This window comes from Esox lucius, chromosome 19 (genome assembly GCF_011004845.1).
Source record: "Esox lucius isolate fEsoLuc1 chromosome 19, fEsoLuc1.pri, whole genome shotgun sequence".
Lineage (NCBI taxonomy): Eukaryota > Metazoa > Chordata > Actinopteri > Esociformes > Esocidae > Esox > Esox lucius.
Genome location: NC_047587.1, coordinates 11,798,676 through 11,939,139, shown reverse-complemented (window position 1 = coordinate 11,939,139; position 140,464 = coordinate 11,798,676). Strand labels below are relative to the sequence as shown.

General features: G+C 43.2%; 4 protein-coding genes and 1 long non-coding RNA gene across 12 annotated transcripts; 1 reads left to right on the top strand and 4 right to left on the bottom strand.

Moving 5' to 3' along the window:
* Window positions 1-25,379: 25,379 nt before the first annotated feature.
* Window positions 25,380-44,479, bottom strand: LOC109616949. Its single transcript, XR_002198240.2, has 3 exons — window positions 44,412-44,479; window positions 43,926-44,156; window positions 25,380-25,571 (listed from the first exon to the last, which is right to left on the bottom strand). It is a non-coding gene; the product is annotated as an uncharacterized LOC109616949 (long non-coding RNA).
* A 6,126-nt stretch (window positions 44,480-50,605) lies between these two features.
* LOC105018285 (glucoside xylosyltransferase 1) lies at window positions 50,606-68,437 on the bottom strand. 2 transcript variants are annotated; one of them, XM_010883586.3, is made up of 8 exons: window positions 68,058-68,437; window positions 67,341-67,436; window positions 64,923-65,109; window positions 63,000-63,128; window positions 55,430-55,681; window positions 54,660-54,783; window positions 54,268-54,440; window positions 50,606-51,561 (listed from the first exon to the last, which is right to left on the bottom strand). In XM_010883586.3, exons 1-8 carry the CDS (start codon window positions 68,273-68,275, stop codon window positions 51,400-51,402), a joined length of 1,341 nt encoding a protein of 446 aa, XP_010881888.1. In that variant the 5' UTR covers window positions 68,276-68,437; the 3' UTR covers window positions 50,606-51,399. The 2 variants fall into 2 exon arrangements, with proteins under 2 accessions (XP_010881888.1, XP_010881889.1); XM_010883587.3 differs by lacking the exon at window positions 67,341-67,436 and having other exon boundaries at window positions 68,058-68,435.
* Window positions 68,438-72,846: 4,409 nt separating this feature from the next.
* On the bottom strand, window positions 72,847-78,636 carry LOC105018284 (YY1-associated factor 2). The gene is made up of 4 exons (XM_010883585.3): window positions 78,309-78,636; window positions 77,874-77,999; window positions 76,893-77,045; window positions 72,847-74,269 (listed from the first exon to the last, which is right to left on the bottom strand). Exons 1-4 carry the CDS (start codon window positions 78,332-78,334, stop codon window positions 74,026-74,028), a joined length of 549 nt encoding a protein of 182 aa, XP_010881887.1. The 5' UTR covers window positions 78,335-78,636; the 3' UTR covers window positions 72,847-74,025.
* A 2,278-nt stretch (window positions 78,637-80,914) lies between these two features.
* Window positions 80,915-104,792, top strand: LOC105018282 (SH3 domain-containing protein C23A1.17). 4 transcript variants are annotated; one of them, XR_003777466.2, is made up of 12 exons: window positions 80,915-81,073; window positions 81,514-81,556; window positions 83,139-83,200; window positions 83,407-83,649; window positions 84,347-84,417; window positions 89,345-89,479; window positions 89,769-90,763; window positions 91,084-91,122; window positions 93,159-93,226; window positions 94,145-94,285; window positions 102,629-102,880; window positions 104,618-104,792. XR_003777466.2 is itself a non-coding variant. In XM_034288277.1 (12 exons), coding segments are annotated over exons 2-12 (1,908 nt in total). In that variant the 5' UTR covers window positions 80,915-81,073; window positions 81,514-81,555; the 3' UTR covers window positions 102,812-103,937. The 4 variants fall into 4 exon arrangements, 3 of the variants coding, with proteins under 3 accessions (XP_034144168.1, XP_028970899.2, XP_028970901.2); XM_034288277.1 differs by lacking the exon at window positions 104,618-104,792 and having other exon boundaries at window positions 89,769-90,634; window positions 90,665-90,763; window positions 102,629-103,937; XM_029115066.2 differs by lacking the exon at window positions 104,618-104,792 and having other exon boundaries at window positions 102,629-103,937.
* LOC105018283 (prickle-like protein 1) lies at window positions 103,824-140,174 on the bottom strand. Of its 4 annotated transcripts, none has more exons than XM_010883581.3 (8): window positions 139,895-140,174; window positions 117,781-117,978; window positions 113,054-113,167; window positions 111,324-111,461; window positions 110,422-110,625; window positions 107,003-107,189; window positions 105,685-106,605; window positions 103,824-105,493 (listed from the first exon to the last, which is right to left on the bottom strand). In XM_010883581.3, the coding sequence occupies exons 2-8, from the start codon at window positions 117,958-117,960 to the stop codon at window positions 104,565-104,567; spliced, it is 2,673 nt and encodes an 890-aa protein (XP_010881883.1). In that variant the 5' UTR covers window positions 117,961-117,978; window positions 139,895-140,174; the 3' UTR covers window positions 103,824-104,564. The 4 variants fall into 4 exon arrangements, with proteins under 4 accessions (XP_010881883.1, XP_010881885.1, XP_010881886.1 ...); XM_010883583.3 differs by having other exon boundaries at window positions 117,781-117,975; XM_010883584.3 differs by lacking the exon at window positions 139,895-140,174 and adding an exon at window positions 124,065-124,410.
* Between the last annotated feature and the right edge of the window lie 290 nt (window positions 140,175-140,464).

The following is a 140,464-nucleotide window of genomic DNA, read 5'->3' as shown; positions in this document are numbered from 1 at the left end:
CACTGGCTACAAATGCAGAGGCCTAGACACACACACACACACACACACACATATTTTGGAGCACCAGCTAATTAACTATATGGCAGAGATTAAGCCCCCTGAAAGACGGGCTTAGTTCCAACAGGCACGCTACTCCTCAACATACCACACTACTGACTGTGAAGGGAATAGGGTGGTGTTGAAGACGTACAACCATTCAGGTGTAATTAAAACTGGAGTCTAGTGACAGCCCTGGCATTTGTCAAAGCCCATCCAGCAGTTCAAATACCAAGCCTGACAGAAATGTCAAACTGATAACAACGCTCCCACTGCCATCTCCACAGATATAGCGCACCACACGCACGCACGCAGACACACACATATACACACAAAGCCACTCACTAAGATTGTTTGGCGATAACCTTTAGTCTTACTTTAACAGCAAACCTACATACCACTCTCATTAACCTAGGGAGAAAGATGCAGATAAAGGGATGTTGATCCAGATTCTATCCACCAATTACCTCTCCATATTGGACTCCAGACAGGCTAGAGGAATCGCTGAAAGTATTCACGCTAGTCCTGGTCCGTAATTCATACCAAAAAGTGACATCTTCATATATTCTAGATACATTACACATAAAGTGAAACATTTCAAGCCTTTTTTGTTTCAAACTTGATGATTACGGCTTACAGCTCATGGAAATCTAAAAATCGAAATATTAAAATAAACATTTTACAATACGGAAATGTCGACCTGAGAAGAGCTCTAATCAGCTATTTAACTCCCTGAGCCTTCAATACACACAACCACAATCACGGGGAAGACTGCTGACACTCACTGATATCCTCCACGAGGAGGGTAAGCCACAGAAGGTCATTCCTGAAAGGAATAGCTGTTTTCAGAGTGCTTTATCAAAGAATATTCATGGAAAGGTGACTAGAAGGGAAATGTGTGGTGGGAAAAGGTGCACATGCAACAGGGATGACTGCAGCGTTGAGAGGATTGTCAAGCAAAGCTGATTTAAGAACTTGGGGAGCTTCACAAGGAGTGGACTGAGGCTGGAGTCAGTGCATCAACATATTCAGGATATGGGCTACAAGTGTCACACTCCTAGTGTCAAGCCACTCCTGAACCAGAAACATCCGAAGCGTCTTACCTGGGTGAAGGAAAAAAAGAACAGGACCGTTGCTCAGTGGTCCGAGGTCCTCTTTTCAAATGAAAGTACATTTTGAATTTAATTTGGAAATCAATGTCCAAAGGAAGAATGGAGAGGCACAGAATCCAAGTTGCTTGAAATCCAGTGTGAAGTTTCCACAGTCAGTGATGATTTGGGTTGCCATGTCATCTTCTGGTGTTGGTCCACTGTGTTTTATCAGGATAGGGGCAATGCAGCTGTCTACCAGGAGATTTTAGTACACTTCATGCTTCCATCAGCTGACATCAGCTGACAAGCTTTTCCAGCAGGACTTGGCACCTGCCCACAGTGCCACAACTGCTCGTAACTGGTTTGCTGCCCATGGAATTACTGTGCTTCATTGGCCAGCCAACCCTCCTGACATGAACTCCATTGAGAATCCATGGGGTATTGTCAAGAGGAAAATGAGACACATCAGCAATGCAGACGAGCTGAAGGCTGCTTTGAAAGCTACCTGGGCTTCCATAACAACTCAGCAGTGCCACAGGCTGGTTGCCTCCATGCCACGCCGTATTGATGCAGTAGTTTGTGCAAAAGGAGCCCCGACCAAGTACTGAGTGCATAAATTAACAAACTTTGCAGGTGTTTTGAGTTAATTAGATCACTTCTCAGGTTAGTTTTTTTATTCTAATATTTTGAGATACAGGATTTTTGATTTCCATGAGCTATAATCTGTAATCACCAAGGTTGAAACAAAAAAGGCTTGACATGTTTCACTTTATGTGTGATGAATCTAGAATATATGAAGGTTTGAATTAGGGAAATAAATAGACTTTTCCACAATATTCACATTTTTTGAGATGCACCTGTATATGAACCAAAGTTCGATTTGTCTGGCTTCACACTAGGCATGGCTGAACAGAGATGCACAAACGGTAGCTGACGCTGATGATGCACCTCTTAATGTCACTTTGGGATATGGATGGTCTGGGATATCACAGCTGTAGTATAATGGTAATGTGATTCTAGTGCCCATGTACCATACAGTGACATTAAGAGGTGCCATACAGTGGACTCCACAGAGCCTGCATGTGGACATGGGGACTACAGAGTCGTTTTGCTGAGCCAGCTGCTCTAAAAAGCACTCTTAATCAAGAAACTGGCTCTCCACTGTGTCAACTGGTCGATAGGGGATTGGGAATGACACATGAAGCATTTCGTAATAAAGACATTTAATTGTACTGTGTTAAATTGGTGCATCCAATGGTCCAAAATTACACCACTCTGGTCAATATTGGGCAACACACAGCAAAGCCCATGTTAGCTACTGTATTGAAATGAATCCCATGCCCTATATTTCCTTATGTACACACATTATCCATCTGTACACGCTGTCAAAGCTCTGGTAGTCAGCAACCTCTCACTCAACCACTCGCCTGTCATTTTCAGGGTCATTCAAGAAGTGGAGTTATTTCTCTCAGCGGCGGTTCAGTCTGTTATTGAGATCTGACAGAGTTTTTAAATGCATACTTGGTTTCAGAAACACCATTGTTCTAAGAGGATGTTGTTTAGTATTCATTAGTGGCTGAATGGTTTCCTTTATCCTATCGGTAATACATTCAGGGTCTGGTTTTATTTTCACTCCCGCTGCTTTTTGCCTCATTTGTTGTTTCGTTTTCACCCTGACTGAACAACTAAACGCATTAAGGTACCAATTAGGCAGCAACCTGTGAATATTTCAGAATGTAATTAAGGCCCTAATTACAGTTATTTATTTATAAAATGTGTTAAACCTCAATTCCAAAGTGCAGAAGTAAAATCTCCCCAATGTACTTTTTTATTTGGATTTTAATTAGAATAGGGTTACCTTGAATATGTGAATCTTGTAAAACGTTTAAGATGGCTCCAAATGCTTTATTTTCGATGTGTCTTGGGTGAATGTGTGTAAAAAGCGTATATAAAGATGGCAAAAGCACCATTAATTGTCATTTAATGTAGAAAGCTTTTATTTACCGAAACACAACCTATGCTGGTGCAGAAAATGAGTCAAAATAGCTATCACAGAAATCTAATGCCAAGCCTCATGAAGAGTGCCAGGATTTCTGCCAATCCTGGGCTGAAATTGAATGCTGGGAACCAGTGCAACTCATACTACTGTTAATCTCACAATATAAAGAAGAGCATGCTAGGATACTGTGTCTGTAGGTTTTCTATTACACAGCCTAGGCGTACATCTCCTCCTCAGTCTCCTGTCGCCAATTCATTCCCCCGACACTGTTGTAAAGTTAGCTTTCACCTTCACCTCTTCAGGGGATCTGGTTCAGATCCATGGGTCTCCGACATTAGCAACCTCATTTTGATTGGAGCACGGGTCCTATTCAGAAGAAGACTACCATAAACGGAAGCTCCGTTTGGGAGACATAAAGAAATACCTCTACTTCTGTGTCTGTGGCACGGAACAGTGGCGTTACTATTAATATGTCTGTCACGGACACCCTGAATGTGCATGAGGTTGGTGTTACATTTATAAGCCAAAGTGAACACCCCCACCGTTCAATCCTTGCCCAGTTACATCGTCGCTGACGTCATGGTCACAGTCAACAAGCGTCCTAATTGGCGTCCTAATTGGCGTCCTAATTGGCGTCCTAATTGGCGTCCTAATTGGCGTCCTAAGTCGCGTCCTGTTCCTCACGTGGTGCACTCCTTCTGAAGTCCAATGGAGAGAATAGGGCGGCATTCAAGATGCATCACTCAGAATTGCCATTGGTCCCCTGTCCTGAAGTCACGCCACATACAGTAGGAGCCAATACTGCTCCAACGGTCCTCTTGGTATGCCTCCCTCCAAAAAAAACTACTCAGCTGTCCCGAAAGCTCTGCAGGTCTTTGGTGCTTTGGTAGGACACAGGCCTAATATATAAAAACTCCCAGATGATGACTGTTCTCAAGGCCCCGTCATTCTAGGGTAGTAGAGGTCACAAAAAGTGGTCTTTGTCGTCTTGGTACACCTGCTGTGCTGCAACCGCGGAGGTGATGTTTATGCTTTTCATTTAGTTTCCTTCAAATCTCTCACACTACTGAGCACACAGGACCGAAACAATAGTGTATTTGTCAATGCGAAAGGCGTGATTTATCTGCCTAAGAAATAAAACATTCACATTTGCCATTTCTGTGGAAACGAAAGCTGTGGAAACGATGGTGTGGTTCAAGTAATTGCTATGTCAACCTGCAGCCCGGGGATGGTTACTGTCACTTCTCTAGCATCTCAAGCGGAAAAATAATGAATTTCCATGTGATAGTGGAGAAACCCGCCAAATTACATCACCTCAAGGATTGTCACAACTCTCAGGGAGCCTTGTATCTTCATTACATTGTTTTTATTGCGCAGGTACTAGATATTTCCACTACTATCTGTACACAGCCATTGGATTTTAGTTGATTAGCATTAAACTGTGTTTGTTTCTGCCACTAACTAGGTTTTATCACATCGGGCGCATAACAAAATGCCTTCCAAGTCCTGAGATGATTATAATTAGAACCAAAAGAAATGTGACTCGTTACTGGTTCCCATCTCTTCTTGTTCTCTCAGGGCTCTTCATCCTCGTGGTTGTCTCTGAAACGAGGTCAAGGTGAGCTGCTCCACACAGCCTGCATGTGCAGGCCGCATGGTGGAACAGGGGAAGGACAAACCGACAGCAGATGCGGGATGCAGGACGACCCTGCCAGCTGAACCCGCTGACCACAACGTACGGACTTCATTTTAAATGGCACCCTACTTAGTGCACCACTTTCGTCCAGGGTCCCAGACCCCTGGTCAAAATGAGTGCACTACCTGGGGAACAGGGTGCCATTTTGGAGGCAAACCTGGACCGTCTCTGTAATGACCGTGGAGGTTTTCTCAGTTATTCTTCATTAGATTACAGTCTAAACTGGATGCGCGGGTTTCACAGGGCTCTAAAAAGGATTAGAGCCGTCAGAGCCGGAGGTGAAATGGCCTGGTTAAACCGGACTGAATGCTGTGCTAAGCCAGACACGAAACGGCCTTGTAAAACGGCCTGTGAAACAATGGTGGGAACAGCCGTCAGTCTGGATGTTCCAGGCTTTGGATGAATGGCCCATAACCGAGGAGTGGCTATACCATACCGGTCAGAGTTTTACAGTGCCGCCCATCTGCCCCCTGGAATTCAAAAAATGTATTCCCATCTCTCCGCAGCATTGCTGTGTATGTGCCAATACGGTTCCTTTTTCTGGCGTGTCTTGACCAATCTGTTAGCTTCTGCTAGGGGACTGACACACTATACACATGCAATTGAAGATGAAAAACTGAAATGTGTTGCTTGCATAAATGTTAAACCACTTTGGTGTAGTAGCTAAAGATGTGCTGACTCGATCCACAAAGTCGTCAAATGACAGGCCCACTAAAAGCACACTGTGAGATTTTATTTCTGTCATTGAAAGCTCCCCATTGATGTAGAAAATATGTAGAACCTGTATAATAAAGATTAAACACGGGACACATTGATTTGGGGTTCTTCTCTTTATGTTGCTTTGAAAGTGTTTGCAACTAGCCTACACCAATCAGCTTCAAATGTTCATACAAAAAGAATACACAAAAATACGATAATATATGGTAAAGAAATATGGCAGTACAGTAATATACGGTAAAATAATGCATCCGAAGGAATTGAGTGCATGCAACTTATGATGTAAATCTATTTAATTAACACATCAACCTACTGGTTCAGCAACCCCTATTATTTCTATTAAGCTGGCTTTACTTAATATCAGATCTCTCGCCAACAAATCAGTCTGGGTAAATTAAATTCTAATAACCTACAACAATCCTACAATTGTGGTGCTACTGTTCTCAACAAGACAGCAACTGAAAAATGTGGTTATATAAATACGTGTCGAAATGGTAGGAAAGGAGGATGAGTGGCTGCCCTATTCAAAGATACATTCCAGTGCAAGGAAAACCATCAACAATACTCGCATTCCATTTGCAATGATCAACAAGCTTACAAATGTCCTAAAGCAGATAGAATCAGAACCCGTGTCCACTGTGAAATGTAATCAATTTGCATGTTTTTTTAGTGAAAAAATATAACGTATTAGATGGACCATCAGAACTACACAGTCTAACAATGACACTGTACCGTCATTATGACCACCAAGACATAACTTGGTTATTATGTTGCTATTTAATACAATTGAACAAAAATCTCTAGAAGAAACAATTCAGCATCATAAAGCTTCCACATGTTGTCTCGACACATTGCCATCTGACTTTCTTAAAACTATTTTTAACTCTATAACAATTAATCTAGAGCAAATAGTTAATGGCTCTGCAATCAGGCATTTTCCCATTGTCTCTAAAAACAGCTACCATTAAGCCTCTTTTGAAAAAGAGAACATTGTATTGAACAACTATAGACCTGTATCAAATCGGCTTTTTATGGCCAAGATCATTGAGGTCTTCAGTTAACTCAGCAATTTTGTGAACTCAAGCGGTCTCTTAGACAAATTTAAGTCAGGCTTCTGACCATTCCACAGTACTGAAATGGCTCTGGTAAAAGTTTTAAATGATATACGGCTGAATACTGATTTGCATAAAATAACAGTTCTGGTTCTATTAGATCTCAGTGCTGCATTTGACACTGTAGATAGAACACTTCTAGACAGGCTGGAAAATTGAGTAGGAATCTCCAGGACAGTGCTTAATTGGTTCAGTTCTTATCTAGATGGCCGGAGTTACTTTGTCACCATTGGTAATCATGAATCTGATATGTTGGCTATGACATGTGGAGTTCCACAGGGATCAGTTCTCGGACAGCTTCTGTTCAATCTCTGTATGCTACCGCTGGGCCAAATTCTACAGAACCACAACATCAACTACCATAGCAATGCAGATGATACTCCAATATGTCTCTCGAACTGTATGACAACAGCTCAACCGACTCACTGTGTCACTGTATAGAGCACATAAATACCTGGATGAACCAAAATTGTCTACAAACTAAGATAGAACAGAGATTATTGTGTTTGGCAACAAAAATAAGATTACTAGTATTAGTAAAGAGCTGGATTCTCAGGGCCTAAAAACCAGAGACCAAGTGCATAATCTTGGTGTTCTGAAAGACTCAGATCATGTTCAACAGTCACATCAAAGCGGTCACCAAAACAGCATTCTGTCACCTTAAAAATATAGCCAGGATCAAGGGCTTCATGTCCCAAAAAGACCAATAAAAGCTCATCCATGCTTTTATCTCTAGTAGGTTTGACTACTGTAATGGCCTCTTAACTGGACTTCCCAAAAAGATTATAAAACAGCTGCAGCTCATTCAGAATGCTGCTACCAGATTGTTAACCAGGACCAAGAGAACGTGTCTTCTTTCTTGCACATTGCATTTCTCTAACAATAGAATCACTAAAATATCAGTTAATTAATAAAACAAATAAAATGACATTGGTAAATTACATAAACTCTTTAGAACACAAGTATGAGTTCTAAAACTCATTATGCAGCTAACTACAGTGGGGAGAACAAGTATTTGATACACTGCAGATTTTGCAGGTTTTCCTACTTACAAAGCATGTAGAGGTCTGTAATTTTTATCATAGGTACACATCAACTGAGAGAGACGGATTCTAAAACTAAAATCCAGAAAATCACATTGTTTGATTTTTAAATAATTAATTTGCATTTTATTGCATGTCATACCAACCAGTAAGAATTCTGTCTCTCACAGAGCTGTTAGTTTTTCTTTAAGAAGCCCTCCTGTTCTCCACTCATTATCTGTATTAACTGCACCTGTTTGAACTCGTTACCTGTATAAAAGACACCTGTCCACACACTCAATCAAACAGACTCCAACCTCTCCACAATGGCCAAGAACAGAGAGCTGTGTAAGGACATCAGGGATAAAATTGTAGACCTGCACAAGGCTGGGATGGGCTACAGGACAATAGGCAAGCAGCTTGGCGAGAAGGCAACAACTGTTGGCGCAATTATTAGAAAATGGAAGAAGTTCAAGATGACGGTCAATCTCCCTCGGTCTGGAGCTCCATGCAAGATCTCACCTCGTGGGGCATCAATGAAGGTGAGGGATCAGCCCAGAATTACATGGTAGGACCTGGTCAATGACCTGAAGAGAGCTGGGACCACAGTCTCAAAGAAAAACATTAGTAACACACTACGCTGTTATGGATTAAAATCCTGCAGCGCACGCAAGGTCCCCCTGCTCAAGCCAGCGCATGTCCTGGCCCGTCTGAAGTTTGCCAATGACCATCTGGATGATCCAGAGGACGAATGGAAGAAGGTCATGTGGTCTGAGGAGACAAAAATAGAGCTTTTTGGTCTAAACTCCACTCACCGTGTTTGGAAGAAGAAAGATGAGTACAACCCCAAGAACACCATCCCAACCGTGAAGCATAGAGGTGGAAACATCATTCTTTGGGGATGCTATTCTGCAAAGGGGACAGTGCGACTGCACCGTATTGAGGAGAGGATGGATGGGGCCATGTATCGCGAGATCTTGGCCAACAAACTCCTTCCCTCAGTAAGAGCATTGAAGATGGGTCGTGGCTGGGTCTTCCAGCATGACAATGACCCGAAACACACAGCCAGGGCAACAAAGGAGTGGCTCAGTTAGAAGCATCTCAAGGTCCTGGAGTGGCCTAGCCAGTCTCCAGACCTGAACCCAATAGAAAATCTTTGGATGGAGCTGAAAGTCCATATTGCCCAGCGACAGCCCCGAAACCTGAAAGATATGGAGAAGGTCTGTATGGAGGAGTGGGCCAAAATCCCAGCTGCAGTGTGCGCAAACCTGGTCAAGAACTACAGGAAACATATGATCTCTGTAATTGCAAAAGAAGGTTACTGTACCAAATATTAAGTTCTGCTTTTCTGATGTATCAAATACTTATGTCATGCAATAAAATGCTAATTAATTACTTAAAAATCATACAATGTGATTTTCTGGATTTTTGTTTTAGATTCTGTCACTCACAGTTGAAGAGTACCTATGATAAAAATTACAAACTTCTTTGTAAGTGGGAAAATTGGCAAAATCGGCAGTGTATATCAAATACTTGTTCTCCCAACTGTATAAAGTAAAAAAGTAGAGCATTTGAGAGTGCCCCACAACTAGTAAGCTAACCATGCTTAGGCCTAGATCTGCTTCACCGGTTCACTGCTGGTAAAATGTCTGTGTCCTGCGAATTGCAGTAACTGTCAGCAGACGTTTGTCAAAAGAAGCCGATGTATTCGACAGTGAACTAGGTGAAGGAGACATGAGATATCCCTGGATCGCTCCTATACTCAGGGTTGAAAACGTTTCCAAAACCAGGAATTTGTATCATCCAACCAGGAATTTGGAAAAACCTGAAAAAGTGTCTGTATGTTTCCAAACCTCTCCTACTGAGGTTCCATTTAGCAGCCATGTTTCTACAGACATTAAATTCAACTATATTTTCTATTTCCTGGGGATGCAAAATGTAAATGTGTGGCGGTGTACTGTAGCTTTCAGCTTTATGCAGAAGTAAGGTAATTAATTTAGCCATGATACCCCTTAAGCAGCATATTCCTGAGGTATGAACTCTTCTCCCAAACTGCCTGAGGACAGAAACACAGAGAACACAAGAAATGTATGAAGAATGTAAAGATACGATGAACAATCTAGAATGTAGGGCAAGAATGGAAAACTAATTAGCAAGCAACATTACATTCACAAGGAACAGCACGCAGGGGGGATGTCCTACGATGACAGGAAAGAGTAAAATTATTGTAATTCATCAAAGTGAAAAATACTTAACTTCGTGGGAATTATCAGGACAGCAGTTTAAAATGGAGAGATATACAGGGATGGCAGGACAGAGATGGAGGGACAAACAGGGAAGAGAGGGGGAGAGGTGGAGGGATGGGAATGAGGATGGGAGGAAACATAAAGGGTGGATGTTTATGGCCATGTGAGGATTAGGAAGTTAGTTCAGCCTCACAATGTCATGGAACGGTGAGCCAAAGCTGGAACACAGTTGGAGATGTGCTGCTTGTCTAGAGGAGCAGCCACTCGATACAATGTAGCAGACAAACAATGGCACCAATGTAGCAGTGGCACCAATTTGCTAAATATACAGCTCTGGAAAAAACTGAGACCACTGCACCTTTTTCTTTCCTTTCCAAAAATGTTGGAAAGGAAGGTTTTGAGTGAGGAACAGCAGGGTTAAAATAAAGAGACCACTGCAAATTGAACATTTCTGTTCCTCACTCAAAACTTTCCTTTTCAACTTTTTTGGAAAGGAAAAGGTGCAGTGGTCTCTTAGTTTTGTGTATATAAATAAGAACAAGCCAGCACCTGTGCTTTGAGGAGGTGTTCACCAGTCAAAAAACCACACTGGAGCTTGTATCTCTGGAATTTCTACGGCCTAATGCAAGGCATCTGAGCATTGTCCATATGAACTGCTGACTGCTATAGAGCAGCTGTAACGCGAGGTAGCTGCTGTAACACGAGGTAGTTGCTGTAACGCGAGGCAGCTGAGGTAACGCAAGGTAGCTGCTGTAACACGAGGTAGTTGCTGTAACGCGAGGCAGCTGAGGTAACGCAAGGTAGCTGCTGTAACACAAGGTAGTTGCTGTAACGCGAGGCAGCTGAGGTAATGCGAGGCAGCTGCTGTAACACAAGGCAGCCGCCACAAACACTCAGGAGCCACACATATCTTCAAACATAGCCATTACATTTGCCAAGAGCTTCAAATGTCAAAGATCAAACCAGCTACATCCTTTCTACTTCTATTGTTCCCATTTGCTGATAAGACGCTACCTAGACTGAATGTCAAGAAGAAAGACTCGCCGTGGCTTCAAGCTGAGCTTTTTACACAGCTTTCAATGGCTGTCACATAAGTGAGATGAGAAAAACAGCATCCAGAAAATCATCTGTAGTTACTAGGCAGCATTTAAAATGTGACATTGGATTTTTCTCAAAGACACAATTTTGAAGAACTTAAAGAAGCTCCTTGTATTACTGTCAAGATGTGAAAGAATATTAAAGTTGTCATCTAAAATTCTGAGAACAAATGCTATTATACACCTGTAACTTAGTGAACCTTCTCTGACCTTGTTTTCTCCTTGCATACTTAAATATTTGGCTTGTTTTCCTCCACCTGCCATTCCTACTACATCTCATATGTTGATGTGTTAGCTAAACTATTGACGTTTCACCGCCCTTCTCAGACAGATAAGATTTTAGTTAAAGGCAACAAACAAAGATATCAATTTTGATTATATCACAATTAACTTTTCGGGGGCTCAACTTCTCAACCTTTCTCTTCCTTCAGACTCCTCAATAAAGTCAATTTCAGGGAATGTCATAATTGATGGTTCCCTCAAAAAGGCTTCCCTTGGAAGACCCGTGCATGTCAGTCAGTTAATCCCTGTTTAAATCCTCCCAACTGGTGATAATCAGTCCCTGGCATACCAATAATTACAGGCCGAGAGATTTGGTCGGCACGTCCCAAATGAGATTCTATTCCCTATCCAGTGCACTACATTCATTTTGACCAGGGCTCATGGTATACCTTATAGAGAATAGTGTGTAATTTGGGACAGAGAAATTGTGTGGCAGAAATCAGGTTATTCGGTTCATTAGAGGCTTTGGCAGAGCACAATAGGCCAGTCAAAACAGCCGCATTGTCCCGTCCTTATTTTGTCAATGGCTGTCTTGCTCTATCATGTCGTACCTTTGCTATTGTGAAAAGCAACAAACAAATCCGTCCAGCCAAAATCCCAAACAATGTGAGTGGATAATCTTCAATGAAGTTACAGTATACTTATGATCTAATTCATTATTTTCATCATTTTGTTTGTGCCAGATTTTACTGAGATTCTTTCCCACAGAAAACCTGGTAAAACCTTGCGAGATGGTGGACTTGAATGTTGTCTGATATAGCCTAGGGACCAAACCCTAACAGGGTTGTGCCATCACACAGATCGTTTTTTTCCACCAGCCTAATTTCCAAGTGCAGCCCTTTATTGTAAGAAGGAAATAAGAACTCAGTACCATGCATGAATGATAATTTCTCTTCAATATCCCCTCTGTATCTTTTGCATGCAAACACACGCTTGCTCAGCCACATACTAAAGGGGTCCAGCAAGCATATTGTCAATTAGATTCCCTTGAAGAATGAAAGGAAGCACAATGGCTTGGTTAATATTTCTTCTGTTGATAAGAAATGGACAGGGACCTTATACAGCCGAGAAACACATTCGTTCTGTTTCTTTTTCTGTCTCCCTCATTCTCTCTGTGTCTATCTCGCTCTGTGTTTCTCTCTCTCTCTGACTCCCTCTGTCTCTATCTCTCTGTTTCTATCTATCTCTCTCTCTATAACTGTCTCTGTAAGTGTTTCTTTTCTTCCCTCTGTCTCTTTCTGTCTCTGTATGAAATAATTTTCATTAGCACATTTTTTTAACCAAAGTGACTAACCCCCACATGAAAATACTACAGAAAAATCAGATACGCTTTTTATATGTTCTACATGGAACTTATAAGTAATACATTTAGCATTCTAGATTCATCGTGGATTCTTGTAATATAAAGGAAAGTGCTTCATTTGTAGAGATTTGACTTTTTCAGATCATACACTATTGTTATGATATTCATAGATAACTCAAACACTGTAAGTCACACAACATTAATCCATGAAAGTGGTCACATTTGTATACTGTTACATTTCGTAAAAGGCCAACTACTAAGAATTTTATGGGTCTTTCATATGGACCCTCATGTACACATTTATATTTACAATGTCCAAGGATGAAACCACAACTTGGCCTTTGCTTCACCAGCTAAGCTACAGCTTAAATTCAGATTTTAGAGAGCTCCTTAGTAAACCATATTATGCTTTTAAATTAGGCCAATGGCATCTAGATCAATTTAATCAAGAAAGCAAAACAGTCTTTCGCTTTTCTGCCAGAATAGTTCATGTGAATTAGCATTGGTGCTAACCCTGCCGGTGTATAATTAAGTATAAGGCACAATAGGGTGTAGTATATGACCAATACACCACTGCTAAGAGCTGTTCTTACTCACAAATCATTGAGGAACACCTGGACAACAAACCTAGCCGTTGTATTTTGGCAATATGCAACAAACCCCTAACATGCCTTATCGTAATCAAAAACGGTTACCAGTGCAGAAAAAAGAGCAGTAAGAAGTGATGTGAAGTCATGGTATACGATCTCTTTTGAACTGGGAACTTTGGTACATGGATATGATATCACATTACTTTTTACTCCTCTAACTGCGCTGGTAACTCAGGGGTTTGTAATATGTTGCCGGTATACCATGGCTAAGCGCTGTGTCCAGGCTTCTCGCCATGCGGTGCCTAAGAACAGCTCTTAGCCAGCGTATATTGGTTATATACTTGTGCCTTATTTCAATTACAGACAGAGAGATTTGGTCAGCACGTCCCAAAATAGATTTTATTCCTTATCCAGTGCACTACATTTGTTTTGACCAGGGCTCATGGTATACCATAAATCCTGAATCATATTAGGCCACCAGACATAGGACCTGGCTAAAAGCCTCATCCGTGAGACCCCTGGGTGAACCTCGGGGGCAGAACGACCGCTTTTGAGCCCCACAGTATACAGCCATCCTACACACTCAACTCTGTTTTGCGCTTTGCATGCTGTCCCAGCCCCTCATCCTCCAAAACCGGGGGCCAACCCTGCATAAGGAACGTCTCCAGTTGGGACAGGACAAGGTCCCGAGTCGTGCACTGTTTGATTTGTTTGGCACTTACAGGTGATCTTGACAATCTTTCCATTAAGACTATTGTCTCAGGAGGCACCCCAGTTACAGTGGGCCTGTCTGGTAGCCGAAGACGGCTAAGGGTGTCAGTGTTTGCGTTGTCTTTCCCCACTCTATACACAATGGTGTATTGATAAGCTGACAGGGCCCAGGACTGAATCCCTGCTGAAGCCATGGGAAGAAGGCATCTTGATTCACTGAAAAGCCTCATCATTGGTTTGTGGTCAGTACATATGGTGAACCGACGACCGTAAAGGTACTGATGAAAATACTTCACCACGAAGACTATAGCTAAACCTTCCTTGTCTAACTGGGAATATCCCTTCTCTGCGCTGGACAGCGTGCATGACGCGAATCCAATGGGTTTCTCCGACCAGTCTTCCATCTGGTGAGAGAGTACTGCCCCGACGCCACAGGGCGAGGCGTCACATGACAGAATGATCTCCTTTTCCTGATCAAAGTGCACTAGCAGCTAGGCCGATTATAGTAGACCTTTCACCGTCTGGAAAGCTTTCTCTTATGTCGGCCCCCCACTTCCATGTACAGTTTTTGTGGAGCAGCTGGTAGAGTGGAGCCAACACTGTTGATAACTCTGGGAGAAACGTACCATAATAGTTCGCCATGCCCAGAAATGACCTGAGCTCAGACACGTTAGTGGGGCGCGGATCATCTTTAAGTGCTCTGACTTGATTGTCCACCGGACACAGACCCTGTGCTGTGACATCGTGACCCAGGGAGGAACAGGTGCACTCGCTGCGCTTCAGGCACAACCCTGCCTTGGAAAGTCTCTCTAACACTTGTTCCAGATTGCAGAGGTGCTCCTCCTCCGTTTCCCCTATAATCAGATTGTCGTCCAAGTACACTGCTACATGTGGGATCCCCTGCAACAGATTGTCCATCGTACTCAGGAAAATGGATGGACTGGAAAGAATGGCCACTCGTCCTCCACCACAAACTCGCCGATAGTCCCAAACAACGCAATTAGGACGCCAAGAACTCCCCGATTCTCTGTGCCGATTTCCACCTGTTTTTGCTGACTCCCACCTTCCGCAAGGTGAACAAGTACACAGCAAACAAACAATTAAAAGGTGAACAGCCAACAATCTCAATGAGAATGAGCACGACTGTAGATGAGCCCTAAGACGAGTCTGAACTATAATACCATTAATCAACATTCCAACTAAAAGGTTTATAATAAGGCATTCACCTGTGTAGTGTCTATCTGGATTTACTGAGTATTACTAGAGTATAACCCACTGCCCAGCATACAGCTTACTGGAAGCAGATGCATTTGTTGACAGAGTTTCAGATAAACCAACACAACCTCTGTAATACCTTTCATGTCTCGAATGCTACTTGTGTTGCGACTGGTGGAGAGATGAACAGCTTGTGTTGTGATTGGTGGAGAGATGAGCAGCTTGTGTTGTGATTGGTGGAGAGATGAGCTGCTTGTGTTGTCATTGGTCGTGTCTAAGCTGATGTGTAGTTGACTATGATGAGAGGTGTCTGTTTTCCCTCTCTCACGCTCTTTTCCTCTACCACTGTCGCTGTCTTCACAAATGTTTCTCCTCTGTCCTCTCTTTCACTCTTATCCTCTGTCTCTTTCCTTCTCTCCATCTCCTTTTCTCACAGAGCCATTTCCCCCTCCCTCTCTATCTCTGCCCTCTTTCCCAGACCTGTGTGAAGCCAGTCATTTTTTTCTTACTTTGTTAAACTCTTTTCTCTAGGCTCACTGATCACTGGTTTTGTTCCGGAGACCTTGAGATCAAACCTCCAGCCACTTAGTTTCCTCATTAAATATCACAGCTCCTATTTACCCATGTCTGACTGAAGAGATTAAAGGTTTGTGTTTGGGGTTGGTTTCTGGCGAGCTGCCCCTGCACAGAGCAAAGGATGTTGAAAATACATCTTTCTGGGCGCACAGATGTTCAAAAGACTTCTTTCAAGTTGTTTTGCTCATTGGGAGACTTCCTAGATTCTTTTCTCTTTCAAGAAAAGTAGATTCTTCCTCTTCCAATGTAGAGCAAAGGTAAGGGTGAAGTTGCAGGAAAAAAACACACCTTTTTGTTATTGAATGAAGGGCTCCTGGTAATATGCAAACAAACCTCTCATTGTGTTTGATCTCATTATAGATTTAATTTCTGTGCCCTTTTTGTTAAAGTTAAGTACACATGAGCAAGTGTCCATATCCATTCCCGAGACTTCCATACAGATCATTGCACAAAGGTATCAGCATCTTACAATGAAATCATCCAAATATGTGAGCTGTCAGCAAATAAAAAAAGATTTTGACCAAGGCGTGACCGATAGGATAGGATATTGATTGGAATCAACCGAAGAAGGTTAGAAGAAAAACACTGAATATGAAAGTAAATGTACATAAAATAACACCTCAAAAACTATCAGAGTGGAACGGAAATAATAAAGGATATAATAACAAACGGGTGTGATAAGATCTATGGAGGGAAAGAAGGAACAGGCACAATGTTATTGAGGCTCTCTGGGGAAGCCATGCGTATGAGAGCAGTTCACCCCCCCCGTCTTTTCAAAGATGGATGTCGGCCAATGGGGCTCCATCCGTGCCACTAATGTCCACCTCTCCACCATTCAACATAACAGACGACGTGAGTCTGCTTCGAGGCATTCACCTCAGATGAAGAGAGAATTATACATGTGTGTCTTATAAAACGGACTCACCCACCACACCACTCTGACACTGGACTGCTGCCCTGGGACTTAGTCACTCATAAAGCAAAAAAAAAAAAAAGCTAAATAAAAAGAAACACATTTTATTTCCCAGTGTGACAATCAAAAGATTAGATGTGGACAGCCATGGAACATCCATCCACATCACATCTGCCTCCCAAAGGGAGCCCTATTTCATTGATCCCTGGTGGTTGAATGTAGTGGACCCTATTTCATACGATCTCTGGTGGTTGAATGTAGTGGACCCTATTTCATGCGATCCCTGATGGTTGAATGTAGTGGACCCTATTTCATACGATCTCTGGTGGTTGAATGTAGTGGACCCTATTTCATACGATCTCTGGTGGTTGAATGTAGTGGACCCTATTTCATACGATCCCTGGTGGTTGAATGTAGTGGACCCTATTTTGTACGATCCCTGGTGGTTGAATGTAGTGGACCCTATTTCATACGATCCCTGGTGGTTGAATGTAGTGGACCCTATTTCATACGATCCCTGGTGGTTGAATGTAGTGAACCCTATTTCATACGATCCCTGGTGGTTGAATGTAGTGGACCCTATTTCATATGATCCCTGGTGGTTGAATGTAGTGGACCCTATTTCATACGATCCCTGGTGGTTGAATGTAGTGGACCCTATTCCACAAGGTCCCTCGTGGTTGAATGTAGTGGACCCTATTTCCCATGGTGCTTGGTGATCAAATGTAGTAGACCCTATTTCCTATGGTCCACAGCGTCTACCATAGCAGCCTGTGCGACCAGAACTGTATAGCGGTTTTGTGCTACACTGAGGCTGTTTCTGATACGGCTTTACATCACATGGCCCACAGGACGGTGCACTTTATGGTTGACAGGATTCCATTTTCACGGCAGGTGAAGAGGCATATTTCAGCTGACTGTCACATATTATCACCACTCACCACGAGAAAAAATGCATTTATTATTATTATTGTCTCAGTCTATTGTTTCAGTGGATGGGGGTGACACACACAGCTCACTCCCCAGGGGGCGGGGGGGAGACAGGCATGTTGACTCAGCTCCCGTTCAGGTGGAAACTTCCGGGGGTTCTCTTAAACACACGCCATGCAGAGTTTGTGTGCATCTACCAGAGACACAGGTAAAGATTAAACCGGGTCAGGTACCAGAGGCGGTACTCACAGCTTCACTTCAGCTCTGTTTTGGTGAAGCCAAGGAGACGGTTTGCTCTGTCACGTCTTCAGTCAAATGAGGGAAGCTCTACTTGCAAATGATATTCACCTGTCAATCGAAGTGTCTTAGATCCCATGTCAATGTCAGCCACAGAACGGATGTTTTTATAATCAGGCGTGCTGTTGTTTCTATTTTATGCCCAAAGATCGTGGTGCTTGGTTTTGATTAAGTTGCTGGGAGTTCCTTTAATCACTGCCTTTATTTAACCAAGTAATTGTAGGATTCCTATTCAACCTGACCTGAGTTACAATAGGGATTTGTGATTTTGTTTCAAAGTCTTCCAAAGTCATCTCCTGTTGGCGTCACGGCTTCTCAAACGAGAGGCTGTCATCGCGCCATTGTCTGGCAAATGAAGAGAGCTAATTCAGATTTTCGGTAGCAAACCCGCTGGAGGGTTTGGTATCAAGAACAATACGATCAGAGGGAAAATGTAGAAGGCAGCAATAATATAGGTCATTGTATCTCTCCCTGCATCAACAGTTCCGTTCCCTCGTCTCTGTACGAATGGCTGTCACGGTCTCTCTCATTATCCGGTGAAATGCATCCTGGCCCATTCCTTCCAAACACAACACAGTTTTGTCTATATAAAATCAAGCGTGTCATGAAAGCGAAAGATTCCTTCCTGGTGCTTCTTTGATGGAAGGTCATAAAATATACATTTATACAGACGTCTGTACCAGGGCCTTTCCCTTATTTCACGTGGCCCTCTCTGTCGGTCTTCAAATAAACTTCCTGGTTCGGTCTCATTTGTGTGATGTATACACACACACACACACCCACGCGCGTCCCCTTCGAGGTGTCTGTGTAATCTTCTTCATTATTAATCTCGCCGAGTGGAAATGTCATGTCGTCGTCTCGGCACCACCAGAAGCCACAGCAACGGCAACCTCCTCAGCTGCATCATTTAGTTCTTGTTTACCGCTCAACCTCGTTGGGCCCAGTTAAGCAGTCGCTTGGCTTTCTTTCCCCTAAAGAATAGTCGTTTCATTTTGGCAAGAGGCAGGGGGAGTATTTACATTGAGATCTACAGGCTTCCCTCTGCCAGACGTTCCTCTCATCGTTCCCCTAATGGATCAACAACAGCCTTTGTGTGTGAAAGTGTGTACGTGTGTGTGTGTGTGTGTGTGTGTGTGTAGTAACTCATTGTGAAGAGATACCTATAGAAGAAAATTTTTAGAAAAACTGTGTTTTCTCTCATGTCCTGGGTTCTACTTCCCTGACACCTCTCTGTACCTCTTTGATGAATCTGTTCCTGTCCATCAGACCCTTAATCTCCGGAAGCTGTACCTGTTCTACTGTTCCTGTTCCTGCTCTAAAATTGTGTCTGTGGATGAGGCAGCTCTGTGCCATGTCTAAAACTGTGTCTGTGGATGAGGCAGCTCTATTCCAATGTCTAAGGCTGTGTCTGTGGATGAGGCAGCTCTATTCCAATGTCTAAAGCTGTGTCTGTGGATGAGGCAGCTCTATTCCAATGTCTAAAGCTGTGTCTGTGGATGAGGCAGCTCTGTGCCATGTCTAAAGCTGTGTCTGTGGATGAGGCAGCTCTGTGCCATGTCTAAAGCTGTGTCTGTGGATGAGGCAGCTCTATGTCATGTCTAAAGCTGTGTCTGTGGATGAGGCAGCTCTGTGGCAAGTCTGAAGCGGTATCTGTGGATGAGGTAGCTTCATGGGATTTCTAAAGCTGTGTTCATGGACGAGGCAGCCTGGTTGACATCTGAGGTTTTGCCCGTGGATGAGGCGGAGGAAGTGGCAGCGTCTGTGACTCTCACTGTCTCTGTTTCTACCTGAATCAATTCGTACTGTGGACCCATAGAGACGTTAACAAGGGGCTGTTCTGTGGGACCCGTAGTTTGGCACCAGCCAGCTGTCTGGCACGCCGCTCCCGTGCTCACGCCGGTGTTCGCTGACAGGCTCCTCTGCAGCTGTGTGACAGGGACACCAGTCAGAATTATACATGTCCACACAGCTCTGCAAACAGCCTGATCCAGGGACAGATGGTGAGCTGGAATACATGGGCGGGGTTCTTTCACAGAGAAACTGCCAGCTCTTAGTCATGGCTTTTCTTTTCTCTGTGGGTAAATAAAATTTGGGAAAACTGTCTATGAAGCCTGTGTCTGTCCAGTGCATAAAAAATTATAAAGCCATTAAAATGCAGTGTATTTGCTGTTATCACTTTTACCACCTGATGAAGCCATGCGTTTGTAAGTTAGCGTCAGGTCACGCATCAGGTGAACTGTGTAGGGATTGAATCGGTACTAGTGAAAGTTAATCATTTTCAAAAGATACATCTGGGGTGGAAAACGTCTTTTGGCCTCGGGGCACATCGGTCTTCAACGCGGTCCAAATATTTAAAATGAATATAAAACGTGCCGCAAAAAAAGTCCTCTATCCATCATTCCTTTTTTTTTTTTTTTTTTTGGCCTCAGCATCAACTCGAGGTCCAAAAAAAGAAATGCTCATTGAGACCAACGTGCGCTTTAACCTTCAAATTTAAAAGCGGCGTATACTCAATAGTGTATACTACTATAGAGTTGTGCAGTTCTCCCACTTAGCTGTCTTCAAACTAATGCACTAAAGATCCTTCTGGATAAGAGAATCTGCTTAGCGTAGAAATGTACATAATGTACCACAACACAACTTCTATGTGACCTGCAGCCAGTGTCAGAGCAGTCTGTAAGCCCATTACAAGCCTATTATCACATTAAAAACCTCTCTGAACTGAATTTGCCAAATGGAAAATGAAAAGGAAAGATTAAAACCCTCATGAATAGGCCTGCATTTGCCAATACTTTAAGTGACTGTCAAAAAGCCAAGAGATACATTTTGAATGAGGAATATGCAGGAGGGAATGAAAAAAGGTGAAGCTTCCAGCAAATAATGAGCCCATTGAAATTCCGACGAGACAGGAGCTATCATTTTTTGAGGCCCAGTGAAGGAGAATGAGGCAGGATTCAGAGATATCATAATTTAATTCAACCTGTCTATTCTTATCCAGAAAAACCTCAGGAGGTGAATAAAGGATGCGTACATATGTTGGAGGAGGGAAATTACTAAAGCCCCACTGTCCGTGGAAAGACACTATAATAAATCCTTCACTGTATTTTCCGTCAAATTGCATTAATGCCAGCATATATCAGACAGACAGATATGCAATGCAAATATAGCTTTGAAATACCCAACAAATCACTTGGAGCGTCTAGCTGTAATGTTTGTTGATGTTTACATTTTACCAGCAATATGGATACATATCGGCCAACCAGACCCATCCAAAGTGCCAGGAATTAGACGACTGAGTGGAGATTCAGTTGGGGGTTTTGTACCCCAGCCCGTAGCAGCGCAGTGGAGGGCTGCTGACGGATCTAATGCCGAGCCGCACAGATGGTCTGGTGCTCCTCTGGATCCCCAGGAACATGACACGTGACTGGCTCATGACAACGAATGGCCGAATCCGCCCACCCTGATTGGCCAACAGTTTTCTCATCGATAGTTCTAACCAAGGAGCCAAAAACTCAGGGAGAGTCATTTTCCTATGTCGTGTACGATTGAACAAGCAACGCGATTGGAAGGTATAACCCATCTGGATGGATTGCAAATTCCCAGATTTCACTTTGAAATGAGAATATAACAACACAGGCATGTCAAAAGGATTTCACTTTGGGAAATCTACTCCCCACTGTTCTCCCAGATTCTCAAAATTCCATTTTATACCACTTATTCCTTAGTCTGCTTCCAGTTCAGGTCTGGGAGGTGAATCGGAAAGATACTACAGGTAGTCTGTCAAAGACCCACTGGTACAAACTCATCAAAATAAACTCATCAATATCATGACTCATCAGAAGCAAACCATTGATTTTTACAGATTTTACATTTTTATTCTCACCAACATTCCCTTTGATTGTGTTGTAGGACAATAATGCATACAACTTTAATACACATCTAAAGAAAAACCACTATTGCAGTGATATGCTGAACAGCAAGCTGCGTACACAGTAGCTCAGTAAGAAAAAGACACTCACGTCTTCTAACCAAAAGTGTGCAATTAAGTCCAGAACACCCACACATAGGTTGTTTCCCTGGAGAAAGCTGCACACTGTACCTGGCAGTCTGCCAGGATTCTCCACCTATGTTTTCCTTTTAGTTGAGAGATTGACTAAAAGACAGAAAAAAGGTTCTGTATTACCGCAAATAAACCCGTCCACTTTGACAAGAACCCCACAGAAGCATGCTGCCTATGTCCATTCATGTGTCAGTGTAAAGAGACAATCTATATGCAAATAATGAATTATCCTCCATCCTCCTCTTAGCCCGCGACCCAAATGACACTCGTGTTGCCTATATAGTGGCCCACTTTGAATTTAGAGTCCTATAAGTCCTGGTTATAGGTAGTGCACTATATAAGAGATAGGGTGCCTTTTGGCACAAGCAGTAGCCTAGCGCTGTCCTTGGGCACTATAAGATTTACATTAGCGGTTGCATGTTGTTATTAGGCAATGGGAACGAGATAATGATGAGCCACGATCACATAGTATAAATTGAATGACATCCACGGGCCTGGTCTGATTGTCGTTTACCGCCTCTGGGGACGGTGTCACTGGGAGTTTGTATCATCCTGGCGTGTATGTCTGGATTGACGGTGAAGTCTTGGTAAGGAAGAAACCAGCGTCAACAGCACAACTGTGTTTCTTTTGGATTTGACTGATCAGTTTTCGGATTTTAATTCCTTGGGATATCCTTTCAAAAAAGTACTTGTATGTATGCCCATGTATGTTGCTAGCCGGCAGAGCAGACCCCAGGTGAAAGACACGTCATGTACAAGTCTCTTCCATTATCCCATTGGGTACGTTCATTCAGTTCGGGAACAGCGGCTGCATGGCCCAATTATTAAACTTGTTTGAAAACTTCTCTGAAACATTCAGATTTTTTTTCTGACAGGAACAGTAAATTACTTTCAATGGCCAAGGGAGTACAAAATGAATATGAGCACAAAAAACACTTCACATTGTCATTTACATACTATCAGAAATCACCAGCCAGAGAAGACCGTCCAGGTTAACTTTGGATCTATTTTTAATCAAAAACTCAATCTCTGCTCAGAGCCGGTGGGGTTTTAACGACAATACGCTGTGCTGAAAGGACAGACTTTCACCCGAGTCAGTGTCTGTCATGATAATCCAGTCGCTCTCAACACCAGTCTGGTACGGTAGTAGTGGCCCCAGTTTGAACTTTCACCTGTATGTAGGTGACACTATTGAATATTCTACTGACCGTGGTCTTCCAATTATTCAACCTGTTTCTACTGCTTTTAAGAAAGACACTGTGGAACCCAAATTGGAGCAGGACGTCGGTAGGCTAAATCAAACGTGTGGCAGTGAAAATGTACGTTGAATTGTACCCTGATTAATCGTGTCACATTCTGGCTGTACTTATGAAAAAGTCTTTAAAAAAGCAAAATTACTAGGTGGTTAAGACATTATTTTCATTAAATTGCAGGAAACAAATCTGTTGACTGACACGGATCCCTTTTACAGCCTATGGCGATGGCTGCCGGAAGTCTGTGACTGTCAGGTCCAGGCTGGGGACCTCTAGGCACCCCTATGCGCCTGGGGGCCACAGCCTGGACCTGACCGCAGAGGTGCCTCTAGGCATCTCTGCCTTATTGTTTTGGTTGTCATCTTCAGTAGCCATCTTCAGTTGCTGCTCTTTTCTAGGGCTTTTTGTCTTCAGCATGTGAAAGGCCCAACCAATTGGACATCCCCCAAATTGAAAAGCACAAGTGTATAATTGTAAAGGTAATTGGTGTATAACAACATGCTGGATCCTGTCTGCAGAGATCTATGTATTCAGGGTTGCAGGACCCAATGTGCATATTACACTGTATCTGAGGGCCCAGCTTGGGTCCTGTCTACACTACTGAAGGATTTTGCCCCAAGGAACCCTCGCATTGCTTGAACTGTCTGACCCTGTGTCTCGACTCCTAACAAATTAGTATGTAGCTCTTGCTGCTAGCCTGTTCCTTATACTTAGCCTGTTCCCCAAACTGTTGGAATAATCTGCCAAACTAAAAAAAAAAAAATTGAAACTTAAGCCTCAAGGGTGTTTTAAGAGGCTAGTTGAAGTTCTAATAGAGAATATGTTTGTTTTCATGTCTTTGTAAGAACAGCAGTTACCAAACAGACCAAACAAGACTGTATAGTAGTGGAAAAAGCTCAGACCTATTCAGAACTCAGTAAAAATGCTTTTCTATATTTTGCCCCATACTCATGGAGTGCCATGTACAGTGATCTTCAGTTGAAAATTTGATTGCCTTTAAGATATTTTTATATTTTATTGTCAATCGTTATTGTTTTTCTTAATGTATGTGTTAGTTCCATTTTGTACAAGTTTATGGTTGAAATCCCGGTATCAGCTGTAAAAGAGACCTCGGTCTCTGTTGATTTCTCTTTTTAAATGAAGGTAGAAAATAAATACATAAGAATACCAACAGAAAATCACCTTCCCAGAATGACCTTATTAAGAAAAAAAAGCTGGCATGTGACAGAATCTGGATTTATGCAGAACCCTTATCTCAGACCTGTACCTCACATCCTTCAGTAGATCAATGCAGCTCCTGTTTTCATGAAGCAGATTTTGAGTGTTGATGTAGGTCCTGGTCTCAGGAATGCCCTTGATCAGGATTTCCCTCAGCAGCTGGTAGTCAACTTCAAAACATCAGCAATGTATGCCTAATAATTATTGTAAGTGCCAACCTACAAACTCTGAACTAGCTAAGCTGGATAAACTTCTAACCAGCGTTTAGTAAGCTGCAGGTCTGTGGGCATAAAGATAACATTAGAAATACACACTCATTCTGTTCAACTCAACAAAAAATGGCAGGAATAAAAGGTGTGTGTGTGTGTGTCATGATAGATGAATCTGGGAAGTTGGCTTCACATCAGAATAATAATTTTTAAAACATTTGTGGGTGACCACAAGAGAACTACATGGAAAAGCAAAGGACGCTTAAGGAAGATACTGACAAAAAGAGATGGGTCAAAAATTGTGTTTGTGAAAGTACAACCCCTCCAGAATTTGGCACACTTGATAAAGATGAAATAAGTTGGGGCATATAATGTTATGTCAATGCAACTGTGCCATAAAATAGATTTTGTAAGTCACTACAGGTACTGATCACCTAGTAAAGGAGATGTGATGGGAACTGACGCATTTGCGGTCTCCTACCAATACTCCAGATATCTCAAGTAGAACATCTGAAGAATTTCAAAGGAGTTTTTCCTTGTGAGCTCTTTCAAGGTTCTCCCCAAACCAATGAAATACCATTTTGGTGGTATTTGATTGGTTTTTCAAAAATGGGAGCGTGTTGGTAATACATTTCAATTGTTTAATCAAGGTTTTACTTTAATATATGCAAAAGCACTTCATGGTTTTAATTACACAATGCTGAATACTTCCTATAAGACCTTAACTACATAATATACCATATGTCTTATATCATTAACAACTGTGTACAGTATTTTATTAAGACTTAAACACCTGCCTGCTTGTAAACATTCTTTATTTATGTTAAGTTTAATAGCTAGAACTACATTAGGCTATCTGCTTGGGTTGGAAGGGAACAGCTCTGCACAACCAAACTGCTGCCATTAGGATGTCCCTGGAAATGTAGGAGATTGCGTCATGGTCCCCTGAATGTTTCCCTGAATGGTCCCCTGAATGGCCTAAGGATGTCCCCGTTTTACTGGGAGGAAACAGAAGAAAAATTAGATGGGGGGGTGATTCTTCGGTTGAAATGCTGTTTTGAATTTGAACTAAATTAAATCCTACAATAAAAATGAATAAATACAGTTTCATGAGCAAGTAAGTACACCCCTAAAAAAAGATTAGTTTGAGGGTAGAATTTAACTTGAATGTGTCATGAGTACACGAGGAGACTGGAAGCGATTGCGAGGATCAAAGGAACTTTGCTTCGAGTATACTTAAGAAGATTGACAAACGTAGAGCCATGAGAAGAAAATATACCCAACATGTGATACGAACAAAAAAACAAGACCCAAGTGCCTAACACTAAACATGAGGGCTCTGACCTAAAAACAATTTGCCACAAAGACAGGGGGAACAGAGGGATATGCATGATAATTAGGGGGATGGAAACCAGGTGTGTGTAATGATGAAGGCAAGACAGTCCAGGAGTGGATGCTGAGTACGGCGTTGATGACCAGGGGAGTGCAGGAAAGGGGTGTTAGGTTGATGACCAGGGGAGTGCCAGAAAGGGGTGTTGTGTTATTCCAGCTGGGTGGGTGGCAGCTAGTAGACAGGTAACACTGAGGGCCAGAGCGCGAGGGGAGAAGAGGTCAGCATGACAGCAGGAATGTTATGGGCTTCTTTGCTGCCTCAGAGCTTGGCACTTTGCAATCACTGAGTCAACAATTAATTGTACATTGTGCCAGAGAATACAGGGAGTGTAAGATTGTGAGGCCATTCGTCAAAAAGCTAATGTTGAATTAAAAATTGGATCTTGTAGCAGGACAATGACTGAAAACTATTGGAAATCAGAATGAGTCAAATATAAATGGAGAAGAATGTCAAAAGAGTCCAATCTCAGATTTTAAAGATTCAGTCAGGGAGCTGAAGGCCACCAATTTTGCCTAATATGAAATGGATATGTGACATATACTGTAATATGTGTAGTAGGAAACAAAAAATTGGCTAACAATCTAGGTTAAGTAATTTCTAGGTTAAGTCAGAGTTTAAGTAATTTCCGCCAAAATTATTAATTAAAGTGTTTCACTTACGGTTAGCGAAATAAGTGATTGTGAAGTGTAGTTTTTCTTTTATCTGTCAATAATGTTTAAACAACAATTAGTTATTCAACAGTCCAAATATGGCAAACAATTCCAAGCTTTTCAAAGGACAGCATTGTTCATTTTACATAAAGAAAATATGGAATCCACACTCCAATGTAACAACTGTTTTTTTCCCCTGGATTCCTGGTTATTGGAGTGTTCCTAAAGATGTATACAAGTTAATTACTTTCAAATCAATAAGCAGCTTTAACCTTTGATGACCTCCTAGTTGTTGATTCCATTTGAGACCATTTCCAGGGAATAAAAACTCCTAGGAGAAATAGGGTAATTATTTTCTTAATAAAGAGGAAATTGATTTCTTAAGCCGCCATTAAATGGTAGTGTGTAAATAGATTACTCATAGCAGGACCCTTCATTACCTGACTGCATATTGTATATTGCAGTGGCTCGATCCTTGCATCTCTCATTCTAGTCATACAGAATAAAGATGAAAGTACATTTGTAGTTTGGGTGAGAACTCTGCTTTATTGTCCCCTGTACAGGCATTCATATAGATATTGCCTCATTTTTAGGGCATTGTCATTGGCACTCATTAAAATATAAATAATAGCATATTATTTTGTGATGCACGTTATAGATCAGTACTATGAACAGTAAGAAAATCTGTTGTCATGGGGTCTGTTATTGTAATACAAAACTCTGAACTAGAAAAAATAAAATCCACTTCATACATATACTGTACACATATCCAGATCTTTGCTTGGGGTATAGCTAGTTTGTCACCCGAAAAATGAAGGCATCATACGGTTTCCACACAAAGTCGTGTGAAAGGAGGATCACAGAAGAAAGATAAGAAGGAGCCTCGATAATTAATCATTCTAATTGTTTAATGTCCTGTGATATTAGATTGTGAATTATTCTTCACGAATTGGAAACGCTCAAGGGGCAGCTACTAATTAAGAGATTACAGCAGACCAAAAAAATTACGAGATTTTGGAGAAAAGGTAGCCTCCTACGTCAAAACTGAAATACACAGCGGAAGTGATGATCTGGGATCAGGACATCCTGTCTATGTAATCTTAATTAATTACAATTTAAATGGCAAAACTGATCCTGGATCAGCAGTGCTTATGAATATCCATCCCTGATATTTGGTCAACATGACCCAGATATGGAAGTTTGGCTGAGAATCTCCACCTACCCACTCCCTTCAGGAATAGTCACATTTTGGATGGAGCTGCAAATGAGGGTTTGGACATAAATTATTAAGCTCTTCACAGTTGGCAAAACAAATCCATAAGCATCAGAATGTCAAACGCTGGAGAGGTTTTCCCTTGTTAGGTCAAGATCTGCAATAAATTAATACATTTTAATCAACACTGTAGGACTACATTATTTTCCATTCCATTCCGTAAATTCCAAATACATGGCAAATAAGGGAACGCTGTTTGGGGAACTATATTCTTCAAGATAAGCCATGTAGGCCAGTTTTTGGTAACGTTAAATAGGTTTTTTGATGTGACTTCAATGCTTATTTTTTTGGGGGTCAATCATATCACTAACAACATAAAGGCCAAGCAAATTATTTAGGAACAGACTTGCAGTATGTGCTAGCAAGGTCATGAGTGGAGGTCATGAGCTGAGGTCATGAGTGGAGGTCATGAGCTGAGGTCATGAGTGGAGGTCATGAGCTGAGGTCATGAGTGGAGGTTGATAACATGACATCACTGCATTAACATTATTTGCCGTCAACAAAAACCAAACCCCCTAATCTCCAGACTCCAAGATATTTCAATTGGAAGATTTGTTCTGAGGTAGATAGTGTTCTAGGGTACTATAGATTGTTATTCTACCTGGAGATTTCCCAATACATGTAACAGGGTTTAAGAACTTGGCAAAGCCCTGCTGTAAAGTCCTTGTGAAGTCACCGTGGGTGGTAGTGGCTAGCTTTGTCTCTATAAGAAGCTGTCAACATACAGCTCGGTGTTCGTTTACATGCTAACAACCATTCAAATCCCTTCATTGGCAACTAGTCATCTTCTGGCCTGACAGCAAGTTAGAGGCCTGACAGCAAGTTGAATCACAGTTTGTTTGCATCTAGCTGTGTATAGACTGAAGCTGATCTGAACTTTATTGAATTGTTGAAACGACTTGATTATTAAGTACTTAATAATCAATCTCTCGTTGAAATGTGGCTGTCTAGTTTATGGAGCTCTTTACAATTAATTAGCGCCTATGAAATGTGACATGGGAGTAGTTAATTTTTCATCGAGTCAAAACATTAGTGTCATATCATTAAAATATATTCTTAAGAGGATGTTCAGTAATTAACCGACAGCTGCAAGTGCATTTTCAGAAAAATCCTCATTTCGGCACCACAGACAGGAATAAATCAACTTCTCTGGTATACATTTGTGTACTGTTGATGCTGAGGTTTTCAACTAAAATAGCCTATGGGCTGACGAGCTGAATCGATGAAAAAGCATTGACCATGAGTAATGCAGCTATTCTCGCAACCTAGTACAGAATGGGGTTTTCTCTTTGTGACTTTCATGTTTTAAAGACATTCCCCCCAGATAACCTACATTCTGGATGCCTGTCTTTATAGCTATTATCAGTCTTTGTCTTCTGTTGGGGATTTTTCAAAATGTAGCCCTTCCTCCACACTTATATCCCCCAAGTCCTAGGAAGGAACTAAAGATCTCATGGCTTGAGGCATCTTTACAGGAATAACTGTTACTCTCTTAAATATTTCAATTGTTTCTAACACATTATATTATCGGAAATAAAAACGCCTTTTAGGTGTCAGACGCATATGTGTTGCATTTTCAGTTGCAAGATGTTGGATATTATCACCAAGCTAAGTGGCCAGGAAGAGAAAATGGTCAAAAACAACAAATGCCTAAGAAAGGGAGAGGAGCATTGCCTCCTCACAGACCTGGTTTAAGCAGAAAGAAGATCAACACCCATTGGCAATGCTCTACAGTAAAACAAATGCATCATTTATTGAGCTCACCACATACTGAATAATGCCTTTTCCTTTAACGGCTTACTTTATAGACCACCTCTAGCAGGTATGAGTCATAAACATGATTAAGACTCAAAATTAACAAAAACAGTGGGCCATAAAAAATTACTATGTCTGCCTAGACAGCTAATCTGATGTGCTGTATACTGATCAAGTAGCTTCAAGTAGGTGAGTAAGTTCAGCTACTCACTTCTTCCCAGAGGAGAACTGTAATACTGTACACCCACTGTTCCTCTCTCTCTGTGAGGTCCCCGGTGACAATCAGCATGTGTAGTTAAGAGAGACCTTTGATTTTTACCCAACAACTACACTGTCTCCCCAGGGACACCCACACATGCCATCACACAGAACAGAAGCATTGCATCGCACGGCACTTGGTATTCCATATTATAATGGGCAGGGAATAAGAGATGAAGAAAAAAAAAAGAGAAGAAGTGAAACTGAGTAGAAATGATTGAAACTGCCAGGATGAACTACAAGGTAACATTCAGGAGGGACCGATTCCAACACCCGGTATTAATAAAAGAAACTGTCACTGGAGAGGTTGTACGCTGTTGTAAACCAACAGTATGTTACGACTAGAGAGAGAAACAAGTGTCAGAGAGACAGAAGACTGGAACTATCTTCAGGGAGCAGCGTCAGGGATACAACCCATGTCCCCGTTGTTTGTTGTTATAGGTCACAACCCTGATTCCCGTTGTTGGTTGTTATAGGTCACAACCCATGTCCCCGTTGTTTGTTGTTATAGGTCACAACCCTGATTCCCGTTGTTGGTTGTTATAGGTCACAACCCCAGTTCCCGCTGTTCGTTGTTACAGGTTACAACCCAGGCTCCTGTTGTTGGTTGTTACAGTTAACTTGACAGTTTCCTATTGTTGGTTGTTATTAACTGCAATCAAAGGCTAAAATAGTTATGCAAGTAAATTCAATTATTTGTTCTAAATGATTGCATTTTCATGCAGGTTTATATAAAAACTACAAACAATTAACATCAGGTCGTCCATTCCACATAAAAAGTGAGTAAACACTGTATCACAATTTAAAGGTTTGTAAACATCTGAAACTACACAACTTGATTTAACCAAGGTTCACATTGTTGTACTACAAGTAAACTAAAGTGCATAATGTAATTAATTAACAGCTAATCCATTTGTCTTCATGCATAAAAATCATAGCCTATTAGTTTTTTTCCTGTATTGGAGCAGCCACATCAGAGAGAGCCAGGATCTCGCTTGGAATAGACCTCTGCTAAGCGATGGTCATTATCTAATACCCTTCTCCTATCAGCTCATTTCCACTCAACCTTTAATCCTGCTGATAGAGGGAACAATCTCACTCATCAGCCACGTCCTCTTTAAACTGTTCAGCACTTTCACAGGCCTGTATGGCTCATCATTAAACTGTTCAGCACTTTCACGGGCCTGTATGGCTCATGATTATACTGGGCATTGCAATTTCTAGCCAAGCCGCGGTACCTCCGTAATTACCAAGGTCTGCGATCATGATTAGAGAGGAAGCTCCTTTCCCTTAAATGTTAATTGAATTAGAAAATGTAGCTGGAGTCATGAAGAACTGTTGTCTAAATGTATATGATGGTTTGCTGTAGCGCCGTGCTGAGGGAAGTGGACATGGCGGATTTAATTTGATTTGAATGTGGAGAACATTAACTAGATGGCCCTGTTGAGCTACTATATCTCCTATTTTCCTTTCACCATCACCATTTCCAAATGAAATTAAGAGGGTGGTACTAACGATGAGTGCTATTCAAACTGGAAACATAAAGTCCAAATTATGCTTTTACGACTTTCCACTGCGATGCTTGAAGTGCTCTCCTGTTCATTATGGGTCCGTGGACAGTGAGAGAGTGAGTGGGAGTGGAAAAAGGGATGAATATGAAATGGTGCTGCACTGTGACGCGTCATTTGTGCGCGGCATTGATGTAACTCAAGCACGCATCCCTGCCAGTTAGCAGAACCAGTCCAGTCTGAAACAAGGATACAAAAATAAATCGTCAAAAATTCTAAATTCTATTGCTGCGCAACTCTTTCAACAATTCTGAGTTCTCCCCTCCGTGAGAGTTAGGAGATGAGGTCACAGCAAGGCCGGGTTACTGGAACTGGTTTTCCCTCTGCAGAAGCCATCAGAGTTCCGATGATCAAGTAAAAGTCAACAGGTCTCAGGTGTCTCACAACGTCTTCCCCCTTCAAAACATCCAGTCTCATCCCAAACGGCTCCCTCTTCCATATTAAGCCAAAATCTTCCAGTCCAAAGGAGTGCACTCAGTGTAGATAAGTCCGGGGTCACTCTGGTTTATATAAAGGCTCTACGTGACTCTGGAGTCTTTATATAGATCAACATGATTCTACCTGACTCTGGAGTCTTTATATAGATCAACATGATTCTACCTGACTCTGTAGTCTTTATATAGATCAACATGATTCTACCTGACTCTGTAGTCTTTATATAGATCAACATGATTCTACCTGACTCTGGAGTCTTTATATAGATCAACATGATTCTACCTGACTCTGGAGTCTTTATATAGATCAACATGATTCTACCTGACTCTAGAGTCTTTATATAGATCAACATGATTCTACCTGACTCTGGAGTCTTTATATAGATCAACATGATTCTACCTGACTCTAGAGTCTTTATATAGATCAACATGATTCTACCTGACTCTAGAGTCTTTATATAGATCAACATGATTCTACCTGACTCCAGAGAGATAATGATCACAGTATTCCACATAAAAAAATAATAAAAATACAATAGCGTTTTTCTGTCATTTGGCCAAAATTCTGCAGCTTAAGAGCATTTGCTCTAAACACTGTTCACCTAATTTAAAACAACACTGTGAGCTACTTCCAAACATAAATGTAAGTCAAGAATTGACTTTGAAATGATACTATTGCTTGACAAAGCTCTAACTGACATAAGACCTGTCAGATCCACTCTCCCTCTAGGAGCTAAAGGGTTCCGGGCTGGTTCCATCCATGGACCACAATTTTGGAATGCCCTTCCAGATCGCCTCGAGGCTGTTCAAACTGCCGGGCCTATAAAAACAGGCCTCAGGACATATTCATCAGCTGGCCTACACTTCTTTCTAGACTTTAACTGTTGCTTTTACGATGTGATTATATGTTCATTACGCTTTGTATTGCCCTATGCAGTTTCTAGGCAGTTTTTTTTAATGAGATTAATCACAGTAAAATAAAAAATGAAATACAAATGTAAAACTTTATTATTACAATATAACATAATATCAAAATGCATTTGCCCAAGATACCTATTGAAATCAAATAGTTACTATGCCGAATTATGCATGGGTGTTTTACTAGTAACACAGGAGGTCCAGGAGTCAGAAAACCGAGCCAATCCCTTAAAACCCATTGAGAACACAGAGCAGAGCATAAACATGTTTACTTTCACTGTTCGTTGGTTAGACAAAGAACAAAGCCTTGCTGCATGAACATTTGAAATTAACTGGAAGCCACTAACTAATCAACTTGAAAGACACCTAACTAATCTTCATCTCCTGCCATGGTCGATCACTGTGAGCCACAACCACATTTCAATTACGAGGGAAGATCTCTATCGCCATGGGACTAAAATCAGGCTGAAAGTAAAACGCTCCTGGGCTCTGACACAGGCTTACATTGACTCTTAGTGACATGCGTTCACTTCTCTCCAACGGTTCCCAACAGCCTGAATGCATTTTGTTAAATTATCCTCTGATACAAGTGTTCTGGGGAAATCAATGGAATGGAACGGCTGTGTGTGCTTTCAAATGTGCCCAGTTATAAAGCCTAGTTTTAAAATCTAGTAGATTCTTTGTTTCCTGGACACTAATGCCTACTGAGTATTTATATCCTGTAAAACATAGCTTCACCTCAAGGGTTGTTAGTATCTGTGATATATTTCCACAATTATTTTCAGTGTTAGGATTTAGAAAAGTATAATAACATAATTATGTTACATTTTATTTTCAGAGCCTCAATTTACATTTGTAGACATTCTTTAGAAAATAATACAACCAACAAATGTTCAATAAACAGCTTATCTGTTGATAAGCCACTTGTTAATAACAAGAAGAAAGAAGACAGTTCTTGTTAGATTAGGATTTGGTTTGGCAAATAATTGGACAAAGGAGCCTAGCAATGCAGCTGGTTTTCACATCTACAACATGACTTTAAGTAAAACAAACTTTTTGAAAAATAAAAAACATAATAATACATTAACAAGATATAAAGGTTCTTGGGAAGATTTGGGAAGCAGATGTACTGTCACAAACTAAACATTTTATAAAATTTTAGTGAGGGGTGTACTAGACAAAACTCTGGAGGGGTTTTGTAGCTCTTCTTGGATAAATGGTTTTAGAGATGGGTTACTGTCTGAACTATGACATATTTCCATCCCAGAACAGCTATCCTCTCCCTTGAAGTACTCAGCCCAGCCTTTATAACATTTTTAAATGCAATATTATCAACTTTTTTGAGCTTCCCTACTGGTCCTAGAGCCACATAGTACCAGACTGGAATTGCATATTCAAACAAGGGTATGATATACGTTTTAAAGACCCTAATGGCTGTTCTTGGGACTGGGTCTCCATCTGCACATTATTTGTGAATTATACAACAGTTTCTTTTCATGTACTTGTACAATGCAACTCCTAAAAAACTGTCTGTGGGGGTTGATTGTAGTTTCAGCTAGGATAATGTTAATTAAACATTGTTAATTTGTGAATCAGGACAACTTTTTAATGGGTTTGGTTTAACTCTGGCATTTTTGCCCAATAATATTTCGATTATGCTCCTTGGTAGTTTTTTGGGGCGCATGTGTGAAGTTAAAAGATGATGCCCAGTAACACATCATCAGCAAATTTAGAGACCTGACCTTCTCTTGGGGGGGATAATAAATATCTGAAATGTACATTGTTCGTAAGTTTGTAAGTTCGTAAGTTTGGGGTCACTAACAAATTTCCTTGCTTTTTGAAAGAAAAGCACATATTTCGTCCATCAAAATAACACAGAATTGATCAGAATTATAGTGTAGACATTGTAAATGTTGTAAATGAATATTGTAGCTGGAAATGGCAGATTTTTTATGGAAAATCTACAGTGGGGAGAACAAGTATTTGATAACCTGCAAAATCGGCAGTGTATCAAATACTTGTTTTAAATCTATTATATATATAAAAAATCTATTAAACTTATAGAGAATGTACTATTGTGTAGGCCTACACACTTGCAGTGCTCCCAAATACTCAAACAGTGTTCCTTAATGGGTTTTTGTTTTCTCCCCCTAGGTCAGAATAGTCAAACCGGTTCCACGGAGGGCCAAGTGTATGCTGGTTTTCCCTTCAATTGTTGCCCAATTGAGACCAAATAGAACCAGGGGAAGGAAGATCTTAACTAATTAGTGACCTAATGAAGCACAAGCTGAGAGCGAAAACCCGCAGATACTCCGCCCTCTGTGGAGCCGGTTTGACACCTATGCCCTAGCTTGTTGCTGTAAATGAGAACTTGTTAAAATACTCAATAACTAAAACAAAATGTTATGAAATCACTACAGTAGTTCCAGGCCACACACAGCTATCATAAAATATGATCCGAATATGAACAGAACACAGCCATGAAATAGCACATGCCATACTATAATATTTTAAACCTACGAAAATTAAATGTTGCCTATTGGCAGGCAAAAGTACTTTACTAGTCATTTTTAAAATGATGCGTTTCTAATTATTGACATGCGATTGGCTTTTTTATGCTACTTTTTGCATGCTTTATTTACTAGGTAAATAATGTATATTGCATTTACGTTTATTGTACTACATTGTTACGCATCAGTAAGAAGTCTGTCCTGTAAACTATCCCCACTGACAAAAAAGTGGGAATATGTCCTCACATTTTTGGCTCAAACAATGATTCTTTGCCACAATTACTCATAGTGGGAAGGGCGAATCTTTGTCTTCCATTTGTCCTGGAATGTCAGGTAAAAAAAGGTTGATCTAATAATCCGGACAGCTAAGATGCACGCACCCCTTGGCCTCAAGCTACCATAGGCCCATCATGCGCTACTCGTATTACCACAAAGCAGGCATGGATCATGGTACAAGTGTCTCAAGTCTAATTGGACCTTGCTTATCCTCCAACCTCAAGACATAAGACTGTTGAAGGTTGCCCAATAAAAAAGTATCATGTCTCTGCGTATGCCCTTTCCTTGGTATGAATGGCCAGTGGCTTTCTCTGCCATACACAAAACGTGTAGTCAACCCAAACAACCCGTAGCCTACACGCCATCCTAGAATAGGTACTCTGTAAAAGCTTACATTTTTTTTATTGCCAACGCTGTGTACATTTGCTGTGTTTCTACCGTTAATAGTACATTTTCTCCATTTGTATTTTGGAAAAGTAAGCATTTTACCAATGTTTCTCTGTTAGTCAACACGTGTTGTGCCTGTTACAAATTTGATTGATTTGATGATGTTCAGTAGAGGATGTCTAAAGATTTCTATGAGGCAAGTTTGTTTCTATTCTGGGATGAAATGGCTTCCCAGGAATACAGTGTATTTGTCGAAATAGGCCATCAAACCTGGATGACTTTGGAATGACTAATTTCAGGCCGACTATAATATGTCCCTGTGTGACTGTGAGTTTCTCGGTCACCGTGCCGAGCTGGCATGGAATCATTGGGAATTATAGGAGAATTATGATTGGATGAAGACAGATTCTTCAAATAATGAGATTGGCTTGCAGGGAACCGTAGCGGCTATTTCTTGATTGGTTGGTTTGGACGAACAACACAGGACCCTAGGGAAACTGAATAGAGGTCATTGAGCGCCCACCCTGTTTCCTGGACAGACCTCAGGAAGAGCTGTGTCTGTCTGTCTGTCTGCCAGGATGCCATGCCACCCGGTAGACTTCTACAATGATAGTATGTTGATGCTGCTGCCAGCTCATGAGGTCATCTACAGAGCACAGTGGGGGTTTCACTGCTCTCTATTTAATCATCTCCGGCTCACTGTTCTTCCAGCCATATAAATAGAACTGGGTGGGGTGGGGGTGGGGGGGTCGTGTTCATTAAGCAAGGGCACAAATTTCTCCCTCTGCGAGGGAAACAAATATTTCTTATTGGACAGGTTCAGGAAGCTCTTTCCATTTTATTCTATTTGTTGCCTAATAAATCCACCACTAAGCAGAGGAACACCCTCGACATTCTCCTCCACCTGAGCTACAGCTACTTGGATGTTTTTGACAAATATCCTATCAAATGTTTTTTTTTGTAATCCTCAGACATCTCGTATGATATCCCACATCTCAAGAATAAATTACACTTGCAGTCCTAATTAGTGTCCCAAATAGCACCCTATTGCCTATTAGTTAGACTACTGTGACACCATTTAGTGCACTATAGATAAAAATCAATTTAGAATGCGGATATGTTTCTTACTGGGGTGACCTTGGAAATGAAACTACATCAAATAAAAAATATCCCGTTCCTTAAACCAATTTGTATTGAATTTCAGAGGATACAAAAATCCCAGCTTTGTAAGTTAAGCTATGACATACCTCATTGAATGGAATGCTATCCCTACTTAGTATAGAATCCATAGGACCAGAAGAATACAAGGAAGCATGTCTTTGCATTCTCATTCTGAAGTTATTCATTTCCATGTTTCATAATGGGTTGAATAACTGTTTCGTTTAAGAATTACATCCTTCTCTCTCTATGGCATTGTAACTTTTATGTACATAGAAACCGGGCTTGGAAATAGCAAGCAGATAAGACAAAGAATTAACTTCAATTAGTGCTAAACAAGGCTGCTAGAATCTTAACTAGAATGGTTAAGGCTATGGTTTTAATCAGGGCTGGCTCCAGGCATAAGCAACATTAGGGCGACTGCTAGGGGAGTGGGGGACCCAAATACATTTTAGCTTAGGGCCCCCAAAAGTTTAGACCCGGCACTGGTTTTACTGTTCAACTATAAAGCTTTGCATGGCCTTGCTCCAACACTCTGATTTGGTCCAGTCATTCACACCTATATACATACAGTAAGATCACAAGAAGCAGGCCTTTTAATTGTACCTAGAATTTTTTTACAAACAGTTGGAGTTTGTTAAGAAACAAAGAAAAACTACAGTGGAATGATCTGCCAATTAAGGTGAGACGCAGACTCAGTCTCAATCGTTGTGGCTATTAAACACTCATCTCTTCAGCAAGGTCTATGATCAGGTGTAGTCTGGGCCAGGGGTGTGATGGTGAACGGAAAGTCACTGAAATTTACAAGCCACCCTTGTTATCCTAGCCTGGCGGCCCTCATCGCCACTGGGATGTCCTCTCTTCAGTGTTATTTGGGGGCAGAGTCACTGGCTTACTCTTGTTCCCTATTTCCGTTCTTTTTGCAATGGGAATTAACTCTGTGAGCGATACTCTGACCTCTTTCAGGGTGGTTGCGGTTGATTGTTGTCCCTTTTGGCCTGATGCTTGGCAAAGTCTGGGGACTTACTGCCTGCCTGGTTGGCCCTGTGGGGGGTTACCTTCAGATTGGGCCCAAGTATCTCTGGACCCCCGTCTCAGTCCATATTTTTAAGATGCTATATGATTGTGCCGAGGGACTGTGGTCAATGTGTCATTTCTTGAGTCCCATTTGTTTGTTTTGCATTAGTTTGTGACATGGGCCAGTCTGAAAAGCATGCTCAGGTATCCTTTTGAATCCAAGGAATGCTCTCCCTAACGTTCCTGGTGTGGCCCTTGGGCTGCACATCAGGACTGACTGGCCCAAATGACTTGTGGCACTCCCTGTCTGAAGTCCCTCTGGTTGGGTTGCAGATCAAGTTTCTGCCTGATGAGCCCAGCTCCCACTGCCCACACCCCACCTCGTTGTCGCTGTCCTTGTCCACCTGGTAATATAGCTGACTTGGATTCTGTTTTAAGACTCTGGACACAGCCCACAGGCATTTATTGGCCTGCTTATAATCTGAACATGCAAAAAAATCTACCTGACCCCAAAAAGTAATGTATTCTTATAATCTTCACCCGGCACAGCAAAAAGACAATAGGCCACCCTTCAGGGCCTCGTTCCTCTCTAGGTTTCTTCCTGAACTTTTACCCTGCTAGGGAGTTTTCCTAGCCCTTGTGCATCAACTCTGTTGTTACTTGCTCTTTGGATTGAAGGCTGAGTATCTGTGAATGTACTTTGTAACAACTACTGATGCTTTATGAAAATGTTATTGATTGAAAGCAGGGTGGTCAAAGGGGCTTACAATCTTTGATGGACTTCAATTCAAGTAAGCAAATGTAATTTATTTATCACAGCTGCAAGGTTCAGTTTTTTGTTTGGTTTGTTGTGTTTTTTGTTTTTGTTCTAGAATGCTATATTTCTAAGCTTAGTTTGATTTTCATTGATCTTGATTGTTTTCACCTGTATGCCCTTTAGTTTACTCTATATAGTTAATTTCAGTTTGTCTTTTCAAGTGTGAGGTATTGTTTTCTCTACATTACTAAGCCATTCGTGTTTGACATATTATTCTTTGTTATATCTTGTGTACCAACCTGTTTAGCCTTTACCTTAGATTTTGTCTATAGCCAGCCTGCCCTATAGCCAGTACTGTAGCATGGATTCTGTTTATGGACTTGTGCCTGTTTTGTGGATTCCCCTTCTGCCTGACCCATTTGAACTGGTGCCAGTTTACAGTTTGGATTTACGTGTTGGGACTTTCTGCTTAAGGAATTTACGTACCTACCTGGCTGCTCCATTCTGGCTGAGTCGCTAAATAAAATACAGCTGTGCTTTGCGCATGAAACTTGTATTTTGCTCTCCTTGTATTCCTTACACCGACAAAATGTCAACTCCATCTCTTAACCAAACACTCAGTATACCTATACAGTATATACATCAATCAGCCATAAGATTATGACCACTGACAGGTGAAGTGAATAACACTGATAACCTCTTTATCATGGCACCTGTCAGTGGGTGGGATATATAAGTCAGCAAGAGAACATACTGTCCTCAAAGTTGATGTGTTAGAAGCAGGAAAAATGGTGTAAGGATCTGAGTGACTTTGACAAGAGCCAAATTGTGATGGCTAGACAACTGGGTCAGAGCATCTCCTAACCCTAACCCATGTAGGGTGTTCTCCGTCTGCAGTGAACAGTACCTATCAAAAGTGGTCCAAGGAAGGAAAAGCAGTGACAGGGTCATGGTGAAGGTTGACCCATGTGGTCCGATCCAACAGACGAGCTACTCTAGGTCAAATTACTGATAGAAAGGTGTCAGAACACAGTGCGTCGCAGTTTTTTGCGTATAGGGCTGTGTAGACACAGACCAGTCAGGGTGACCATGCTGACACATCTGCCGAAAGTGTCTACAATGGGAACATGAGCATCAGACCTGGACCACGGAGCAATCATTTAATTTTAATGGACAAAGAAATTAGCTTTTCTTTCAAAAACAAGGACATTCCTAAGTGACCCCCAACATTTGAATGGTATTGTATTCTCACGGCACATCTAAGCACAATGTTGAACAAACAAAACCACTTCATTACAGTTTCTGACTCTGGCCTACTGACTCACAGCTACCGCTGCTCATACTCCAAAAGTTCTCATCTGACCGTGAATATTCTTCAAGGTATCCTGGAGATTGTCCTTTCGGAGCGTCTGAGATGAGTGCTGAGGCCAATCCATCACGCTCAGACAGCTGTCAGGCTCACAGGAAAAACAATTAAAAGGTTCCACACACCGGTTGACCTCAATGGATAGTCAATGAAGCAACCATTGTGTGTTGATGTGCCCCAAATGCAACGTATATTCCCTATATAGTGCACTACTTTTCACTATAGTGTCTGTTCAAAAGTAGTGCGCCATATAGGTAATAGGGCGCCATTTGGGATGTGGTCTCAAGTGCAGCACTGTGAACAACAGATTAATTAAGAGTTGCAGGGGAGGATGTGGGACGACTGTTACAATGACCTGCATGAAGAGGTTGAGGACTCACAGGAGACTGTTGGCAGAAAGATACTAGACCTGGATCATTACATACTTCATACAAGTGCAAAAACGCCTCAAACTGATCACCACTCAGACAAGTTGAGGAACCTGTCGACTCCGACAGGGAGACATACAAAACACGATCTGTCCAAAATACACACAAAGAATGGTTCAGACATAGGAGGAGTCTCAATACTGTCTACCCACGAGTCAGATATAGTGAGTCTCAATTTGGTTTACCCACTAACCAGACATAGAGAAGTCTACATTTTGTCTACCTATTGGCCAGTCAACAGCGATGTCTAAATTCTGTCTACTCCATAGCCAGACTCCACAGGGAGTCTCAATTCTGTGTTGCCCTGGTAATTCTTTTCATCATTGAGGGTACCAGAAAATCAGAAATCCATGTTCCCTAAACCAAATAACCAAACCTAGGAGACAGGATCATTTTTTACCATCGTTGAGGTGCCTACATGTATTTTAAACCTGTCTGCGTGCTTTAGCCTAAAAACCCAGTCGGAATATGAAAACAATAATATTTCATGTCCTTCTGTCGTGGAAACTTTGCCAGATATCCTAGGGTACAGAACACACGCTATCATATAGTGATGCTATACTCAATTCTAGGACTCGAACATGACTGGATTTCCAATACTTGGCGGGGACTTCGACTCAGCCGTTGTTGGGCTGACTCACATCATCTAAATGTGACATATGACTCACACCACCTATTCAAATATTTGGGTGATATTAGCTACCTTGGTTAATATTAACAAAAAAGGATGTAAAAAAGATTATCAGCTTGATCATAAACTACAGAAATAATATGAATCTAACCTTTTATTGAGTATTTTTGTTCTTCAAAGAAATTGCGTTCCAAAATATGCATGCAACAACCTTGCAGAAAATCCTATTAGCGAAATCCAATTGATGAATATTCCAATTGAGATTTTATATTTTTGAGTTAATCAAATATGAGGTGACAACCAGTCCCCTAGACATCCATCAACATTGAGAAGGCTAGAGAACACTGATGAAATGAGACAAAAGGTTGCTGACCTTAACAAATCAGCCAATGGCAATAAAAAGATGACTACATGCTTGAAAATAGATCTTCACTATTAGTACAATAATAAAGAAGTGTAAAACAACTGGCGCTGTAATTAACCTGCTTGGAAGAGGATGCGTATTTTGCCCCAACACACAGTTAGAAGGATGGTTCAAATGGCATAACAATCCACAAGGATCACAGTTGGAGTATTGCAGAAGTTTTTTAAGATTATATTTGATTCAACTTTGTCATTGAACAGTACAAGTACAGTAAAATGAAATGCAGTTAGCATCTAACCAGAAGTGCAAATAGAAGAGGGCATAAATAATAAATAAATGGCAATTCCAAATGTGCAAGAAGGCAAATTGAAGGTGCATGTGCAACTGAAATGCAGGAAGTTGGTTATTTAATGGGGTAAGCAGGTCCCCAAAAGTACTATTAGATGCAACCTCCATGCCAAAAGGTTATTTGTACGGGTTTCCCAAAGAAAACTTTTGCTGTCACCAAACCACAAATAGAAGCACTTGGGGTTTGCAAAATGTTATTTGAACTTTTCTTGGACACAGGTTCAATGGTCTGATGAAGCTAAAATGTAGCTTTTTCGCCCAGACGTTTTTAAAAACTTCAAGGCCAATAAGCAAAAACTAGGCTGTCATTGGATCTTCCAACAGTACAATGATCCAGAGCATACCTCCAAATCACTGACCATAAGGCCAAGATTTTGCATCAGAACACCTTGACATAATTCCATTGAAAACCTGTGAGGTGAGCTAAAGAGGAGAGTCCATAAGCAAGGACCAGAGACCCTGAAGGATCTGGACAGTTCCTGTATGGATTAATGGTCTCACATCACTTCCTGTATTCTCCTACCTCATCAAAAATTATAGAGGACGCCTCAGAGCTGTTACTTTGGCAAAGGGAGGGTGCACAAATTACTAAATGCAGGGGTGGCAATAATTGTGGCACACGTTTTTGAATAAAACATTTATTTTTTGAGGATTTATATTCCCTCAATTAAGATCAAGCCGGTAAACAACAATGACACTTACAAAGCCTTTTTTGTTTCATATGTACCAATGATGCCAATAATTTTGGAGGGCATATTTGTGTTGTACTGTATACTTCATTACTCACACAATCCATTTATATATTTGCGTTATAAATGAACCACTATACATTCAATTACAGTACCAGTCAAATGTTTGGACACTTGAATGGGTGTGTCCTAACTTTTGACTGGTACGGTATATTTGTGTTATATAAAACAATCTATCCATTTGTGTATTTATTTTATACATGACACACACTATTCATATTTTTGTGTGAACTTCTACAGGGCCTACGATGACAAGGCAATCAAGACAGCGAGCATTGCATTATGGAGCACATTTTTCCATAACAGAATTTGGCAAGCCATTGATTCCAGACGACATTCCTTTCCTGGGAATCAGGACTGGACGTGGCTCATTGACAAGCTACTTCATCAGGAAAAAAAGGTCAATTGAAGTGATTGATAACATCTTTTATGTGTGGTAGTAGACAGAACATTACTTGGGCATTCTGTGTGATGAATCAGGCTGACATTTCATACAATTGGACCATAAAACCCAAAGTGTGAGAGTGTGGACATGGTCCCAAATGATATCCTATACTGCACTGCTTTATACAAGGAGCCACAGGGCTCTGGATGAAAGTAGTGGACTAAATAAGCTATATGCATGTGAGTAACGACTTCCATATTTTCCTGTATGAACTCTGCCTCTCAGTCTTGATAAACTATTAGACTGTAAAGGAAACAACAGCGAACTGGTGGACAGCATCACAGCCCTCAGGCCAACGTTAGATTAAGGAAAGAGGACACCTCCCCCAGCCCCCAGGTAGCCTATTGATGTATTTCTGTTGCGGTATTGACCCATGGAATAGCTATTGTTCTTTAAAGGAATGCATAAGAGAATTTGAAACATTGATAAAAACACAGAATGGCAAAAACCCCAGTCGATAGGTGGAGGCACTTGTGGTAAGTGAAACAGACTGTCCATTAACCCATCCCAAGAGCAATTAAACACCTTAAATTCAATTAGTTATTTTAATCCTTCCTCTGGACAGGAGAAACACAGCTATATTGGCCTAAGCTGCATAGGTAAGAGTGGATACCTGTACCAGGACAAGAGGTGAACCAACAGTAAAATAGATTTTAGGGCCACTTACTGTAAAAGCGGTGCAGTGTTAACTACTTGCATAAGCATACATCACAACTTTCCAAGTGTAGCGTGATGGATTCTGCATCTACTAAAGGAATTGAACTTTGAAGACTCCAAGGGCTGGTCTGATGTGGCGTTACCCGTGCAGCGTTGAGCGAAACTATAAAACAGCGTCAGCTCTGCCTTTCGACTCCTGCATCTACTTCTTTTCAGAAGCGCAACTGAATGAGAGTGACCGCTGGAATAAACAACAGGTTATGTTACTGGATTATCGGATTTTACTCTGAGGTAAATGTGTTTTAAACAGCCTACCACACACTACACTCGGTGATCGTCATCATAAAGAATAGTTCTGTAAGATTGCATTAGTGACTAATTATAAAAAAAATTTGGCTGAATCTAGACAAGACATTGATAGAACCCACCTTGTCTTGTATATATATTAACAGTTATCAAAATGGCGAGGTGGTGTAAACCTACACGAAACACATACCTTATTTGAAGTGGTTCTAAAAATTCCCTATGGAAAAAATGAATTTGGGCAATGGCCGAAGGAGACGCTTTTCCAGATGTGCCGCAAGGTTTTATGGGTATTATGACGATTATGACTATTTCACTCTATAGGTAAAAAAAGGACCCATGCCAAAACTGGTGTTTGAAGGTACCCACGCCTGCCAATTGGCACCCTATTCCAAATACAGTGCCCTGCTTTCAGTCAGTGACTACTCAGCGGTGCATTACATAGGGGACGGGGCAACATTTTGGTCCATGCATTGCTACGCCCCAGCGGTTCATTATATTAATTGTTCTAAGCCCAGACATATCAGCACAATTATACATGTCTCAGCAGTGTGATAGTAATGTATTATTGATCAAACCTGCGCTCTCTTCAAACGATATCCTAGCTCGCCCGGAGCGAGGCGGAAAGAAAGGAGAGAGACGGATGTGCTACGGAGAAAACAAATTTCCTTTTCCCAAGCCTGGCTGTGACAAAGTTCCCCATGTTTCCTCATCTCCGCCTCTACAGTTTGTCACTTTGGCTAGCTCAGTTTAGCTGACTGACAACGCACGAAGACGCATGGCCCACAGGGAGCTTCATCTCTCAGCTAACAAGACTCGTCCTTCAACGCAAGAGAAGTGCTGGTGACTAGATGGGAAAGCGTGTGTGTGTGTGTGTCCATTACAGCGCTATTTACCTCTTATAATTCAGACTAGTGAAGTATATAACCAACCTCTCATTAACACTCATCTATTCCAGTAGAAACTTGACTTGTAAAGACAGAAATAAACAACAATAACCCTTGTTGAATTTAGACTGGACCTGAAAGCATAGCTGCCTTAGAGTCTAAAACATCCTTACCCTCCTCAGAGACAGACCCCATCTTCTCACCCAACCTGTACAAACAATATGAGGAAGCCATTCCATCCTTCACCCCCACGGGCTGTCGTTGAGGCCTCCGTGTATCTATTCCCATACGCAACTGCAAATGATAGCTACAGATTCCTATACCAGATGAGCTGACATTAAGCCACCACTGTACCTATCCCTTACTTAGTCACCTCTTTTCTCCCTCCTGCGTTAGGCCATTTACCTCCCATTGACATAATTTATGTCTGGGCTTTAAAGTGCTATTGAGCATCGGGTTGAGAGGAGGCAATAACATGAATAATCCATTGGCAGCTTCGGTCACACCGAAACGGAATGAGACCTCAATCACCATTTTGCACCGTTTTTCACCGGGCAGAGAAAATTCAAAAACCTCGAAATTGCAGAGGCATTTAGCCTTTATCCAAAATTGAATAAGTTTTGACACATACTTCGAGCATTCATCTTTTTGCGATGTGTTTCGGCTTAAAAGTGTTCAAACGATCTCGGGTTAGCCGTCCCCTGCAAATGTATAATCACTTCACAAGGAGAAATGATTTGACCTCTGGCATTTTCCGCTTTTTTTCAGTGTGTAAAGCAGGCTGCATTATGCACTTATGTTTCCCTCTGAGGCTCGTTGGTTACTGAGAGTGAAGGAGTCATTACACACAGGCTTAGTTTAATGGAGATCCTCCAATGAAAATGGGAGCCGTTGTTAATTCATATGCCTTCTGGTTGTCTATAGGATTTCCTAACCACTATCAGACTGGGAGCGCGGTAGTTCGCCTGCAGGTCTAGTGTCGAACCCTCCTCTCCTTACACAGCTTCTCCTTTACTTCAGGGTTGGCTTCATGGGGGCTGAAATTCTAGGTTCCATCATTGGGTAATTGCTGTAATTGAACTTCTAAGGGGACAGAGGCTCTCAAAATAATTCACCCCCTTGGACTTTTACACATATTTTAGTGTTACGACGTGAAATCCACTGATCATTTTAATGTGCATAAATCAAATCTGCAAGTTGTTCTAAATTGCAAATATAACATTTAGATTAATGGAGTCAACCTGTGTACAGTCAGTGTGTTTCACACGATTTCAGGTTAAATAGGCCTGTCACTGGGTGATCCCACAGTTGGTTAGTACAATTCCTAAAAAAAACAACATAATGAAGAAACATTCAAAGCAAATCCGGAATAAGGTTCTTCAAAAGGGAAGAAAAATTGCATTTTCAAGGTATTGAATAGGTATTGAATATATGGCACAAGCCTAACACTGCACATCACACTGAGAACACCATCCCTACTGTGATGCATGGTGGTGGTAGCATCATGCTATGGGGATGCTTCTCCCTGTCAGGGCCTGGAAAGCTTGTGAAGGGCAAAATAGATACACCAAAGTACAGAGAAATCCTGAAAGAAAACCTGCTTAAGTCTGCAAGAGACCGAGGCATGGGAGAAGACATACAACCAAAGCCACACTGGAATGGCTTAAACAGAAATAGGTCAATGTCCTAGAGTAGCCCAATCGAAGCCCTGACCTCAGTCCAAATAAGAATGTGGAAAGAGTTGAAAATTACTTTTCACCAAAAAAATCCCCCTTTTACTTCACACAGCTTGAAGAATTCATATGGGCAAATCCAAATAGAACCATGGCTGTAATTGCTACCAAAGGTGTCTCTACCAAATACTGACTAAAGAGAATATTAATAATACATAAATCCGTTATATATATATATATTTTAATTATTTGTGATTAATTTACACCAATTTGTAGATTTTATTTTGCCATTTAGATTTTTATTTGATCAGTGGCAAGACTATAATTAAAACCATGCTGATGCTCTGACATTATAAAAGTCTAATGGGGGTAAACACTTGAGAGCCGCTGTTCTGTACATCTGGGAAAACGTGTTGTAATGGGTGGAAGTTGTTTATTATGAAAACTGGAGAACAGGACAACACACTTCACATCAAAATAATTAACTGCTCTCCAAATTAGCCATCAGATGTATAGAGATACTTGTCTAAACACATAACTGGGTCGACAGTATCATGAAATAAATATATTTAGTTCATGTCCCCTTTAAGAGGTTAACTTTGCAATTCCTCTGTCTTCCTGGTGCCTAGGCCCCTTAAAACAAATTGGAACAAAAAGTAACCTGTGACATTATCCTTCAACATGTTTTGAGATGTGGGCAGCGTGAAACCAGATATTTTGAATCAAGGAAAGAACGTTTTGCACATCTCCTCTTTATTACTCAGTGTGCTTGCTGCTTTTTTACACGACTGTTGGTTTTGATTTCACTTGTGAAAATACTGATATTTTTACTGCACACAAGAGCTGGTATATAGCATTCCACTGCACCTTTACTGGTGTAATGAAGAAAGAACCTATAAAAGAGCCAGGCTCTCACCTCGAGGCTCCATGGCCTTCTTCACAGATCCACGTGGCCTTTTACCCACCATCCCATCCCAGGTACGGAGGACTGACGGGTACCCCCCGGCGTACTGCTCATTTTAGGCACGTCGTTCAGGCTGTGTGCAAAGAGAAAACCACCCAGAGGCAACGTGCTCCAGCAAATCATCACATTCTTTCGGGCCATCTTACGACTCTTTCTGATGTTTTCACACACATTGATTTTTCATTTTCTTCTGGTTTAGGCTCTCTCAGTCATGCTTCATGCTTGCCTCCTCAGCCACTTGCCTGGAATGCACCATAAATAGGTCACCATTTATGTATCAGTCGGTCATAGCAGGGGAATACATTTCTCAGGCGATTCTGGCCTGTTTATGCCTGTAATGATTTGCTCAAACCTTATATAAAATATATATAACCTATAAAAAATAAAGGTTTTCTGTAGTATACATAATGGCTTCATATAAACTACAGCAATGCTACCCAACCCATCTATATGTGTCCATAGTCCATTAACGGTGTATAAAGGATGTCATTACCACCCCCACTATGGGGTGAATTTGTATATGCTATGATTTATTATGCATTCATTTACAGACCATGTACATGATATCTGAAGTGTGAGGTAGATTTGACGAATGCACAAAACGCCACATCTTGACCACATCTTACCAAAGACAACCACATCCATGAGTAATTCATCAAAATAAATGTATTAGTCGGTATGCAAAAGCCAATCCCTACTAGTAAAAAAAAATAGAATTGCCTCTACTGTCTTGGATCATTTCACAAACACTTGTTCCATTGATTCTAATCTTTTATACAGGACATATTGGACATTACTGCAGGCCAACCAGCACAAGTTCAAAGACATATTGACATCATATACCATGTATAAACCATCATTACAAACAAACTTGTTATACCCTGTGCTGTACACTGCGTAGTAACTTTACAAATATTTCAGAAGGAAACACACACAAATATAAACATTTGGATATTATGACATAGGCTAATCCTTGATTGTAACAATCAATCGTCCAAATCAAATTCAGGGATAAATTACAAATATAGGAAACTGACAAACATCACTCATAAAAAACTGTTTTGGTTTGTTAGGACAACTTAGGATTCCATTTATTTTAATGTATTAAAGTATTTCCAGATGAATGTGCCTGTTTGTTATTTGGGGATATACTGTAAATGAACTAGGCCATAAGATTACACAAAAACATGAACCGTGTTAAAATTAGTACCATATGTAAGACTTGGGGAACAAGTTCAGTGAATAAACCACAAACCTATCCTATGTAAACTTTAACTAATTTTATATTTAAAATCTCTTACATTCATTTGGTTAAAATTCCATAGACCTACAAGCCACAGAAATATTGATTCATGACCATTTCAGTGGCCACATTCTAGGATAAATAGGATGACAACAAGTTGAAATGAATGAAGTTATATGGCAGATAGTCAAAGTGCATTCACAATCCCTGTACAGTGAGGGGAAAAATTATTTGATCCCCTGCTGATTTCGTATGTTTGCCCACTGACAAAGAAATGATCAGTCTATAATTTTAATGGTAGGTTTATTTGAACAGTGAGAGACAGAATAACAACAACAAAATCCCAGAAAAACACAAAAAAATGTATACATTTATTTGCATTTTAATGAGTGTAATAAGTATTTGATCGCCTCTCAATAAGAAGGATTTCTGGCTCCCAGGTGTCTTTTATACAGGTAACGAGCTGAGATTAGGAGAACACTCTTAAAGGGAGTGCCCATAATATCAGTTTGTGTAAAAGACACTTGTGTAAAAGACACCTGTACACAGAAGCAATCAATCAGATTCCAAACTCTCCACCATGGCCAAGACCAAAGAGCTGTCCAAGAATGTCAGGGACAAGATCGCTGGAATGGGCTACAAGACCATCGCCAAGCTGCTTGGCGAGAAGGTGACAACAGCGATTATTCGCAAATGGAAGAAACACAAAAGAACTGTCAATCTCCCTCGGTCTGGGGCTCAATGCAAGATCTCACCTTGTGGAGTTGCAATGATCATGAGAACGGTGAGGAATCAGCCCAGAACTACACAGGAGGATCTTGTCAATGATCTCAAGGCAGCTGGGACCATAGTCACCAAGAAAACAATTGCTAACACACTACGCCGTGAAGGACTGAAATCCTGCAGCGCCCGCAAGGTCCCCCTGCTCAAGAAAGCACATGTACAGGCCCGTCTAAAGTTTGCCAATGAACAACACTTTCACAACTGGGTGAAAGTGTTGTGGTCAGATGAGACCAAAATCTAGCTCTTTGGCATCAACTCAACTCACCGTGTTTGGAGGAGGAGGAATGCTGCCTATGACCCCAGGAACACCACCCCCACCGTCAAACATGGAGGTGGAAACATTATGCTTTGGGGTTTTTTTCTGCTAAGGGGACAGGACAACCTCACTGCATCAAAGGAACGATGGATGGGGCCATGTACCGTCAAATCTGGGATGAGAACCTCCTTCTCTCAGCCAGGGCATTGAAAATGGGTTGTGGATGGGTATTCCAGCATGACAATCACCCAAAACACACAGCCAAGGCAACAAAGAAGTGGCTCAAGAAGAAGCACATTAAGGTCCTGGAGTGGCCTAGCCAGTCTCCAGACCTTAATCCCATAGAAAATCTGTGGAAGGAGCTTAAGGTTTGAGTTGCCAAATGTCAGCCTTGAAACCGTAATGTCTTGGAGAAGATCAGCAAAGAGGAGTGGGACAAAATCCCTCCTGAGATGTGTGCAAACCTGGTGGCCAACTACAAGAAAAATCTGACCTCTGTGATTGGCAACAAGGGTTTTTCCACCAAGTACTAAGTCATGTTGTGCAGAGGGGTTGAATACTTATTTCACTCATTAAAATGCAAATCAATGTATAACATTTTTGACATGCATTCTTCTGGATTTTCTGTTGTTATTCTGTCTCTCACTGTTAAAATCAATTTAATCTAATTCTAATTCAAAGATTTGAATATCATTGATGTTCATATTAACATAAGACACACATTAAATATATATATTTTATCAAGAAGGGCATGAAGAACCGTAAGAGAATTCTGATTACTGCAACAAGCTAATGTCAGTCTGACATTCTTGTTACAGTTCAAATCCTAATACAACCTGATTTAAGTGTACCACTTGTCATCTGATAGGAGAATCTGAGAAACAAACAATCCACATGGAAACAGTCAGTGGACTACAGCAGCATGGTCCAGCAGTCAAAGCCACTGACTACTCTGATACACATGTACAGCTGCAGCATGAGTTTGAATCTGGTCTACTGTCGTTTCAGCAAAAAAAAACTCTATCCGCAATCTTTAATGACTTTAAATGTTCAATGAAGCATAAAATGCCTGAAAATGATTAAAATATATATCTTTATATAAAAAAGGTAAAATATTGTCCCCATGAGATTGAGTCTGGAGCCATCTTGACAGTCATGTCGTTGTCTGCTTTTTGTAAACAGACGATGGATTCTTCTGACATTGGTGTGGACGAATGGTCCGCGTTCAGGACGAAGGGTCCGCAGGACTATGTCCATAACAGTCTGGCTCTGGCAACACTAAGGTTGTTGGTTTAAATCCTCTTCTTCCTCAACTATAAAAATGTAAAAAAGACCAGATCTGGTTGGACTGTTGACGTGGTGTGTGTTCCATACATCACCTCCCCCCGGTGGTTTCCCGTTGAAGTGTCCTGACGCTCCGTTCCAGCCTCTTAGTAAACATGTGACTGGCTCTTCCACAGTAGGTGTGTTTGGTCTCCTGTAGACGGGACTCCAAAGGCTGCAGCAGATCCTGGACTAGGTTGCCCCCAAGCGGGTACTGTGGAGGAAGAGCACCGGAGTAATTTCAAGAATGCTTTTTTACATGACTTTATTTCATTTAAGTCAGCCATTCTAAGCAAGTGGAGTGAATACTGGGGTTAATCAATCCCGGCAACATTACTGTAACATATGGACAACGCTCACAATATACGATTTGCCTGTCCAAATGCGGCATGTGGAATTGTAATGTTAATGCAAAAACAAACACCAAAAGGAGAGATTTAAAAATAAAAAAAATGTCAAAGAGTGTACATGTGCCTCTCGCGGCACAGATACCGCCTTTTCTGTCCTATTCATGAATAAAGAATAAGGCTTTTTTACATTCCGTGGACGCGCCCCACTTTTACAGCCTGCACATTAAATACGAGGAAATTACCTTTTTACGAGGGCTCATTGGAACCCAGTTTGGACAGGCATTAGGTCACTCAAAGGAAGCGCACAGGCTTTATTATCTTTCATACACAACACCACGCCATAAAGCACCATTAAAGAGCTTCTATCGATTTTTATGTGGATGCTGTTGGCTGGTGGCGGGGTTGTTCGTTGTCTTGCCTTGTGCGTGCATGTATGTATGCATGCATGCGTGTGTGTGTTGATTGTCTGCATCCCATCAGGACCCAACGTAGCATCATCAGCACTAACAATTTTACAACTCTTCTGTGGGCTTTGCTCATAGCAGTAATGGTGGGGCCACTTTATTGCCCGGCAGCTTCAGTGCAAGCTGGGAGAGGCTGTCCAGGGAGAGGCACCAACTGAGGAGCTCTTTGTGTGCCGAGTGTTTCCCAATGCCTGCTACAGTTTGCGTTTCAGGCCAGATGTCCTCAAAGGACTGGAGGAAGTGGAGAGGAGACTGAAAGAGGATTAGAGAAAGGTTAAGGAGGTTTTCACACCAAAGCGGTCAGGAGCATTATATTTCCTGAGATCTGGTGTGTTTTCCTCCTTAGTTTGGTTTATTTGGCTCTGTCCACCCTCAATATGGGGGGTAAAGTTTATTTGATTGTTTGACAGCAGGCACATATAAAAACTAGGTATCATTGAAACATTCTTTGAGTAGCAACACATAAATGAATGAATCAGATGAATCATCTACTGAGGTCGTAAGGCTTCCTTAGCAAAGTTGTTGGAAGAAATACAAATGTTTGGGAAATTACCTAGCGCTTCTTGAAGAAAACAATTCTCTAATGAATTCACTCCGCCATGAACACATTCTTTTGATGCATTTCGATGCAACCAGACCAAATGAAAACCATTTCAAACTGACTGGAACTACAGCTCAGAAACAGGAATAAACCTTGCGAGTATTACCAAGGTGTAGGTAGGTATGAATAAACCTTGGGAGTATTACCAAGGTGTAGGTCGGTATGAATAAACCTTGGGAGTATTACCAAGGTGTAGGTCGGTATGAATAAACCTTGGGAGTATTACCAAGGTGTAGGTCGGTATGAATAAACCTTGGGAGTATTATCAAGGTGTAGGTCGGTATGAATAAACCTTGGGAGTATTACCAAGGTGTAGGTCGGTATGAATAAACCTTGGGAGTATTATCAAGGTGTAGGTCGGTATGAATAAACCTTGGGAGTATTACCAAAGTGTAGGTAGGTATGAATGTGTATGTGACGGATGATGGTGAGCAGCACAGTACAGGGTCCATAATGAAGCCAGCTCATTTAGTTAATGGTGGAGAACATTGGCCACAGCCACAGTAGTCTGGGTCCACAGAGGTAATGGATGGACCTCGGCTAATGAAGCTCCCCTTAATCCCTCTCCCTCCCCCCACTCAGTCAGCCCACCTCCCCATCACTCCCCCTCGTCTCTCCCTTTCTCTCTCTAGTTCTGTCCCTCCACACCCACTCACCCCGCCTCATTGTCCTCCCCCGCCCGCTGAAATCAAACACAAGAGATCGAAGGACACACAGCCGTGAGTGGGTTTGAGGAGGGAGAGAGCAGTGGTTGAGGGACTGGGTGAGGAGGGGGAGAGCAGGGCTTGAGGGAGGGGTTGAGGGACTGGGTGAGGAGGGGGTGAGGGACTGGGTGAGGAGGGGGAGAGCAGGGCTTGAGGGAGGGGTTGAGGGACTGGGTGAGGAGGGGGTGAGGGACTGGGTGAGGAGGGGGAGAGCAGGGCTTGAGGGAGGGGTTGAGGGACTGGGTGAGGAGGGGTTGAGGGACTGGATGAGGAGGGGTTGTCCGACCAGGCGTAAATATGACAGTGTTGGGTGTGATTGGAGGATATGTTGGCCAGTTCGGGCATCAGTGTGGCTTTGGAAGAGCCCAGGCAGAATGACAGACAACTTAAAGGTACTATTGATTTAGCATTTTCAGCTGGATGGGCTGAAGTCTCCCTAATAGAAAAGCAATGGCCTGAAGTGCCCTGATGATGTAATTAGTTTTACAGGAGAGGAAGACAGGAAAGGTATGTCAACACCCACACTTCTTTGAGAAACGATATGATCGGTCCAGATGATTCATAAAACTGTGTGTCAGTTTAGAAAAAAAAACTATAACACCAAGAAAACCTAATCTGTCCAGACACATTGAACAGCCGGTGCTTTTCCTAAGCCATTGCCCGTTTTACGCAGAACAAAGCGTTTAATCTTGTAAAACAAATGTCCTATCCGACAGAAGTCAGGCGGGTCCCTTTGGGTTTTGTTTGTGTTTCCTCCAGGCTGAATCACCAGGTGTGAGCGATGGTTTGGAATGTTGTTACCTTCTGGATTGCTTCGTAGACGGCTCGGAACGCCGGCTGCTTGTCGTCATGGTAAACGCCTCGGTTGCCGTGGAGAATGAAGACACCCTCCCGTTCGGCTGTGAGGCAGTTGCTGCCATAGATACAGTGGTCTGGCCGGTAGTTCCACTGGCAAGGAAACACATAGAGGCTCTCTGTAGGATGACATGGGAATAGTTAGCGGGGGGTGTTAACTGTGGCAAATCCCTATACAATGAAGCAATGTGCCAGGCTCATGTTTACCATGCATGAAATGGAAGTGAAAAGTGGTCTGAAACGAAGTGAAACAGCGAGGCAGTATCTGTACTGCTAACACCCAGACACAAGGCATTTGAAGGGGTTCAGCCCACTTACGACAGCCCCTGTGAACTTACCTGGATTGTGATGGAAGATGATGTTCAGCAGGTCCTGGTCTCCCCAGGTGATGTTTAGTTTATACTTCTGGAGGAGGGGCATCAGTAGCTCCTCCCACTGGAGCAGGACGGACGTCATATCATTCTGTTTAAGCAAGACATGGAGAGGAAAAGAAAATGTTCAGTCAACACATTCATACTTACTGAAAAAAATATTAAGGCAAAACTGAACAGCTAAACTCATGACTGAAATGAAATTGTGTAATCCTTTGTTTTACCAACGAACATAAAATTTGTGCAACCGTTCACAGTAACTGAGCAACAGATGCAGATTGCAAGAGAATGGCAACACTGACCTCTTCTGGTCAGTATTGGTGGTGCAGAGGACTTGCCTTAAAAGGGCATTCTGGGATTTTTGGCCACTGGCTCTGATGAGTCCCCGAAAATTGTGTTTAATGTCACGAAGGTCCATTACGAGCACCATGTCATTTAATCCACTCACATTCATACGTGGAATATCATGGCTAACTGAGTTATGACAGTGATTCTTGCTATACATTTTGCACATATAAAGAAGCCAAATATGGGAGGTCTAAAATTAGATTTTTGAAGCACAGAACTTCCAAGAAGAAAGCATCTATGACAATTAACCCCATTCCTTTAACATTGCGGCTTGTCCAAACCCACAAGACTATAACAGAACATAAAAAGCAATAAGGACACTTCTTCAGCACGGACCCAGATCGCCACACAAATATTTCCCTCCAAAACATTCATACAGACACAATTACCTTGAAGTATTTCTTTCTAATCCGGGTCATGTTCATGAGCATGACCCCGGAGTTGACCCCAGTCTTGCCATAGTAGGGGTGTCGGGCGAAGCGGTTGTACCAGCCGATGCGTGGCTCTTCATGCTCCGGAGCCAAGGCTGCCAACTGGGTAGAGTTGAAGAGGGCCAGCAGGGACCAGATCTCCTCCACAGGCTGAAGGAACAAGATGTCTGTGTCCACATAAAGTAAAGAGTCCACATCCTTTAGGATCAGCTGGAGACAAGAGAGATCAGAGGTCAGAAAGTCTAACAAGAACCAATCAGACCCCGGTGATCCAGTGTGGTTCTGTTGACAGAGAGAGTCTATGTGAATGCTAGGGTTGGTTATCGTTCGCATTCGAACACACAGCAGCCAATTCGCTGCTGTGGGCGAATTGGCTTTCATGCTATCAAATACGTTTCACGCTTCAGCTTGAAGAAATATTTTGTGTTTGACCAGGTGTTTCCTCAGGTTAGACGTGTTGCCATGGCCAGCTTTGCATTTCGCATCACAAATATTGCAGCGAGCGTTGTCTGTGTCAAGTTTTGAAAAGTGTAACCACACTTTAGAATGCTTTCGGCTCGCCATTCCCCTGACACTGGTGTTGAACATTGAACAAGCTGCAGGGGTGAGGTAATCTCGCTCTTGTAGTCGGGCTCTCTTTCTCTACTCTCTCACCCAGATGCGCTCTCAAGTACCGATATTTTCGACGTGAATCCGTACTCGTGGTACCGAGTTCGGTACCCAACCCTAGTGCGTGCAAGCGTGCGTTAGGGCTCCGCAGACCAAAAAACATCTGGCTTGCTCGACTTAATAGTTCTCAACCGATTCACTGACCAACATAAAAATGTGTTTCTACATAACAGACAACCCCCCCTGCATTTTCAGAAAATCACCTACATGGCCTGAGCTTGTCTGACACTTCATAAGCACACAAAGATGAAACATCACAAATGACTCAAGAGGAGCTGTATAATTATGTTATTAAATAAGGACTGAACTTTTATACCCACACCATAGCTGCAAAATGTGGCATATGATTAGGCTGCTTTAAACATTTATGCTTTTCATAATGCATGTTAACATTTTCATATTATAGAAGGTAATTTCTTCTCTGGAGTAGAAACCATCAGAATCATGACCTATGTGTATGATTTAGGACTGAATGGAAAGAATGGTACTTCGGCACACTCTAGAATACCTCTGAAGACAGCAGCTTCCACAACAATGAGCATTTGAAAAGCCCTCAGACCCCTTCACTTTTTCCACAAGGATTTAATGTAAAAAAAAAAAGGGACCATCCGGATGATCCAGAGGAGGAATGGGAGAAGGTCATGTGGTATAATGAGATAAAAATAGAGCTTTTTGGTCTAAACTCCACACGTCGTGTTTGGAGGAAGAAGAAAGATGAGTACAACCCCAAGAACACAATCCCAATCGTGAAGCATGGAGGTGGAAACATCATTCTTTGGGGATGCTTTTCTGCAAAGGGGACAGGACGACTGCACCGTATTGAGGGGAGGATGGATGGGGCCATGTATCGCGAGATCTTGGCCAACAACCTCCTTCCCTCAGTAAGAGCACTGAAGATGGGTCGTGGCTGGGTCTTCAAGCATGACAACGACCCGAAACACACAGCCAGGGCAACTAAGGAGTGGCTCCGTAAGAAGCATCTCAAGGTCCTGGAGTGGCCTAGCCAGTCTCCAGACCTGAACCCAATAGAAAATCTTTGGAGGGAGCTGAAAGTCCATATTGCCCAGCGACAGCCCCAAAACCTGAAGGATCTGGAGAAGGTCTGTATGGAGGATAGGGCCAAAATCCCTGCTGAAGTGTGTGCAAACCTGGTCAAGAACTACAGGAAACATATGATCTCTGTAATTGCAAACAAAGGTTTCTGTACCAAATATTAAGTTCTGCTTTTCTAATATATCAAATGCTTATTTCATGCAATAAAATGCAAATACCCCTCCAAGAACTGCCACCTTAACGTGGTGGAGGGGTTTGAGTACCCGAGTGACCCTAGGAGCTATGTTGTCTGGGGCTATATGCCCCTGGTAGGGTCTCCCAAGACAAACAGGTCTTAGGCGACGGGTCAGACTAAGAGCGGTTCAAAACCCCCTTAATGAAGAAAAACATTTTGAGTACCGTGACGTCGCCCGGTATGGCGCAGCCGGGGCCCCACCCTGGAGCCAGGCCCGGGGTTGGGGCTCGTATGCGAGCGCCTGGTGGCCGGGCCTTCCCCCATGGGGCCCGGCCGGGCTCAGCCAGAACGGGCGACGTGGGGCCGCCCTCCCGTGGGCTCACCACCCACAGGAGGGACCATAAGGGGCCGGTGCGAAGAGGATCGGGCGGCAGTCGAAGGCAGGGGCCTAGACAACCCGATCTCTGGACACGGAAACTGGCTCTAGGGACGTGAAATGTCACCTCGCTGGCGGGGAAGGAGCCTGAGTTGGTGCGTGAGGTTGAGAGGTTCCGATTAGAGGTAATCGGGATCACCTCTACACACGGCTTGGGCTCTGGAACCACACTCCTTGAGAGAGGATGGACTCTTCACCACTCTGGAGTTGCCCATGGTGAGAGGCGGCGGGCTGGTGTGGGTTTGCTCATAGCTCCCAAGCTCTGCCGCCATGTGTTGGAGTTTACCCCGGTGAACGAGAGGGTCGTTTCCCTGCGCCTACGGGTCGGGGATAGGTCTCTCACTGTTGTTTGTGCCTACGGGCCGAACGGCAGTGCAGAGTACCCGACCTTCTTGGAGTCTCTGGGAGGGGTGCTGGAAAGTGCTCCGACTGGGGACTCTATTGTTCTACTGGGGGACTTCAATGCCCACGTGGGCAACGACAGTGACACCTGGAGGGGCGTGATTGGGAGGAACGGCCCCCCGGATCTGAACCCGAGTGGTGTTCAATTATTGGACTTCTGTGCTAGTCACAGTTTGTCCATAACGAACACCATGTTCAAGCATAAGGGTGTCCATCAGTGCACGTGGCACCAGGACACCCTAGGCCGCAGGTCGATGATCGACTTTGTTGTCGTCTCATCTGACCTGCGGCCGTATGTCTTGGACACTCGGGTGAAGACAGGGGCGGAGCTGTCAACTGATCACCACCTGGTGGTGAGTTGGATCCGATGGCGGGGGAGGAAGCTGGACAGACTCGGCAGGCCCAAGCGTACTGTAAGGGTCTGCTGGGAACGTCTGGCCGAGTCTCCTGTCAGAGAGATCTTTAACTCCCACCTCCGGCAGAGTTTCGACTGGATCCCGAGGGAGGTTGGAGATATTGAGTCCGAGTGGACCATGTTCTCCACCGCCATTGTCGAAGCGGCCGCTCGGAGCTGTGGCCGTAAGGTCTCCGGTGCCTGTCGAGGCGGCAATCCCCGAACCCGGTGGTGGACACCGGAAGTAAGGGATGCCGTCAAGCTGAAGAAGGAGTCCTATCAGGCCTGGTTGGCTTGTGGGACTCCTGAGGCAGCTGACGGGTACCGACAGGCCAAGCGGGCTGCAGCCCGGGTGGTTGTGGAGGCAAAAACTCGGGCCTGGGAGGAGTTCGGTGAGGCCATGGAGAAGGACTATCGGCTGGCCTCGAAGAGATTCTGGCAAACCATCCGGCGCCTCAGGAGAGGGAAACAGTGCCCTACCAACGCTGTTTACAGTAGAGGTGGGCAGCTGTTGACCTCAACTGAGGATGTCGTCGGGCGGTGGAAGGAGTACTTCGAGGATCTCCTCAATCCCGCTGACACGTCTTCCATTGAGGAAGCAGAGGATGAGGGCTCAGAGGTGGACTCGTCCATCACCCGGGCTGAAGTCACTGAGGTGGTCAAGAAACTCCTCGGTGGCAAGGCACCGGGGGTGGATGAGATCCGCCCTGAGTACCTCAAGTCTCTGGATGTTGTGGGGCTGTCTTGGTTGACACGCCTGTGCAACATCGCGTGGCGGTCGGGGACAGTGCCTCTGGGATGGCAGACCGGGGTGGTGGTCCCTCTTTTTAAGAAGGGGGACCGGAGGGTGTGTTCCAACTATAGGGGGATCACACTTCTCAGCCTCCCCGGGAAAGTCTATGCCAGGGTTCTGGAGAGGAGAATACGGCCGATAGTAGAACCTCGGATTCAGGAGGAACAGTGTGGTTTTCGTCCGGGCCGTGGAACACTGGACCAGCTCTATACCCTCTACGGGGTGTTGGAGGGTTCATGGGAGTTTGCCCAACCAATCCACATGTGTTTTGTGGATTTGGAGAAAGCATTCGACTGTGTCCCTCGCGGCATCTTGTGGAGGGTGCTTGGGGAATATGGGGTCCTGGGTCCTTTGCTAAGGGCTGTCAGGTCCCTGTACAACCGAAGCAGGAGCTTGGTCCGCATTGCCGGCAGTAAGTCAGACTTGTTCCCAGTGCATGTTGGACTCCGGCAGGGCTGCCCTTTGTCACCGGTTCTGTTCGTAATTTTTATGGACAGAATTTCTAGGCGCAGCCAGGGGCCGGAGGGTGTCAGGTTTGGGGACCACACAATTTCGTCTCTGCTCTTTGCAGATGATGTTGTCGTGTTGGCCCCTTTTAACCAGGACCTTCAGCATGCACTGGGACGGTTTGCAGCCGAGTGTGAAGCGGTGGGGATGAAAATCAGTACCTCCAAATCTGAGGCCATGGTCCTCAGTCGGAAAAGGGTGGCTTGCCCACTTCAGGTTGGTGGAGAGTGCCTGCCTCAAGTGGAGGAGTTTAAGTATCTAGGGGTCTTGTTCACGAGTGAGGGAAGGATGGAACGGGAGATTGACAGACGGATCGGTGCAGCTTCTGCAGTAATGCAGTCGATGTATCGGTCTGTCGTGGTGAAGAAAGAGCTGAGCCGCAAGGCGAAGCTCTCGATTTACCAGTCAATCTACGTTCCTACTCTCACCTATGGTCATGAGCTTTGGGTCATGACCGAAAGGACAAGATCCCGGATACAGGCGGCCGAAATGAGCTTTCTCCGCAGGGTGGCCGGGCGATCCCTTAGAGATAGGGTGAGAAGCTCGGTCACCCGGGAGGAGCTCAGAGTAGAGCCGCTGCTCCTCCACATCGAGAGGGGTCAGCTGAGGTGGCTTGGGCATCTTTTTCGGATGCCTCCGGAACGCCTTCCTGGGAAGGTGTTCCGGTCCCGTCCCACCGGGAAGAGACCCCGGGGAAGACCTAGGACACGCTGGAGGGACTATGTCTCCCGGCTGGCCTGGGAACGCCTCGGTGTCCCCCCGGAAGAGCTAGAGGAAGTGTCTGGGGAGAGGGAAGTCTGGGCATCCCTGCTTAGACTGCTGCCCCCGCGACCCGGCCCCGGATAAAGCGGGAGAAGATGGAAAATGCAAATAAATTACTTAAAAATCATACAATGTAATTTTCTGGATTTCTCCTCTCTCAGTTGAAGTGTACCTATGATAAAAATTACAGACCTCTACATGCTTTGTAAGTAGGAAAACCTGCAAAATTGGCAGTGTATCAAATACTTGTTCTCCCCACTGTATACTCATTTCATCACATTTATAATTCAAAAAAATGCATAAAAAGATACGTCAACAAAACATTAACTCATTCATCCCTAGGGAACAAGGCTGGTCCATCTTAGTTACTAGGTAAGTCATGCAATCACCCAATGGGCATCTGCAATTCAATTCCTGATCAGTACAGTCAAGGGCCCTGAAGACGGACTGTCAGCGACCCGCTTGGCTGTCATGCAGACCAGTTGCTGTTTGTTATTGGCATTACTGGTCAGGGACTGTTTGTGAAAGTAGTCAGTGCCCGGGAACTTACGACAGACGACAGTGCATCGGAGTTCTATTGAAGTCGAAACAGGTAAATTCTTTTTTGCACTGAGCAAAATTTTTATTTTTATTGAAAAACAATACCAACAGCACGCGCCAAGAGCTGAAACGTAGTTGTGTGTGTCAGATTACAAAACAACTGGAGGATGTCGATAGTATAATGCAGAGGTGGGGGACTCGAGTCACATGACTTGACTCGAGTCACAATTTTCAGGACTTGTGACTTGCTTGATTAAAGTATGAAAATGACTTGACTTGACTTTGACTTGAGAAAAAGTTGCTTGAGACTTGACTTGAAGTGGAAGACTCGACAATGACTTGAACTTATAATAAACAAACAGCAATACAATTATTTTACATGGGCAGCACTAATCAGCGTATGTGCCTTTAACGCTGCACAATTCAAACCGCGCCAAACATGGCAGACAGTAACATTAGTCGAGCTCCACAAATAGTATCGTTTGGATACAAGGACTTTGAACTGGACCGTGTGAATAAAAAAAGATTTGCCAGATGCTAAATATGCAACAACGTCAAATTTCATTCGTCATTTTAAGAACCACAAGGAAAGGTAAGAAAGTAATCTCTTTATATTCAGTTTCACTAAGATCTATAACGATTAAGTTACTAATGTAATGAATTAATCTTTGGTTTGTCATAATTTGGCCTTGGTTGCATATTATGTTTGTTTTTTTCTTGTTAGAAATGTGACCATTATCATTACTGAATATGTCTGGTAAATAGATGTAAGGGAATTTGACTATAACAGTGGCATAGCCTGAATTTCAATGTTGATGGGCATCTTAAAATGAGCGGGCATGTATATTATTACACGTAGGCTATAATGTCTGTATTAAATGTGCGCATTTTCAAGTGTTAGTGGACTGCGCGTGGAAACTAAAAAGCATTGTGCTTATACCATAACAGTTAACTTTACTGCATGAAAGGCTAACATGGAGGCGCCAATGTGATTACTAGCACCTAAACATTTCGAAGAGTTTTATTTTTTTTACTCATACAGACAAGAATAATTACAGCGTAATTACATATTAGGCAGTTTTTCAGTCACAATAATTAGTTTATAAGGTTGTTATTATTAGCCCTTATTACATGGATTGTCTGAATTCCAGTGCAGAATGCGTGTTATTTCTTGATAACAGACCGCTGCCATGAAAAACAGCACGTTGCTATGGACGCAGCAGGATTCTAACCAGAGATGGAACGGTATTTGATTTTGAAATCGAGCTTCGCACCGAGCGCACGTCAGAAACAGAGGACAGTGTGTGTGTGTGTGTGTTCATCTCTTTAGTACTGTGACTTGACTTGAAACTTATAAGGACTCGACTTGACTTGCTTAGGGTGAACCCTTGACTTGACTTGCTTGATTTATCTGAACTGTGACTTGAGACTTGACTCGAGACTTGATGGTTAAGACTTGAGACTTGTTTGGACTTGACCATGTGTGACTTGTCCCCATCTCTGGTATAATGTGATTATAATTTTTTTCAACCTCTCTTTGTTTTGTTTGGGACAGTGACTTGCTAGTTTTATTAGTCCGATTTGACTTTTTACTGGCCCAGGGCCATCGTTATTGTCGAGCCCTGCACTGTTAATAGGTCCAGTGATACAAATGCGAATCAGGCAGGTGTCTTGGAAACCAAATATAATTTTTTACTGCACGACTACCAAAAGTCTTGGTCCAACCAACAACCGGTCGATTAAAACGGGGTCATCCTAAGAGTATGTGTATGAGTGACAGACAGTATGTTTACTCACCGGCAGAAAGAGCCTCTGGGACGCGCATGGTTTGAAGAGCTTCTTCCACTCCTTAGCATTGTCACTGGGGAAGGTGATCTGATAGATGGTGAAGATAAACCTGCTGCCCACAGTTGGCCAGGAGTCCAGCTTCAGGACAAACACAGAGCAGACAGTTTAGAGAGACAGGAAGTAAAACGGGACAAACACAGAGCAGACACAGGGAAGTTGAAACAAACAAAGTCAAAGATGACAAAAAAAGGTGAGTTGAGGAGGGACAGACGGGAAATCAAACAGCTCTCTCTGACAGTCAGGTATAAACTAGAGGGCGACACGCAAACAGGACTCTTGCAGAACCAACAGCATTTGTGTGGAACACAGGTCATATTCTAGAGTCATATTCTGGGGAGGACAGGGTTAATAGTCCACAGTAATTGTCAGTAAAGTAATTTGTGTTGTACTTTGGAGAATATATCTTCAGTCAGTATTATTTGTATTACTGTATGTTTTTAACAGCAGGGAATTGAAAAGTGGCTAGCGATCTCGAGCTAAAAACTCAGCCAGTGCTATGAAAATTAGAGCATGCTGGGATGTGCAGGGATTTTTGTGCAAAAAAAAATTCCTGGCATTTTCTAAGTTGCCCACCCATGTCAACCTATAGTGCAGGGTATTAAAATCTTACCCTACAAAGTCCAGAGCCAGATGATTTTCTGTTCTACCTCATCATTAATTCCACCCACCTGGTGTACCAGGTCTAAATAAGTCCCTGATTAGAGGGCAGAACTGTCCTGGAGGCAGAGAGTTGAGTTTAAGAGAGCCAGAACGAAGAACTAGTTTGTCAGCATTTCTGTTGTCTAATCCCATCCGACTGTCCGTAAGGTTTTTGTCCAGTTCAAGATCTTTTCGGTCTTGCCAGTTCCTACAATCATTGCCAAGGTAACTTGAGAATCTCGATTAAGCTGGAATTTATTTGTCCAGGTTAATGTGTCCGCAGAACCGGCCATTACTGCTCATATCCCATCACCTTATATGGATGTACTGTGGATATAAAAAGTCTATACACCCCTGTTAAAATGCCAGGTTCTTGTGATGTAAAAGAATGAGATAAATCAGAACTTTTTCCACTTTTAATGTGACCTATAATGTGAACAATTCAAGTGAAAAACAATTCAAGGGGAAAAATACAGCATTCAAGTCTTTTTGTGCTTTGGGTCGTTGTCATGCTGAAAGGTGAACTTCCTCTTCATCTTCAGGTTTCTAACAGATGCCTGAAGGTTTTGTGCCAAAATTGCCTGGTATTTGGAGCTGTTCATAATTCCCTCCACCCTGACTAAGGCCGCCCCGGTTCCAGCTGAAGAAAAACAGCCCCAAAGCATGATGCTGCCACCACCATGCTTCACTGTAGATATGGTGTTCTTTGGGTGTTGTGCAGTGTTGTTTCTGCGCCAAGCTTATCTTTTGGAACTATGGCCAAAAAGTTCAACCTTGGTTTTATCAGACCATAACACATTTTCCAACATGCTGTTGGGGGACTTGTTTTTGCAAACTTCAGCCGGGCTTGGATATTTTTCTTTGTAAGAAAAGGCTTCCGTCATGCCACCCTACCACATTCATATGAACAATACGGGAGATGGTTGTCGCATGTAGCACACAGCCAGCACTTGCCAGAAATTCCTGCAGTTCTTTTAATGCCGCTGTAGGCCTCTTGGAAGACTCCCTGACCAGTTCTCATCTTTTCATACATTTTGGAGGGACATCCAGTTCTTGGCAATGCCTCTGTTGTGCAATATTTTCTCCATTTGATGATGACTGTCTTCACTAAGTGATTCAGGTTCTATTCAAACTTAAGAGTTGGCTACACAGCACCTACAGATTTGAAAGAAGGTTACCAAGACCCCACCATTAACTGTCATTCTCCCACTGGTTCCAGTTCTCCAAACTTACAGCCTCTCTGAAGCTGCCGTGTAGGTGGTCCTCAGCAAATATGTGGAAGTGAAGTGGTCGGGTGCTAAAGAGCAGGGAAGATTTGAGCATGGTGAGGGTCTCCTCTAGCCTGGGACCACAGGCCACCACAGCCAGATGCATCCGTTCATCATGGGTCTTTGTGACGCTGGCAGAAGCAGTCTTCTCCCTAAGAAAGGAATAGATAATAAATGTGAGAGGCACACTAAGAGGTTAGGCCCAAATCAAAAGGCAATTTGGAAGGCCACTGCCTGCACACTCCGACGTAATAAAGCATTGGATTGGGGTAAGCGGTAAGCTTTGGCTATATACAGTTGTGCTCAAAAGTTTGCATATCCTTGGAGAATTGGGAATATATGTACCATTTGTAAAGAAAAAATGAGTGAGCAGGCAAAACATGTCCTTTTTTTCTCATGGGATTCACATTCAAATGTAGGTCATAACAGAATGGCACAATCATAAAACAAAACATGGCAACAAAGAAAAAAAAAAAACTGACCCCTGTTCAAAAGTCTGCATAACGTTAATTCTTAATAGTGTGTATTGCCCCCTTTAGCATCAATGACAGCGTGCAGTCTTTTGTAATAGTTTTTTAATTCTTGCAGGTGGTATAGCTGCCCATTTGTCTTGGCAAAATGCCCCCAGGTCATGCAAAGTCTTTGGTCTTCTTGCATGAATGGCACGTTTGAGATCTCAATCAATCAATCAATCAATCAAAATTTATTTATAAAGCGCTTTTTACAACAGCAGTTGTCACAAAGTGCTTTACAGAGACACCCGGCCTTAAACCCCAAGGAGCAAACAACAGTAGTGTTGAATTTCAGTGGCTAGGAAAAACTCCCTAAGAAGGTCGAATTTTAGGAAGAAAAAATTACTCTCCCCAGAGTGGCTTGATGATATTAAGGTCAGGAGACTGATGTCCACTCCAGAACCTTCACCTTTTTCTGCTGTAACCACTGAAGGGTCAACTTGGCCTGGTGCTTAGGGTCATTGTCATGCTGGAAAGTCCAAGAGTGTCCCATGCGCAGCTTTCATTCAGAAAAATGCAAATTGTCTGCCAGTATTTTCTGATAACATGATGCATACATCTTGCCATAATTTTTCACAAGATTCCCGTGCCTTTAGAGCTCACACACCCCCAAAACATCAGTGAGCCACCACCATGCTTCACAGTGGGGATGGTATTCTGTTCACTATAGGCCTTGTTGACCCCTTTCCAAACATAGCACTTATGGTTATGACCGTAAAGCACGATTTTGGTCTCTTCACTCAAAATGAGTGTGCCAGAAGCTGTGAGGCATGTCAAGTTGATGTTGGGAATATTTTAACCAGGTATTTTTTGTGGTACTGGCGCAGTAAAGGCTTCTTTCTGTCAATGCAACCATGCAGCTTATTTTTGTTCAAGTATCGTCCATGAGTGATTTCTGTTATCATTATGATTTAAAATGGAGCCAAAGAACTATGTGATAATAAATGGCTTCAAATGTTCACTACCCTTAAATAAAATCGTTTTAGTTTTTTTGCATGATCAGTCATATTTTCAAAATCAATGTGAAGATTTCACAATTTCTGCCAGGGTATGTAAACTTATGAGCACAACTGTTTTCTCCCCTCCCAATTTTTTGAAGTGGAAATTGCAGTTATGGCAATTCTCATCCTCAGCAACAGCCAGCGGATTTGGGAGAGTTGAAGATCAAGACATGTCCACGATGCACTTCCTTCCAGGATATTTTTCTTATCAAACTACTTGCTCAATGAAAAGTATTCAACAGTAGCTACCTGTTTGGAAATTACATTCACCAGAAAATAAGTGTCGGACTGACAATCTTGTCTAACATGCACATAAGTCTCATCACAGGTCAGAATGATGAATTACATTTTTTTAAACATACTTTATATTTGTCTGCTATTTTTTATCCATAGGGACGTTGGACTTTCAGTATGCTGGTCTGTATATGATTTTGCTCTCTGTATTCACGGTTCTAACAAGGGCTGAGCGAAACTTGAACCTATAAGACACAGCATACTGTAAGGGAACTTTGTTGATGACCTTTGTTTAGGAATTGGCCAAGAAGTGTAATGTCCCAGGAGTTTTAAAACACAAACCATAATTACAAGACGATACAAGCGATAAACCAACTGGCACCCCATAAGGCTGGTTACTTCACCACACAGACAAATGATGCAGTAACGTTAAGGACAACTGTAACTAACATGCTGGCTTGCAGAGACAGATACATCTTTTCTAAAGCAGACCTTCAGGAAACCAGTCAGATGCCCTAACCACTAAGCCAACCTAAGTTGGCATACTCATTTACCAGGCTAGAATTACTAAGCTAGAGGTTGAAAGATAAGTTCAGTGACCACTGCTTTTCAAGGGGTTGCCCCAACCAAGCCTACCTAGGAGATGGTTCCAACAAGCAGTTCATTCCACAAACATCTGGGGAGAGTCTCCAATAGGGATTCCAGTAAGTCACTGACAACGCATCATTACACCTGACAGAACAAGAAGAGGAAAATGCCTTTTGGATCCTTGATGACTTCATCTATAACAGGGATATAATGGAGAGCTAGATAGTACCCAACAATCTAACACCTTTGAGTTTGTCTGCTAGCTATAGAACTCTTTTATTACAAAAGACATACTTATATTTAAGATTTTAATTTAGCTGTGACTGTAGACAAGACATTGCTAAAAAGGTAAGCCAAATAATGCTGTACTGTATGTGTACTAGCTATTCTCGTCAAATGTACTACGCGGAGTAAAACAAAATCTCCCACCTAAAATGAACGTTGATCAAAAATAAATAATCCGATTTTATCTGAAATCCCTTTTCAGAGTAAATTCTAGTTCAGTTCAACCTGTAGCTACGGTGCTATGAAAACATCTGAATTCGTACATATTCATCAGACTTTACTGGGCAAGATTTCATCAATAAAATCAATCAACCAAGTTAATGTACTACAGTACAGTAGCTACTTGAGTTGATATAGCATGTTAGCTAGGTAGCCTAACTAGCAACGTAACTAAACGTTGGTTATTTTACAGTACATGGCTGAGTTCGGTCGCGTTACTGCACCTAGCTAAAAAACATAAACAGCAGTATTTTACAGTACCTGTCATGTTCTTTTTGGTAAGCTCCTCCACCGTTCCTGACTATGTTCCATGCTATGTCATGGGGTTGTTTGCCACTGGATTGTTTTGTTCTTCTGTCTGCCCGTCCGTCATCTTTCGACTCCAAGGACGAGGCTACTGGTAGTTGATTAAAGGCATACAGCACCGATAATACAGCGAAGACCATGCACAACAGAACTGCATGAAGATAACATCGCATTTTGTGAATAACAAGTATAGTTACTGCGGTAACATTCTTTTAAATATATAAGGCTACATTGGCAGGCTAGCATGCTAACCAACTTAACTTGCTAGTGGGTTTACATTAAATCTGAACCCCACCTGTCAAGAAAACCAAAGAAGCTTGATCAAGAACCGTGACAGCCTACTTAATTTCTACTCAGATCTGCTTATGGCTCCGCCCCGCGGATGGGGTTCAAGGAGCCCATTAGGTATTACTATTTAAAAAAACAATACCAGGCTAATCCGTTCCTTCAATTTTTTTTATCCATTCTCTCAAAGTATCGCATGTTTCCTATTATGTTCAATCCGTTAACACAATTTGTTGGTATTAATTCCATTATAACGTGCATTTTCTAAAACATTAGGCATTTCGAATACATTTGGTATTTCAATACCAGATTGAAGAATTACATTAACACGGATCTATCCATAAGTACATGCCCTTGAATCTGAAGGTTTAGTTTATTTTTTAAGGATCTCAACAGCTACACCTGTTGGGGTCAACAAAAAACATCAAACACATAACAAGCAGACTAGTTATAGATAAGACAACATGCTATTGATTACATTACATGCACTTTAAATATTTTTTAATATAATTTTACAAATCATGTAATTACAAATTAATAAAATATTATTCATACACTATTGATTTATACAAATTAATACAGTACACATACATTTTAACTTCAGAAAGAGAATAGGTGCTGTGATACAATATGTAATCTTATTTTTTGCAGAGCTTTCCATGATATTGCACAATTCATAACTGACTGATATTGGATTTGGCTCCAGTGAAGAAACTGATTGTAGTGTATCTGGGGTATTTATGTTTGTGCATGCAAACATATTACACAGCATTTCTTAACACAAGAATGTTGACTACAGAAGTATTCAACCTCTCAAATGAATGAATATAAAAAGAACGTATTAAATAAAAAAAGTTGAAGGAATGGATAAAAAAATAAGTTTAGGGAATGGATTAAGAAGTTGAGGCAATGGGTAAAAAAAGTTGAGAATGGATTAAAAACATTGAGGGAACCAATTATACTTTATGAGCCCAAAGGGGCTCTGTACTGTACCCATTTCTTTCAGCAGACCCGACTCAGTTTCAGTCAGTCCTACCCCTATCCACCTAGCTCAAAACATTATTTTGTGATTTTCTCTCTAAAATACTTCACAATTAGGAGATAGAAATGCCTTTGGTCAATCAACAGAGAATGTAACACACAGCAGACTTCAATCCAATGGTGTTCACGTTGTCATGCTGCTTCTCATAATTAAGTTCACCGTCACAATATTACAGAAGAAGTTGCATATAGAGATTAGGAAAGATGAGCCAATCTCCATCCAAAAGGTGTCTATTTATTTATACCCGTTATGAGAAGTCATGCCAACAGCTAGTCTTCCCAGGGTCCAACACTTCACAGGTAAACAAAGACTTACAATACATAATTATTTAACATAAAAATGTTAGATGTTACATAAAAAAAAAAAAAATTGACAAATGGTACATACAATTGTTTTGAAACAGTACAAAGGAAAAGTAACGCTTGCCTTCACCGTCCCCTTCGTTAGAGGTGTTGTGATTTTAATTCTCACTCAAGGTCCTTTAGGTCACTGATTGGCAACTTCAGTCACGGAGGGCTAAAATACTTTTGTTTCCTGAATGCTAGTTAATTCTACTTCCCCGGGTGTCCCAGGTCTGAAACAGACCGAAAAGATGAACAGTGCAGCCCTCCAGGCACAGAGACACTGTAGATGGAAGAGATTCACGTTATTTCCATGGCTCCACATAGTACTGTTTTCCCACTGCTTTTCTGGGCTTTTGCTGAAGAACACGTACACACAGAAACATTGGCAATCATTTTCTTAATCCTTACATTACCAGGTATGTTGAATATAAACACTTTATTTAACAACAAACCTGGGAACAATACGTTTTTCACATTGGCAGCTCTGAGTTTTAACCACCATCCAATTACTGTTCAGATGCTCTAACCACTAGGTTACCTGCAGCCGAAATAGGAAAGCTAAACACAGAGAAGCCACTGACTTGCACACTATTAATGTAAGTACTCCTATTCTTTCCGCATAAGGCATGCTCTTTGGTTTTGAGCCAGCTGCAGCTTTGCCAAGTCTGTATTTGGCACACGGGACCATACTACAGGAAAAATGCCAGATCCTGAATAACTAGTACAACGGATCTTGATGTTAAAAACAATGTACATCTCTTTATAACCATCTTTACAACAACTTCAGTCTATAGGACTCCACAATCTCACCATACCGTTATTAGCTATAAAATAAATATCAGCAACTGCCTCAGTTATAAATATATACACACATTTAATTTTCTATGTTTATTGCATGGCGTGGTCTTGCGGTCACTGCCTCTGGAGTACGTACCAAGGCGAACATGGTCTGAAATCCAGCCCAGTACCATTCTAGCACACCCTCTCCACTCCCCTCCCAACCTTTCCTTACAGTATAATAAAAACCCAAAAAACATGAAGACAAAAAAAAAAAAAAAAAACGCTACCACATTTTCCCTCAGAAATGTCTTTCGTCCAATTTGCAATTATGGTCTTAATTCATCACAGCAACACCTAGCGAGTTGGACTTATCTTCCCAAAGGCATTCTTATCACAATTTGCACCACTTTCTGATGGAGCCCTGGGCACTGCCTGAATGCCGCAACTCTGCTTACAACCACGATCAAACATCTTGATTTTGTTAGAATTCATTGTGAATATGGATTATGGGGCAATTATTTATAATAAAAAAAAAACAAGGTCCTTAATAATTTCCACATACTTTGAATATAGTTTCAGAAAAGTGTCTAGAAGTGTTTCAACCAATTACATCTTTAAAAAAATACTCCAGCCTAACATGGGCCGAATCAAATCAGCTACTGATCCGGCCCTTAGTTTGCGCACTCCTTTGCTATACACATTATTTCTGACAAAATTCCAGACAAGCAGACAGCTGTACAATATACAAATGTGGTAGATTTCCAAAAAAACAGTATCCTGTGTGAAAGGCAGAAGTCTGAGGACCCAGCTCTCTGCTGTCCACTATCACCAAGAATTCAGGATACTCAGTTTAGTTTAATTTCTTAATATTTTACATTATAAACCACTGTTGATGACAGCATGCGTAACTCTACAAAACTGTGGATGAGAAGCATTGTTCTTAACGATGTTGTTTCATAATTTTTACTCAAACAGACAATAACACAATAATTGAGATGCTTATGGACATACGACATGGCTGGCTATAACCAGTAACAGAAAACAGTGATATAATTCATTAACATGAGCTGTAAAATGTTGGCGGAACTGAAAATAACATTTCATGAAAACAATGGGCCACTCTCACCAGACATTGAAAAAGAAGCACATACACTACAATTCATAAATTTCAGTCCTGGATTCCAATGGTACGTTGTGTTTGCTGATCAAAGTTTATATTTTTAAAAGGCTAATAAAACCCTTTGGCAATTATGTTAGCAGAGCTGAAACTGTTGTCCTGATTAAAGATGCAATAAAACTGGCCTTTTTTAAATTAGTTGAGTATCTGGTGCATCAGCAAATGTGGATTTGATTACAGGCTCAAAATAGCCAGAAACAACAAACTTTCTTCTGAAACTCATCAGTCTATTCTTGTTCTGAGGAATTGAGGCTATTCCCTGTGAGAAATTGACAAGAAACTGAAGATCTTGTACAATGTTGTGTCCTACTCCCTTCACAGAACTCAACAAACTGGCTTTAAGCCAAAAAGAAAGACTGGGAGGCCCCGGTGCACAACTGACCAAGAGGACAAATACATTAGTGTCTAGTTTGAGAAAAAGACCCCTCGCAGGTCGTCAACAAGCAGCTTCATTAAATAGTATACGCAAAACACCAGTCTCAATGTCAACAGTGACGAGGCAACGCCAAGCTGGCCTTCTGTGTAGAGTTGCAAAAAAAAAGCCATCTCAGATTGGCCAATAAAAAAAGATTAAAGACGGGCACAAAAAACAAAGACAGCGGACAGAGGAAGTGTTATTAACAGATCTAAATTTGAGGTGTTCAGATCACAAAGAAAATGTGTGAGACTCTTGCGGAGTGCTTGGTGTAATCTGTCAAGCATGGTGAAGTCCTTTGATGGTCTGGGGGTATTTTGTTGGTGGTAAAGTGGAAAAGGGATATTGAAGGAAGGCAATCACTCCATTTTGGAATGCCATGCCATACCCTGTGGATGACACTTGGGGACAATTTCCTCCTAAAACAGGACAACGACCCAAAGCACAGCTCCAAACTATGCAAGAACTATTTAGGGAAGAAGCAGTGAGTTGGTATTCGGTCTATTATGGAGAGGCCAGCACAGTCACCGGATCTCAACTTCGAGCTGTTGTGGGAGCAGCTTGACCCTATGGTAGGTAAGAAGTGCCCATCAAGTCAATCCAACTTGTGGGAGGCGCTTCAGGAAACATGGGGTGAAATCTCTTCAGATTACCTCAATAAATTGACAACTAGAATGCCAAGATCTGCAAAGCTGTAATTGCTGCAAATGGAGAATTATTTGACAAAAGCAACATTTGAAAGAATTATTATTTCAATTAAAATAATTATTGTGAACATTGTTAATGACTATTTCCAATTCATTTAGCTTTATTTCCTATTGAAACTCATTTTATGTTTGTTTTCATGGAAAACAAAGAAAATCCTAAGTGACCCCTAACTTTTGAACAGTATTGTACATTCAATATATTCTCAGGTCAAATTAATTTCTGTCAAGGATCAGGCTTAATCTATGTCTGGGAAAACTGTCCATTATCTCCTGATAAATCAATACACACCATATTTCAGTTTGTGCAAACAATCTGGTGCTAACAAAATCATTTTTTGTCAATCTACAATCAAGACATAGACCACTTGCTTCACATTTATTCTCTCATAACTAGGGTTGGATAATTCTGTTCACTTTCCCCAAATTCTCGACTACTTAAAAAAATCCAAGGTTGAGAAATCTAAGATTTCCTACTTCCTCCTTGACAGAATCTGTGTTTGAGAAAGTGTACTGAATTTTCCCACCACTACTCATAATGCATATTCGTATTCCTCTGTAGCTAATACACAAATTTACAATAGTCCACACTGGTGAGATCAACCAACCTGTAACGGATGTCACTTTAGCACTAAGGTGTTATATGTAAATATACAGCATCAAATCAGCGGTTCGTTCCATTATGGGTTAAATCCAAATTGTCAGGACCACTATAGCTTCAGATCAGCCCACACAGGTAAAAGCTGTTTTCATTATGCCACAATAAAACAATTTAAAACGTTGTGCAAAAAAAAAAATAAGACAAAAAAAAGAGAGCGTGAGCTTAATGTATTGGACAAGTTCCAGGTCCATTTCTTCGGTTTGGTGGCAAGACCCGGATCTTGGCTGAACGCAACATCTTTACGAACACAGCACCAGCAGATTAATTGTAAACACCTGCTCATCAGGAGGAATGCAATGTTGTATCCAAACTGAACTGATGGTGGTATTAATTTTACAACCTGTTCATGTTGAGATGTTGTGGTGAGGGGTGAAGGACACATGGGTGTAGCGTTGGGTGAAATAGTGCATGCCATATTGTATGCAATACTCAGAGACACACGTCTGGTTCCAGGGGGCTATGTTAGGTGGAGAGGGGAGGAAATGGTCTAGGATACCGCGGGAAAGGCAGGAAGGTTAGTGAGTCTCTCCGTTTAACGAGGAGCCCTCCCCGCGAGGCGAAGACGACCTGGACACTCCCCTTTCAGTGTTGTCAGAACTGGTGTTACCGCTCTGGCTGTGCTGGTCCGCAGAGGCGGTGCTGGAGGGAGTGGAGGAGGGCTTTGTTTTCTCCTTAAAGTCTGTGATTATCACGGTCAAGTCACCCACCGTAACCTCCAGGTGCTGGGCGCTGCTTCTGTCCACGTTTTTTAACCTTGGCCTTGAAGGGGGACAGACAGAGAAATTGACACACATATACACATATACACATATACACACATACACACATACACACATACACACATACACACATACACACATACACACACACACACACACACACACACACACACAGTATCTCACAAAAAGTACCTCACATTTTTGCAAAAATTTGATTATATCTTTTCATGTAACAACACTGAAGAAATGACACTTTGTTATTGTAGTGTAAATTTGCTGTGCCCTCAAAATAACTCAACACACAGCCCCCACATGAAAATGTCCAAATTGGGCCCAATTAGCCTTTTTCCTTCCCCGGTGTCATGTGACTCAGTGTTACAAGGTCCCAGATGTGAATGGGGAGCAGGTGTGTTAAATGTGGTGATGATGCACAAGAAAGCCCGCAAATAGTTTTCTGAAGAAAAGCAGACTAAGGACATGGATTACTGGAACCATGTCCTGTGGTCTGATGAGACCAAGACAAACTTATTTGGTTCAGATGGTGTCAAGCGTGTGTGGTGGCAACTAGGTGAGGAGTAAAAAGACAAGTGTGTCTTGCCTACAGTCAAGCATGGTGGTGGGAGTGTCATGGTCTGGGGCTGCAAGAGTGCTGCCGGCACTGGGGAGCTACAGTTGCCAACATGTACTGTGACATACTGAAGCAGAGCATGATCCCTTCCCTTTGGAGACTGGGCCGCAGGGCAGTATTCCAACATGATAACGACCCCAAACACACCAAGACGACCACTGCCTCGCTAAAGAAGATTAGGGTAAAAGTGATGGACTGGCCAAGCATGTCTCCAGACCTATTGAGCATCTGTGGGGCATCCTCAAACGGAAGGTGGAGGAGCGCATGGTCTCTAACATCCACTAGTTTCGTGATGTCATCATGGAAGAGGACTCCAGTGGCAACCTGTGAAACTCCGGTGAACTCCATGCCCAAGAGGGTTAAGGCAGTGCTGGAAAATAATGGTGGCCACACAAAATATTGACACTATGGGCCCAATTTGGACATTTTCACTTAGGGGTGTACTCACTTTTGTTGCCAGCGGTTAAGACATTAATGGCTGAGTGTTGTGTTATTTTCAGGGGACAGCAAATTTACACTGTTCTACAAGATGTTCACTCATTACTTTACATTGTAGCAAAGTGTCATTTCTTCAATGTTGTCACATGAAAAGATATAATCACATATTAGCAAAGATGTGAGGGGTGTATTCACTTTTGAAACACACACACAAGTTGTACAGCTACCCTCATGGGGACCAGAAAATAGAAATTGCATGCTCCCTTGCCCTAAACTTAACGCTAACTCTTACCTTAACCTTTACCTAAGCCTAATCCAACCCTAACCTTAACCTCAATAAAGTAACATTTATGCCTAAACTTTACCTAGATGTAATGCCTAACCTTAACCAACAACGTCTGGACCTTAAAGAAACCCCAATTCTAACTATAAAATCAATTGTAAGTTTGACCCTAAACCCTGAGCCGGAAATTGACTTTTGCCTCACGGGGACCTGCAAAAGGTCCCAATGAGGCCAATTTTATCTGGTTTTACTATACTCATTGGGACATTTGGTCCCCATGAGTTCAGTAAGACCTAACACACACTTCTACACTTGTTCTGCAGTGGGCCAGCAGTGGCAGTGGGCCAGAGGCAGCGGATTGGTCGCTGGAGCAACCAAGGCCACAGATCTGTAGTCATTTGAATCACAGGATGAGAGTCAATTGTACGGCCAGTTAAACAAAGAAACTTGATGTTGTATACGGTCCCTTGCATAAAATCCTGCAAATTAAAATTTCATTTTTAAAACTAACGTTTTAAGTGTTTTTTGTCATCTTACACAATGATCAATTCAAAACAACCTGAAACAGCAGCTACAATATTTTAACTGCTTCATAATTTCCTAGTGTTTAATTAACGTGTCAAATACCGAGACTAATGAGAGATAGGCTATGATAGAGCATCACTGAAAATGTAATTGCAGGCAGCAATAACATCGTGTCAAGTAAATAAACTGACTGAAGACGCAACATTTCTATTGCAACGGGGAAAAAAATCTAACTCTGACACTGATCAAACGATTCATTCATGTGAATAGTGACGTTATGTATCAGACACTGCTTGACTATAAACTCCACATACAGAAGGAGACCACTGGTGCGGTGTTACTAATGTTACGTTAATGTACAGTTCAACCATTCCAGATGAACAGTGCCTCACTCCAAAACACAACTTGTCCTCAGGGGCCAAACTGAAATGAACCCTCCGAAAGGCCCATAAAGGCACACTTTTTTTTAGATTAATGAATGGCGTTGAGCCCTCCTCAACCTACGTTGTCTCAGCTCCAAGGTGTTCAGGGACAAAAATGACAGGGGGTTTTCCACATCGTCGGCTTGGAGATTAAAAGCAGCAACATTTTCTTCACTGGCCCAACTCTGTTTTACCACATGGCTACCCTGCTGTGCCATACAATAACATGCAATATATTAATACTGCAGCGATGTGTGAAAGCAGGCCTATAGTTTACTCCATATTTTTCCCCAGTCATATTAGATTAAAACATCCCTAAACTCCAAGTGTCCTTGCGAATATGTTGTTCAAACTGTTTTTGGTTTACCTCAGCTTTTTGTGGCTGTTCTTTTTCAAGGTTGGTTCTTTTTCGCTCTTTTCTTTATCAGATCTCTCCTTCTTCTCCTTTTTAGGTTGTGTGGGTGAAGCAAACTGCGGAGTTACTTGCTGGGCCACCAGCTGGGAGACAGGGCGAGGCTTCCTAAAGACAGAGCAGAGAGTAATTATTACAGTTGGGTGTTCATTAACCGCGGGTACATACAGTATATGCACTGTGCCCTTTCAAAAACGTACAGTCTATAACCTATTACAGACACTAACGATGAAAAAGTCTCAGTCCCCGTCGAAAGTTACAATGTTCAATATACTTAATTTGAATGAACGTTACCTGTTGTGTTGTATGACGATTTACGACAAATATTATTTACTCTTTTCCCCCTTTCCCAGTGTTGTCTTATCCAATTGTATCTACATCCAGGTCTCATGCCAACAACACACAAAGGAGAGTTGAAGATCAAAGCAAGACTTCTTGCTAGGTGTCTGTGCCAAACTTTTTTCCCCACACTGCTCATGTGGGTCAGCACATATGGGGGCACAGTCACTAACCTGACAACCTGGGTTTGAAGGTCATCATAGAGAAATCATCAAGACAATACCCAAGTAGGCTAATAACCCATTTTCAGTTCTGTTTTTGAGGATTTTGCCAGGCTGTGACCATAGCAAAGAGCTGTAACTTAAGAGAGCAGAGTTCAGCCTGACTATGCGGGACTACCATCAAGTACAGTGCTCACAGCTGATGTATGTGTACAGTATGACTGAGTAAATAGGAGGTTCAATATTGTTCCCTTCACTGATAGAAATAGAAGCAAACGAAGTAATGACACTATCTGCCAGACTAACGAACATTATTTTGCTAAAAAGTCATGAAATTTTAAGTTTCATGCAAGCGTTGCCAGCTGTTCAGTAAATGTACAGTAAGTCACGAAATAATCATCTGACACTGTCCTGACATCATCTTTGATCTGCTTACCTTGTTGACGTTCCCTTTCTGACATCACACATCATGCACTTGAATGCTTCCGCGGTGTTCCTGAAAGTACATACACTACAATCCCAGTATCCATCGTCGGAAGAGGGCTTGGGTTGCCGCTTCGGCCTTCAAACAAAACACACACACAGAAAAGGGGGCGCGACACTGTCAGCATAGCTATTTTTGGTAAAATGTGTATGGATGTGTATACGTGTGAAAAAACAATACAAACGAGACATATTTGAGACGTATATTTCAATGTATGTCCAGCCCTTTTATTTGACAAACAGTCGCCCTAAGAGCCAATCCGCCGCCATGAAGCTAATGTTACAATGTAGCTAGCTAACGCGCTACGCGTCCATTGGTCGCGCGATCTGTTTACAAATGTTCGTCACATATTCAGGCATTATTTTAAACATAAGTACGTGTTTTTACCTTGTGGGGCTCTTCTTGTCGCCCATCGTCTGAAACCTATATTTGTTTTAACTATGTATTAATTTTACGGGGAAATGTCCAAAGCCGATCTCAGCTGTCGTAGAAACTCCAGTCGAGTCGAAGGATAATGATCACGTGGTAAAGCCTATCCAATCATTCTCAAAGAACATAGAATCAGAGATCCTTGCAGAATATCATCGAGATTACGATAACACTCACTCAGAAATCCGTTTAAAAAAGGCCGGATCCTAATGTTTAAACCCTAACAATTAAATAAATTATCCAGAGCAGAAAGCCTTTCCCACAATACAGTGTTAACACAGTCGGATTCCACAGCACACAGTGAAGCTCCCGCCTATTTCTCTTTTTTGATTGGTGGATATAGCTCTTTATTTGAATACGTTTTGACTATTCGATGAGGGATGATGACGTCAATTTACGGTATTTGATTTGGAGAGCGAGACCATAGATAACAGAACCGTAGATAGGCTGAAGTCATGTATCCCCTATAAATTATAATGGACCATTTTGGGTGCCATCTTACATGGGACCTGGTTCCAAACCAGCTACAACAGAAACATGGTAGAAGTGACATTTTAAGTTCTTATAACGTTTACATATCCTTAATATTACATAAATGTCCACTGTCATGCATAGCATAATGCATATAATGACTATACTTTTCAGAATATTAACAAACAAATCCATTTGAAATAGTTTCAAATAATACATTCATTTAGGAGTACAAAATCACAGTGGTCTAATGTAAGATACACTATACTTTAAAGTGCAAATGTAAATTTCTTTATTTCTAAAGACAACAACGAACTGTGATTATATATTATAATACATGTATGTATTGTATATACATAGAAATATAATTGTAGAAATTACCATTTTAGTAACAATATGCTAAACGTATCAAACTAGCTAACTGAATTTGGTATGCTAACAGCAGCATAGTAATTGGAGGGTAATTAGTTTACTTTTTGTAAACAAAAACTACCCAAAATCACCATCTACTGATTATATACAGTAATTACTTTTTTGACAAAAATGCTTTATTTCACCATATGTTGTGTGCTACATTGATTCATAATTTACTGTAGTTAGCTAGCTGAAAGCGTAAATAAAATAAAAATGAACTGAATTCTGACACTGTAAGGTTATGTAGCTAAAAAGGTAAGGTATGGCCAGGTTAGCTTCCTTGTTCATTTATTAAAAACACACTATGTTAAATTTAAACACACTATGTTAAATACACCATTACTGATGCATGAAAAATTATACTCTTTGGATCGTTAGTTCTTTTTCTGGACCAAATTACTGCTAAGCAAAATACCACCATGACTAAGTGGCTTAACTTTTCTGAACTGGTCCCAGGTAAGATGGCGGGACTATAGGGACGTCAGATAGAGCTATATGCCCTATCTATGCTTTATATCTGTGAGTGAGACACTATCAGTCTCCTCCTTGACCTCATTTACACCCCCTGCTGGAAAATACTGAGCCTCTCTATTTGTATTTTCCTCTCTGACTCATGTTCAACCATGCACCTAGATTTCTCATATTTTCCCACAGTCTGTATTTTGCATGTAGACCATAGTATTTATGGCTATATAGCCTTGTGGAAAAACATTGCAGAATTGATCTGATGAGTTATTAAAAACAAATGTGTACTGGATTTTCCAATTGCATTAATGATACCTATGGATATGAGTGAATGGGATACCTGCCTACAACAAATGTTTGTTTTCTTTTGTCTAGGTGTGCCAGAAATGTGATTTCATTTATTAATTTCATTTATTCCCTTTTTTATACTATCAAATAAAAAGCGTAAGGGACTTTGGCATGGATTACCATTTATGAATTCATAATGTCTCAGATGAAGTTGAAAATATATTACCGGGAATGTACAGTAGGCCTACTACTATGAGATTTGGTTCATAACAATTAAAAAAAGTATTTCTTGTTAAATTTCTTTTACATACGTTTAGCCTAAATAAAAAGTTAGACTTCAATCATAATTGAAGTGAAACCAATTAACATCAATGACATCTTTTCAAACAAGTTTTTTGTTTTCACAAAGGTGGGCCTTCCGACAATTCTGGAGGGGACTTAATGTAAACTGTGATGACACTTAGTATCACAGTAGGTGGAGGTATGCACCTCAAATATTTTCGGGATGATATGCTAGTAATATGAACATAATTTATTTTAGTTTCCGGACCTAAGCCATAGAAAAACAACATCTGCCGACGAAGAGTAAGAACTACAACACTGCATTTATAAATACAGATGCCCAACATCACTCATTTCTGGAAACGCTTGAGAAGCAGAGTCAACATACCAGAAGAGAGGCTGTAGGACCAGAATGGGGATTTGGTGGAAACATTTGTCCTTGTTTCCAAATTCGTATGCTTTCGAAATCTAAATTGCCACACCTAGTCAATGTTGTAGGTAGCACAAAACCATACTTTTTCGTGTTGGTCAAAAACTACTTTATATCAAACGACTGCCTTTGATTGGATGACCTGAACACGCGCAGGTCTACCAGTGACGATTACGGCTACAATGGAGAAGTACTTCCTGCCTGTCTTCATTAAACCATCTTTGAATAGAATTTCTGTGACTGTGTTTGTTGTCAAAAGTTGCACGTGCAGAAAGGTTCACAAATATATATACATTTTTTAATTGACTGTCTATTTATCATAAAAAATTAAGTTTACGTTTAATACTGATAACACAGAGAGAACGTGAAGCTGGTAAGTTCGTTTTTCCAAGAAAGGACCGCTTCAGTTTTTATTGCAACCAAATGTTTTTGGTAGCTAGCATATTGTTGCTAGCTCTTGCAAAGTAGTCTACTTAGCTAATTTAGTTTGGTCTAACTATCGAATCTCATCCCCAGACAAATTGCTACCCTAGAGACGATGTATAGCAATTCAAAATGTATATTTAAATTATTTTTAAACGATGAATGTGTTGGTTAGCTAGCTCATGCCAACGTCTCTGTGGATCAACAATGCTAGTGGTACTGTAAATACGACTGCTGTTGTAAGTCACTCTGTCTGCATATAAGACTGCTAAATAACTAAACATATTGATTAAAAACTATCATGTGAACTTGTATTTTTGTGTCTTGATCTTTGTCTATCGATAATGCATAAACAAGTCTTGATATATAAATATTCATCAATCTTTGCAGATTTCACATCCCCTTCTTCCGGAGCGATTCAACAACAACAGGAGTAAGTTACCTAAAGCTGGGCCACAACAGTAATTTCACAATCAATGTGTAGAATATCAATGGGCAGGTTAGATGTACCATTTTTATGTTTCTGGTAGTACGTATAAATGTCAAATCTCTTTAGTGCACCCACTGCACAAAGTTACTGTCTAATGATTTGTTTACCTGCTCGTGTGAAGCGGAGGCAGTGGCATAGACGACTCACCATAGGGCACATGATGTAAAAATAAAAAAGCTGTATAGAAATATTAGGTGGTTATACAGTACCAGTCAAACGTTTTCTGTTTTCCATATTTTAGAATAGTAATGAAGATATCAAAACCTAAATACCATATGTGGAATCATGTAGCAAGGAAAAGTGTTAAACGGATGTAATATTTTTCATATTGTACATTCTCCCTTTAGCCTTGATGACAGCATGGCACATGTTGCATTCTCACAACCAACCAAGGCAGTCTCCTGGAATGGATTTCAATTGACATTTGTGCCTTGTTAAAAGTTAATTTGTGGAAATTCTGTTGAGCCAATCAGTTGTGTGGTGACAAGGTGGGGTTAGTCTACGGAAGACCATAATGTCTGTACTGTAGTAGTCCATATTATGGAAAGAAAAGCTGAAATGAGCAAAGAGAAGCAACAGTCTGTCCTTACTATAAGACATTAAAGTCAGTCAATGCGGATCATTTATTTGAAAGTTTCTTCAAGTGCAGTCGCAAATACCATCAAGCACTATGTTGAAACTGTCTCCCATGAGGACCGCAACAGGAAAGGAAGACCCAGAGTTACCAATGATGCAGAAGATAAGTTCATTGGAGTTACTAGTCTCAGAAATTGGATATTAACTGCACCTGAGATTGCATCCTAAATAAATGCTTCAGAGTATAAGTGACAGACGCATCTCAACATCAACTGTTCAGTGGAAACTGGAGAAATCCGGCGTTTATGGTTGGGTTGCAAAGGAACCACTACCGAAGGAAACCAATGAGAAGAGACTTGCTTGGGTCAAGACATGAAACGGACATTAGGAAATGTGTCCTTTTGTCTGACAAAGAGTGTGCATTGCTGTCATTAAGGCAAAGGGTGTACTTTGTGGAATCTATAATATCAAATGTATTTTGATCAGTGTGATAATTCTGCATAATTCTGTGTTCTTTCAAACTTTTGAGGTATTCACTATTATTCTACAGTGTGGAAAATAGTAAAACTAAAGAAATACCACTGTATGAGTATGTGTGTCTAGACTTTAGACCAGTACTGTAAGTTGGCAAACAACCCCATCAAACAGCCCCGGTAAGCTGCTCATTCCGTCAGTCCTGGCCTTGCATTGGTTACGCAAAACCAATGGAGTCCTTGTCAAGGGCGACTCTAGTCTGTACAACATGGAAAAGCGGAAGTTTAAAGTGGAACTTTCCGTCGGAATGCCAAAACTTGTGATAACTCTGGCAACATGTAAATGTCCCACTAGCCCTGTTTGTATGTCTGAAACTGCAGCTGTTTGGTGGCAAGAGGTGCATCGTTTACACATTTGAGTGTGTGTGTCATGTCATTTTTGTCTAGGCTTTATTATATTTTCTGTTCCCTTGCAGTGCCCGGTCGAAAGAAAAGTTTAATTAGGGAGGCCTACGACAAGCACATATCAGAGAGAGCGGTAAGTGACTGGTCATTTTAGCACTGTAGATTATTAACACAGTGTAGATTCTTAACGTATGTTTTTTCCCTTGGGGGATATTAAGCCCCCCATGGACCGTCTCTGAGGGGAATAATAAATGTCAAAAATAAACGGTTGAAGTTTTGTGAGTTGTTTATTGCGCTCCTGTTTCTTTCATAGATCATGGTGTAATCCTTTTTTTCCAGGTCTCGTACCAGAGAGTGGTCAACGTTGTGGAGAGGAGGACTGCAGTAACAACACCTGAGCATGAATATGACAGAGAATTTGAATACGAAACCAGTCGCTATAGCAGGATTCAAAGTTACCATGACAATGACCAGAGAGGATACCATAGCGACAGCATTCACCTGGGAAACGATCGTGGATACCATGGCCACAGTACTGCCATAGGTAGCATCAGAGGGCGGAACTCCCCAAACCCCCGACAGGTAGAGGAAGCTTTCATTTAGCCATTGTCGTTGACCAGTAAGATTTAGGCCCATTTACTAATAACAATGCGAGGGGTTGACAGGAGTCCCTGCTGTTACATTTAAACATTGTGCTAGCTAGTCCAGGGTGGTTTAGGGTGAGGAGTACTCATGTCTAAAGCGAGTATGAGGCGACTCCAAGTCAATGCAAACTGATAAACGGACTGGCGAGAGAGTTTAAATGGGGAATATTTCAGGTACTCCAGGCACATTTTATAGAACTAAATATATGATTCATTAATTTTAATAAGGTCTGGTTATTTATGCTTGTATTTATGGTGGTAGTACATTAAGCATCTTACATACGGCTCCTTTTAGGGTCGTTAAATGTTGTGTGGATGAAAGGCAGGTTGAAAGATCGAGTTGTCTTTATTTTTGTTTGACATTTTCAGCTGTTAGCCCCCAGCATAGTTTCCATTGTCTGATCTCGACTGATTTCCTCATGTAGTGTAAGTTCTGTTTGAAGAATTGTCCTGAGTGACAGCTACCCTTAAACATGGGTAGGGGACACACTGCTAAGTAGTAAAGTAGAAGAGACCACTAGAATGTTTATGATGTGAAGGGAAGTCTTAACATTTTGGATTGTTAGTCAACACCTTCTCTACTCTTTTCTGTCTCTTTATATAGTCCATTCTTCATTGCGTTTGTTTCTGTGCAGGAGGATTACAGAGATTCATACTACAGGGCATTCCGAGATGACGTTCCGGTTGGACTTCAAGGAGAGAGGAGGTACATCAGGGGTGCCCGTTCCTTAACAAGCTTTTGGTTAATGATTGTGAAGATGCTTTTATGTCTCCGGCGTTTTTTTATACTGACTCCCTGTGGAAATCCAATCCACAAGCACGGTGTTGCAAATGCCATTCTAAACCAATGGTGTCAAACAGGATTTGTGTTTTGCGTTTTGTCTGAGATGTTATACTATGAACCACCAGGTGGCAGCATAGTCTTAACCATTAGCTAACCCCCATGATGAATAGGGCCTTGTGTTTGCTGAGGTTTCTGAGATGAGGTTTTTTTTTTTTCTTCAAAATAATGTCTCTTTGTGTAATCCATAACTTTGGTCATGTAATTTATGGCATTAGCTTAAAAATGTATCAGTTTAAATTATCGGTCTGTGCTTCCTGGACAAATAATTCGGCAACCATACATGCTACCAACCTGTGGATGGTCTCATCTGTTGGGGGAGATACGACAGAGTAACAGGCTTTGAATGGTGTCAATCTGACATGCCTAGTCTGAATGGAAGGTCAATATGAGGCTGTTTGCTCTTGTTTCATACTGTAATTCCACTTATAAGTCACCTTTCCCTTGGGGACCTGGAACCCCTTCCTCTCACACAGTATCGCTAAACCCTGTGGATGTGCCCTGGTGCTGCCAAGACAGCCGTCTAGAGGCCCTTACACGGTGAAAGACCCAAGGTGTTCTCTGTGGCTTGTTCCTAATCTTGAGCCACACAGAAGAACCCAGAAGTACATGTCATAACGGGCTGTTTGTGTGAAGTGTGTTGCGGCCTCAGCAAACGCCCTCTTCATGAGTACCAGCAGTTCACAGGCCAAGACCACCTCCACTCACTCCTCCGCATCCCTCGCCTCACACCTCCGCTCACCCCTCTGCTCCCCTCCACTCACCCCTCGGCTCCCCTCAGCTCACCCCTCCGCTCCCCTCAGCTCACCCCTCCTGGCTCCAGACGGACAAAGGGCACCAGTGTCTACTCGCTGAGCCTACAAGGCTAAACCCCCACAGGAAAACCAGCTGGGCCGCCGGCCACTCCCTCCCTTGCCGAAAAACAATCATGGCTCACGGTTCTCTGCCCGCTGCGCTGGAGGGGGTGTCACTGTGGAATGATGGTAATGACCGCCTATGGCCGTAGCTGCTCCTTTGGCTCGGAGGCAATGCTTGAGGCTCGTAGGCTGTGGAGGTGGTGTGTGGGTTTGCCACTGCGGCAGATGGGCACCTGGGTCTGGTCTCTCAGTATTTAGTGTTGTCTGGAGGTTAATGGGAGGGCCTTGGCCCTGCAGGGCAGCCAGCAGAAAGCAGACTTTGGGAGGTGGTGGGCCTCTCATTTTGGCTGGAGGCTGTAGAGGCCAGGCAGCACGGACGAACAACAAAGCCCCATTACTTTCCTCAAACTCATCTGAAGAAGGGGTTCTCTGCAGTGTGTGTGTGTGTGTGTGTGTGTGTGTCTGTGTGTGTGTCTTTGAGGCAACCTTTGTGGAGCTCTTGACCTCCTGTGATGAATAGCAGATAATGAGGGAAAATGGAGAGCTGTATTAAGTGCCAGAAGTGCAGCTGGTAATGAGTCAACTGCTCTGTCTTTGAACCATCAAAGTCCCCTCAGCCAGACCCCGCCACACGCGCCTCTAATGCTTTTCTTATAAACTCTCTTTGTAATTCGAGCCATAATTGCCGTCACGTCATATTTGTGCGTGAGGCCGATCGCACTGATATCTTATTGATTTCACCGTTCAGTAAGACGATGAAGGAGAAGATTGGCAGTAATTGCAGTTTGACTTAAGGAGGCAATTACCTAAATTGGTATTGGGTTTATGAATTATTCGTTTTCAAAATGACTTCTTTCTTAATTTGTTTGTGTAATGATTTTGGTGTAATGGGTTGTGGCTTTAACAGCATGACCTAGCAGAAAGGGCCTCTGGTCAAATGTAGGCCTCTAAACGGGGAGTGGGGTGCTGTTTGGCACACACCAGACACTAAGCTCTCTCAGATTTCCCTCTCCTTTGAGCTCAGATGGGCAGAGCCCCCCCCCCCCCCCCCCCCCCCCCCCCCCAGTTTCACCAGTGTTTTTAACTTTATTTGGCAAATGGCAGACTAAGCCTTGGCTACTTCAAACAGGCTTGAGGGTCGTAAAAGTTTGAGGCCATGTTAGGCCTGCTCTTTGTTTGTGATGTGGCCCTCTTAAGTTCAAGCAAGGGTCATCAAACCCAGGTGCTGTTGGATAGATCATGTATATGCTATAGTGTATATACAGGGGTCGAATGAACATATTCTGTTTTCCACATAAAATTTTATTTTATGAAATACGTGTTTGGGCATTCTGGAAATATAAGTAGGCCAATTGACCATGACATTTAATTTCATGTTACAACTTTTTGTGGTTTAAGTGATACTTTAGTGTGTTTCACCTTTCCCATATATGAACTTTCTCTGTGTAATGGTCTGTGTTTGAAAGAAATGTCTAACTAGTACTAAAGGATTGCAGGTAGCGATCATCTGACAAGTAACCTAAAGCTTGCTTGATCGAATCCCAAATCGACAAGCAGCTCTGATTATGGTTGGTTAAAAGAAAGCTGAAATAACTTTAAAGCTGTGCAGAGATGAGCGTGCACATACTGCCCTGTAGCATCATCCAAGACAGCGCGAGTGCTCAATGTGCCCGAAAAAACAGTGTGTACAGCAAGAACGAGGGCACTACGAATGCTCTGCCTGGGCTGTGGATGTTCACCAAGAGTCCCGTCTTCAGTGCTGCTTCACATCTGTAAAATCTCTGAGCCGCAAAGGTGTGGTAGGCAAAGCTACAACTAAATTTTGCTCGCTCAGATAGGATGTTTTTGATGGCACTCCTGCGCTTGAACTGAACCAAGATACCCCGAGGAGTTTCTAGAGTGAAGCAAATTTTGATTTACACTGCTAAACCCTGAGGCGTTGTTGGTACGTCTGGATTCAAACTCCAGGCTGGAATGTGAGCACGGTACTGTGACCTCTGCAGGCACCTGGGAAGGTGGGTTTTGGCATTGAAACGTCACAGCAAATGCAACTGCAATACCCTGCCCTCTTTATTGTAGTCCACTAGACAACTTCCAGTTGAAGGGCTGTGCAAAGTCTTTCAATACGTGTGTGGCCATGGACCAGGAGGCCGTGAAGACTTACAACGCCATTCCCTGTGTGGCATTGACCCCTCTAACCTCCAGATGCCCAGAGTGACATCCTCAAAAACAAGCGATTGACCCCCCCCAGGCATCAAAACCAAAGCATTGAGCGTGCTGTCTCTCACCATCTCTCCTGTTAATTCTCTCAGAACAATCTCCCTGACCTCGACCAGTCAGGCTTCAAGACTGGTAACCTGAACTGACAGCGCTCTCCTCTCACCGAGGCTCTTCACTGCCCAAGCTGATTGTGGTGCGCAGATGACGCTCAACTGGGCCGAGTGACGCAAGCCTTAGGCAAGTGTGTCCTGTTCACTGTTAATGGAACATGAGTAGCTTTACCTCACACTGGACACAGTGCCGTTTCTAAAGAAGTGTCTTGGGATCACAGTTCTGGGCTTCCGCAACCGTTGGTAGGGAATGCTACCGTAGGGAATGCTACCGTAGGGAATGCTACCGTAGGGAATGCTACCGTAGGGAATGCTACCGTAGGGAATGCTACCGTAGGGAATGCTACCGTAGGGAATGCCGATTCACACTTGGCGTCTGCCTTTCCAGATTTTTTCGGGGTTCCCATGCTCCTCTGCTAGCTCCGCTATCTTCCAGTAAAAGTGCCTTTTTGTTTTGTGAACTAATGATTGCAAATTGTTTTTACTTCCTTTTAGCATAACTATGCTGATAGCGTATTGAGTGTATTGACTACTGCTGAGTTTTGGGGTGTGCCTGGCAAGCTGTCTTAAGATGAATTGACTCACTGTATGTCACTCTGGTTAAGTGCATCTGTTAAATTACTATCATTTTGAAATGTAATGTCCTGAAAGAAATTGGAGCTTGCACTCATTCATAGTGCCATTCATAGAACTGTAATTAAGTTCTGTGTAACTTTATTAAAATCTAACTGACATTTCCAGTAATCTTTGCACAGAAAAATAAAACGACCATGTACACACAATGATATTGGGCCCACAACCCTACCAAAAACAAATGTACGCGACCGTGTAATCATTGATCCAAGGTAACCTAAATGAAGATTCTAATACCTTGTGGTGACTGTCATAAGAGTAGATACATACACGTTTACATATGTACTGTACAATAGCGATCACAGGAAGGTCCTCGTTCTGTCCTATTGGAAACCTACCCACCAGTGGCCTTGTTTCCGCCTCCGTTCATGTGGCCTTTCAAGGTAATGTTGTGATATGAGAGCTGCAGTGGCAGCACAAAACACCACATTTGGCTTCTGAAGAGGAATACTTTTCCTTTTACATAATAGTGGTCACACAGCGCACATGAAATGTCGGTCTTCTGTGGAACCAATCAGCCGTGTTTTTTAAGTAAGAGTCATAATTTGGCGTCATTTAAGCTAAGTTGGCTAATTTCAACTGAACTTAAATGGTTAGGGCAAATTATTTTTCACGAATCGAAACCATCAGCGACTGATTGCGTCTGTATTCGAGCTTTATTAGCTCAAATATTCCGTTACACACCAAAATGTATTTGTGTGTGCATTCCTTTTACAACTTAGGGTAGGAGAGCACACATGCTACATGAGAAAATTCCAGCGTAAAGCCTTTGTTGAGTGGGTCTAGGTGAAGTTACGGTAATTAATTAATTAATTGGCTTATCATTTAGTGTGAACTAGTCAGAACTATTATTATAGGTAGTGTTTTCTTCATATGTTTTTTTTTTTTAATGGTAAAGCCTTCACTTTGATTTAAATCAGTCTTTTTAAACATCGTTCTACTTTATTGTTTGTATTTTTGTGTTTATTTTAGGGACAGCAGTGGAACAGGTCTCCCCCCCACCCACAGAGGTCAAGACTTAGCTCCTCTCATGAGGACTCTGTCTTCGGCCCACCTGGACAGAATAGACCCTAAGCTCATTCAGGCCCTGATTCTCTTGGGCCGAGGGTAGGCCCATTTGTTCCTGGTGCACCTGGGTGCTAACCGGCAGTTGGGTTTTTGAGAAATGAAGTTGTTTTCTAGAAAATCAGTTCTGCTGTTTTTGAAGATTGAACCCACTTATGTTTCTCAGTCCAGACACTTCATTTGATGTCTACTTTTTAATTTTTTTTCTTTCATTTTACACTTAGTTGTGTAAAGCTATAGCCTTAGTTCTGTCATAGAGTGGACCTGAATGAATTAGCCCTTTCATTTCTCTCGTTGTCTCTCTCTCTCTGTATCTCGGTCTTTTCTGCAGGAAGGACTCTGAGGATTTTTTAAGAAGGGACCTGGGCTCCTACCCAACTGGCACTGCCAGGGACCCCTATGCTACAGTACGAGACCGCTCTCCCGTTAGAAGGGATAACCCGCCAGGCCCTCTTCCCAGGAGGGGAACTCCACCTGCTCCTATTTCCCGGAGGGGAACTTTACCTGCTCCTATTCCCAGGAGGGGTACCCCACCTGCTCCTATTCCCAGGAGGGATGGCCCGCCAGGCCCTGTTCTATGGAGGGATACCCCGCCAGGCCCTGTTCCCAGGAGGGATACCCCGCCAGGCCCTGCTCTCAGGAGGGATACCCCGCCCGGCCCTGCTCCCAGGAGGGATACCCCGCCCGGCCCTGCTCCCAGGAGGGATACCCCGCCCGGCCCTGCTCCCAGGAGGGATACCCCGCCCGGCCCTGCTCCCAGGAGGGATACCCCGCCCGGCCCTGCTCCCAGGAGGGATACCCCGCCCGGCCCTGCTCCCAGGAGGGATACCCCGCCCGGCCCTGCTCCCAGGAGGGATACCCCGCCCGGCCCTGCTCCCAGGAGGGATACCCCGCCCGGCCCTGCTCCCAGGAGGGATACCCCGCCCGGCCCTGCTCCCAGGAGGGATACCCCGCCAGGCCCTGCTCCCAGGAGGGATACCCCGCCAGGCCCTGCTCCCAGGAGGGATACCCCGCCAGGCCCTGCTCCCAGGAGGGATACCCCGCCAGGCCCTGCTCCCAGGAGGGATACCCCGCCAGGCCCTGTTCCCAGGAGGGATACCCCGCCAGGCCCTGTTCCCAGGAGGGATACCCCGCCAGGCCCTGTTCCCAGGAGGGATACCCCGCCAGGCCCTGTTCCCAGGAGGGATACCCCGCCAGGCCCTGTTCCCAGGAGGGATACCCCGCCAGGCCCTGTTCTCATGCACTCTGGGCTTAACACCAGCAGAAGGAGCTACTCCTCAGACCGGGACCAAAATAGCTTTTCCTACCAGCAAAGCCAACAGAGAAGTATGTTTGCATCTTACATGGAACCCTTTTCATTTCTTAAGTGAACTACTTGTGATCTACGCCCACAAGGGGAAGTTTTCTTCTTTGGTTTAACAAGAGTCCATAGCGGTTTAGTCCAGCTGTCACCCATCAATAACATCACATTCAATGAATCACTTTATCGTCTTGATCTTTTCTGGTGGCCACTCTACCACTTGGGAATGAAGCATTGTAATGGGCAGGAAGTTAGAAGAGGTGTGGTAGTCTGGGTATTGAAACATTTGTGTTTGTATCTGCCGCCATTCATTTTGCTGACCTATTTGTCTTTCGTCCCTCTCCAGAGTATAATGAAGAGCTTGTCACCCTGAGCAGAGAACCAGGTGAGTCTACATTCGGTGTCCCTAATAGAGCGTTTGCATGTTTGAAGTTAGGTCAAATCTGAATCGTAGGGCAGCTGTCTGGAAGAGCATCTGTTTTCGGTGGAGGTGGTGGAGCATGTTAACTATTTTAATTACACGCACGCACACACGCGCACACATTTTCTCAAAGGTTGGGAAAAGGATAGCCTTGTTTTATTGAGGTGCTTTTGATTCCCGGTCTGACCTTTGCCTTGTGTGAGTGTAGTATGTGCACTGAGCTTGCAGATGTCTCTGAGGTCTAACCAGCGCTCCTCACAATCCCAAACCTTCCCTCTGAGTGGAGCATAATATTATGATGTAGTATGGGGTGATCAAATACTATTTGGCTTTCCGGGCGTACGCATTTACTATGTGGCGAAGGACTATGAAGATAAATTAGCGAGTTATGTTGCTGGTATGTTGCTCATTTGTAAAACCAGAATTGTGAATGTTTAATTTGTTCTGTGGTTATATCAAAGATTTTACCTTGTGAAAAAGATTTGCAAACTTAACTACTTTTCAAAATAAATGTGAAACAATCACAAAGCTCTAACATGATATTTGCAGTCATGCAAATCATTAATTCCACTAGGCAATGTCCAAATATGCACGCTAATTTCACTAAACCTGTGACAAAAGGATTTGTACTGTAACTGACAGTCTGTGGTTGTAGGTTTTGCTGTGTTTGCAAGCGGAGAAACCCATGAGGACCCTGTTTGGCAGGCCATATGTTTTCCTGACCAAAGAACTGATCGGATGATGTGTGTGTTCTTCCAACCAATCAGAATTCGCAACACCGATGTTTCAGGTTTCGTCCCGCTACGCTCAGGTTTTTACTTCTCAAATAGTGTTTCTCAAGGTTCCCCTGACCAATACTATTTCTGATGTGTAATCAAGCTTACATAAATAGGCTGGACAGTTACCTGTTTTCACTTTGTCATAGTTGTGTGTAGATTGATCGTAAACATTTGTTTTAATCAATTATAAATTCAGTCCATAACACACGGTTCTCTTTATACACGCACCCATAACCTTAAACCCAGGCATTAACCGCTAACCCTAATTCAACCCTTAACCCCAATTGTAACTTCACCGTTGCACTTGTGTTCACCAGTGTAGTAAACACACAATGTTCTGGATGCTTCTCTGCGAGATTTGCAATTCCTAGGTATCTGTCATCTGCTGTTGTGTGTCTGTCGCTAATCATTAGAGTAGCACTGGAGGCGCGCCTCTGCAGATTCACTCTGGTTCGTCAGTGGGTGTCATCCCGATTTACCAGTTTTCTTTTCACAGTGCAAACGCATAGTCTATCATAGAAATATAGTTCTAGATCTTTGGTCTGTGTCTTTTTCTCATTGATATGTAAATTCAACCTGACCTAATTTCGCCTAAATATATGATAGGGCTGTCATTCAAAGAAGCTTCTTTTAATTGCGTCTTTGAAAATCCAAAACTCCCTCTGTGTAGGCTACTTATAAACCAATTGCAAGTTTGAACAAGGGAACTTGTTTTTCCATTGGGTTACTTGGTGTTGTAGTCACAACATGAGATCTCTGCACTTTTGCTGCAAAGGGAAAAAGAAGACTAAAACATTCTGGAAGGAAGTGTGTTTTTAATTTCACCTTGGCTCAGTCTCTTCACTGTGGGAGATATGCTTAAATAAAAACAAACATTTCCAGTTTTTTACAGACCTATTGGAGCCGGCAGAGCACAATATTTCAATTTAGTCACAGCTGAACTTGTCGACCGCTGTTGTGTGAGCTATTCCGAATGAATGTCAAATGAACAGTGATTTGTCTGGCCTGTGTCTGTCAACGGTCCCATTGCATCTTGTATGGGGTCTTTGTGTTACCCTGGGCGATGGCCCTGTAAATGACAACAAAAAGTTATCTTGGTAGTTCCCCAATGGATATTTACATAAAGGAAAGTGTTATCTGGTTGGTGGTGCCTTGTTTTTGTTTTTTTCTTTTCAAAAGTTCTGTATTTCGCCTCCTTCAATCCTTTTTTTCTCTTCACAGATGCATCCCTGTTACTTGGCCATGGTGTTTCTCTGGATGGGTCGCCTCATAGCTGTACGGCAACCAAGGTGGGGTTGTATAACTGTTGGACCTAGCTCACTGCTCATTCAGCTCAGCCTTGCATTCAGTAGTTAGGCCTGCATAAAAACGCTTGGCTAGCCATTAGCTAATGGCATACCCTTCAGTACCGTTATAGACCTCCTAGTCCTAGAAGTACTAGAAACATTCTGTTTAGACCAGAACAATGGTTTTGCATTACTTGGTTGGATGATGGGATTCAATGAGACCCAATACGAGGTTGCCCAATACCGATACCACACAGGCTGGGCTGATTGTTGTGTCATTGTTGTCTGGGTGTCACATTTCCCGTACAGTCTGAATACACAACTTATCAGCACAATTCGTTGCCATGGCAGATGGAGCACATTGCTGTCTCACAGTTGTTCATTCCTTGTCGGAACCCACATCACGTAGAGGAGGGACATTTGATGTACATTATGCAGCCAGCCTCGTTCTAATGGTCCAACTGGATTACAACATACGGTTGTTTGACTGTTAACGCATGCACCATTCATTTCCTTGCCATGGATGACCACTTTCTTGATTCTGGAACTGAAAGTGACGGGCGTTTTATGTTTTTGTTTTCACAGTGGCAAAATGCTTCTTGTCACTAAAATCGACATGCCGGTTTTATGTTTTGTTTAAAAGTAAGGGGTACAACAGTGATGCATAAACGCTAATAGGTGTGGATCTTAATCTTCGGGGGTAGTGGACTTCGATCGAAAGATGTGGACCGCCAGTTTATTTTATTTTATTCTGAATGCATAATAAAGCATGTGTTGTGCTGGACAGCAGGAAACAACAACTGTGTTGACTCTAGTCATGGCTTCCAATTTCATACCAGAATCCGTTAAGCCATCTGAACTGCTGCAGACTGCCTAGCACTTTAACCCCTGTTCTGTTAACCTTAACCTTTGCCCTCCCAGGAGGAGTGCACACCCGCCCCCTCCCTGTCCACAGGGCCGGATGAAATGGTGACCGTTAAGGAGCCGGAACAGGCGGAAGACAGCAACTTTAAGACACGCCGCTCTCAAGCCATTGCTGCTAAAGCCCTCGAAATCGAGAAGGTAGAAGCCCCCCCCGAACAACCCCCAACTGTTGTAATCCTTTGCTTCTTTGCCTGTAGTGGGATCTGTAGTCTGACTCCTGTGGGGCAGCTTTGCCATCTCTAGTCTGACTCCTGTGGGGCAGCTTTGCCATCTCTAGTCTGACTCCTGTGGGGCAGCTTTGCCATCTCTAGTCTGACTCCTGTGGGGCAGCTTTGCCATCTCTAGTCTGACTCCCGTGCTTAAACCTTGCCACCCATTGGTATGTCTGTGGGACCCTATTCACATGCCTGCGGCGGCTTGTGAAACATGTCATTCCTTTTGTGAGAGAGGATGACTTGGCAGAGAGGATTTTCGTGCCTCGGTTTGGGATGTTCTATGCAGGGTCTGCTATTTAAGTCTCCCTGCTCCTACAGCCTCCCCTCATACACACACCACTATACACACTGTGCTGCACTGCCACTTATCTTTTCCCATTCATTGATGGGCAGGAATTACCCTGCAGGGTTCAGGCATGCCACCCATGGTGAGGGTACGTCTTTTGGCACATATATACACACAGTGCCGTTTCACAACTGGGTCACACTGACAGCTGTACAGCAAGGCACCGGTTTGTGAGTTCTGTTGAGCTGAGCCATCTGATCACCATCTCTGCACGCTGAGGACCGAGCCAAACCCACCCGTCCAAGCAGAAACCCAGGGTCGGCTGACGTTCTGGGCTGTGGTGGGCGACGGGGCTGGGGATGTGGTTGGCGCAGACATGCTCTTGTAGTTGGTTAAAATGGTTCTGGAAGGACGGAGCTGGGCTGGGATGGCTCGAGCTTTGACTAGGACAGCATCTGCAGCTGGGTAGATGGTTTGGGTGGGACTGAGCTGGGTTGGACTGGCTGGAGCTTTGACTAAGACAGCATCTGGAGCTGGGTAGATGGTTTGGGTGGGACGGAGCTGGTCTGGGCTGGCTTTAGCTTTGGCTAGGACAGCATCTGGAGCTGGGTAGGTGGTTTTGGAGGGACGGGGTTCTGCTGGCTGGAGCTTTTTCTAGGACAGGATCTGGAGCTGGGTAGATGGTTTGGGAGGGACAGAGCTGGGCTGGCTGTAGCTTTGACTAGGACAGCATCTGGAACTGGCTCGAGGGACAGACCTCCGCTGAAGCTTCCTTTAGTTTGCTGGCACCTGCCTGCAGTGGTCCTCTGGTCATTGAAATCCTGGAGAAGTCATTGAATTTGAGAAATGTTTTCCAGGCCTGGATACTTCATTGGATATTTAGGAAAGTAATTAATGGGAATTAGTGCAATAATGTTGTGTGGTTAATTAATGCAGATTTTTAAAGTGAATATTTCCTCTTGTCCGCCGTTAACACATTGTAATTTTTTAGAATCAGAGACATCCATAGTTAGAGGTTGACTTTAGCGGGAGCTGTCAGAATTGCACAGGCTTATTGTTTACCGGTAACTTCATTGGCGGTTGACTTAACCCGAGCGCTTCACAGGCATTTATTTTTCAATATATCGTTGTAGAGTAGGCATTCATGTTGTGAATTGTGTTTATGCACCACTAGTTTAAGAAAAACAGCCTAAAAACGCATTAAAGGCTATATGTTAGTACAATGGCTGTGAGGACATTGGAATATCTCTCCTTACATCCTGCACCCCAGTCTCACTCCAAAAACCAATCCGAGTATGCTAGCCATCTCCTCTAACTGTTGTGAAAATCCACCTGCTAACCCTTGTAGCATGGTAAGTTGTCATTATTTTATGTTTTTGATAATCTAAGATAAGCATTAATATTTCCACCAAAGCATATTCTAATAGTGGAATTAACAAACATCTGTGCTCTGCATGAATTACAGATGTCCCCTGATAAATGTTTCTAGATAATGTCTCTAGCCACCATGACTACCTTATGCCATTGCCTATTCAAGTAGCCTACCTTATGCATTTGGCTGAATTTGGGAATAATTTAGTAGATGTGTTTGGTTATGGCTGAACATCTTTCATGAAATCTAATGTTTACAGGCCCCCACCTAAACCCATTTCTAACCACATTTCAGCCTAAACGTCAAAGGACAAAACCTTGACCAGCTTAGCTGTGATTCAGTGGGTTAAATGTCTGCACACCCTGCAGCTCTCCAGATAAGAGGGGCTGATATGTATTTTATACAGTAGCCTTACATAGCAGTTTTTGTCCTTGGTGCGTTAATCAAGAGTCAACAGTATGAGATGGTAGAATTATGGGATCATAGACCAGCGACCTTCCATTTAGATTTACATGGGCTACATTGAGATGCGGACAGTAATTGTGGTAAGATTTGGACAGACAGTGTATGTATATTAAACTAAATTAAGGGCATTTATTTAATGCCAAGTCAAGCACTGTCCATAGTTAACAATTACACAAGGTATGTATTTTACATAATACACTGAAAAGTGTTTATGTATATATACACATTTTGACACATTCTAAAATTAACGACAGAAGTTTTTGTGCTTAATGGTGTTTAATTATTCTTTTGAACTAAATAATGTACTTTACCATGCATTTTGCCCATGTTATTTAACCATTTGTTTGACTATTTCCAAACATACGCTAATAAAATACTCAAAGGTGTCTTACATTTTTCTGTCACTGGGTATTTCAATATTTTATGTGATTGATGGTAATTCACATCAAATAATATGGATATAACCCTCTGGTTTTAAACGGGGATTGACAAAGTTTGTAGATTTACATTTCACAATAAAATGATTGGTTTAGATAAACTCTTTAGCTTTATCTAAGTATCAAGACAGGTGGCTGGCAGTGATTTTCTGTGTAGTCCCTCCATTATTTAAATCAGTGGAAACTTAACAGAGACATTTCTCCCCTGTTAATCCCATAGATCAAATCTGCAAACTGCTGTATTTTTCCTGTATAGTTCTCTTATTTTGACCTGAGCCCACAGGACTCTTTAAGAAGTGCACTACATAAAGAACGGGCTGTAGGGTGCCATTTGGGGCTGGCCAGACTGTGTGCATAGCTGTTTTAATGATGTCTTGTAATGTGTACCAGGCCGTCTGTTCATTAGATCCACTAGTCTTATTAACACAGGACCCCTGCCTCTCTGCCCCCCGTATTTGGTACGCTTACGCCCACACCACTCTGTACCCCCATAATTTAGACCTCCAGGTCCTTTCGCTGAGTGCCCTTCACCTCCTCCCTTCCCCATGCTGGAGCCCTCGGCCCTGGCTCCTCGGCCCTGGCTCCTCGGCCCTGGCTCCTCGGCCCTGGCTCCTCGGCCCTGGCTCCTCGGCCCTGGCTCCTCGGCCCTGGCTCCTCGGCCCTGGCTCCTCGGCCCTGGCTCCTCGGCCCTGGCTCCTCGGCCCTGGCTCCTCGGTCGTGTCCCTATCAGGTTTGGAGATCAGCCCTGTCTCCCACTGCTGGGAGGGAACCCACCGAGCGGAGCAGGCTCAGGTCAAACGCACCCTTCCTGTTATGTTGAGTTAGAAGGGGCTGTTTCAGAGTTCAGTTTGAGGAAGCTCTACTCCCTAAATACACTTTTTATCTTAATACAGCATGACACACTATCTCTCGTGCACACACTTTCTATGCCCATAAGAAAGTAACTTTTTTTAAAGCTCCATTAAAGTCAGGGGAAATCATTCAGTTCAAGTTAATTGTTTCATCACAAGGGTCTTTTTTTTCCCCCTCGTCGTCTTGTTTTGCAGCTTCAAAGCATACAGAAGAAGTGTGTATGGAAACATAATGAGGTGAAATGTAATCAGTGTCCACACATTGCAGTTTGGGGGAAAAAGCTTAGGGAAGGTTTTGTTTTGAAGGTTGGCAAACATAATCATTTGTAAGTGAATAGCGGTTAACTCTGGTGGGGGTGCTGGAAGATGTGACACAGGACTCACTACATGCCTTTTGTCTTGTTTCTTCATGCATTTTCAGACCTGGAATCAATTTCCATCCCTCTGCATTAAACGAAAAACTTTCAGAAGTCCAGTGTGGTCTTGAAAGTCACTGGAGTTCAGTCTCCATGCAGCTGTCAGATACCCATTCCCCATTTGATAATATGAACTAGAAAGTGAAGAATGTCTTGTCCCATTGATTTTAACCAGTCAGGTTAGGAAAACGTAGTTGAAAATCTTAATGAAATCCCCTGGTCTCAGCTGTTGGAATGAACCAGGCTCTTAGAGGAGAAAGTTGTTTGAAAAGAAACTTGACCCTGAGCTTTCTTGGCCACACGTGTTGTTGCTAGTCTTTCCCTTCGCTGTGGTTGCTGTTTCTCCAATGCTGCCATTATGTGGCCCAGTAGGTATGGTTGACATGATGAGCTACAGACATTAAAGCATCAGTCTCACCCGCCGTCGGCCTCGCCCACATTCTGGATGTTTCTGTCAGGAGGACAGTTAGTCTCACACTCATTCCTCAGGGCGTTTTTGATCTGTGTCATTCCGTTGTGCATATAATTTGTTTCTTGCTTCGGTGTGCGGTCCAAGATGGACTAACCGCCAGCAAAGCCTTCAACAACTTGTATAAACACTTCTGACTGATCAGTTTTGTTTATTACTATATCTGACTGGGATCATGTGCAAACAACTCCGCGGTAGAGTGACTCCGCTTCGCTCTCGGCTGTAGGTTTACTCTAGAGTCCGCTCACGGCACGCCTCGCCGAAGGCTGCCTAGTGTCTGGTAACTCCACTGTGGGGGTTAGAGATGTGGGAACCAGCCGGTAGCTCCCGGTGTTGGCTGTCTTTACACGATGCGGCTCGCTTGTCCTGGCAGGGGGGTCCCTTTGGTAGAGAGGAGGAGGGACCACTCGTTCAGTCCTGTCTCAGTGGACCGTGGAGTTAATGGACTTGGCCAGGTTCCGCTGCCCTAACCCCGTCCCACACTTCCTCTCAACATACTTCATTTGGGGCAGGAGCGTGTGAGACGACAGGTCTTGGTCTGAAAAAACATTCTCAGTAGAATGTCTCAAGGTAGTAGGGTCTGCCCATTATGTTGCCTTGTACTGGTGAACTTTCCCATGCCTCTTGGATGTGGTCTATTTCTGTGTGTATTGTTTCATAGTCCCTCCCTTGACCTTATCCAAATTGTTCTTTGTGATATGAATTGTCCCACCCAACTTAAGCCTGAACCATAGTTTGGCGTTTGAGAGGCCTGTTGTTGGTGCTGTGGCCACATCATCTTCCGTTCAGTTGGATGCTGCGTGACAGGCTCTGGACTGGGGACCTTCAGTTGACCATGAGCAGTGTTGTGGTATGTGTTGGCTTTCTGTGGGCTTTCTGTGTCTCCTTTTAGAAGCTTACTTACTTAGTAAGTTTCATCCTAAGTTAAAAGAGGACCACCAGGGCACCGATTCCCAAAAGAGCTACAGGGACACCCTTCTAGCTTCAGTGAGGCTTCCTGAGACCATAGATTAAAACACACACCCACCCTTCTACCTTTTAAGGAGGCTTCCTTAGACCATAAATTAAAACACACGCCCTTCTACCTTTTAAGGTGGCTTCCTGAGATCTTAGATTAAAACACGCTGAAAGGTAAAATCATTCCATTTGAGATGAAGGTCAGATCTCCCTCTGCTTTCTGGATATGATGCAGATGAGTATTCCGTCTGACAGTCATTAAAGTCTACAGTCACTTTAATAAAAGTTTTTTTCACCGGAATAACATTGTTTGCCACTACTAAAATTAGTTTGTGGGGCCTACTTGACATGCCTTCAATTTTTTTCATGACTCAAAAACTGTGGTCTGAGCCAGAGGGGTGGTGTTCACTGTGGTCTGAGCCAGAGGGGTGGTGTTCACTGTGGTCTGAGCCAGAGGGGTGGTGTTCACTATGGTCTGAGCCAGGGCGGTGGTGTTCACTATGGTCTGAGCCAGGGCGGTGGTGTTCACTATGGTCTGAGCCAGGGCGGTGGTGTTCACTATGGTCTGAGCCAGGGCGGTGGTGTTCACTATGGTCTGAGCCAGGGCGGTGGTGTTCACTATGGTCTGAGCCAGGGCGGTGGTGTTCACTGTGGTCTGAGCCAGGGCGGTGGTGTTCACTGTGGTCTGAGCCAGGGCGGTGGTGTTCACTGTGGTCTGAGCCAGGGCGGTGGTGTTCACTGTGGTCTGAGCCAGGGCGGTGGTGTTCACTGTGGTCTGAGCCAGGGCGGTGGTGTTCACTGTGGTCTGAGCCAGGGCGGTGGTGTTCACTGTGGTCTGAGCCAGGGCGGTGGTGTTCACTGTGGTCTGAGCCAGGGCGGTGGTGTTCACTGTGGTCTGAGCCAGGGCGGTGGTGTTCACTGTGGTCTGAGCCAGGGCGGTGGTGTTCACTATGGTCTGAGCCAGGGCGGTGGTGTTCACTATGGTCTGAGCCAGGGCGGTGGTGTTCACTGTGGTCTGAGCCAGGGCGGTGGTGTTCACTGTGGTCTGAGCCAGGGCGGTGGTGTTCACTGTGGTCTGAGCCAGGGCGGTGGTGTTCACTGTGGTCTGAGCCAGGGCGGTGGTGTTCACTGTGGTCTGAGCCAGGGCGGTGGTGTTCACTGTGGTCTGAGCCAGGGCGGTGGTGTTCACTGTGGTCTGAGCCAGGGCGGTGGTGTTCACTATGGTCTGAGCCAGGGCGGTGGTGTTCACTATGGTCTGAGCCAGGGCGGTGGTGTTCACTATGGTCTGAGCCAGGGCGGTGGTGTTCACTATGGTCTGAGCCAGGGCGGTGGTATTCTCTCGGATCTGAGGCAGAGTGCTGGTATTTACTATGATCTGAGGCAGAGTGCTGGTATTTACTATGATCTGAGGCAGAGTGCTGGTATTTACTATGATCTGAGGCAGAGTGCTGGTATTTACTATGATCTGAGGCAGAGTGGAGACTTGCCTGGGTTGCCTGAGTAGTTGATTCCAGCCCCAGAGTGCACCCTCCTTCTGTAAGGACACTTCATGCAGCCCTCTGGATCAGACTGGTTAGAATGAATTGAACCTTGTAGCTGAACCCATGTCCCAGACTGTTCCCTATGCAACACACCCCTGCAACCCCCCCCCCCCCCCCGTGAGGGCTCTTAATAGGATATTGTGGTGTGAAGGCGAGGAACAGAACAGAGTCCTGACCTCCAGGAAGGATCAGATGAGCCAATACACACCAGGTCGTATGCCCATCCGGCGCCGCTCCAGGGGATAAAGACCTAGCGCCTAATGGGCTAGCACCTGGCTGATACCCTAGCCGGTTTTAATAGAGAGGGGTTTAACAGCCCTCTGTAGTGTGGCTGTAAAACCCGAGCTGCCTGCTGGACATGAGAGCATGTTTAGTTACCATAAGCCGTGATTGATCTGAACAGCTACTGCTGACTCTTCATATAACACCTCTGCTAGCTTTTGTTCCAGTGGATGGATACACTACCTATGGTACACACACACACACACACCTATGTGCCAGAAATGTGGGTTCATTAAGTTCACAGTAAAGTGTTGGAATGAGGTCCAGTTCTAAACCTGAGAAACACATAAAGACTGGTTTTGCTACTTGTGTTATAGCTGTTAGCCCCCTTTGAAGCCAAACGTCATTCCATAAGAGTGGGTGCTTGCTTCCTCTGCCAGTGATTTGTGTTTGAATTATTCAAGCTTAATTGGTTTTGCTACAATTGCTTGATGCTTTTTAGGCCATGTACAAAATAAAAGCTCTGTACTTTGGGCAAGTTTATGATGCAACTAAGGTTATTTGTTTTCTGTTGTGAGAAATTAATTTCCCTTCCCAATGCCAATAGCAACTTAAATTGAATGAACATCCAGTCGATTTGAACAACAACATAGCAAATTAGACGAGCCATCAGTTGGCTCGGGTAGAATTGCTAGATTGGTGCCTTCCTATTGGAAAGATAACATTATGAATATAACAGGCTATATTGTTTAATGACAAAAGTCACTGATTGTTTGAAAATATTGTTAGTATCCTGTTAAAAAATTAAGTTATCAACTGCGTGGTTAGCATTCTAAAAACTTATTATCTGAAATAAGACATTGCCTGTAACAGCTCTTAGATGTGGTATTTTATGAATATACCACAAACCCCCAACATGCTTTATTGCGATTATAAACTGGTTATGATGTGATGTCATACCCGTGGTATACGGTCTCATATACCACGGCTATCAGAATTCTGTATTTGAACCCCCAGTTTGTAAGAGACGTCACGGGTACGACATCACATCACTTCTTATTGCTCTGATTGTTGATAACCGGTTTATAAGAGTAGCACGGCATCTGGAAGGTTAGTGCTATATTGCCAAAATACTAGGGCTAAACGCTGTGTCCGGGCACTGCATGATGTAGTGTGAACCGTATGGTTTGTATACATGTCTAACAATGTTATGTGTGTTTTTCTGTGTCTTTGTCGCCACGTACATGCAGTTATACAAGCAGGACTGTGAGACCTTTGGCACAGTGGTGAAGATGCTGGTGGTCAAGGAGCCCAGTTTGGAGAAGCTACTCCAGAACCCCCTGAAGGACAACCTGATTGAGATCCGCGAGCGTTGCCTCAATGACCTCCGACACTTCATCATAGAGCTGGACCAGGTCACTAACAAGGCCTGACCCGTCCAATGTGGGGATCATGGGAGGACTTGGGAGTGGCGTTAAGAGGTTCTGAAAGGAGATTACTTTGTAAGTTGTAAGACCTTCTCTTCATACTTTGCCAAGATGTCGGCTTTGAAGAGGGGGGGGGAAACAAGTGTTCGTATAGCATTATATTTTATCTTTTACAGGAAAACAGGTACATTGTGTTTATTTTGTGGTTAAATCTTAGTGCCAAAATGCTGCTTAGTATTAATTATAAAGGCTGCAACAGTAATGTTGCCCAGATGTAAGTGATAAAACATTTCCAATGTTAACTTGTGTATTTTATAGAATTTAAGGTAATTAAAGTTACATTTTTGAAACATTAATAACAGAGGCAGTTCTGTTTTGATTAGACTTAAAATAGTTCTGAATTTCAGCTTTATTACTGAAAGCCTCATGTCCAAGCTGTAATTTGTTCACTCCTTAGTAACATTTCGAAGACATAAGCAGATGGGCTTTTTGCCAAGTGTTAAACAACTGAATCATACTGATTCTTATGAGCATGTGTTCGGAAGGAATTGTAAAAATATACTCTTTGTGAAATGCATTCAATGTCCTTAACATTTGTCAGTGTATTGAAATGAGAAGTCTGAATGTTGTTTTGAGTAACTCCTTTTTTCCTGGAGAAAGCGGTGCCTGGAAAAAACATGACTGTAATATTTACTGTCCTATTTTACATCAGAGGCGTTAAACTTATTCCAAGGAGGTCTTCGGTTTGTTTGTATTCCACTTCAAGTGAGATGTAGTTAGTGACTAATCACTGACTGCTATTGATTAAGTAGAGGGTGAAAACCCAGAAACACTCAGCCCTCACTGGAATGAGTACAACTTGCATGCTTTACATGTTCTTCAGGTCAATACTTCACATGGTAATAGAAGGTTAGAGCATGTAGTTGGTGCTCTCCACACAAGGCATTCCTTAAGAAGCACACCACTTCTCTGCCAGTGTTTTTTTTTTAAACTCCTGTTGGAATAAACTGGTCTGGTAATGTTATCTTTATCTTTATTACAATTATCATCGAGCCTTATTTTCCAGTTTTTACATTTATACAGATGACGGTGATCTGTTTATAATACAAAATGGCCCATAAATATGACCCAATAAAACCCAGGAGCAGAAACAACATAGCTAGTATTATGGTGTCCACTCCTCTTAGGGCTGCATCTGCATAAGTCTAAAAGCAAAAGAAGCGCATACATTAGAATAGGAAGGGTCATACTCTGTCACGTCCTGTAACTACTGGCAGCACAGGGAGTTCTACTATCATGTTTCATGACCTGGCTAACAAAAGGGAACATTCTTTGATAACTCCTTTCTATGTCATTCTGCAAAAACAAAAGAAATACATTTTTTTTTTATCTGGGGTATAAAAAATACCAGTTTTGTATCTGAACTTTACAATATATACATTAATATCTGCACTGTTAAATAGTAATTTAAGTTCATCTGTAAAGGCTGTTTTAAATACATTTGTTCAAAGTTAATTTGTTAATTGGTGGACAGTTCACAAAATTGCAGAGACATATCTTATAATAAAAAGTATTATTACACCATTAATGCATTTATGCAACTCTTCTCAAGGATCAGATCAGAGCCATATTCACAAATATATAGTACATCCAGGCCTTTATGGGAAGATGGTTATCTCTGTATTCCAAATAGTGGCAATAGGGGGGAGGGGGCAAATCTGAAAAGCGAATCCGTGGGGTTACCATGACAACTCATGTCTTATGAAATGATACAGTTGTTCCCCTTGTGCCCCTTTTTCTTTTTGGACTTAGTATGTGGAACCCCCCCATAAGACGGGGAGGGCAGACCCGCTACGCGACTGGGTCCAGGCAGGTCATCATAGTAGTGTCTGTGTGGCCAGGGCTGGGGGATGGGCTGACCCAGGAAGAAGCCTTCCTCCTCGGACTCTGAGGAGGAGGAGGAGCAGGTGGAGCACCAGTCGTCCTGGTCCCTGTCCCCACACAACCCCAGGAACCTCTCCATGGCTGGGCCCTGCTGGAGGGCGTAGTCTGAGCCGGCATGGTGGGGATGCTGCCCCTGGCCACACCCCTGTTGGTTGGGTCGGAAGGCCTGCTGCTGAGGCCCCTTGTGGCTGAATCCGTGGTCTCTGTGGTCCTCCCTGAAGTACATGCGGTTGGCCCTTTCCTTGGGCACCAGGTGGAGGGCATTGTCTGAGCGAGACTTGCGGCTGTGGCGTCTTCTGTGGTGATGGTGGTTGTGTCGACGGCCCGAGCTACGAAGCTCTTGGTCCTGGTCTTCAAAGTGGTAGGCCCGCCGCCGCGTCCGCTCGCTCATCGGAGGCTGCCGCATCGGCGGATCGCCATAGCGACTGTTGTCCACCACGTCCGGGGAAAACTTGACCTGTTGGGGACGGGACTGGGAGCGAGTCCTCCTCAATGCCGGGACATGAGGCGGCTTGGGGGGAGACGGAAGAGGAGCTTCCATCTCCTCTGTTATGTTCTCCTCCGCCGCCTCCTGCTCCAGCTCAGACGTAAGGCTCTTTAGTGAATTGGCACTGTTGTGTAAAATGGAAGAGTTAAGGGTTGCCATGTTGCTTGTGTTGTCACAGTTCTCTCGCTCAAGCTCATCAAAGCTCTGCAAGGAGTAGACCAGTGGCCGTTCTTTAGTGTCACCATCTACTGACACTCCTGGAAGAAAACAGAACGAGAAGAATTAAGGAGATGTGTTTCTACTGGGCATCTAGTCACCTAAATGCAGTTTCAGAAGAGCAATCTGCCATCACAGAACATCTGAAAAATGTGGACAGGTTTCAGAGAGACTGGTTCCCACAGGTTTTTAAATGAAGGGCTGTTTCAGATGAGATGTTAACGTGTCTTACCTGTGATGTTCGACAGTGCCAGTGAGTCCATAGAGTCCCGGACACTCTGTTCCTTTGATCCTTTGAGCTCGTCCGTGATACAGTCCAGGGAGCCGTCGTACCACTGCTTGTCATCCATCTGAAAGCCTGGATCCCCGCTGCTCCTGGCCCCCTGCTCCTTCTCCAGCTCCTGGAGCTTCCTGCTGCTGGCGGGGCCAGGGTGGCTCCCATAGGCCGAGTCCCCTAGCCCGTCCTGGGACTGGGCCCAGTACATGTCCGGCTGGTACTTCTTACTGGCGAGGCTTTGGGTGCCAGAACCCCCTCCTCCCCTGATGCCTTCCATCCCAGACCTGGAGCTCTGAGGCTCACACTGTTTCATCTTGATCTCTGCCTCGGTCGTCCAGTGATCGGTTGAAGGTCTGGGATCCACTGTCTCACCCTGCTGGAAGATGCCGTGCTCCCCAAACTTGAGGAGCAGCTGGGTCATGTAGTCCTCGTGCTCAGCCCACTCCTCCTCCTGATCCTCTGGGGCCTCCGTCTCCTCCCTCCCCTTCCAGAAACGCTCCTCGTCCGTCAGACCCAGATGGGCCAGCTTGTTGGTGAGTGCACCAGTGTCCGGGTTACTAGTAAACCCGGGGAACTTGTAGTTGACGGCGGGCGAGAAGAGGAGCGACTGGCGGCACTGGTCCGCCGAACGGCTGCTCTTGCCCATACGCACACTGCGGCGGGACTCGCGGGAACGTGCCGACTGGAAGGCGGAGTCGGAGGAGTCGGAGGCATGGATGTCTTCACCCAGACTGCAGGCTTTGGAGCAGTAGATGCGTCCCTGTTTGGGCAGGAAGGGACAGCCCAGCAGGGATCTCTTACACTGGGCACAGCAGAAACAACCCTCGGTGGCATGCCAATGGAGACCGTCGTAAGTCATCTGGGCGTGGTCAACGCCTGAAGAAGCAAGGTTTTGGTTAACAGAAGAAAATAATTGTTTTCTCAGTCCTTAAGTTCCTAGGAACTTGAACTGGTGGCCTAGAGTGGCCCTGGTTAAAGCCACTGAAGTCACATGCTGCGTTGTGAGTTTTGAGTCGGACCTACTGCTCTTTCAGCAGCAAATCTTTCTTTCACCACTTTTGTGTACAATAAAGCATACAATTCCTGAAAAATGTATCTTCAAAAAAATTACGTTCATACTGGCTGAGAATGACATGGCATGTTTGTTTTTTTTACCTCTTGGATTACTAACATTCTCACTACTTGAAAAACATGTTAATTTTAGTTACTTTCTAGCGTTAGTTTCACAATGTAGTGGTGGTTGGTATGCTTCTCTGCAGTGGTCAGGGCTTACCAATGTGTTCCCCGCAGGCTTCGCAGTACTCCGCATAGAGAGACTCGAAGCAGCCACAGCAATATGGCCGCCCGTCCTTCATGATGTAACGCTGTCCGCCCAGCACCGTCTCGCACTCAAAACAGGAGAAGTGCTTCATGTGCCAATGCCGGCCCTCCGCCTCGGTGCACTCGTCAGAGAAGATAACCTTAAGACAGACACGTTGACACACGGTCAAGTCAATGGCTGGGTTTGGTTTAGCGCCGGACTGCTCAAGCCTGGTCCTGGAGATCTACCACCCTGTTGGTTTTCACTCCAACCCTAGTTTTGCCCACCTGATTCTAATAACGAGCTGGATGAAAAGTTAAGTCAGGTTGGTCACAACTGGGGTTGAAGTGAAAACCCACAGAATGCTTGATCTCCGGGATCAGACTAGAGCACCCCTGGGGCCTCGTATCTTTCGTGTGTATGCACAAATGTGTGTAAACCATGAGTACACCAGTTTTGATGCAAAAGTTCGCATTTATCAATGTTGAACTTGACGGTAAAGTGTGCGTATGAATAGCCTACCGGAATGTGTAAACTGTTTCCTGCAACATTTTAGGCTTATAGGCTACGGATATAGCAAGCGTCAAAACCCTACAGCCTGTAGCTGATCCAAAAACTATTAGAATAATAGGTTGTAAAACGTTGTGATTTCAGTGGGCATATCCATAGTCTGAAAACAAGACGAACAATAGCCTCATGTGCATGCGCGTAAAGCAACACATCGTTATCACAGAGGTTGGCTTGCTATTTGTAATTTGACAAAATTGACAATACATTTCAGAAATTACTTTATAATTCTCACTGAATGAAAATGAATATAACATAAAATAGGTACGCTTACTCACCACAAATCGAATAAAACTGCCAATATGCCTACTCAAAATAAAAGCTATAAGCTATTTCTATATGCAGCACTAAACGAAAAATGCATTTCACTAAAATGGAACACTCATTTTAACATAAGGTCTTTCCAAGTCACTGATCTTGTATAAAACTTATGAAATATATACTTTCTTGGTCACATTCTCTAGGCTACTATTTCTTTTAACAGATCTTGCGTTTGCAAGACAGCCTCGGCTGTACCGCCACGACCCGGTACAGTCCTCAAACCATACGGACCGCTGCCAAACTGCTGAGTCTCGCAACCCTAATGTGGTGTGCCACTGCAAATACTTGTTCTGTAGCGAAAATAACAGCTAAGACCTAGGCCCACATAATTTGAACTGGCCTTAACCGATTTACTTTGATTTTGTCTGTATTGATATGTTTCTTGAATGTGAAGTTGAAATGTTACGATTAGCCTAATGGCAAATAATAATTTACTGCAGCCCTCCCAAAGCGACATGTCGGTGTCCCCATCTAGGACTTTTCCATTCAGACCTCCTCAATGATGCCAGCGATTTGCTTGTCAATGGGAAAAATATCTGTCACACTCTGCCCACCTCCTGTAGTTTGGACACTGGTTAGGAGTGCAGAAAATCGCTTTCTCGCGTCCACATTGACTGATCTCTGACCACTCTATTTATTAACAACAGCCACGTCTTGCAATTCAGAATATTTGGCTGCTTGTCGGTCTCCTTGATATGTTTGGAAAATTGACACGTTTTTAGATTTTATATCAGATAATAATATTTGAAGTTCTCATAATGGGAAATGTATTTTCTTTTAAGTTTTTTCTGACTGGTCTCCACCTTACTTCATGTATCAACTGAAATTACATTCAATAGGGCTAATTTGGACACCTTATATGGGTAATTGTAGTCGTTATTTGGGAGGAGACGTAAACTCGTTCACGTGCACAGAAGTGTTGCCAAGACCGCTAATAATACGCAACTTTGGGCTTGTTTTCTTTTGAAGTCGCTTGAAGTAATCACGGGTCGCGGGTTGCGGTTTTTTGGGCTGGTTTTGGTCGCTTGTTAGGAAAATCTGACAAGCGACTTCGTTTTTGTACATTTATGGTCGCTACTTTCCCTAAATCCATTGATTGACACTGACTGCTCACAGCCTCACAATAATGTGTGCTGCAGGGTAATTCGCTCTACCACAAATCCCCACGTGGATTTTTCCCGCCCCCACCTCATTGTCGAAAAGTCAAGTTAGAATTCAAAGCGATGAAGTTTCAACGTTTATTTGTCAAATGCACCGAGCAACACAGCGTCATCCTGAACAATTAAATTATTTTGACATGGCACCCGAGAACTATTTAGTGCGAGTTAAGAAGAATATATAAGCAAAAATATAGCCAGACAAAAAAATAAAGCAACACTATACATAACACTGCCCACTAGCAGCAGTTTAAAAGAGTGTACTGAACTAGCAGCAATCTGGTATTAGCCTATTATTTATTATATATATGACAAGTAAGGCAGTAATATACATAACAATGTAAGCTAGCAGCAATTTGGTAGAATTATTGAATATTATAGAGTGTTATAAGTTAATTAATATGACCACACACTACAATTGCGTAGTGACAATTAAGAAAAAAATACATACACAGCAAAAATATATCAAGAAGAGAAAGCAATAATATACATAACACGTACACTAGCAGCAGTTTACAAAAAGATTACTGTAAACAAGCAGCAATATTGGTGGTGGTATTGAAATTATACATAGGCCTATGGCAAGTATGGCAGTAATATACATTTACATTGGCGTGGCACTACATACATTTCCACAAACGATGCCGCCAACAAAGTGGTCCAAGTATGGCAAAAAGTGCAACAAAGACTGTGTACATAAAGTGGTTCGTGATGACAGTAAAGCTCTGTGCAGATACCGCAAAGCAGAATCTATTATTACAGTCTATAGCAAAAAACAAGCATAACAATCTATTTGTATGTATGTGTATATATATCCTACTAATACTAGATACATATGGTACTAATGTATTTTACGCTGCCCCTTAGTGCTCCTGACCCCTCGTTTTCCACCTCCTCTCATATTCTGCTGGCAGGTGATCAGATGAGTGGATGGTCCTGCCCTCCATATACGCGTTGTTGACGTTGGATTATTTTTTTTGCTTGTTGAGGTTAAAATACATGTTTTGCGTTTCAAACTGTTGCAGGCTCATTCATTGACCGTAACACGCTATAACGGTATCGGGCTTGTTTTTGAAGCTGCGCTTGCTCGTTTGACCCGTGAGAGTTGGCAACACTGGTATACCGACGTATAGGATGGGTGTGATTTATCAATGGAAGCATGCATAAGTTTTGCGTACGCCAGTTTGACACATCCGAAGAATTTGGTGCGCATGCAAATTGTAGGTTTCCCACATCTGCCAGAATTGAGATAGAAACGTACACGAGATTGATACGAGGCCCCTGGTTGGCGGTTATTGCGAAACCCAAGCCTGGGTTACCGTCGATATTCCCACACACACATCTCACCTCGTCGCATGCTGAGCACCGCGGTTTGAGTAGCTCAGCGTGGTGGCGTCCACAGTGGATCTTTCCGTCCTGGTAGAAGTAGATCAGGTCCACCAGCAGCTCACTACAGGTGGAACATGCAAAGCATGCTGGGTGCCAGACTAGCCCGGGGCCCGCTCTGGATGCGAACACGGCCATCTCTCCTCCATTAACGCTGTCCCCACACTGAAATTAAATAAACACAACACAGGAATCAGTAAGGAAGAGTTTCACCCTCAAACTGCAGGTACTGTTATACAGTCCTAAGCCCGTCAGGTATTTATTAATAATATATTATGTTGAAATAACCATTGGTGCCAATGGTATATTGTATTTGTAAATGTCAACGTATGCTCATCTATTACTAAACGCGTAGTGGACTACCCAGTGACAGCAGGCCACATGATGGCAAAACACCCTGCTTATGTAACCTCCAGCCCTGGGGTTTGTCGCTGTGGTTTAGCATATCTGTCCCTCTAACATGGCTCCTGCCTGCACACTAACTAGGGTGTCGCGGGGTCACTGAGCCGCCTTGTCCCAACGTCCTACAGGGCGGAGGTGGACAGGAAGAGACATGCGGCCAAATGTCTGTGATCTGTGGCGATGTGGTGTCAGTACAGCTCATATCAGGGGGTTATTCTGGGAAGGAGGACCGGCGGGCAGACTGGGACTAGCTTGGCAGCCTCTGACGTGTTGGGTTCCGTCTACCATGTGGGGTACATGTGCTTGGCCTTTTAAACACTGGGAATGCACACAAACCCGTCACACAAACACACTCATTACACTGCCCCTTTCACGCGCAGACACCCACCCTCACCACTCATGGTAAAAAAAACGAAGCCAGCAGTGAGCGCTGAAGGAAAGGGGAACACGAGGGGACCTACGTGTTCACAGATGCTGTGTAGCTGGGTGCGAGGCAGCAGTTTCAGGGAGCCCCTCCCCAACGCCTCCTTCTTCCTCTGGACACTGAACATGTGGAGCTCCTTCTTCTCCTCCTCACTGAGCGACTGGCAATATCGCATCTGGAGGGTGGGGGGAGAGAGTGAGGTGGAAAGAGAAAGGGAGACGATGGAACAGTAGCAGGAAGGAGGACATCTGTCAAACACTGAACGTGAAGGAGGAACAGGTGTCATCCAGGTTCAAATGCCACCCCAAGCCTGGCTCAGTCAACAGGTTTTATGATCATTTCTTTCGGGCGTGGGGTTATGTCTTCAGTTTGTTTTTCACTTTCCTCCCCAACGTGAAGAATATTTCCACTTGATCCACCCCGAATAAAAAAAAATAAGTTACAACTCTCTACCCCTAAATGCTACGACCACAGAACAACCATAAAACCCACGTCAACGCGTTGCCGCTTACAGGATGGGTTTCCCCACTGACAGACCACCTGTACGTTTGTATTACACGGCATCTTTCTACCTGAATGTTCATAAAAACAATCTGCTGGAAACACCTCAGATTCTTCCACTCGCTCCACTATAGGGTAGTAACATAACACAAGGTATGGGAAGGATGGAATACATTAAGGAGACCTACAAAACGGTTGTAAACCCCTCTAAAAACATCAAACAGCCCTCCGCTGTGATTTCTCAACTATCGTTTCAATACAGGGAAGTACCATTAACACATGTCAGTGGAAGGATGGAATAAATTGAATTAAAAAAACCTGCAAAACGGCTGTAGACCCATCCCAAAAAATATACCCTCCGCCCTCTGCTATGTCATCCCATAAACACAATCCTCCCTAGAGTAGCAATAAAAGTTCCAAAAACCTCCTCAATTTTTTGACAAGTCCCCTCCAGAACCCCAATAAACATGGACCTATCCTTTATGCAACACCCTTGGCTTGACGTGACACCTTCTACACAAAACGTTTCACCAGCCTTAACAACAGCAGGAGACTACACGAACAACAGTGGTGTTTAGAGTTAAGAGGACACGGGAACAAAGCATCACACACAACATCTCCCTATTAGATCTGCCATTATAATGTCTCTGTCCTCCAGATCCTTCCTCGTAATGTCTCCCTACAAGGTCTGTCCACATAATATCTCCGTATCCCACAGATCTGTCTTTCTAATGTCTCCATCCTACAGATCCTTCCATCGTCTCCCTGTCCTACCGGCCCGTCGCCATAAAGACCCAAGCTATGACAGATTTCTGCAGGTGGGCGCTGACAACAAGCGTGTTAAGTCCTCCAGTCAGAGGTTGTATTGTCTCCCCAGAGACCCACAGTGGCAGGAATCTGTGTGGGAGCCAGAGACTAGAAAGCCCTCCTCTGTATGGCAGCGACAGCATGGCGGCCAAGTCCCAATGTGGACAAGATGTCGCAGGGGGAGGTTGGTCCCAGATCTAAGGTGGATTTTGTCATGTGGCCTCAATGAGTGGGTGAGCTGATCAGTGCCTGGTGGCCATTTCTACCCACTGAGGGGATATGAATGGCGCTGATGGTGGGAAACTGGGTGATGCCCTCCTGTGAGACCTGCCCTGTTACGATGCCTTTAATGACAGGGTCCGCTGGGAAGAATTTTACGACACACGTACATGCAGAGAGACAAGCACACACAAGCAAACACACACACACACACACACACTTCGGGGATCTATTTCCTACCTCATTGTCGTGTGGAGGCAGTTGGTACAGCAGCTGTTTGATTCTGAACTTCTCTCCAGGACTGTTTACATAAGGAACCTTCTCCTCAGGAAGACAAGAGAAATACAACTGGACCTGGAGACACAGATCACCAGAGAGTAGTGAGAGACACATCACACATGCATAGAACCTGTCAGAGACATACACACAGCGTTTGATAACGTTACCTGCCTTGCAAGAATTAAATTATTGTTAACAGCGCCATACCGACACCTATCATACAAGAGAAGAATAAGGAAGGGTTGACTATAACCAGAATCAAACTAGGGTGATTAGATGTCCCTTTCTTCCCAAGACAGTCCCGTATTTCAGTCTGTTTTCAGGTGTCCCGACTTATATAGCAAAAAATAATGTTTTGTCCCATATTTTCACTTGGTCCAGTTTTTTTATTGGTCCGACATACTGCCTATTCAAATGTGACAGGTTCTCATGATTTGCTACGCGTGTCAGTCCTTGTTCCTTGTTTTATACAGTCTTAACTATGATCCAATCACCTGAGCAGGTGAAATCCCACCTCGCTGTAATGACCATGAAGACAGTGTTATTTCTTCAAGTAAATCTTGGATCAAAGTGCACAGCTTTCTATGACAAACTCATTAAAGAGAAGCGGACTCTGAGACTGATTGCCTCAAGTGAAAAGTACAAGCCAGTGGACTTCACCCCCCCCCCCCCCCCCCACAATCACATTAGCAAAGTCAGTATAGCTTTTACAGTGGAAACTGTCCATCTTTGCCTTTTTCAGGGAAATGCATCGTGTTGTTCTGAGTGAAACCCTTTTGTTGCTTCAGTCTGAGATACTGAATTTGGAGTTTTCATTAGTTGTCAGTTATAATCATCGAAATTAAAAGAAATAAACACTTGAAATATATCAGTCTGTGTGGAATGAATGTATACATTATACAAGTTTCACTTTTTGAATGGAATTACTGAAATAATCAACTTTTTGATGATATTCTAATTTTATGACCAGCACCTGTATATTTGGTACCAAGGACTTAAGGAGGGGCTCAGGTGGGGAGGGAGGAGTAAACTATCAACGCAGTTTAGTTTTCTGGTCACAAAAAATAAAAGGCAATATTTTTCTGATAGTAAAATAAAATAAACAATAACGCCATGCTCAGTTTGTTTCCAATACCGTGTTTGAACTTGAGTAATAAAACACATTTCTTCCTCAAACTCCTGCGACCACCTCCTTCTCCACCTACACTCATGACACGTGCAACTGTAAACCAGTGTATTCATTATTTAGGTATTTAAGTATTTTGTCAAAACTATCTACATTTAATAGAAGGATTTGGGAGAATTTTGAGGTAATTTTGTGTTGTTATAGGTTGTGCAGGTGACATCTCAGTCTCAGAGCTCCATTTTTCTATTGAGTCAATGGAATCATATCACCTTCTATTGAGTCAATGGAATCATATCACCTTCTATTGAGTCAATGGCATTGTACCACCTTCTATTGAGTCAATTGCATCGTACCACCTTCTATTGAGTCAATGGCATCGTACCACCTTCTATTGAGTCAATGGCATCGTACCACCTTCTATTGAGTCAATGGCATCGTACCACCTTCTATTGAGTCAATGGCATCGTACCACCTTCTATTTAGTCAGTGGCATCGTACCACCTTCTGTTGAGTCAATGGCATCGTACCACCTTCTGTTGAGTCAATGGCATCGTACCACCTTCTATTTAGTCAGTGGCATCGTACCACCTTCTGTTGAGTCAATGGCATCGTACCACCTTCTGTTGAGTCAATGGCATCGTACCACCTTCTGTTGAGTCAATGGCATCGTACCACCTTCTGTTGAGTCAATGGCATCGTACCACCTTCTGTTGAGTCAATGGCATCGTACCACCTTCGGTGGTTCAAACTCTTTCAATTGTGAGTCTTTGCTTTGGCATAGTGTAGCTTTATTTTTTGTATTTTATCAGGGATCTGTTTGTTAGATCGGATATAAAAACCATTAAGAGAAGCCTAAGACTAAGCAAATTATATTCATTGCTATTCGAATAGCACAACATGCAGCGTTTTCACACCACGTAACACATCAACCTGCAAACCCCGCCCTAAATCCTAAAATTCAGGGCTTGGCACCAAGTGAGAGCCGGGCTACTCGGCCATGACCTAGTGGCTGACTGGTGCTGGCCTGTGTCCGTGGAAACATAAATATTTCTCGACTTGAGGGTTAAACACCAGTGTTTGGCACCAGTGGAAACGATGCATGAGAGTACTGTCAGGGAAAGTCTGTGTGTGATTAGATGACATCTAGCAGATCTAATGCCAGAGGGGTCCTTTAGTACTGGAGGAGAATCAGGCCCATATCACCCGACTACTTCAGATCAGGCCTGGAGGGGTCCTCGTCACAGCTGCCTTTTATAGGCCTGTTCATAAACAGAGTCCACTTGTGTTATGTGCTACTTTCCCAACTTCCAGGGAGACCCCCTGCTCTTACCTACCTCTGTCTGTCTCTCTCAATCTCCCATCCTTAACTCAACCATCTTTCTGTCTCTCTTTTCTTAACTCACCAATCGATCTGTCTCTTCTCTTACCTGCCGTATCTGTCTGCATCTCTCTCAACTCCCGCATCATTCTGTCTCTCTCCTAAGAACACTATCAGTCTCTCCCTTCTCTCATTTATTCTGTCTGTCTCTCTTCTCTTTACCTACCCTGTCTGTCTGTCTCTCTTCCCTTCACCTACCCTATCTGTCTGTCTGTCTTCCCTTCACCTACCCTATCTGTCTGTCTCTCTTCCCTTCACCTACCCTATCTGTCGGTCTCTCTTCTCTTTACCTACCCTATCTGTCTGTCTCTCTTCCCTTCACCTACCCTGTCTGTCTGTCTCACTTCCCTTCACCTACCCTGTCTGTGTGTCTGTCTCTCTTCTCTTTACCTACCCTGTCTGTCTGTCTCACTTCCCTTCACCTACCCTGTCTGTCTGTCTCTCTTCTCTTTACCTACCCTGTCTGTCTGTCTCTCTTCCCTTCACCTACCCTATCTGTCTGTCTCTCTTCTCTTTACCTACCCTATCTGTCGGTCTCTCTTCCCTTCACCTACCCTGTCTGTCTGTCTCACTTCCCTTCACCTACCCTGTCTGTCTGTCTGTCTCTCTTCTCTTTACCTACCCTGTCTGTCTGTCTCACTTCCCTTCACCTACCCTGTCTGTCTGTCTCTCTTCTCTTTACCTACCCTGTCTGTCTGTCTCTCTTCCCTTCACCTACCCTATCTGTCTGTCTCTCTTCCCTTTACCTACCCTATCTGCCTGTCTCTCTTCTCTTTACCTACCCTGTCTGTTTGACTCTCTTCCCTTCACCTACCCTATCTGCCTGTCTCTCTTCCCTCCACCTACCATGTCTGTCTGTCTGTCTGTCTCTGTTTTACTGTGTCTCTCCCTGTCTCCTCACTGTCCCGCCCTTCTCCCTCCCTTTTAAACAACACACACAGAAACAATAAATGGAGTGGGGAGGAAAAAACAGAAAGCTTGGGGCTAACAGAACTCCCTGGTTCTACAGCTTACAAACGGTCTTTTGTGTGTAAATGTAAACTGTAATGTCTATCAACTGTAATATCTATCAACTGTAATGTCTATCAACTGTAATGTCTGTCAACTGTAATGTCTATCAACTGTAAAGTCTATCAACTGTAATGTCTATCAACTGTAATATCTTTCAACTGTAATGTCTATCAACTGTAATGTCTATCAACTGTAATATCTTTCAACTGTAATATCTTTCAACTGTAATAGATTTCATCTGAAATGTCTTTCCCCTGTATTTTCTTCCAACTGTAATGTCTTTCAACTGTAATGTCTTCCAACTGTAATGTCTTTACAGCAGCTATTATGTGTTGTGGCCCTGCAGTATCCATTATGGGGTGATCATTACGGTGGAGGGGGGCTGGTCAACCGTTCCCCCTCTCTGTCCTGAGGACCCGGATATAGGGGGCAATTGCAAGCATGAAATGTGCATTATTTACAATGGCCCATTTCTGAGGATTGTGGGCATAAATCACGGGGGATAATTGCCTAAATGGGCAGAGCAGCAAGAAGTACCTCTAACTCAGGAGACAGGCACATCCCACCTTTTTATCTGGTGGCTGTAATGACCCTCCCTCATAAAGTGGCGGTCAATGGCCCCAAGAGACAAAGTAGCTGACAGGCCAATGGCCCCAAGGGTCAAAGTACCACAGTGACAGTTAAAGGGTTAAAGACAGGCAGCTTGTCCTTCTCTAAGGTGACAAGTAAAGACATGACCTATCCGTGTCCTGCCCACTACACAGTAATGGCCTGGCAACTGAGAATAATTACATAGGAGCTGAGAGACACCACTGTATCTAAACAAGGACCTATATTTGTCTGTGAGTCATTTGGTATGAATCTGTTGTGGATTCAATTACTACCAGTGATCATCACATATTCATGATGTACTTTATAATGAAAAGGAGCTGTATGACATACATTTAACCCCAAACAAATAACTTTCCTTCTAAATACATATACTGGACATACGACATGCCATGAACAATTGCCCACAAAACGTGACGAGATATTACAACTTAAATCTAATATTAGATCAAGTGAACCTGAGCAAAAAAGTAACACATTGGTTATATATATTTTAGGAGAGTGCACTGGAGATTTCAATGATCTTCAACCAGAAAATAGTGTGTAGATATTTGGGCGTCTTACATGTTCAGGCCTTAGGCCAGGTGGTACCCAGGCATACTCCTCCAGGGCGCAACCGGAGTCATCGTCTGACGTGGAGCTCCTCTGGAAGCCAAAGTTCAGCTGACCTTTGACCTTCTGTTCAATCGTGTCCCGCGGGCCCCGCACCCCGGGTTGGTAACCACACGCATTCTCCAGGTTCATCACACACCCCGCCTTCTGCTATAGGGAGAGGCGAGAAGGAGGAGGGAGAAGGACAGGTCTGTGTTAAGGCAGAGTGATACTCAGTATTACACATGACACAGGATACATGATACAGCCTTGGACAAATCTGCCATTCACCCCTTGAGCAAGACATTTAACCCTAACTGCTTCAGGGATGTCGTCAACAATGGCCTGACCCTTTGCCATAGCCACACTGTCCATGGGTGTCCCTGGGTGTCCATGGGAGCGTGAGATATCTGGGCTATGCCATGTTGATGAGTGAAACAGGACAGATATTTAGCAACCACCTAATTATTATTTCTGTGTTAGCAATTAGCACTGACTCAGTCACCACTAGCACCACTTTCATGTGGGAGATCTTCCCTGAAAGGCAGTGAGGGGATCTGGGGAAACTGTCTCAATACCACAATTTATAATAATTGTTTTTTTTCTCTCTCATTCAGGCAATGTGTCATCTAAATGTGCCTCCTTATGTGGCTTTGGTTTAAAAATTCCCCAGATTACAAGTTCAGTTTACGAGGTGATGTCTTGACTTGTTTTGTGATATGCACATCTATGAAGCACTGTATGTTCACACATTTTACATTCGGGGTAAAGGGAGAACCCCAAAACCCACAAAAAACAACACAGTGGGTTCCAATGGACGGCACAAGTCACATTCCAACTCCATACAGTAATTCCGGCTCTCTTCCACACAGGACGGGTGAGTAACGCCAGACCCAGCAGTCCCACACTTCAAGGTCTTACCTTATCAACGTGTCTGCACAGCACATGTTTCAGAGAGAGACGAGTTATAGCTCATCATGGCACTATGCCTCTACATATGAGGCTAACATATGCAAGGCTAAAGCTAGGTCTATATATGAGGCTAACAAAGCAAGGCTAGAGCTAGGTCAATACTGTCTATGCTGTATGTATATGAATGTATGTGTGTGTATATATATATATATATATATATATATATATATATATATATATATATATATATATATATATATACAGCATATGTATATCTGTATTGGTGTATATATGTACTGGTCATTTTAGCAGATGTTTTTATCCAGAGGCGACTCACCGAGCTGGGGTTAAATGCCTTGCTTAAGGGCACAACAAGTTTTTTTTCTCGTCGGCCAGCCCAGAATTATTGCTGCCATTTGCCACCACTGTGCTAGGCAAAAGTTAAGCCTATATATGAGGCTTGCATATGCACTGGTAAATCTAGGTTAATATATGGGGCTAACATATGTGAGGCTAGAGCTAGATCTATATATGAGGATAACATTATGCAAGGTTAGAGCTAGATCTATATATGAGGATAACATTATTCAAGGCTAGAGCTAGATCTATATATGAGGTTAACATTATTGAAGGCTAGAGCTAGATCTATATATGAGGATAACATTGTTCAAGGCTAGAGCTAGATCTATATATGAGGATAACATTATGCAAGGCTAGAGCTAGATCTATATATGAGGATAACATTATTCAAGGCTAGAGCTAGATCTATATATGAGGTTAACATTATTGAAGGCTAGAGCTAGATCTATATATGAGGATAACATTATGCAAGGCTAGAGCTAGATCTATGTATGAGAATAACATTGTGTAAAGCTAGAGCTAGATCTATGTATGAGGATAACATTGTGTAAGGCCAGAGCTAGATCTATGTATGAGAATAACATTGTGTAAAGCTAGAGCTAGATCTATGTATGAGGATAACATTGTGTAAGGCCAGAGCTAGATCTATGTATGAGGATAACATTGTGTAAGGCCAGAGCTAGATCTATGTATGAGGATAACATTTGTAAAGGATGCGAGATGTAACATGAAGGCTTTGCCACTGTAGCTGTAGGTCTGTATAACCAGTGGCATGGACTCCCAATGGATCAGGGTGTCATCTAAAGAATGTTCCCTGCTGTTTCTCTCTCTTTTTTCTCTCTCGTTATTATTTTGTTCCCTCTCTACTTCTCCTCAGTGCTGTCTGTTTTCCAACCTGCCACACTGAGGGAGGAAGGGTGTATGTCTGTCCCTCTGATCATCCTTTCATCTTTGGCATGGAGGGAAGGGGGAGGGGCAGAGGGGAGCCAGGGCAGACAGGTGAGGGAAAAATGGGGCACAAATGACTGGACCCCGACACAGACATCTAGAAATAGGGCAGATAGATCAAAGACAGCCTCACCCTGACGCTGACCCACCATGACCCGCACATGGACACATACTGGACTGGCCCTGTTTATACCCGCCTCTAACATGCATCCTCCATCCAGATCCAGTCTGTTTACACTAGATTTGAATAATACACACCTGTATAGAAAGAGGACTCTTGTCCTGTTTATACCCGCCTCTAAAATGCATCCTCCATCCAGATCCAGTCTGTTTACACTAGATTTTAATAATCCACACCTGTATAGAAAGAGGACTCTTGTCCTGTTTATACCTGCCTCTAAAATGCATCCTCCATCCAGATCCAGTCTGTTTACACTAAATTTTAATAATACACACCTGTATAGAAAGAGGACTCTTGTCCTGTTTATACCCGCCTCTAACATGCATCCTCCATCCAGATCCAGTCTGTTTACACTAGATTTTAATAATACACACCTGTATAGAATGTGGAAGGAATTGGGCAAATGACAAGCGATCATTAAGTATACCAAGGTTTCTGTGGAGTGTGTCTAGATAGGAATGTAAATGAATTGCTGGATATAAGGAAACACTGCTGTGTCATTTCACTTAAATTACAGAGCAGGATCGCCAGAAGGTTTAAGGACCTCAGCGGCCTATATTTATTTTTCTGAAGTAATTTCAAAACAGCTTCTAGCTCTGTAAGGAAGGCTGAAAATCACATATTTTAGGCATCCAACATTGTCGTGGTATTTTTTGCTTGATGTTTTATTGACTACTGCTGAGGGGGGGTCAAGGGGACAGCTGAGAAAGCCAGCCACACTTGTCTGGTGTCTTTGAAGAGGTCAGGCGTGACAGTAGTGGGCCAGAACTGTTCTCCCTGCTCTTTCCTGGAATGTCATATGGGCACGGATGCCAAAGAGTGCGATTGTCTCAAACACACACACACACGCAAACAGGCAGCAAGCAGCCGTCTACGCAAATTGGCCAAACTGTTTGAGATGTATGCATCCTGTTGTTCCTCCTATAGTGGGAGATAGCAGCCATAGCATGCCTGGCCTGGTGCTTGATCGCAACACAGCACCGTCGTCATGCGTGGTTCCTTGCCCTCTGGAGGAATGAGTGATTACCTGCCTGACACAGGGCAGACAGACACCCAGGCAGGCAGCTACTTCACGCCTGTTCATACCCTGAAAACAAGACCCCAGTCAAGGGGCCTGAGAGTTAAACCTCCCTCTCAACATCCCATATCTCACTCATGCCAACAACTGGGCTGCCTGCCTGCCTCTCACAAAGCTGCTCACACACACACAGACACCAATACTTGAGCTTGATGGATGCTACCTAGTGCCACAAGGAGTCAAGTTAGTCTCAAATGGAGGCCATGACAGACAGATCCCAGTGTATCCACTGAGGTAGGCATGTACTTACCTTTAAGGGAAAATTCATGTAAAGTATCTCTCTCTCTGCCCCCCCCCCCCCCCCCTCTGTATTCCTAGTAGTTAAAGCCCCTCATACTAAGATAATGTGTCTTCAATCAGAGAGGTGCAAAACAAGACACATATTGTTCTATTCTTGTCTATTGACTTGCAAATGAGTTCTGAAATAAACGTGTCCTTGTTTGAGTGAGACTGCAGAGTGGGTTGGTTATCTCGGGGGAGATAGGCTAACTATAGAGTACGGTCAGCCCTGCACTGGAGCAAAAAGGGGAACAGAAACATGGGCCATGCCTTATTAAGTGGGGGGTTAGGTTTGAGGAGGTACATGTGACATTCATTGGGGAACAATGCAGGGAGAACGCGAGTAAGCAGAGATCAAGGGGAGAGGAATAGAGGAAAACAGATGTTTGCTTCCAAATGGAGGACATGAAATCCTTCTTCAACGATCTTTCAGGGCGGGAACTCAACCTGCCTCAGAAGAACGTCAAACCTGAGAGCCCCTCAGATCAGACTCCGCAAGACAACCCCACCGAGACGACATCAGATTGTTCATGAATACCTCTCCCTGAACCACATAAGTACACTAGTATCACACTTCCAGCATCAGTCCCGAAATTCCCTCACTCCCTCAATCTACTGACCAACTAGCGAACCTTACCTGACCGGCTGACTCTCACCAGGGTGAGTTGACCCAGCCCACAGTGAGCCAGTTCCTGTCCTCCCCTACCTCCTTCCCAAGCGTCCCCGGACCCCTGCAGCACTCAGTGTTTAACAACCTTTGTAAAGGTGCTTGTTAACATGGCTTTAGCTTTTGGGAGACTCAGATGCAGATCTGACTGACCTCCCCACAGAGAGGTCCTAGCCCCCCACCCAGCCGACTGGGGAGCGGGTGGTACCCGGAGTGTGTGTGGGGGGGGGGCCCAGAGGGGGGCCGGGAAGGCGGGGATATGGATTGAGGCAGACCACGCTGGGGTAACCAGTAACTTCTGTCTCATATGGAAATTGAAAAATGCGCTTCCATCACAATGGAGGGAAAACCAGTTCTGGCATGTGGGAGATGATCGGGGTTGTGATGCTGCCAATGCAGCCAGTATGAGAGACCACAAGTCTCTTGAGATGTGCTTCATGTTCTCTGAAAATCTACTGACGGATAATGACACAATCCCACAAGCTGAAACAAATCGCTGCCTTGACTTCATACTTGCCTCTCCTTGCTTCCTTCTCGGGACTCGTTGCAGGAAAAGGTCACAACAGAGTGTATGAATTTGTGAAATTTGAGAATTTAATTAAATGTTTTCCTCCCATGTTAACCCAAAGGTGTCCTCCAAATATAGCCAGTGTTGTGTATATACACACTCTAAACCTTCTACTATAGGATAGATGACCAACTATTAAATGGGTCAATAAAATAGCCAACTGCTGGTCTGATTTAATGAATTAAGGACAGGACTGATGGACAAGCCCACAACCCAACACTACACTCTGTAATGATGTCTGGACTGGACTTTTGGTTTGGCACAAACCCACACTGCCTAGGGTCCCAGATGGCACCCTATTCCCTATTTAGTGCCTTGCTTTTGACCCGGGCCTTAAGAATAAGTTGACTAATTATGGAATAGGATCCCATTTGGTACACCCCAGGTCTACTTTCCAAAAAATCAAGATGGTGACTATTTGAAAGTCTCAGGTTCACATTCAGACATTTCTGTTTTTCTCTGTTCTTGGTAAATAAGAAACATCTAGTCACTTTCTCTACTCTCTCTAGTCAAGATGTCTGGAACAGATTACTTCAGATCTAATAAATACAAATGAGGACTTGGAAACCAACCCTTTGAATGTTGGCCTGGTACCTAAAGAAAGAGGGTCCTAGTGAATTGTTCTCAAAGGTGCATGGATCATAGACTTGTCAGATTAAAACAATTGCATCTTTTGTCTTCTGAAGTCTGTTTCATGGACCAAAATGTAGTTTAAGCCATCATCCAATCCATGTGTTATTAAGTTATCCAATACTGCGAAACCATGAGGAGAAAGAGCATTCCCAAAACAAAATGTATCCCGAAATTACTGCAAAAACACCACAGACATTAACATTGGAAATAATAGCTCCTCACAAACCTGCCTGCCCCATGTCAACTGACAGAGGTGCTAGGTGCAGCTTGGATGACCCCTTGTGCCTTCCATCATCACAGGGGGGTGTTATTTCAGGACCAAATGGGTGAGAGAGGGGCCTTCTAAACCGATGGACCTCCAAACCCGCCTGCCCTGCCCTGGGAGTGACCACCTGCACGTGCCTGCCTTCATCAAGCCCCTAACACACATGCCGCTGTCACACAGCCAGAGCAACATCAAACACCGGCCACGTTCACCCAACATGAAACAGTCTCACTTAAAAGCTGCATCAATATCTGTATTTCAGCCACTGCGCATTTGTAAGACACCATAATCAAAGGCAATGCAATCTCTTTCTTACATTCTAGGATTTTAGTCCAGTCCCTGTGGTGGACTCCTCAGCGCTCTTACCTCTTTGCAGAAAGCTGTCCTGAGCAGGCTCTTCTGACTACTCAGTCCTGATGTTTTTTCTCCACTGACTCTGTGCTACATGTATCTTGGCTCTGTCTCTCTTTACTGGAGCTTAAAAACCCGGGACAGCACCCTCTCCTCTTTCAGGTTCTCTCCCTTCTGGTTCAGCTTGCTCTCTAGGCTTCCTCAACTGTAGCTCCAAATCCAGGATGGGAACCTCTTTCACCGCTCTCTTCAGGTAAACTATGTCTGTAGCACTCCTAAATCCTGGAGTCATAGTACTCTGATTCTCAGCCTTGTCTTCCAGAGCTGTCAGGGAAACCACAGCCCCAATCAAAGCAGGCAGAGACTGTAGTAAAGAAAAAGTGAGAGGTGTGTTTGTGTGTCTGTGTGAACTGACGCTTTGAGGGTGTGTGCGTGTTCTGTTCAACCAGATGGCCATCCCACTCAATCCCAACACCCTCCCAACTCCCCAAACCCCCGACCCTCGCCCACCCCCAACCCCTAACCCAGTCACTCAGGGACAGGACAAGGCTCAGGGTGTCTCCGCCCTTCGGGGAGTCCTCCTCTCGCACTTCAAACACACATCAAATGAGAACCACCAGTGAACTCTTTCCCCCGGCGAGTGCGTCACATTACATCCGCGACCGATGCCACAGCTTGGGTTACCGCCACGGCGATAATGGTCGGACCCACATCCACAACGTCTCTCACATGACACGCCGTCTTGGCTGTCCAGTCCGACCGTCGCAGGGAGGACAGACGGAAAAGTGGTCAAAGGATTGTCCTGTTTTTTTTCTTGCTTAACCTCAAATGTCTTATTCATACAATGTGAATTTGTTGGTAACATGGAGTCGTTTTGAAGGGGATGTCTCATTCAGTGACAGTCTCAGTGTGTTAACAAAATACTTTGGTAAAGCCTTTCTTTAGACAGTCCATCTGCAGATGCTCTACAGACTATAAAAAGACTACCAGTGACATTTCAACTATCTACTAACCATTAGCCTTATCCAAAATCTTAACCCGTCCCCTACCACTTATTCTAAACTTAACCCTGCCAAGCATTTCCTTATAGCCGATACTTTGGTTATAATAGTTTGACCGTCTGTAGGGCTTCTACAGGTGTAACATCCACATAAACTGTACGACTCGCATTTCCGTCACAAAAATCCAGACCACTTCTCCCTGAACAACTCCCCAGTGAAACCCCTCCCTTAATGTGCCAGACACCACCGACGGAGGCGCGTCCCCAACACAGAGACTACAGTGACTCCTGGTTCAATACACAGGGATGTTTAACATGAGAACAAACGCCTCTATAGTCTCCATACAATTGCAACACGTCCAGGATCAGTTATCAGCTGGTCTCAGTGGGAGGAGCTGGTCGGCCACTGGAGCCAAACAATGGAGATGAAGAGGAACTTAGGAGCCATACATTTTCAGGCTGAAAGGTCACTGACACAAGTGCTGGAGCTATTGTACAACAGGTCTACTGCTGTATATGTCTATGATTGATTCCAAGAATACCCAGACATTTCAGAATGGAAAAACACCAGATAGAAAGTTTAGTATTTGGTTTGGCCGTTTCCTCAGTTGCGCTAAAAGATAGCTGTTAGTTTCCATTATGTTTATGTGTTAAAGTCCAGTGTCCTAATTGCAATTTGAAGGTACATCCTGTAAAACATTAATAAAAACTATCTTGAAATATAAAATATAAATATTTTAGCCCATTCCCACTCTCAAACACTACACTTCTCCATGAAATATAATGATTAGAATCCTTCAGAGATCTGTTTTTTATTATTGTGTGACTCGATTTTAGACAGAAAAAAAATGTCTCATTGGAAATTCATAATATATTAGCTAAAATAAAATACAAATATTTGTGTCCCCAGGTTTTCACGCAGTCCTGTTACCCTGACACATTCCCCCTAATAGAAACGTGGGACATTCCACAAGTCACATGAGCAACAGAAAGTAGGGTTAGGGTTAGAGTCTCCTGAAGGCAATGAGAAGACCAAAAGTTAGTTCTCACACTCTTCTTTCTGTATTTTATTATCATATTGTAAGTATGTCTGAGAATGTCAATCTCAACGTTCAGTCCTGTTACCTAAATTATTTCTGAGATGTTATGTTTTTTTAGAAGATTTTGGCACCTTCATGTTTTGGTAAACCACTTCTCAAGATACCATCATTGATGCCATGTGGCTACATTGCATATATTTGTGAATGTTATGCTAAAAACTCAGTTCTGTTACTTTCAGTCCTGTTACATATATAGGGTAACAGGACTGAATAAGAGTAACAGGAGTAAGAAGATTGAAATAGACATTTTAAATGTGTCTGGTATATACACTACTGTTCAAAAGTTTGGGGTCACTTAGAAAAAAATATGTTTTCAAAAGAAAAGCATTTTTTTTGTCCATTAAACAGTTAGGGTTAGTTCTGGTAACAGGACTGAGAAAAATGCAACCATCTTCCATCAAGAAGCCTTGTAAAAAATACATAAAATAGCCCAAGATTGACCATAACACATTTTGAATAGTTAAACATGTGTTATTAGATACAGTGCTGAAAAAAAATAAAGAATGAAGTTCAATTTTGAAAAGTTACAACATGGAATGGCCCAGGAAGCAACAATGTCCATGTCCTCAGGACCTAATAACCATGGACACCAAACACTATGCCCGGTCATCTCAGTTAAGAAAACATGGGAATTAGGATGCTTGTTCATTTTAAACAGCATTGCTTCCGTTTTACGAAACAGAAAGATGTGTTTTCCGTCAGTGCGAGGGCGTCTGTGTGTGTCTGTGTGTGCGTGTGGTGGGGGTGTGTGTGTGTGTGTCTGTGTGTGCGTGTGGTGGGGGTGTGTGTGTCTGTGTGGGGGCCTTGTAACAAAGCCATTGATGCAAGCCAAGTCCATTCACACACCACTCAGCAGGTCCCAGTTCAGGCCACAGCCCTTTGTATAGACCCAGTAGTCTTTCCACCCCCGTCCTGTTCCAGATCCATGGAGATGAAGGGACAACTCTGCATCCCGCCTGCAGGCCATTCATACCAACACCACACTGAGACAGAAATACTACAATTCCAGAAGGGCTCTGGAATACTGTTATAAAACACCTTCTAAATCCTTAAGCAAAACAGTTTCAGAGCATGCATTGGCCAATCCTGCCACTGATTCAACAGCAAGGTGATGGATGGGCCTGACGAAATGTAATCACTCTCAAATTCATAGACAGACCTATGCAAGGACCGATCATATAGACCCTTTTCTGTGATATATTAATTCACCCCATCTTCTGGACATTATCATCAGAACATGTTGCTCTCTTCAGGACATTATCATCAGAACATGTTGCTCTCTCCAGGACATTATCATCAGAACATTTTGCTCTCTTCTGGAAATTATCATCAGAACACGTGGCTCTCTTGAGGGCATTATCATCAGAACATGTTGCTGTCTTGTGGGCAATTTTTCTAATTCATGACCATTTAATGCGTACAGTAGTTCATTTCCTGGTGTAAATATAATCTGAAATACAGTCTTTCATTTCTTCAGCTACCATGGCAAATCAACAATGGCAATAAGTCTCACCCACACATTTTATCAATGGAAGACAGCATGTTCTTGGATTACAATCTGGTTTCCATTTGATGTAATCTATTTGACCTAATTAAACATGGTAACTTCTAAACAACAGGAGGGATAGGTAATAGTCCTGACATCAAGGCTACATTTTACACTCTATCCTGATTGTGGTGTATATTGAATTATAATATATTATATTCTGGTTGCAGACATTTTCTCTCAGTTGTAAGAAATTATGTCATATTCTTCCATTATTTCTTGTTTTATTTTTTTTGCAGTTCCTGATTAGATGTAATTTCATTGGGACAGAGTAGTAAACGCAGGATATTTCCTGTTTTCTAGAATTATACCGGTGGCCTGGTCTGACATGTGAGTGCAGTTCCATTACAACCAAGTGACATGTCTTGCTCAAAGCTATATGCAAACTCCAGTTATTACTTTGTTAAGAAGTTCATTGGTAACTTCTAGGTCCAGCCTCCAATGTTTTTGAACAATGTTTAGCAACAATACATACTATTTTTTTCATCTTTACATTATTTACAAAAAATCGAATAAAATGTCTTATATTATTGGTACTGATAGAGAACACCATGTGGTCTAACCCTAAATAAAGTTAATAAATAACATTTTTCAAGATACAATATCATAAAGGTGTAACTCAAAACCTGTATGCAGCAACTACGTACTCCAGCTTGAAGTGATAACATGGTGAAGTGGCATGTGTTAAGTAGTTTGAACAGAAAGCTACAACGAGGACAAAATACCTAACAAACTATAATAGGCATTAGATGTACATGTTGGCAACGTGGAAATGTTGATATCAAACTTCTCATCTTGAAGACAAACTGACTGGAAGAAAGTAGATAAACCGGTTGAAGCTCAAAGAGCTAATACACATGGATGAGTAATGCAGCACTAGTGGACTGCAAGTCACTTCCATGTTGCTTGTGATATATAATCTAACCCACAAATTACCAAACAATTGTCAGTTATACAACTATAATTATGATTACATGTATCATACGTGGATTCCTTATTCAACAATTTTAGATTAGTTTTGAAAGGGAAGCTCTCTCACAATGTCACAGTTCAAGGTTGGACCAGGAGACAGGCCCTCCATCCCTGACGTATGTGTGTGTATGTGTGTGTATAGGAGACTAGCCTCACACCTCTGAACTATGACCTTTAGGGGTCAACCCTAGGGGGCTTTACCGCACTGCTCGCGGCAGAGACACTACATACACACATACACGCACACAAACCTGACAATGCAGAACTTCACGCTCTGTCTTGGATCTGTTGCACCTGCCATTCAGAGTCAGGACAATGACAGGACAATGACAGGACGGAACCAGCGTCCACAGACAGGGGGCCAGACCCACACTGTCAACCATAATAAAACAAGACACAATATTCTAACACACCCAACCTTAATAAAACAACACGCAACATTCTAACACACCCAACCATAATCAAAAAACACAATATTCTAACGCGCCTAGCCATAATAAAACAACACACAACATTCTAACGCACACTGACTCGTAAAACCAAAAGCCGTGACCCAGGGTGGCGAGTAAGAATCCACTGGGAGATGAGGTGGTCATTGTAACGCTTCACAGTCGGGCAGTGGTAGACATGACATACAGTATCAACCATCGTGCTGTGTGGCTCGGATGTGAGTTCAAAGCCCACGGGGGAGAAACGTGCGCTACTTGCTTTGTGAGCTTCTGTTAAGATGCCTAGATAAGGCCAAAAGCTCTGTGGCTCTCTGTGAGCTGCGGTCCCTCACAGAGGCTGTAAAGCAGAGCAGTGTCAGGGCAGTGGGAAGGTCATGACGGTGTCGGCCATGGGGCAACTCTCCCCTGCAGTGCAGCCCAGCTCAGGGAGGAATACCTAACAGTTTAGGGCGAGAGTAACAGTTTACTGTCGTTGTCCCAGGCCCATTGTGGGTGACGACAGCCTGGGATGTGTGTGGTACCTCCTCATAAAACCTATAGGTCTGTCTCACTCTCGAGGATTTCTCAATGACCCGCCAGTGCACGGCAGTATTGCCAGGGAAGGAACTCAACACAAAGGTCATAGTCATAAAGGCCCAATAAAGCCCTATCACTCTACTGTACTCACAGTCCTTGTATACCCTAAGGGGGAGTGTGGGGGGGGGGGGGATTAGGGGGCGCAAGCGAGAGCAGCGAGGTGGTTGAGGTGTGGGTGCTAATGGAGCAGTCAGTGGTGGAACAGTGTGGATATTGACTTTACCAGATTGGTGATGACAAACTCAGGTCAGGATGTGGTATGAATGGGCTTGGTGGCTTGCAGCCCCATAACCTTTAGATAACCCCTTCGAACAGTTTTCACCCGTACTGCTCCAGTGACTGAAGACAGAGTAGTGACAACCGTGGAAGAATGTGACCTGGTCTTTTCACCGTCAAAATGCACTGGTGTAAACGTCCTGTTAGTTATGAATCTAGTGCACATTTGACCTTGTCAGTAGTTGTTTCATTTAATCACACCATTTCTTTATTTCTATCTTTTGTTATAAGGAGAAAAAATTAAAAATCATGAATAATTGTATAGCTTTATTAAACTTTCAAACCTTTAATGTAAATCTATTTTAGGCTTAACTTACAAGTAGAAGATCAGAATCACCCCATAGAAGAATTCCTCAGCTGAATTTCGAGTCACAAAAGGTTAACAGCAGTGCTGGATTTGGATTTAGTACTACATTCTTCACATTTGATAATTGGATTACAGCTTGTGGTGTTATAGAATAAGGTTACCAGCCTATGACACCACATAATGTGGGGGAATATGGAACAACTGAATGTGAAAGCATGAAATGGAATGACATTTTCAAACTTATTCTATTGGGATGTAACTGAAGTACCATATCACAGTGCCAACCATGGAAATCCTCCATGCACTGTGTTATACTGCAGAACCAATCCCTAATTAACAAGGAGTGGCCTAGTATAGAAGGCCCTCCAATTCATAATGTTTCTGGGGTCAAATTATATGTTTTTCTGATTCTGTTTGTGGAAATGGAAGTACCTACAGAACCAGACTTCCTGCATTAACGCTCACTCCACTCCAAAACACATTGATCAAGACATGGCCTTTGGGCCTGGTCTGTAACCGTGGGGAGGACCTGTTGGAAACAGTATCCCACATTACCTTGGAAGGTGACGTGTGACAATGTACATTTTTTACATGTTTACACTGTTACAAAACGTATCTGACGCAAAACTGGCCAATACTTTGTTAACTATTGTAGTGTAAAAACCCTGTCAAATTTAGATTGTACGTTCCAAATTGCACCCTATATAGTACATTATATCTGAACAGAGTACTACAAATAAGGGCACTAAACAGGGAAAGGGGAGGTATTTGGGACTACAGGTGCCAGGGATCGGTCAGTGCTCGTATTTCACCACGACATGACACACTCAACCAGTTGTAAAAAGCGGAGCTCATTGGAGACAATGGCAATTGGCGCGCCTGAGCTCCTCAGGGCCGTTAAGAGGAAGAGACGTTATTTGAGGACACCATAACTCCACAAAGGCCAAAGAACACACAGCAGAGACAGGAGCAGAATGGGCCGCTCTTATACGACACACTTCCACTGACAAACAGGGAGGAAGGCTGGCACGTGTGGTCCCGCTCTTGCTGACTAAAATGAACCGTTCAGCGGTTCAGGTGAATGTGGACCGAGCAACACGACGTGTTGACGCAGGAGGTTAACAGCACGGTGAGAGTTGATGCGCGATGCACAACCTCTCCTCTGTTTGGGTTCAGGGGCTACCACACCGGGGCTCCAGATGAACCCTTGCTCGTGCCCAGGTGCACAGTGAGACCGCATGAAAGCGTCGTCTTAACGGTTCAGGATTTGACCCCTGATCCCTGTTATTGACCTCTGACCTCTTACACCCCACCAGACATCTAGTTGACCTCACTGTTAGAAGAGCGGACAACCTGCCCACTACATTTGACACACAAAAAGACTGAAACTAAACACCTCACACATCTGGGACTTCTACTCCAGCTCTCCGCGCAGTTAAACACTTCTTCACACACACAAACACACACACACGCACACACCCACTAGGTGGGGCACCGTTTCCTGTTCGTTTCTAGCCCAAAGCTTAACTGGCACAGGCTCTGGACCGCCGAGTCGAAGCCGCCCGGGTGTAAGTACTCAGAGGCCAGTCGCTGTAACACAAAAACCCCAAAAGAGTCCGTTGCCTTCCTTTCCACACATGGAAGCGTTTTCCTGACGACCCGCAAGGGCTTCTGAAGCCTAACCGTGGCATCCAACAATACTCCGCAACAGTTAAAGGCTTCTTGCCTCTGCACAGTCACAGACACCCTCAGCCCACCCATCATTAACATTCCTAGAGGAACACTCCGTTAGCTCAAGTCTTTTATAGCAGGCTAATTAAACCACCACACGAAGGAGCCCTGACTGCAGTCAGTAGGGATGCTACATTCTTACCGCTTAATTGGACACAATTTAAGTCATTAAGGTAGTAGTAAAAATAAAAGAGCAGCAAGAAGAAAAGAGCTGGAATTATTGCCCTTTAATTCCGTAGCCTTCCGACCTTCCCTCCCCAGGCTCTGAAGTTGACCTCTTCACCCCTTTTCATGCGGACCTAGCAAGTTGGCGGTCGCAGGTAGCCTATGGAGACCAGGCTGGGGTGAAGGGTCTTGGGACACAGACGTTCCAGACCCCATTATTAGACCCCTCACCAGGGGGGGAGGTATGTGACAGCCACTGGACAGTTTGCAGCGATTCAGTGGACAGCTATGTTTGACCGTGGACGTGGGCAGGGCCTCGGGGAGGGTGACCGACCAGGCCTGTCTGTAGCTGGGGGGGGGGCTGCAAGGTGGACAGCAGGAGCACTAAAAGAGATCCATCTCAGGAGCCAGTCAGAAATCTGCCGAAGCCCCCCGAACTGTTTAGTTAGTTCGTTCGTTCGTTAGTTAGTGCACACAGGACCTGGTACTGGATTCGGAGAAAAACAGACATGCTTTCGCCATTATGGTGTTCGGTGCCTGGGAGCTGGGTGTGGAAGCTAGGCAACATGAGGAAACGAAAAACAGGACGCCAGCCCTCCGCAATCACCTCACAGACTATAGATTCCAATGACCCCTGTCACATGGCTTAATCTCAGAACGTCCATGTCTCAGCAGCCACTCTCTACGGGTCAGAGTGCGTGCCCTATTTAAGGTACAGGATACCACTTGGGATGTGCGCGTCTCTGTGTTATCGTTGGAACTGTTACTAGGGTCACAAATAACATCAGCTGGCGGCCTGACACCACAGAATGTGCATCATGGACCGCACTGGAGCGTCACCTGCACAATTTCACGGCGATTCGGTTAGAATTGCAAGTATTTATTTGTCTACAGGATTTTTTTTTATGCCGTTTGACTTGTTGTTAATGTGCAGGTATGCTAATGTTTGCGCATGCATACGCGCGCGCACACACACACACACACTACATCTGGTGTTAGGGCTACACCCCTCTCCCTCACCGCATTGTTTTCCTTTCAAACCATTGCCCTCACAGAGCAGTCAGAACAGGAAGACAGTGAGCACACCAAACAAATCCACGGCTCTTTGAACTCATCTCCCTCTCTCCCTCCTACTCTCTGGAGGTCGTCGAAGGGCAAACAAACGAGTCTTTGTCATCTGGCTGCCTGGGGAATGTGGCCATCTTTTGGCCCTGGGTCTTCCTCTGCTAGGCACGTCCTCCTCAGGCAGCCTTGCATCAATATTGACCCACCTGTGGTTTTTCTGCGTTAGCCTCCAGACCATCTTCATCGATGACGTGGACACACTTCCACCCGATGACAACGGACCGGCCTTTTCACAGCACTAGCTAGCACCCACAGAGACAGTAGGAATACAGGACATTTTAGCAGTAGATGAGATTTGGGACTGAATAGGATTAAATATTCCCATAGCCAACACCTCTAGCACCCAAAAGAAGATTATTGGGGAGGATGAAGCACATTGCAAGTGTGATAATGAATATCCTGCATACATGATCAACTAGAAGACAAGATGTTTGCAGCACACCATATGTTTCGGAGTTCTGAGAGAGGTTTCTATGGAGAATTTCCAGAGGGAGGTCCTAGACAGGCCTTCCACCTCCCTGGCTGATTACTGGTCTGGGGGAACAGAGCACATCTTCTCTCTCTCCTGGATCTGCTGACAGCCTCAACCGGTGACATTATCTATGATTCAGGAGCAGATGACCTGCACCCTGAGAGAGAAAGTTGATTATGTAATAGGTGCAGTGAGAGAGACAACACAATATAGTGTGTCAGGAGGAGGACATTAAGGGAGTTTGGGACAGCTTCCTGTCCTCCCCCAGGACATAAGGGACCTAAGGGAGAACCTCTGCTCAGTCATCACACTATGTTTGTTGATTCCCTGAGCCGCCAGCACAGATGAGTAAAGAAAAACACAGCTGGAATGGATTTACATTTTTAGATAAATTGTTCAATGTATTTTATTATTTCTAATGACAGGAACGTTGGGGTTATGTAGACAGGTATGGATAGGGAAAGGAAGGGCACAGACCGTCAGCCCCGCTGGGACTCAAACCCCTTCTGGCAGGGGTCATGTGTGGCCCGGGAATTGGGAACTGACACTGTTATACCAGACTGGCACCAGACTGGAATCTGATTCTGAGGTTCACATGGAGCGTGGTGAATGAGGTCAAATGGCGTTGTTATGGTGTTGACCTTCTGGCGATGGAGGCTTGACACACACACACACACGCAAGAGTATATTTGCAGTTGCATATATATCTGCATATATGTGGTGGCAGATAGCCAAGTGGTTACAGAGTGGTTGCAACTGAAAGGTTGCTAGATTGACTCCTCAGTCAAGCAAGGTGAAAAGTCTGTTATTCTGTCCTTGAGCAAGGCACTTAACACTTATTTATTCTTGGGTCGTTAATGGAAATTAGAATTTGTTCTCAGTCAACTGGTAAAATCTGGCTAAAAATAATTCTAGCTGAGCAGGAACATCATGTTAGATAATTCTCTCTGGACAAACTAGATGACCTCTTTTGAATAACAAGAGAATGTAGGAGATTGGAGGAATGCATGAGAAGTGGGCTCTTTAAATCTTCCGCAGCAGGGGTTGAATATTCAGAATACATCTGAGACTGCTCAGATAAATGCTTTGATCTCATAATTCGTTTTCAGAAGCATTTAGAATTCTTATATTACATTGCGGATCATTTTGGGTATGTTAAATTATTCACAATCTGGCCAGACTACCATGTATCTGCTACAGAAAATACTTAAAAACAGAAAAGTGAGAAATCTCAAAAACAATTAAGTTGCCTTATTGTGCACCAGAGCTCCAAAAAATCACAAATCCCAGGATCCTTTGCTACAGCATGTATTTTTTTTTAACACCTAACCTTTTCCATCTCATCAATTCTCCCTGTCCGACCCCTACCGACAATGACAACAGACCTTGGCAGGGCTGGGCACTGGGGGCAGGCCTGGAATGAGAAACACAGGAAGGACCAGGGATGGGATGAATGTTGAACATGCCACCAGGGGTCCTGACAAGGCCAGGAACCTTCTAGAGGACATTCCTGTTGTGGAAATAAGCTGTGCTCTTAAACAACTACCTCTTAGAGAGAGTCACGTGACTTCTATCCTCTTGTCTCCCCATGAGGCTGATGAGGTTACAAACAGGAACCCAACAACCAGGGACGACCAGGCTTCTCACATTCCGAATTTGGGAGGACGGCCATGTCACACTGGGAAGCATGTTGATTCCGAGAACAGGCCCTCCACTGGGGCAAGTAGTCGGGTCACTTCGACTGAATTTGCAACTAAGTCTGTGCAAAACCTTCCATTGCAATCAATGCAGGGTTTATGCTGTTGTCAATTTCAGTGTGCCCATCTCAATCTCTTTCCTCGCAGAGCAGGCCGTCGTGACTATAGACTGGTAAAATAAGGAAACTTCTACGTAGGCCAGCATAAGACTATCATCATCGCGGTGGTCTGATGGTCTTTCTCACGGTGTCTGTGTTTGTGTGTGGGTGTGTGGTTTCACACAACACTGAGATGTGTGCACCAAGTTTGTTTTTCCCCTGCATCACGCTACAACTCCTAATAAACAGAGTTATGTCTGGAAGCGCTAAATCACCAACTACCTTTACAGTAATGCTTAGCATGTGGATTCAGCGTGGGGCACGGCCTCGGCCTCCACGGAAGATAATTATTGAAGAGAAATCTTCAATACGCGGAAAGCAAACCTGAAGCTTTGATCACACGTCTGCTGAACAACTGAATGCCAGTGCGCTCTAAGAATCCTCCTTGCGTGCCTAAACGTATGATTAGACTCCCACGTAAGAGCTGGCCTATCTGCCACAACCCAAGCAGAACATGAATGAGTGTACGATTGCCTGTGTGCAGGGACCACCGGAGTACCCAAGGCCCAATTCGTCCTGTCACAAAGAGGTTACGGTGGAGCCATCGGCGAGTCACCCTGCAATGCTAAATGGCATGGTCTCCCCTGGGTTTGGTCTTGCCTTCTATGGGATTAAACCTAAACCCTAATCTTAACCGCACTGACTAAATTTTAAGCTAAAACTTGATCTAAAAGCCTTCAGACCTAAACCCAAAAGTAACACTTATTCTAACAGATTCTACGCCCAACTGTACGTTTTTTTGGTCCTTATTGGGAAATCACATTTTTCCTAGGGTGGACCTTGTGGGGACTTTTCAGATTTTACTATCTTTGTTTGGACTTCTGGTTCCCACATGTACACATAAACCTGTATTTCATAAACACACACATACTCACACACACACTCACTCCTTAAAGGAATTAGAAAATGATTGCTTATTTTCCTGGTCTCCTAAACTTAAACCTAACCCCTAACCCTTAGCTTAACTTTAACCTAACACTAACCCTAACTCCAAACACTAACCTCATATTTCTTCTGAACTTAAATTCTAAATAGTTGTTAACGTTGTGGGGACTGGCCAAAAAAATGTATTTTTTTTTTTACTGTATTTTTTACTGTCTTTGTGGGGACTTTATGGGGTCTTCTGGTCCCCGCATGTGTAATAAATCCATGATCACACACACACACACACACACAGACTCTGGGGATAAAGCTTGCTAGCAGAGTGCCAAAGTGTTTGGCTTGAGAACGGCTTACATGGACGCATGGGTGATTCATTTAGGCTTGCACAAACGCAACTCTGTGTACATTTTACTACTTCAGGGATTAAATCAACAGGGAAACACATACACACACTGGCACCAGGGATTACATGTCTGCTAATTCACACAGAGCTGGGCATATGCTGCACACACACAAACACGCACACACTCCGTATGTGTGAGCGACACACCCGCGCGCACACACACAAAAACGCACAAAAAAACACACACATCCTTTGCTGGCTGTAGGTCGCACACTTGTAGCGTGCGCACGCCTCAACGTGTCTGTTTATGTCTGAGATGGGGCTGACGTCTGAGATCCCCCCCCAGCCCTCCACACCTGCGGCTGCTAACACCCGGGCACTGCCCTGACCCGTCACTTCTCCTGGATGAAAGGTCCACTTGAGGAGCCCAGGCCCAACCTGGCCTTGGTCCACTTTCTATTGGCACTGGCAATGACACTAGGAAATGGCTCCACCGCGCCAGGAGGTCCGGCGCCAAACAGTGAAGACCGTTGGACTTGGTGATAGGCCATTACTGGACAAACAGACCTGGAAGTGGCCCCGTTGTTGTGTAACAGAAGTTGCTGATTCTCACAGGGAAGGTATGAAAAGTATGAAAATATATGCTTTAAAACAATGCAGGTCACTCTAGAGAGTGTCTGCTAAACTACTTAAACATGTTTTATGATCGTGAAATGCTTTTACAATACTTTACTGAATATAAAAACATAACAGAGAATAATCTATACTACATTCATAACCTTTGCTGAACTGGCACTCAGAGATGGCCCCAACAATAGTGTTTCCAAGGCAATTTATGAACAAACCCGAGATTAGATCTCCTTTCTCATATTATATACATCATATTAGAGGGGGGGGGGGGTGCCCTGGCATCATTGATTCAAGTAAATCTTCATGAATGAAGCATCTCAGTTGGAAGTTTGGGGCATCTTCAGATAACTTTCCATGGAACTCTTGCTACTCAGTTAATCTTTTCTCCATAAATAACAGGATATTCATAAGAAAGGATTTTCATCCTCCACAAATAAATGTAAGCAACACTCTTTTGTTCGGCGTTAAAATCTGCTTCCGTTTCTAATACCCTGGTGTTCAGTGTCAGGGTAAATTCCATTCTAATTCCTTTTGTGTACAATCATGGCAATAAACACATAAAAAAAAAATATGCACAAAGAAAATCGACTGTATTCCTGAACTATATTTCTAGACATAGTCATGTTTCGGTAGGGTCACATGCAGTTGATAAGACGGCCAAAAACCTGCCTTCACAGACCGTGAGTGACTTTCTCAACCACTAGGTGACACTCCCACATTGACTCCTGCTATAAGTCTTTCCAGACCTTAATTTACTCCAGACCCACATTCAGATACTCTCCTGCCAGCTTATCAGAAAACATTGTCACTCGTGAAAACGTTTTTGGGCTCAGATTCAGTAGGACTGAAACTACACTAACTCTGTCACAGGCTGCTCCCACCTGGACAACTGTCCAAACTGGATTGTGTGACGTAACTTGTGACACAGCTCCAAGTGTGAGAAAAATGGATTGTTTTGATCACACCTCTCTGAAATGACAGGATTTAAACAGAGGCTGCACTGGGATCAGCTCATACAAAGCAAGAGAGAGAGAGAGCAAGGGGAAAGAGGGAAAGAGAGGGGGAAAGGGAGACAGGCAGAGAGAAACGGGGCAAGGCAGAGAGTGAGACAGAAAGGTTAACAAGAGAGGGAGAGATTGAGAAATCAAAAGAGAGAAATAAATTGAGGGGAAAAGTGAGAGATTGAGAAATTGAATGAGAGAAAATATGAGATTGAAAGAGAGAAAGAGAGTTGTGCTATGTCCCCCATGCAGCCCACCAGCTGTGGCCGCATTTTCAGATTTGAAGCCAGCCTGCCTGCCTGGATCTGAGGCGTGACGACGGCCTGCATGTCCTGCTCTTCTTCACACTGAGCCCAGGTCACGCTAGAGAGGCACATTACAGGCCTCCATAGACAGAGCTGTTTATTTTGATGCTGACTGTTGGCCTATTAGGACTAAATATTACGGTGTATTGGTGAATATTACATTTGCTGACACTTGTTGTTACAACTCTCTACAAATTGTACAGCGTGGTCTGTCAGTGTCAGAATTCCCTATGCGGGATTGTAAGTGTGCAAATTCACTCATTCTCTCAAAAAATGCGTTTCAACTTCATGATCATGCACAGGTGTGGAGCCTCTTTATGAGTCCCGTAAACAGCATATCCAGGATGTCAAACACACCAAACCACCGAAAAGATTGAAAAGTGACACGGTGAAAAGAGAGCTGGCTGAACACATTCTCCCTTCTCTCAGTGAGTACAACGCACGGCAGTTCGACACGACGTGTTGATCTGACCGCGCAGGGAGGGAAGCAACGCAGCAGTGGCCACATACCGTCTCCGGCCGACCAGTTGTCACCAAAGTGACAGGCAACAGCTGAGTCCATACATCTGGAACCCAGGGGGCCTCCGCACCTCGAAGTTCAGCACATACACCCAGCGTTTTTTTGTTGTTTTTTTCAACACACTGAAGTTCGTTTTCGTTTTAATAAGACCACCACTGAGAAGGAAAGTTACAGTATGTGTGATCTTATCAGACGGTTCAGCAATGTTAATTGCGCATTAGGCTATTTCAGCATCGAAATTATGAAAACATGCATAACGTTCTGTGACGGCTAGGCTAAAGGTTATGCAAAGCCCTTTCTTAGACAATTGCCAGAAAAAGCCGAGACATTTTCATTGCCAACCGCAGGGCATTTAAATAGCCTATATACTCTCATCTAAAATGCAGCCTACTTCTCCGGAACGAAAAAAAAATAATTATATTACACAAAGGTTCTTAGCCTAGTTAGTAACATGGGTACTTAACTTTAAGCCTGTTCTTGACATTCAGTTTAATGCAAATGAAAGAAAGCAGTAGGTTATGATGTTGCATAGGCTATAAGATATAGATACACCTACAGACTGAAAAACGCAACAAAAATGGTATCCTTACCCCCTAAGAGTTCAGTAGTGGTAAACTGAGTATCCAAAACCAATAGTCCTTGACTTGTAGAAACAATTCACGTTACGTCTCATTAGAAGAGAATTAAATGGCGAGAAATCACCGAAGTCCCGTAGACCTTTCCCAAACCGCGCCGTTAGATTCGTCCTAATGTCAGCAAATGCATGTTGTGGGCAAAACAACAGAACAAGGAGCTACTTTGTAAAGTCAATCTACGAATGTCACAGCATCTCCGGATAAATTCACTAGCACCAGGTTCATGATGCGCTCAACCCCGGCCACACAGAAATTACATTAGCATTCGTCTCTGCCTATTGGTTTAAGCAAGAAACCCCCCACCAATCGTAGAGACAGAGACGGACGGAAATTCTTGGTAGTTTGAAAAACATAAGCGTAAGTGTAACTCCTGTTTCCATTTCTACCGGGACAGATAGTGTACATGTTACTGTATCGCACAGATGTGTGGGGGTCTTATAGATTGTGAGTATTTTGACATACTGGCAAACCACAGCCTTCTTGATGAGAAACATCTGGGTAAAATGCGACGCCTGTGCATTCTTT

Bases quoted from the DNA above. Each gene is read 5' to 3' on its own strand.
- LOC105018285 (XM_010883586.3), bottom strand. From the start codon at position 68,275: ATGCGATGTTATCTTCATGCAGTTCTGTTGTGCATGGTCTTCGCTGTA. The intron at 63,129-64,922 runs GTAAGTTTGGAG...TTTGTCCTGAAG, and splicing joins ACGGCAGCTTCAGAGAGGCT to CTGGACTCCTGGCCAACTGT. The intron at 54,441-54,659 runs GTAAGTTCACAG...GTCATCCTACAG, and splicing joins CATCTTCCATCACAATCCAG to AGAGCCTCTATGTGTTTCCT.
- LOC105018284 (XM_010883585.3), bottom strand. From the start codon at position 78,334: ATGGGCGACAAGAAGAGCCCCACAAG. The intron at 78,000-78,308 runs GTAAAAACACGT...TTTTGTTTGAAG, and splicing joins GACAAGAAGAGCCCCACAAG to GCCGAAGCGGCAACCCAAGC. The intron at 74,270-76,892 runs GTAAACCAAAAA...TCCCCCTTCAAG, and splicing joins AACAGCCACAAAAAGCTGAG to GCCAAGGTTAAAAAACGTGG.
- LOC105018282 (XM_029115066.2), top strand. The intron at 83,201-83,406 runs GTAAGTGACTGG...CTTTTTTTCCAG, and splicing joins AGCACATATCAGAGAGAGCG to GTCTCGTACCAGAGAGTGGT. The intron at 84,418-89,344 runs GTACATCAGGGG...TGTTTATTTTAG, and splicing joins GGACTTCAAGGAGAGAGGAG to GGACAGCAGTGGAACAGGTC.
- LOC105018283 (XM_010883581.3), bottom strand. From the start codon at position 117,960: ATGAACCTGGAGAATGCGTGTGGTTACCAACCCGGGGTGCGGGGCCCG. The intron at 111,462-113,053 runs GTAGGAAATAGA...CCCACCCTCCAG, and splicing joins TGCCTCCACACGACAATGAG to ATGCGATATTGCCAGTCGCT. The intron at 107,190-110,421 runs GTGAGATGTGTG...GTCTGTCTTAAG, and splicing joins GGTGCTCAGCATGCGACGAG to GTTATCTTCTCTGACGAGTG.